This window comes from Petromyzon marinus, chromosome 27, assembly GCF_048934315.1.
Source record: "Petromyzon marinus isolate PM22_M1 ecotype Great Lakes invasive population chromosome 27, UKy_Petmar_22M1.pri1.0, whole genome shotgun sequence".
Taxonomy (NCBI): domain Eukaryota; kingdom Metazoa; phylum Chordata; class Hyperoartia; order Petromyzontiformes; family Petromyzontidae; genus Petromyzon; species Petromyzon marinus.
In genome coordinates, this window is record NC_133693.1 from 3,798,151 (window position 1) to 3,942,329 (window position 144,179).

Genomic DNA, 144,179 nt, shown 5'->3' on the forward strand with positions numbered 1-144,179 from the left:
AGAGGCATCAGGAAGCCGTCAGGGCCAGTCCCAGGGCGGATTTGAGGGTGGCAGCCCACTTTCTGAAGGCGTCAAAAATAATTGGGAGCGACCCCCCCCCTCCCCCCCCCGTTCTCTCTCTCTCTCGCATCTTCACGTTCTTGCTTGCGAGACTTTCTCCTCCTGCTGCTGCTGCGCCCTTGTCTCCTGCTGCTCCCTTGTCTCCTGCTCCCTGCTCTTGCTCCCCCACCCCCCAGCCCTGCCCACCGCTGCTCGTCTCGGAGACTGACACGCGGGGACGTCGCGATCGGGCCGGGAGAGGCTGGGTGCGAGAACGAGGCCAGGGGAGAGGCAGCGTAGCCGGTAGCGGCGCCGCGCGACGAATCCGGCCACCCCGAGTTCGAGTCCCGCTCGCAGGCCAACGCCGGTGACGATTATGCGGGCCTCTGCTAGGTCGACTCAGCGTCAACTCAGTACCTGGTTTGCCGTGTGTGAACGTCGTCGCCAGGGAGACAAAGGCGGCCCGGCGTGGCGTTGGCCACCCATCCTCCTCGTGTGCCGTGCCGGTCTTCGGAGGTGCTACTCGTTAACAGCACTTGCCCTCACCGTCTGTTTAAGGCTACACGGGGGATCTTTGTCTTTGTGAACCAGGTGAGGCTCGGCGCGGTATCCACTCGAAGTCGCGGAGTCGTCCATCGTCTGCTCGGAACGTGAAGCTCAAACACACGGCGATAGGAATTCACGGTTTAAAGTGAAAATTACAAAGTGGATGTTTTCATCAATGACAGCTACACATGGGTTGATGTTGTTATTTTTGTTTATCCATCCACGCCTGTTGACCACAGGGCTCCAAGCTCCAAAGCAGCAAGCGTCCAGTAACACACAGCACTATTAGAGGTGTCATTGATGAAGAGTTCATGTGTTTCATGTCAGGTGTTCGACAACGAGTTTTTCTTTATTTTTGTTTTCTCACGATTTAAAGTGGAGTACCGATCATCATCATAATTAGCCATGGACAATCCACTGCTGGATGAAGGCCTCCCTAAGCCGCTGCCACTCTCCTCTCACGAGATCCTGCGATGTGACAATCCGCTGGCTATTTATTAGGAAAGACCGCATACGTTAGCGCAACCTATTTCTTTTTATCTGGGCTATCCGCTCATCATTCATGACCCTGGATCATCAAGATGTGCCGACTGGATGCTCTAGACATAGTAGACTCGATGTCAGAACTTGACATCAGAGCTTGGGTAAAATGTTAAACAAAACATTTGGTGATGCTGTTGCTGCCTTGGGAGTGGGTGCCACAAGCACAGCCAACAGAAAATACACTCAACACGTTCGTCGGTAACCCTGTGTGGCTTTAAAGTTGAAAAATAATAATAATAGGTGACGTTTCGTGCAATGCCCCTTCCTCGTAGCACATACAGCAATGAAGCACATACATTATGTTCGTGCTATGAAAAAGGTTCATTGCCCAAACCGTCGCTTAGTATACGTTTGTTCACCAATTTAAGGAAACAGCGCTATTAACGCATTGTATTGAGGTTTTTATATATATATAAATGTTGCTGTTTTCCCTAAGACGTGAACACGACCGTGTAAAAAAACATCAGGCGGACTGCTGTCATCCTCGCAGCAGCAGCAGCGGCTCTTGGCTCGTCGTCGAACAAAGACGGTCAAGAGCGCTCTCGGATGCGGTTTTGCAGCACTTCTGGAACGTTCTGCCTTCCGATATTAGGAAAGGACTGGATATATGCACTTTAAAAATCTAGTTTTAAAAACTATTTTTTATTGCTTTTTTTTGTCTAGTTTAACATGTAGGCTTTCGCGACCAATATCATCCACAAAATAGTTTTTTTTCCCCCTTGGGTTCGTTTGTTGTATTTTCCCCGCACCTGCGATTAGCACAGTTGGCTACATAAGGTGCGAAAGAAGTTCAACATACAAACATTGTCAGTGAGAGCCACAGCCTCTTGGTTCCTTGCTTCGGGTGCTCACGCAACCACTTGACAAGGACATTCCCCACAAGCTGGCTGGCTTAGACTCTCCTTCCCGCAGTAGGAAACACGAAATAAATTAGAATCACCCGTGCGGTGGTTACTACACGATTGCCCTGCGTGAAGGTATCGCTCAGGCAAGCCCCAAGCTTATCCCGTCATCGATCCGAGAGGCTACTTACGCGTGTCCATGTGTGTGTCTGTCTGTCTGTATGCGTGTGTGTCTGCATGTTACGAGCGGTGGCGCAGCGGTTAGCGCTACGCTGCGCGACGAACCCGGTGACCCGAGTTCGATTCCCGCTCACGGCGAACACCGGTGACGATTATCTGAACCGTTCCTGGGCCTCCCTTTTTGTCGACTCAGCCTCGAATTAGTACATGGTGGGGGTGTGTGAACATCGCCACTGGGGAGACAAAGGTGGCCGGGCGTGGTGCTGGCCACTCACCCACTTGTGTGTCGTGGCGGCCTTCGTAGGTGCTCGCTAACAGCACTTGTCCCGACAGTCTGTTACAGGCTACACGGGGGATCTTTGTCTTTTGCGCTACAAATCCGGCGACCCAAGCTCGAATCCCGATCACGAATATTTAACATACGACTATTTTAACCACTAATGGCACTCCCCGTAGGTCGACTCAGCCTGAAATGAGTATCTAAGTGCGGTGTGTAAACATCAGCAGCGGGGAGACCAAATGCGTTCGGACGTTTTTTTCTGCGCACCCACCCGCTCTGTGAGTTGTGACCGCCTTAGCAGGCGCTCGCCAATAGCTCTCGCCCCAACAATCTGTGCAAGGCTACACCTGGAATATGTCCGCGCGTGCTTGTGTCTGTTTGTCGAAGTTTATATTTGCCATTGCAAAGCAGGTGTTCACGCCCGTGCGTGTAATCATGATGACGGAAGGTAAGTTATTAAAAGGCAAAAAAATATCTTGCTGTTTGCTCAGCATATGGCAGAGGAAAATGTAAATAACATCCGTGCGTCTCCGGGATGTCACGCACATTTTTATTATATTTTTTTACCACAATATCCGCAACGACCCTCTCCCCCAGCTGCAGTCGCCGAGACCACGTGTGTGCCGTCCCCAGATTAATCCACGGAAGCACAAAGAGAATAAATAACTCCTCTGGATCTGTTGATGATGCATCTGTGACCTTCGAAGGCCTCTGTCGCCGTGAAGACCAAAACCTGAAAAGAGACCAGAAAGTGAAAGGGGGAGGAAGGGGGAGGGGGCTTGCGAATTGCCGAAGCTGTGGATAGGAGCCGTGGTTCAGTGGCGTAGCTGTTGTTGGGGTGTGCAGGCGGTGCAACTGCATCAGGGCTCTCGCCGCCAGAACGGTGGAAGATTCCGAGCTACGATGAGGATGGGGGATATTGGACAGGGGGGCTCCTTTAATTCCTCGAACCAGGGACCATGCTAACCACACTACTGCAACGGGATTGTGTTCGGGTTCAGGGTATGGCTGGTACTCGTGGCTGGTTGGATATGACAGGGCTAGTAAAGTACTGCGACTTGTGTGTGGCCAACGCCTCTCAGAATCCCTCCCCTCTCTCCATTCCCCGCAAAATAAAAACAGACGCTGCTCTGTGCAGCTCCGTCTCTTGCCTCATCCCTCGCCATCTCACCCCGGATCAGTCACTTCTTTCCCGTCCTGCACCGGCGCTCCGTCATCCTGCTGACCATCTCGAGCCGTGTCCCTCCTTGTCCGCCTTGAGGACCTCCTTGCCTGGCATCCCCTTTTCTCCGCTCCCCCACGCTGTCTGTTGCCCCTTTGCGGAGTCGACTCTCTACCCCCCCCCCTTACCATGGTGCACCGCGGCTAAACGTTCGTTCACTTCCATCCTGTTCCCCACACTGAATATCCAGGGGGTGCTTACAAAAAAAATGTGTTCACACTCCTGAGAGTTTGCAACAACACCACGTGACATGTGCTGCCCCCTCCGGGCTCTGGAGACCACCTGGAGAAGGTTCCAGGCCACGCGTTGACAACGATGGCGAACAAGTGGAGACTCTTTCACTTTTTGAAGCGATTGACACACATTTGTTATCCTGTTATAGTGTATTATACGTTATTTTTTCCCATTAAAAACGATAGTCCCATAATAAGCGTTAACATTTTATTGAAGCACCATGTACATTTCATGAAGGTTAAGACTCCACACACAACCTTCACAGGCTTCCTGGCAACCCACCTCACCGCAGCAGTTGCAGAATTACGTTTTGTGTTTTTGTCTTCAATTGTTGCTTTGGGAATTGACGTTGGGGCGAGGCACCCAGAAGTGGATTTGCGCGTCGCTGAAAGAAGTTCAACATACATACGTGTGGAGTGACTCACTCGGAGACAGGGTTTCTTAAGGCACCTTCTTTATTCTACACATCAGGGCACTACAGACGCCCTAGGTGCCTGCACGCTAGTCACACATCCGTCTCATTTGACGGCACTGCCTAGCGAGTACAGTCGGCAGGCTGTCTAGCTAGCCGCGTCTCAGGGTGGTCGAGACGGCGGCGAGGGCGGATCCACTCCCAGCAACAGCCCCGAGCTCTCGCCCCGGGCCCCCCCTTTTATCCTCCCGCCCGGCGTGGCCTCGCTCCGCCCTCGCCACGCCAACCTTTCTGGAACCTACTAGCAGGTTCCCGGGCTTCCAGATGGAGCCCTTCCTGAGCTTCTCCTTCAGATCTCCCCACCCCCGTATTGTACTCCCTCCGCTGACGTGTGTACTGCCCTCTGCTGTCAGTACCACTTTTCCGTCAGCAGTCAGCGTTAATACACTACACGTGCACAAATACTTGCAGAAATAGTGCGCAGATGGCGCTCGCTGGCGACTCACCACCACGCACAGTGCGCAGCACAACTTCAATTGAATACCTCTCTGGGAAAAAGTGGCACTCGCATTGTGTTAGTCGTGGGAGGTTGGGGCAGGGGGCTGAGGGATATTTGCAGCGTGAGATTGGGGCGGCGGGAGCGGGGGGAGTGGGGGCCAGCGGGACTTGGCCGAAGCGATGCCACAGATGTCCAGGAAGGAACAAAGCGTCGTCTTCCGCGTGGAGGAGCTGTAGCCAAGGGCATCGGGCACGAGGCGAGCTTGTGATGATGATAACGCTTTCAACTTGTGACGCGCCTCCGTCGCACGGTGTCCGCTCACTCTCGAAGGGAGAGAGCGAGAGAGAGAGACACACACAGAGGGAGTGACTCTTGAGGCACGAGTAGGATCCAGAGATTAGCAGCAGCCAGACGGTGAGTAGCCACCAACAATTACCCATGCTCTGCGGTCCACTATATATTAAGATGTCTCAGTCGAGTAATGAGTATTTACATGTGCGAGGAAACACGCACATGCGAGGGGGAAGCACTCTATCCCTATACTGATGGGACAGATGATATTGGTCCGCACTTTGCTGCATTCGCCTGGCCAGCCAGGGTAGACCACCTCCTCGACACCCACGCGAAGGGAGTTTCACAACATCCTCGCAGTGAATCCACTAACCCTCGCCTACTTGTCGAACATGCGAATGGCACGGATTCAAACCCCCTTGCTCCAGGTTGCCTCGTGTTGCACCTTCTATTTTTTAAGCTGCCCCCTCGGCTACAGCGTTCGTCATCTCGAGCGGCCCTGCGTTGAGAGCGTCAGTCTAAGTACCGCGCCAGCAACGAGTCGCGTTCTGAATCCAAATAGACATCGCTGTCGTACGGCATCCCATCCCAGTGCCTCATTTACACCCCTGACCCCGAACACCACCGTGGTCAAGCGCGGGGTGGATGGTGGGGCGTCACGGTGAAGATTCTCAGCGATTTGATCTGTAAATGCATCGCAACTTGCGATGCATTTGAATACTCACTGCCGTTAAAATTTACTCGACTCGCCTATTGTTGGGATCGAGGGGTGGGTGGGTGGGGTTACAGCCTCTTGTTGCAAAGAGCGGTGGGAGTGTGGAACCACGTTGCCCACACGACACGTGGTTGGAAGCTGATTCACTGGGACTCGCCAAGGAACGCCCCAATGCAATTCGGAAATCCATCTGCGGCTAAACACCGAGCGAGCCGGATCGACCGAATGGGCTCCTCTCCCATTTATTTGTACTGTACGTTGAACTTCTTTCGCACCGTACGTACGTAGCCAACCGTGCTCATCGGAAGGACAACAAACTAAACACAAAAATAAGTTTGTAATCTGTCCTTCGTTCTAAATGGGCATACCAGCGGCAGAGCATTCGCCGCTTGTCGCAGAGGCTCGCGGTTCAAATTCCATCGGCCGCCCTGATTAATACTACCGGTTGTATTATGCGCAATGCTACTACGACGGCTACCTGTCATTTGTTTCACAGAAGACGATAAAGATCCCGTGATGTAATTCCCAAGAGTAGATCATTATGTGTCAGCATCAGGGTCCAAATTTGCCAAATTCGAACGTTCCCCCGCATTTGGGATTACAGTATACACGGCTGTAATAATTTCCCTCCGACTGGCAGACTAATACCCCAGGTCGTCACTCTTGCGAATGAAACGTTATCCTGGTATATTAATTTATTAATTGGGTAAACAAAATAAACTCGAAACAATAGCTTTAATCCCCCTGGCCGGCAAATGGCACGATTCACGCTTTCAGATTGTGAGCGTTTTCCTTGCCTTGCTGGGATCTTCCAAGATCTTGTTTAGAACTCGCGATCTCACTCGGCTCCCCTGGCAGATCTTGTCGTCATCTGTGCTGGCCGTCATGTGACCACCAAGTGGACCCATGTGACTCATGCGTCGTCTTTTTAGTGGATTTTAATTGAATGAAAAATGCAATTGACTACTTTTATTGCGATCGATTACACAGGCCTCTTTAAAAACGGTGGCCACCCCAAATAGCCACCCGAATAGCCCAAATTTCGAAGGCACGTTGGCTATTATGATGCTAATTGCGTCACCAAGCCCTGCCTATCACCACCCGTCCAGCGGCAAATCGGGGGGGGGGGGGGGGGTGGGGGAAGCTGAGTCTTTTTTTCCTCCAAAAATATCTATTTTTGTATTGTGTTATTATTCAAGAAGTCAACCAGATAATTGCAAAAGTAACCACTTGCATTGCAGCAGGGTACTAAATAATTGTGTGGCTAAACCTCGACTCCCATGCAATATTTCCGCTGGGCTTAACTGCTGGGCTCCATGCCAGCCCTGGGTAAGGTTCTCGCTGTGTGAGAAGAAGAAGACGGGGGGGGGGGGGGGCATTGGGGGCGGCATTGGGGGGAGGGGGTGGGAGGAGGAGGAGGAGAGGGGCTCTTGGCAGGGCTCCCACATCAGCTCGCCGACTACCAACGCGCGGTTTAAAATTATCGAACAGGGCCGCCGCTGGGCAGCCGCGTGTTTTAGTTTCTTTATGCCGCGCGCGGGACCGTGGCAGCAGTGCCCAGACACGGAACACCGTGCGAGGTGCAATTCGACACCCACAACAAATGCACTCGCATCAAACATCAGTGGCGGTGGCGTAGCGCGGCGCTTGGCACGGGACGCTGGTGGCAAGGTATTAAGTGAGGCACCAGTACAATGTTCTTTCTCCCGTCGTAGCCCGGTCCCCGGTGGGCCTCTCCGGCACGTCAGCTCCTCCAGGTTGGGTTGCACCGCCATCGGTCGACTACGCCTGGCGCTGGTCGTGGCGAGCTGGACGACCCGTTCCAGCGGAAACGCCACTCGCATCGCCGCTGGTGCGACGATCCGAGTCCCCAACGGAAACTCGCTCGGCCATTGTGCTCCAACACGTTTTTGTGTTCAAAACATCTCGGTATGTATATATACATATAGAGGATAGCAGAGCTTGGGTAATTGTTGGCACCGGTTCACCGCCTACCCCGCTGCCTTCCATCTCGTGTCTCGTGGCCCCTCCGCGCTTTTGAAATGCAATTTGCATGAACGACGATGCTACCGCCAACCTCAACATTATGATCATCACCATCACCGCCATCATAACCCTCTTCCCAACAGAAGCGGCAACAACTCGCAGTCGCCTCTCAGCCGCCATCGAACGCTCCTCATTCGACCAGGCAACAACAACTCTCCCAACTGCGCTGTCGAAACCACCCCGCACTCGTTATAACGCGGACTCCGGCACACTCGCGAGAAGACGCAGTCGCCCCATGTGCGACGCTGCTTCCATAAACACACCGACGACTTTGGCACCACACCAACCATACCCCCCCCCACTTGCCGTCCCCCATTGATAATTAAAATCTCCACGCTTCCCGCGATTGCTTTTCACAAACTGGCCGCGAAAGACAACCTCAAATTAACGCGATCGTAGCAGGTTGCACTCGCGGCGATTAATTTGTTCAAATAACAATTTGCTGAATTGATAGATGAAAAAGCATCTTAACGGTAGCCACTATGTATTACCATTATCGCACATCAAATATATTTCGTAATGAAATTGACGTTTTTTTTTTTTCCTCCACCCCACTGCCCCCCGCCTGCCCCCACCCCCAGTGATATTCGAAGAGGAATTTAAGACAGCGGGGGCATTTCATTAAAAGGCAATTAGGGGGCCGGGGTGAGCAGCCAGACAAAGGGAGCGAGACAAAGATTAAGCGATGCGCCTTGTGAAGCTGGGGAGGGAGGAAGGTGAACAAAGCAGCCCCCCCCCCCCCCGAGTGGGCGACGCCAAGTTGTCCAATCACACGGAACAGGGGTGGCCCAAAAAGTCGGGGACGGGTAGTTGGGTTTTTGTGTTTATTCTAACAAATCACACGGGTTGGTTTTTTTTCTTCCGTCTTCTTCATTTACATTGACAAAATGTTTAAAATGACTTGCGTTGACATGAATGCACGATGCGCGAATTCTCTTTTTTAAATGAATTTAGTATTTGTTTTTTTTATGATTTCTGAACGTTCAGAAATTATGGTTTTGTCTTAAATCATTCCGGGTCCTTGGTCGAGGGTTTGTAAATTATGGATTCGAGGTGACCCCACAAGAGAGAGACAAAATTAGATAATAACGATTTGGATAACATATTCACTTAAAGAATGAACAATTAAAATTTGTAATGCCAGCATGAAGATAAATTAGAAATCCCAATGTAATCGTCACTTGTGGGCCACCCTGTGTGTATCTCTCGAGCAAAAGCACCAGCAGCCATCAAGCTCCATTGCTCGACTGCAACGATTTTAGTTTTTGTCAGTCAACTCAAAATATACTCTTTGGTTCTTTTGGTAAAGTCACGTAGGTATAAAATAAAATAAAAGATGTTGGCGGTGAAGATTCGCGTGCGATTAAGCCGGATGAGTGTGGCAGCCAGTCCTCGCATACTTCACACGGGGGGTGTGAGCCATAGCAGAATTCAGGACCTAAAAAAAATCAGATTGTATTGTAACGCATTGTGGCTTTTGCTGAGATTCCCCCCTCGTGGTGGAGGTGGAGGGGGGGGACAGTCCTCTTCTGGTACTGGCATTTGAAAGGCAACGAACTGAGTTTATGACTTGCACGTCGAGTTGGAAAAATGCCGTTCGATGGCATCCGGGGTCGCTCGATAAATTCCATTTGTACCTCCTGCAAAAGCGCGTGGCCGGGTCAAGTGGCCGGTGATCGTGCGAGTGATGGATCGCACTTCACCATAGTTATAAGCAGACTCACACAGAGACCCACCAACCGTCACAGAGACCCACAGACTCACACGTAGACTCATACAACACAATTTGACGCGAGTGATGGATAGCACGCATCACCGTAGTCACAATTCGACCTGCATAGAGACCCACGGGCGGCTCACACAGAGATCCACACCACACAACACAGCGTGATGCGAGGAGTGATGGATAGCACTTCCCTGTACAATCGGGCGACTCGTTAATTCCCCGCTCACGGAGGAGGAAGCTGCACCTCCCATGTGCATTAGGAGGGCGGTCGAAGCCCGTGAATAACCAACCCTGCCACGACCGTGCGCACGTTCCCGAGGCGATGCGAGAAGCCAACGCCTCTTGACGAGAGGCTTCGATCCATGCTCCTTTTGAAGGTTTGACCGAATTAACGGCGGCCCGTCACAGACGCGCGACATTTGCAGTCCAGACGCGAGCTCCTTTCCCAGGAAAAAAAACATTCGACCGACTCGAAGGCAGCAACAGCAGCAGAAGCGGCTCGCACCGCGGTCGTGCCTCCGCCAAGGATGCTCTGATTTACGCGAATAAATTCAGGGGCTGGGACAAGCGGCGGCTGAGCTCGCCTGGCGGTCCGAACGAAGTCGAGCGGGCGGAATGAGCGCTCTCAAAATGCAGGGTCACGGAGAGGTGGATCGCAGGGTTTGTATCTCTTCTGCACCGCGATGCACTTAAGCCCCCCCCCCCCCCCTCTTCGGCCACAGCGGGCAACCCAAGTGGCAACGATTCGCACCCCGCTCGGATGCATCACGGGGACGCGGGCAGCAGAGTTGCTTCCTTTCGCCGGAGTAATTGCGCAGCTTAATGCGAAGGCAGAAATAGACCAAGACGGGTCAAACGCAAATGAAGGCACGGTGGGGTTTAGTGCCTTCATTGTTATATGAATAAACGCCGTGTAAATGGCCATGTACCCGTTAACATTTGTTAAAACGCACGCACATAAAAAAGACCGATTAACCGTGTAGCCTTTATATTCTTGGTTCTTTCGGTAAAGTCACGTTGAAGGGAAACAACGTGACTTTACCGAAAGAACCAAGAATATGAATCACTGCAGTCACGAAAGCTTTAAATCGTGTAGCCTTTATTAAGGGTGTTGGTCCAAGTGGCGTTAGCGAGCACCTCAGAATGGCAAAGTCGGGGGGTGGTGTGGCCAGAAAGAAAAAAAAAACCCGTGTCGTTCATGCGGTTTGTTTGGACATACTTCACCACGCTGGTCGGGGAGGGTCGGTGAAGGGGGCGGTGGTTCAGAACCGGTTCAGATATCACTCGCCAGGAATCGAACTCGTGTTTGCCGGGTTAACGGTGCCGAGCACTTCCCACTGCGTCACCGCTCTGCGCGGATATCTAATGTCGATGCATGTATAGATAATTACTGTGTGTGTGTGTGCGTGTACACAGCGTGTGAAGAACGCTCTGATAAAGATCAGGCAGCGTGCCATCGTGAGATTCCGCAAGCAGCTTTATTGTTATTAAGGGAGTACATTCGTCCGCACGTACATTGAACTTCTTTCCGCACCGTACGTAGCCAACCGTGCTGATCGAAGGTGCGGGGGAAGGACAACAAACCGACACACACAAAGCAGTTCTAAAGAAATAACGAGGGTGTACACACGCAATGAAGGTAGAGGCACTTTAAGGGAATCCATCTCCACACTCCTACAAGAGATAAAAAGAAAAGCAGTTCAAAGTTACTTCCAGCACTCACCGGCTCATTTCAGTCACTCTCTTTCTACTGACGGTCAAGCCGCCTCCTTATCACTTCTGCAATAGCTACGGTCACGGAGACTGTTCCCGTGTTGAGGGCTGGATTGACAAAGGACCCCACGTGTACACTCCTGCCACTCGCCGACTGGCGGTCAATCACCTCCTTGTCACTCTTGTTACAGCTACTACCACGGTTGCTGAACTTCAATAATCGTTTTGAGGACTCGGTCTACAAGAGATTGTTTTTGTCTCATCCACGCTGCCTCCAATGGCCAAAATGGGTAGGTCACAACGCTTCTCTTTCTGCATCAAGCAATGCCTTCTCGCCTTCAATAGTGTCGCTTGTTGCTGGCCCCTTGGCGTTTTGGGCCCACTGTGCCCCAACACCTCCGCTTAACTCGATTGGCTACATACGGTGCGAAAGAAGTTCAACAGGTATACGTACAAATCTGATTTCAAAGAGAGCCCAAGGCACGCACCTACACGGGCAGAGTAGCGTGCTCCTCCTAATCAACTTCACGGGTAGAGGTGTCCAGCAGGCACGGTCACCAGTACTGCTGAGGTCCTGGGTTTGGATCCAGGTTCAAGCCTTCCGTGATTAAACTGAGTGAAGAGGTGCGAGTTGGTGGTCTCAACCCAGTCATCAATGACCGCGATGCAGGGCTTACCAGCTAACATGGAACGTCGGCCCAACGTTGAATGTTTACTGGGTTAACAGCAGCACAAATGACCTCTGACCCAGTCATCAATGACCGCGATCGCAGGGCTTACCAGCTAACATGGAACGTTGGCCCAACGTTGAATGTTTACTGGGTTAACAGCAGCACAAATGACCTCTGACCGCCGTCACTGCTTGCAAGAGGATTAGTTTCGGTTAAGGTTTTTTTTTTTCCCGCATCGTCTCCATTCTCGGGCAGAAGTGCGCGAATAAAAATTAATCACCGTGTGGACAGATCCATGGACAATCGCCACGCTGTAATGAGAATTAATAAATTGAATACAATGTGCCGCTTTATAACACGAGGATCTATTAAATATTAGTTATAAATACATATCAACCACGGGCCACATTAACATGACTAATCAAAACATGGCAACAAATATGATGCCCGTACTGCGAAGAGGGCCCTGGACTGTGGACATGAATCACAAGCTTCGGGCCTAGTAGGACGTGGCAGCTCAAAGGCTGTGGGGGGGGGGGGGCCCTTGTGGGTGCGGTAGCCGTGGCGACCGTCTCACCCTCGACACCCAGGGCAGGTGGGGAAGAGGAGCATAGGGAGGTCGGGGGCTCTGTAACCAACCGCGAGCCACATTAATCCACATCCCCACTGCCCGAAGGTGGTGGGGGGGGGGGGGTGGGACCGTGGGAGTTGCAAATAAAATATATATATAACCGAGAAAATAAAAACAACGACATAAATACACACACACACACGTGCTGCCTTGAGATTGCACTTAAAAAGGACTCGACTGCCTCGGGAAACAGAAGGAGCGCAACATGGGGAGGGCGGAGGGGAAAAGTTATGAAAGAGAACAGAAATAGAAATGCAGTGACATTGTTTATCTGACATTTCTTTGTAACAGAGGACAAACAGTCGACCACCGTCCCCCATGAGCACAAATGCTGAGGGGAATAGATAGCACTTGGAAAAGGCTTTGAAGGAAACTTGCATAGCAAGCATCTCTCTGTGCCACCCCACCTGCCCCGCCACGGTTGCCACCTGAGGTGCACGAGACCGGCACGGAATCTTCACGGCAAGAAGGCTGCAAAACCATAGACGTCGCGGACACAATCCAGGCATTTGAATGTCTAATGTCATGAGAATCACTTCTATTGTTTGTAGTTTCGTTGTCCTTCCCATCGCACCTCCGATTAGTACGGTTGGCTACGTACGGCGCGAAAGAAGTTTCACGTGCGTACGCACAGACTCTTTCTAGATCTTCCACGGCAGCTTCGTCACAAACGCACGTACCGGACTGACAGGCTCTCACGCCAACATTTCCTTCGAAGAAGAGGGGGTCACAAAAAAAAACTGCGTCTCACAATCTGGCGAACCAGCTTCACTATTGAACGCACCAAACGCCCGCATGAATAACAACAACAACCGCCATTCGCCACTAAGTGGCGGTGACGTCACCACGACGCTTGTGCCAGGCCATGTGCACCTTGAGGCCACGTGAAGTGTCGAACGCCCGCTGGCAGGAGGTCACGGGGCAGACCCAGGTGCCACGGGTCGACTGACTGAGATGACTGAGATGACTGGCTGATGCACCACCTTTGCCCCCTACTGTGCCAACCTGCTGTGCCTTAGCCACCCGGCGCTCCGCTCGTTATTGTGAGCGTCGCTCCTCCGCCCTCCGTTGTTGTTGGAGGGCGACTACCTCCAACTGCCCAGTAGCGTCCTTCACGAGCCTCCTCCACAGAGGCCGATCTTGACACCGCTGGTACCAGTCATCGGCAAGTCCACTCAGATCCACGTCCTCCTGTACCACATCACTCCATCTCTTCTCTAGTCCGTGCCGCGCCCGTTTAGCCCCCTCGATCCGGCCGAACAAAAGCTGTTTAGGCATGCGGTGGCTGGGCATGCGGGCTACATGACCCAGCCATCGCAGCCTTGCCCGCGGAGCGACAGACCAGGTAGCTTCCACACAGCGTTACGCAACCGATGAAAAGATATTGCCGCTCGACTGATTCGGAGTGAGACCTCTGCTGTTAAACTGGAGCCGGTCATAAGCACACTGCCCAGGTATGGGAAACTCTCCACTCTCTCCACAACTGCCCCATCACCGATTGGGAGTTGTGGGGGTCGAGTGTCCGATGGTACAAAATACCCAGGCACGTGCTTAGTTGTGGTGGGGCTGATGGTAGTGGCACGCTCCAGTCTCAGCAGCGGCGTCTCCAACTCCTCCTCTGAATGAGCAGCTATTACCAAATCATCGGCATACATAACGTGGTTGAGCAATAGGGAGCCATCCCTTGACCGCACCTGGGCATCGATCAGCCTCCCATTATATCTGTACCATATGGAGATTCCCCCGGTACAGCTATTGAAGGCTTTACGAACTACGTGGTCAAAATAGATGTTAAATAATGTGGGAGCCAGAGGACATCCCTGTCGCACCCCAAGGTGTACAGGGAATGGCTCGGACTCCCGGCCACGTAGTTTTACCCGGGCCCGCTCACCATCATGAAGGTCCTTAATGATCATGAGCAGAGGGTCAGGTACTCCAAAAACACGAAGAACAACCCAGAGCACAGGCCTACTGATGGTATCATAGGCCTTGACCAGGTCAATAAAGCAGAGATGTAGGTCTTGCTGGAATTCCCTACACCTCTGCTGTAGCAGACGGACAGAAAATATGGCATCTGTGCAGGACCGCTCTTTCCTGAAACCGCATTGGGGCTCCGCAAGCCTCTCCTCAGCGTGCCTGGCAAGGCGATGTTGAATAATCCTTGCCAGGACCTTTCCCGGCACAATGAGGAGTGAGATGCCCCTGTAGTTGTTACAGTCTGTGCGGTCCCCCGTCTTAAAGAGGGGGACCACCGCACACACACATAAATAAACACACATACATTAATAAACACACACATTAATAAACACATACACATTAATACATACACACACGAATAAACACACACACAAATAAACACACACATTAATACATATACACACGAATAAACACACACACATTAATAAACACTCATGAATACATACACACATTAATAAACACACACACACGAATAAACACGTTAATAAGCACACACATTAAAAAATACACACACAGAAGTGCTTTCCTCTAAAACAGACTATCAACTGGGTTTGTAAAACATCGGGGAGTTGAAGGCGGCAGAAGAAGTTTGTGGGTCGGTCTACCCAACCCCCCAGCCCTCTCTCTCTCTCATTGTTTGGACCCTGGCTAAATTAGACGCCACGGGTTCACCGACTGCGCGAGTCCACCGGGTTTCTCCGACTGCCGCCGTCTTGCAGGGTCGCGATTCGAGAGATTTTACTCGCGGAGTGGGGAGGGGGGCTGTGCGTGAATGAACGATGAACGCAGAAGCTGGCCAAATGGGATCTAAGGGAGAGAACAAGCCTGACTGTATAGACTTAGCCACCTACCCACCCCATCGCCCACAAGACCTGTGGGAGCCACACATCCCCGTTGCGTTGAGCAGAGGCTCGTTTGAGCCTCAGGTACAACCGGGAAAGGCTCGGTAATTGGCTACGTCTTGCAATTGTGAATTTTGCAATTGTCACTTGTGTGTGCTGCGCGTATGTTGAACGTCTTTCGCACTGTACGTTGCCAAGCAAGCTTATCGGAGGCGCTATTATCCTCTCTTTTGTGTAATTTTCACTATTGCAATTTTTATCGGATGTTCCGTTTGTTTTGTTCGGAGTTTACGTGCGATTGTTTCATTTATCCTTTGTTATTTTCTGTCGCTGCCGACCCCAGCTTGCATGGGGGGGAGGGGGGGGGGTGGGTGGGGCTGAACCATCATTACAAAAAAAATGGTCTTCATATCTCATCGGGTTCTCACCGCTTAAATCAAATGTCAACGCCTCTCAAATGGCAGACGATAAACCGCACACATAAAAATATATATATAAAAATGCTGTTGTTAACCTGAATACATTACGCCATTATGGCCTCTATTCGTCCAATTACAAAACAAAAAGGATGGCTCGGAATGTATTTGTACTTTTATGAACATTTCACGACGGCCGCGCTCCACTCCTTCATAAACCACCCGGGCCACACCGGAAAGCTCGCCTCACTCGTGACTGACAAATGCCCCCCCCCCCATCCCAAGTGAAACAGCTGACATTTCCATCCGCCCACAAGTTGAAAAGTGCCGGCAATCAGGGAAGCGGACAATTTTTACGCACGCACATGCGTACACAAAGGCAAAGATCACCCGTGTAGCCTCCATAGACCGTTGGGGCAAGTGCGGTTAGCGAGCAGCACCGTTGAAGGCCGCAACGGCGCACGAGCGGGCGGATGGCCAGCAGCACCACGCCCGGCCGCCTTTGTCTCCCCAGTGGCGATGATTTTTACACACCGCAGCAGGTACTGATTTGAGGCCGAGTTGACCTAGGGGAGGCCCAGGACCGGTTCAGATAATCGTCACTTGTGTTGACCGTGAGCGGGAACCCCGGTCACCAGGTTCGTAGCGCAGCGCGCAAAGCGCTACACTACCGCTCCCCGCACATATACATACACACACACACCTCTATCATCTCCCCGCGCCCGCGCCCACGCAATTTACTCGAGGAATAAGATGAGCGGGTCGTTAAAATTGGTTCGGGAAGAATGTTAATTGAACGGTGAAGGTTAGAGACTGGCACGGGCGTGAGGGCAACATTCTGCAATTACCGCACGAGGGACGCGCGGCACCATTCTCACTTCCGACCACGACATCTCTCTCTCTCGACTCGGGGATAAGTCGTAATTAGCGCTTCACAACGTCGGCTCCCAACACCGGGGGAGGAGAGGGCGAAGCGGGGGGGGGGGCGTTTCCCCCGCCCTCTCACCCCCACCTCGGTGGCCGGGTTCTGCTCCAGCCAGCTGCACCGTGGGTGTTCAGACACCAGACACCCGCACGATATTAACAAATATTTCTTAAAAGCCTCCCACAACAGTTTGCACCCTTGGTGGGCCCGACACATTCACACGTTCGCAAACGCACATACATTCATACATACATTCATACATACATTCATACATACATTCATACGGACGGTGCACCCACAGCCAACAACAGCAACCGCCATTGTGCCAGGCTAGATGCACCTTGAGGCCACGTAATGTGTCAAAGGATCGCTGGCAGGAGGCCACGGAACAAACTCAGGTGCCATCGGTTGACTGACTGAGATGACTGGCAGATGCATCTTTAAACCGGCGTAGATGTTCCTTTAAAGGGTTCCACATTTCGCAATGATTGAGAAGGGAGGGCACAACTGTGACCGAGAAGACCTTGAGCTTCGGATGGAAAGATAGACCAGGTAACTTCCACAGTGTTTCGCAGATGATGAAAAGATAATGCCGCTCAACTGATTCGAAGTCAGACCTACACTGCCAAACCGGAGCCGTTCATAAGTGTATACACACACTGCACACTCGCAATAACCTAGGTCATAAGAGTTGTATTTCCTGGCTGCACCCCAGGTTACAGCTGCCGCTTCATATATCAATGAGCAGTGGAACTGGTGTTGGCGCGGTGCTTTTAATGAGTCCGCATGAGCCGAGCCTGGCTGATCCTGTCACAAAGGATCCCAGACTCTGGCTCTCACACTCGACCAGCACTGCCACACCTTTAAGGTGGCAAAGGCGCAGCCCTACAATTTACGAGCTCTCGCTACCGCTGGCGGAAGAACCTCCACTAGACAGAGCTCGAGAGAGAGAGTATTTGGCCAATTCTTCTACGCTGGCCAAATGTCTTGGAAGAGGTGGAAAATGCCCACACTTTGGTCCACTTCACGTGACATGCCAATCAAAGACTATCATCGTTGCACAGTTGGGCCAACGTTGGAACACGGTTGGCGCAACTTTGGCCCAATGTTGCGTGTTTACTGGGTACCAAGTGAACGCGGAATGTTGGGCCATCGTTGGCATGTCATTGAACTAACGTTGGCTCAACATTGGCCCAATGTTCCACGTGCACACGAGGCACCCAGTAACCATGCGACTTTCGCTCAACGTTGGCGTGTGGTTGGACCATCATTGGTCCAACGCTCCATGTTCACTGGGTAGTGCTGTCCTCTCTCAGAGGGTCGGTGGTATGTCGGGCCTCGCTCGACCTCTCTCTGTCCGCTGCCAGCCTCGCCGTGTTATTAACCCCTTTCCCGTTCTGAGACGTCTACAAGTTGCAGGGGGGGGGGGGGGGGCGTTTACCTCTGACTCTCGGAAGGCGCAAGTGGCTCAGCGTTAATGTTATTTAGAGAGGCGGAGTAGCGCCGTCGTTTTCAAAGGCATTGTGCTCACCGCAGAGAACTGTAGCGACACGACCGCACTCTATGATAGCTGGCGCCCAAAACTGTGCCACACGCCCTCCCGCATGGCCTTGTGGGACCCAGGGGACCGATAAAGTGATTTTTCTTAAAAAAAAACCCATTTATTCCAGTTTAGTTTTCATGATGTCCATGTACGTCATCGGAATGGGAAAATGTTAACCTGCACTCCGTCCATTCTGTTACGTCACCTGCCCATCGTCTTCTTGGTCTCTATACCGCCTCATCTCGGTCCAGGCGCTGCACATGGCGACCTTTTATAAACAATTTGCAGAGTTTTCGGATGAGATCTCCATGAAATCGTAGTTTCGTAAAAAAACAGTGAGGACGAATGAGTAACACGGTATCGGGCTGGTAGAGTTCAGTGCTATGTATGTATGTTGAACTTCGCAACGTACGTAGCCAACCGTGATAATTAGAGGTAATGTAAATTAGGTGGAGGGGGTTGGGCGAGGGAAGGGGCAGGGGTGGGGTACGGAGAGGGAAGACGAATGTGGAGATGGCTACAGATGGATGCACCCCGTAAAAAAAGTCGAAAGTTTCTCGGGCATATTCCCGCAGGCTCACGGGCGAGCGCTGCTCTGCAAACAGAGACACGAATTACGCGCAAGAACGTGTTAACAGCACGCCGCCTCTGTGCCGAAGGAAAATCCATCAGCAGTTCCTGAAGACGTGCATTGTTGTCATTGAGAGCGGACTCCGCCGCTTTGGAGCTCCACCAATGATTAGGCAGTCGATGGCGCAGATCCTGGCTCAAGGCCACGGTCATATTATTCAGAAAAAAAGTGCTGCTTTTTTTTTTTTACTAAGACCGAATTGGACGTTGCAATTGTTGGATTCGCCAGCGGCGCCAGCGGCGTCGCCACGGTGAGAATTCGCGAGCGGAGCAATGGCAACTCGCGGGGTGTTCACGCGCGCGCACGAACACCCCGCGTGTTCACGCGCGCGCACATACACCCCGCGTGTTCACGCGCGCCCACCGGCACGCGAACGCGCTTTCGCTCGCTCGCTCGCTCGCCTGTTTACAACGTTTACATCGTCCCCAGAGAATTCACACGGCGCTCTCCAACATTGGCAAAACAGCTGCAACACGGGCGCTAATGATTGCAAGCAGCATCGGGCGAAGTTAATTGACTTGAAGCTGCAGCACAGCTGGGTTTGTTAAAAACAACACCGGATCGGGTGCGCGGTGCAGTGAGCCCTCTCCGCGCGCCGTCGTCACCGACGCAGACGCAGAGGTTACGGCGTTTGAAGCACCGACGCAGAGGTTACGGCGTTTGAAGCACCGACGCAGAGGTTACGGCGTTTGAAGCACCGACGCAGAGGTTACGGCGTTTGAAGCGCGCGCGCGCAGAGTGACCCATGCCGCTGATTGGCACGGTTGGCTTATGTACGGGTGCGAAAGAAGTTCAACATCCGTGTGCACGTACGTACGTTTTGCCTATCGGTCACCAGTCGAAACGTCGCAGCGGAGAGCAACGCGAGAACGCATCGAGGAGCACCGCAGAGGGCAGAGTGGGGGGGGGGGGGGGTGACCGGGGGTGATAGGGGAAAGAGAACGCACGCTGGAAGGGGATACGGGAGATGGTGTGGATGTGACAAGAGAATGAGATACGGGTGGAACTAAGGCCTTCTCTCTAAGCCCCTAGTTAACATTCCGTAAAAAGGAAGTTGCTTTTTCTCCTTATCTGTCCCCAGTCTGGAACTCTCTTCGCCCAGACATCCGTGATGTCGGATATGAAAGGGCGGTGATGATGAGAGGGAGATACAAGGAATGCTGTTCCTTCCAATATTAGGAAGCCACTGGAGCTATATACTTTTAAATCTCGATTGAAAAATAATTTATTGAGGAATACTTTTTTTGTGTTTAGTTTGTGGTCCTTCCCCCGCACCTCCGATTAGCACGGTTGGCTACGTACGGTGCAAAAGAAGTTCAACAAACAAGCAGCGAGCAGAGGTGAGCTGCACGGGGAAGCGTCTGTTTTCACGGGGGGATGGGGAGAGGGGAGGGATTCAGAATGGGGGTGGCGACACCCAATTCACGTGATTTATGCGAGGCTCGAGCCGATCGAGATGATGCGTTTTTGTACAGACGATAGACCAAGTGAAGGGAGGGCACCAACGGCGATTGGTGCCGGCCACATGTTGTGCTCTCATTCAACTCTGCCCTCCATACCTCCGGAGCGTGCGCGTCCACTCGGCTCCACAGCCCGTCCTTGTTTCTCCACTGTCTCGTCTTTGGCTTTCGTATACAGGGTTCCCTGTGGCTGCAAACACATCACACCCATTACTCATTGGCGACCTTCAGAACTAACACAACGGCCTTTCTTGTGGGTGCTGTAAAGAAATATAATGAGTCAGTGACACACGGGAGGCCTACATTATAATATAAAGTCGGTGTTCCATGCCCAAATAAGGTTATCCCCTGGGCATGTGCTTGCCCTTATAAGGAGGTACGGACCATGATTCGAGAGAATAGCGATTAAAAATCCACGCCATCGTGCCTGACTAATTTACGTTGGTAAGTTTCATCATGAACATCATCTGCCATGAACAATCCACCGCTGGTTAAATGCCCTCACCACACTGGCACAGAGTGGCCGGATCGCCACGGGCACCATATACCCCCTCAACGTGTGGCCCATGTGCCAGCGATCAGTGGCCTAGGGGTGGCCTGGGGGTGTCCCCCCGCCCACCCCTTCACCCCTCACCATCCCAAAAAAATAGGGGGGGGGCGGGTGGTGGTGGAGGCCCTGCGCAAGCTGCAAAATTCCGGATCGCGATCACTCACCAGTCGAGCGGCTGACAGGGCGAGCGCGTGCCCCTGGGGTTGGCGGCGGCCCGCGGGTCACCTGCGGAGAGACACAGGTAGGCCTTCCGTTAGGTCGGGCTGGTGTTGTCGGAGAGAGAAGATGCATGCGGGAGATGTCCCTCGTTGTTTAGAAATTAAAGGGCTTTGATTTTTTGTAAAATGTAATTTGAACAAAATAAGTGTATAAATAATTCGCGGCTGAGGTGCACGCAAATATATATATAAAATCGCCAGCGAAACGTCGCTACGTAGTCGAACTTTAAATGTTGTGGGTTTATTCTCCAACACACCGGTGTGCTGAAGTAGTAACTTATTGGCACGTTTTGTTCACGTGACAAACCTTACTCATTGGCCGTGTCGGGTGGTGGCGGGTTTAACGACACATTTTATATTTACGTGATCTAACCCAACGAAAAAAGTTTATCATGAAAAAATATATGATGCACGCAAAGGTCACGGCATGAGATGGGGAAGGTGTTCCAGCTAATAATAATTCCAAAAATAATTTACTTTAAATTTTGGGGTATTTGATTAAGTATATGTCACATCTGTAACCTAATTTGTAGCCTTTGTTATGCTGGATGATGCGCAGGGCACGTGGAGTGGCATTGTAAATGGAAGTCGTGTGTACACTGTGAAACGTGATGAAGGGGATGCGGAGTTAGTAACGCGTTATGATTCTGGCTTTATTACAAATGTTGGGTCGGCAGTTTATAGTCGGATCATTTGCTCAAATTTATTTTAAGTGCGATCGTTTTAGGTGAGGGAGCAACAAGAGTTTAAGAACAATGAGTTTGGTCATTTAACGATCCGTGGTGATAGTCACGTTACGTTTAAAACAGCATTTATCATTTTAATGTTTTATTATAAAGCCATATTACAAGCAATATTTTTTGTACGGTCGGAAAATAAAATTTGTTGTAGGTTAGGGTTTACACTATTTATTCACAAATGTCTTTTGTGTGTAGCTGCATAGTCGTCACATCAGCCCACACAGGGCACCGCTCGAATGCTAAATGAATTATTTGTACGATTTACAGTACGGTTTTACGTTAAATATCTTATATTTTTCTTGTTTTGTCCATTAATTTACGCGTGACTTGTTGTCATTTCCCCCCCCCCCAAATTTAGCCTGGTTGATTGTACGTTAGGCGTCACATCACGTGAAGAAGCATTCATTCACAGCTCTCAGCAGAGTAGTCAGGACCCCTACGTATGCGAGAAGGGCCCACGGAAGTGGATACCACAGAGCTACCTCCGAGAAGGGCCCACGGAAGTGGATACCACAGAGCTACCTCCGAGAAGGGCCCACGGAAGTGGATACCACAGAGCTACCTCCGAGAAGGGTCCACGGAAGTGGATACCACAGAGCTACCTCCGAGAAGGGCCCACGGAAGTGGATACCACAGAGCTACCTCCGAGAAGGGTCCATGGAAGTGGATACCACAGAGCTACCTCCGAGAAGGGTCCATGGAAGTGGATACCACAGAGCTACCTCCGACATCCCTTCCAAGTGACTCCTGGGTTCACACCAAGCAGGGGGCAAGCCACTTGCCACTCACTCCGACACATGACAGCGAGGTTTGTCGCACGACATTCGAACCGATGCTTTAATTCCCACGGCTGGAATTTCGCCAAATTAAGTGACAAGGGTAATGTTTGGAGTGAGTGGAGTTTTACGATTACCTGGAGGGGAAAGGGGTCGTGGCCGTGGATTAACTGCAGAATTACCTCGAGCCGTTTTTTTTTGCCAGGGCCTTAAAAACGACGACTGATTGTCCTTCACAGCTGTCGGCCGTACACGCGAAGCCGCTGTGTGCGAGCTTGGCTCGTTAGCACTAGCCAATAGAGACCCATCGTCTCGCTGCTAAAAATCATACACAGAACACATTCGCAAAAGGAGGAAGCACTTCGCACAAGAGCCGTTAAGTATATTTTAAATATATGTTACTCTAAACCTGGTTATTTTTTTGGTGGAGTTAGTCGGGTTGGATTTTTTTTTCACATGTATGTTATTTTTTTTATAACAATTCCGAACGGTATAAAACATATTTGTTGTTGTCATGCTATAATGTACATATGGATAGAGAAAGCACGTGGAATTTAAATTATGAACTTAGGCACATTTATAATGGCTTTTTTTGTTTGTTTGCGATTTAAAATAATTCTAGATTTTTTTTAACCAAAATTTTAGTCCGTTTAAAATAAGCAGGTTTACAGTAAAAGCCATGTGATCGGGTCACAGTTTATTCAGTTTTAAAAGTTAATCAACATTTAAACAGGGAAGGGAAAAATAAAACTGTTTTTTATCATATATAACATTAACACATTACACTTAATGAAACATTTTAAATAAATATAAAATATTTGTGTTTTGATTTATGGTTAAATTCATTTATGAGCTTTTACACTGTTTTACAGAGTTCAAGGGGTCTTTATTTTTTTTCCATCAGATTTACACAAAGATTATTGCCATTTACATTGTTTTTCTCTCCTTTTTTTTACGAAGTCACACTCGGGTTAAATCATTTAAGGCTTCAGGAAGCCTTCCCAAAGCAGGTCAGCTTGGTCGATTAGTATGATGCAGTGTTACACGGTTTATTTTATGAGATTTATACAAAAAAAATCACTTTAGCATGATTTTTTGAAACATCTTAACATTGAACTTGGTACAGAGAGAGAGAGAGAGACTTAATTTAATGCTTTCCATTGGTAAGTTAATACATTTTTATTATTACTATAAATAAAAAACAGGAGATGAATATGCACATTAAGTAAATCAAATTTACATGATTGTTTTTATTTTACAAAGCAAGTGAAACTGCAGTTCTTATAATAATTAAAAAATAATTTAAACCTACTTTTCATATTACAACTTCAAATGCAAACACAACTCAACCGACGGTCCGTATCACGTAAAAGTAGTGTTATCTCCCCCCCCCCCTCCTCCCCGGTTGGGGATCGTTAATCAATTACCTGTACCGCCAAAATGAGCACGTGGCAACGGCTAGCCACGTCACCGAGCACCGAAGCATATCGATCCACCGCTCGTTCGCAAATCTGTTTATGATCGCCGAGATTCGAGGAAATTAAGATTGCGGCGTCGAACACAAAGAGATTAAACCTGTGAAGGATTTCCTGTGGCCCCTTTACGTTTTTGCGATTTAGCGCTGCGGTCAGCGGCGGCGGCGGCGGCGAGGCACGCCGTGCCATCATCAGTAGCGGCTGTAGGGGTGCTCCCGGTAGGCCCCCTTAGGCGTCCGCACGGCCTGGGCCTTCATGCGGTTGCCCGTCTCGCTCCAGTCTTCCTCGTCTTTGAACAGAGACACGGGCACGCGATCGCAATTACGATGCGTGGATTCTCCGCGGCGTCGAAATGGCGCTCGCGGGCGCACGCAGAGAACCCGTGGACTTACACAGAGGTTCGTAGAAGCACATTGAGAGGCACACGCTTAAACAGAGATTCATCAACTCACGTAGAGTTCCATAGACGTATACAAAGATGTCTCTATATACACACATAGACATCTGTAGCTTTATCAGAAATTCATAGACTTCCAGAGAGACCTAGAGACTCGCATAGCAATTCAGTGACACATATTCATAGATAATAAAATACTCACAAGGATGCGCGTAGACTCACGTACAATCACAGTACAATTAAAATTTATTTACCGTCTTAGTTTGATCGCAACTCAAGACGCGGTGCAAAAACTGTGGGCAGATTTATTTCACGGAGAGAGAGGCAGTCAGTCGGAGGCAGAGGAGAAGCTCCTGAGCCTGAATTTGAACTGGTGGCAGGGAGTCGATAGCACGAACGGCTGAAGGGTTCCATCGCCGATTGCGTCAGTTTTGCTACTCGTGGCCTTACGTTCTCTCACCGAGTCAGGCTTCCAGGCGTAAATGGGTTTGAGTTTCACTGTGTAGGCCATGTTGGAGCAACGCAAGCTGGTGAATGGGTTTGAGCAGCCTCACTAAGCACCGTGCCACCCCACCACCTACCCCAAACGTCTGTGTGGAGCCACGCGCCACCGCATGGAGCAGGGGGCTCAATTGAGCCGCACTGGGTACAAAAATCATGCCAGACTCGGCAAACGGCTGTCTGCAAAACGCCTAGTAAATATGGAACGTTGGGTCGACACGTTTAACCAACGTTGGGCCAACGATGTCCACCACATGCCAACGTTGAGGCGACGTTGCACGATTACTGGCCGCGTAAAAAAACAAAAAAAACTCAACATTCGTGGGTCGTGGACCTGGATCGAAATAAATTGTCTGGTAAAAAAAGAAAATCTGCGTGCTCAAACTGAACGCATTACAACCCCGCTGCGGCCTCTCCTTGACGATTACCGTGGGGCCCATCGTACGCCCCCAGCCACCTGCGCGAGAGCCGACAGCAGCTACCCCCCCGGTGGGGACGCGTGGAGTGAGCTCATCGCGGACGTACCGTAAGTGTGGTAGGCCTCCTCCCTGGTGCACGTGTCGTACTCGTAGTAGTCCAGGGCGCTGGGAGAGAGCACAAGCGGTTTTACTATTGGAACTGCTTTTTGCGTCTAGTTTGTTGTCCTTACCCCGCACCTCCCAGTTGCCACGGTTGGCTACGTACGGCGCGAAAGAAGTTCAACATACGGTACGTTAACAGGCAACGCGCGTTCCTCTTGCTGTCTCAACCTTGCCGATCTCGTCAAGGAACGTAAACCATCACGACAACTCCGGGCATCGTCGCAGCAGCAGCAGCAGCGGCGGCTTTTGGATAACCGTCGAACAAAGATGGTCACCGCATCGCGTGCTTTCAGATACGCTTCTGCGGTCGTCTGGAATGCTCTTCCTTCCGATTTTAGGGAGCTATGCACTTCTAGATTAAAAACTCGTTTCACGAGAATGACATTTTGTGTTTAGTTTGTTGTCCCTCCGCCGCACCCCCAATTAGCACGGTTCTGCTACTTAAAGAAGAAGTTCAACACATTTTAAACATTTCTTTTTTTATTTTACCATGTAAGGCTCACTGAGCTGTACAGCTATTTTTCAGAAGCAACCTGGCTGTCACAGGTGACAGCTGAACGAAGTGGCTTGTCACCATGCGGACATTTATAGCGGCCAAATACTGTACTCGAAAGGCATGTTTCTGAATGTGGAGCGAAAAAACCGAAAGACCCGGAGAAAAATCCACACGGAATCAATGTAGGGCCATGCAGTTTGTCGGGGTCTCGAATGGGGTGGGGGGAGGGGGTGATTTCCCCTTTGCCCCCCCACGGAGCCCCACGGATTTTACCACTGCCGTGAAGCAAATTCTTTAAGCACGACGTGGCTAAGTCATGACCAGCGTGGGGAAGTATGATAAAAATAGACCTCATGACCAACACATGGGGGTTTAGGCCTTCATCCAGCGTAGTGACAAACAGGACGTCACAGGCAGGCAGCCGCCGCCCCACATCTCCACGGAGCGGTCTGTCAATGTAATCACTCGACCTGCGCCTGCAGTCGTATTGAAATCGTCGGTCAAGCGTAGCGGGAGAATTTGATCACCTGCAGCGGGCCGAACGCCATAAAACTCACCGAGAGGGGCTGGGGCCTACCACACCCCCTACCCCCCAACCCACTAGCAGCAGCAGCAGCAGGGGCTGCAACAACGCCCGGGTATCATGGGCCCGCTCGCGTGGGTTGTCGGCACTGGCCCTGGAGTGAGCAACGAGATGTGAACGTGGGGGTCTCCCCCCCCCACCCCCTCCGGCCACACCCCACCTTCCCCGTGTCCAGATCTCACCACGCCAGTATTCGTAGCCTGGACCATTGGCCGCCCAATCGCGCGGCCAATGAGACCTCGTGCAGTTGCACCGCCTGCACGCTGCACAAATGGCTCAATGGCAACACGTGCCAGTGGTTGTCCACCGCTCAGCCCTGGTGCTCACCGCAGGGTGCGTGATTAAAGTCCCGGGGATCTCGCATGCGCGGGGAGGGAGGGGAGGGTGGAGGGGATGAGGAGAGGGCAGGAAGGTGGGGAGGGAGGTAGGAGAGGGAGGGGAGGGTGGAGGGGATGAGGAGAGGGAAGAGGAGGAGGGTGGGGTGGGGAGGGGAGGGAGGCCTCTCTCTCGGGGGATGCTCTGCTACGTGACATTTTCCATTCCGTCCGTCGCGCCTCGCCTGCGCAAGCCGCATCCCAAACGCCCCCCCCCCCCCCGAGCGAGTCGCCGGCGAAGCGGAGGGGGGGGGGACAAACCCCTCACCCCCTCCACCCTGCCCCACGGGAGCTCACGGCGACACCGTGACACCGGGGGGGGGGGGGGGGGTGACCTCGGTCAAATGGTGACCGGGTGAAATTGTGCGTGAAAACAGCGAGGACGAGGCGGAGGGATGATGCGCGAGAGTAGCGGGGGTGCTGCCCTGTTTGGCGGGGGAGGGAGCTCTTAGCAGTCGTTCCTTTTGGAGGCCCCCCCCCCCTCCATTTCAGTTTGTAAAATTATATTGAGATAGCAGAAGAGACGTGGATGACAAGTGCAGATTACGCAGTGAGATGAGAGGAAAGGTGCGGGCAGGGTGTAGATACGAGAGAGATTAATTGTCTGTTTTGGTGGCGATTAGCGAGGGCTTTGACGGTTTGTGCCTTAAGGTTGTCGCGCGTGACGTTCAGTATGACGCCCGGCGTTTCGCGACACACGCTTCTTCAGGAACTGAAACGCCGGAGAGCTGTTAGGTCGTTATGTTTATCAGTAATTGACTGAGTTGATGAGTGATGCACCCCAATTTTTTTTTGTATTTCCTTAGGGCCCCTACGCTCTTGCTTGATTTGCTCGTGCCTACAGCCAGCCGTCTACAGCCAGCCGTCTACAGCCGCCAGTGTGCAAGGGCTCTGGCTGCCCAGCACTGCCGTGCTTCACTCCTCCTGCCCCAGCGCCCACCACCATAAATCTCTCGCTTGGCGTGCGGCGCAGACGCAGAACGAGCAAGCGCACGCACCTCTGGCTCCCGCTTGCGTAGTCGCTCTCGTATCCGTCGAACGCCGAGTCCTCGTAGGAAGCGTCGTAGCCATCGCTGTATGCCTGGGGAGCAACGTGTGACGGTAACAGATAAAGGCGCAGCCCTGCAATCGCCTGCTCACGCCACCCGCTGGCAGAAGAGGCGTCCGCTCGAAGGAACTCTCTCTCGAGAGAGCGTCCACCAAGAGGCTATTTGGCCTCCTCTTCCACACGACCAGCTAAATGTGGCGCGCCCAATCTACATTGCTGGGTAGATAGAGCCCGGGGGAAAATGAATGATTATCTACATTGGCAAGACGCTTGCCGTGCTTCAAGGAGACGGAGTTTAACTGCCGACCTCTGGATGGCAAGTCCAGTGGCGCTACTGGGACAGCTTCGATGTCTCCAACAAAAAAATCAAGCGATCAGTGAAACCGCAGGCGTGACATTTTACGTTTGATCGTCATCCGTTCGGCCTGGTTCTGCACGCATGCGAGATTAAAGGTTTTGATCATGAGTTGAGGTGATGCTTCATCCCAACACCAAAAGCCTTAATTCATCTATTACTCCACTGCCATTATACATTTGAGCAGGGGAAAAAAAAACTTAATGAGCATATGCAAAGTAGACATTCTGATAAGCCACAAATTAATTAAAACGGCGAGTGGATTCGTGGTTTTTACTTTAAAAAGTGGAGCCTTTTGGTTCGCTGCCTTTCAGCCACCGCGCTGAAACAGACTGATTACACAGGACCCTAATTAACGGATGCAAATTTTTGCGGAGACAAAAAACTAAATAGTTATTCTAAAACGACGCCCCGCGTGCCTCGAGCGAGAGAGAGGGAGGGAGAGCTGGTTGCGAACCCGCGTGGTGCTAACACCAGCCCTGTCCCCTGCGCAAACAGCAGCTCCGGAAAACTGCGCCGACGAAACAGCCAGTTTGGTAACGGCGCCACCGAAATCCACCCGGCGACACGCGGCGACGTGCGCACGCATCCATTGTTACATTTTCTCCATCTCTTTCGAGTGAACATGGATGATGGCTGCCGTGCTGTACCGGTCAACGCCATTCGTTGGTTGGCACAGAGAGGACGCCCGCTGAGGACATGAGTGTAAAAGAGCTTCACAGCTCATCGGGTTTCTCGAGGATAAATAAAGATTCTGATTCTGGAGTGACGGAATCGACTCGGGTGTGAGCGCTGCGTAGACACACCTCCTGCCATTTCCTGATACTTTATGGTTGCACATAAACTAAACCAATTTTTTTTTATTTTACCAGGTAAGGCCCACTGAGCTATATAGCTCTTTTTCAGAAGCGACCTGGCCACAAATGATAGCTCAACCAAGTGGCTTTTCACGTGAAAATTTAGAGCAGCCAAATACTCTAAATGTTGATTTCTAAATGTGGAGGGGAAAACCGGAGGACCCGAAGAAAAATCCGCACGACCACGGAGAGAGCGTGCAAACTCCAAATATACAACGGGCATCGGGGTCGGGATCGAACCCTGGGCCTCAAGTATACCAGGCGAGGTGGTTAACATCTCCTAGCCACCGTTGTCCTACGGGTGGAGATTGCCCTTCCGACAGCAGTGGACACGAGCGAGCGATTGCAGGGCTGCGCCTTTACCTCCGTATGCAAGCCGCGCGCGGAATTACAACGGTGAACAAACATCCGAGGTACAATCCCAAGGCTCTGGCCCTCGTTGAATGCGATTTTTTTTTTACGCGCGCGATCGCGTAAAAATGCTGTCTAAATAGACAGATGGCACACGGGGGCCGTGAATTAACGTGCCTCAATTAAGCGATCGGTAATTACCTTGTGATGAGTGCTAAACGTAGGAATATTAAGCCCGCCATTACGGGCTGCACGCGGCCCCCCACAAATGCCCACGTTTCATAGGTAAGGGTGGCGGGGGGGGTGTCACATCTCAACCAGCGCGTCTGTAAGGTACACACGTCACCTTTATGTTTGACCCGGTAAGAGCCCATGCAGACCAGGAGTGTCCTAATTGGCACGTGCCGGGTTTGTTGGCATGCCGGGTGGGCAAATCTTAGATTATTCAAAGCTGGCGCGTACACAAAAACAAAGTTACCCCCACCCCATTCTGTAGGCTGAGCCGACCTAGGGGAGGCCCAGGACCGGTTCGGATAACCGTCACTGGTGTTGGCAGCCGTGAGCGGGAATCAAACTCGGGTAGCCGGGAATTCAACGCGCAGCGCGCTAACCACTACACTACACACAAGACACATACACAGACACGCGATATATATAACCTTCTAACCGCTACACTACACACAAGACACACACACACACAAACGGACACAGACACTCGCACGCGATATCTATACCCACTAACCGCTACAATAACCGCTACACTGCACACAAGACGCTCGCGCGTGCTCTATACCCACAGAGTGGCCACCGCCCCGTTGACGTGAGCTCGCCACGCGCTCGAGAGCGTCCAATCATCCCAGACAGCGGAGGTGTCGCGAGGGCCCTCGTGCATGGCCGGAGGTCGGCATTTTGCGTAACCCCAGCCAGATGACCGCGTCCCATCCGGCGAAAAAGTATATCTAAATTACAAGTAATTTAGATATACTTTTTTACAAGTAATTTAGATATATATGTTCGTCATTTAATTAGGTTTGCAATTTGTAATTGGGCTATTTAAATTGTGCGCCATTAAGTGATCGGTCATTTGTACCCACATTATACGAGGCAGTGTTAATTGGTAACCCGTAGCTCGTTTATATTTTTCCTCCAGTAATTTGTAATTTGAATGCATTTTTGCCCATCTCTGGTGCGAGAATTCGGGGCTGCAGACTCGGAGACTCGGGGGCCCTTGACTCAGGGGTTTTGAGACTGACTTCATATTCCACTTGGGTGGTCAGTCACCTCCTTATATCTGTTTCAAATCGCTACCGGCATTGTTACTGTTCCCATAAACTTCACTCACAGATTCCACTCACTCACCCACTCACCACACCGCAGGTAATCTACTCACTGAACTACTCACTCACCACACCTCCGGATTAGCATGGATGGCGATGTATGGTGCAAAAGAAGTTCAACATATAATATACTCAGATTTTAAATGTTGTGGATCTGCTCTCGAACACAGCGTTGTGCTGTACGAGTAACGAATTGGCATGTTCTGTTTACGTGACAAACCTTACTAGTTGGCTGTGTTGGGTGGTGGCGGGGTTAACGACACATTTTTACATTTACGCAATCTAACCCCAACAAATGGTATTATAAAAGCAACATGCTGCAGGTCATAACAGCCCATGCACTCACTCACCACACTGCAGATCACAACAACAACCCACACACCCACCCACTGACTCACTCACTCACTCACCACGCTCTAGGTCGGAGTATTTTTTTTCTTTCTTCCATTGCCCTGCTCAACAGGGGTTCTGCGTAGGGGTCACAGGCTCAGAGTGGAACTCACATGTTCCGCATGTATATATGTATGTTGAACTTCCTTTGCACTGTGCGTAGCCACATGTGCTCGGAGGTGCATAGGGGTTAGGGGCTCGGAGTATAACTCACGTGTTCCACGTAGCGGTCACGGATCGAAGTTACGTATTCTACGTAGGGGTCAGGGGTCAAACTCACGTATTCCGCGTAGGGGTCCGGCACGTGTGCTGCGGCAGCTCTGGGCGGCAGCGGCGGGGGTGGCGGCACGCGGGGCGCAGGGCGGCCGTGGTGGGGAGGCCGGGCAATGCCAGGGCGAGGGGGCGGCACTGCCCCCCTCCCAGGTAGCGCCGCCCCCCTGGGCACCAGGGCAGCCCGCAGGCGAGGGGCATTGCCGAGACCCCTGGGGGTGGGGCAGGGGACGGTGACACCGGTGGTTCGTTTTCGCCTTGTTTATTTTTACACCGCCGTTGCTGAGCGCAAGCTCGAAGGCCCACAACGGCAAGCGGCCAGCAAACAAACAGCGCTGAAGACGCAGCTCAGAGTGAGCAGCAACAGCGGTAAGGGAGTCGAGTGACCAGTCACCGATCGAACGTTAAAGCGTCTCTTCTGTAGAAACTAGGATACGGATTTCAGCAAGTGCTTAAAATCCATTGCATCTGAAAGTACCTTACAAAATACGAATGAGGTGTACAGCGCAATATTATTATGATTAATATTATAATGAGCTGCTCAACTCTCGTCGAGGCTCGTCGACTCGGTTTCCCACGTCAGCAAGTTAACCGATGAAATTTACTCCAGTTGCCAAAAACTGACAGCCGCCCGGGCTACCCCGAGGCCCTTGGAACGGGGCTTAGGGCTCACACCCGGCCCAGCCATCCTGCATGCAAGTTGCCGCTGGGACGCAGCGGCTGGGACGCAGCGGCAGCGATCGACGGCAACGCGCGCTGGCGGCAGGGACGCTGGGCGAGGCGCGAAAGAGAGGCCCACCGACCTGGCCGCGGGCGGGAGGGCGGGTGGCACCGGGTGGACCCCCCGGGCGGGAGGGGGGGCGCAGCCCCCCTTGGGTGCGGCGCCTCCCCGAGCCCTCGGCGGCATGGCCGGGGATTCGGCCGAGCCGTTGAGGAACGTCAGCTCCCGCAGCTGCTCCAAGCGGATCTCGTCGTTGTAGTCCTGGGCGCGCGGGAATGGCAAATCGCGGGGTGGCAAACGGTGGGGGTGGGGAGGGGGGGGGGGGCGAGGAGGCCACGGCGTTAGGCGGCCATCTACGATGAGCGAAGGCGGTTGCCACGCTGCCACGCTGGTGCGTCCGCAGCGAATCGTCGTTCATCAAGCGTCGAGGGTTAGCCCCCCTCCCCATCCACAGCCGGTCTCCCCTTAGAATGTTGGTTACCTCTTCCCCACCTCCTCTTCCCACCCCCCCCCCCACCCAATATATACAGGGGGTGCTTCAAAAACAAAGTGAACACTTCTGAGAATTTGCAACAATACCACGAGAAATGTGCCGCCACCTCCGGACTCTGGAGACCGCCTGTCCAGGCAACGTGTTGACAACGATGGGGAACAAGTGGAGACTCATATTCTTAGCTCTTTCGGTAAAGTCACGTTAAATAATTTTTATTGTTATATATATATTTATTATTTTATTGTTTCCCTTTAATGTGACTTTACCGAAAGAGCTAAGAATATGAACTACTGCAGTCACGAAAGCTTTAAATCAAAATTTAAGTGGAGACTTTCACTTTTTTAAGCTATTAACATGACATCTGTTATCACTTTACAGCGTATTATCCGTTCTTTTGCCATTAAAAACGAGAGTCCCATTTTTAAGTGTTAACATTTTTTTGAAGCACCCTGTATGTAAGCTCTCACTACCCCACAGGCCGACGGAAGATCCCCACATGTTGGGACACCGAGCCTTCCATACTCCATCTCCGTGTGGTTCTGAAGCGCCGAACGTCCTGCCCCCCCCCCCCGGACCCCCCGATGTTTCTGTCCCCCTCCCCAGAAACCACCGGCATGTTGTACCCGGGGCTGCATGTTTGCCAGAATAAAAACGTTAAAAATAAATAGTCGAGGCTTAGGTCACGTGTTCCCCTTGTTCCACCGGCGGTCAAGGCAGACAACAGCGTCAGGAGCAGTAGCGGAGTGGATCTCCGCGATGTCTCCTTCGGGGTTTGTGGATCGGGGCATTTTGCGTCGTTATTAAAAGTTGCACGGTCTGTTCTGGATGACTCACAGTCGCACACTACTGGAGAGTTGTTTAATGTTCCATTTGTGCGTCAGGTATGCGGCGTCGACTGTCCACGGTTTGTGCAGTGGATGTGGTTTAGGGTGGACCGTGAGCTTCGTGGAAGATCAAACACAGGGATTCTTCTGCGTTCGGTCTTCCACGAGGTGTTCGTTTGCGAGCTCTTTTGAACTCCATTCAGCTCCATTCAGTTCGTAGCGTGATGTTAAATCAATGAATCGATGCATTGCTTCACCCGTTAGCGTGCGTGGCCTTCAGCGCGTCGGCAGCAGCGAACAAGGCAGCGCCGCCGTGAACAATCGCATTCAGGCACCCCAGGGCAGGGGGAGGAGGAAGCTTAAGCAGTTTTCTTAGCATTGATCTCAAGGGTCTTTTCAATGTAATTGTGCAACAGGCTTAAGTAATTACATTAAACGAGGCCATTGTGTTTCACGTGTACGCAACGCACGGGGCTGCTGCTCCTTGCTGCTGACAATGCCGCTGGGCGCCGTAGCTCGAGAAGCTCGCAGATCGATGGATCGGTCCACACCGCGACGGCGACGATGGCGATGTTGGCGACGACGATGAAGGCGCTGCACTGCACCGTTTTCACATTGTTTTTTTTGCGCTTTGCTCAAATTAATTTTTGACGGTGATTCTCAGACAACAGGACCATGGCGGGGTTCTTCAGGACCTGCTGGTGGTTCTTTGCAAAATGCACAGAGGGCTGTTTGCTTTTTACACCATAACGTGTGTTGTTTCCGACCTGCACTAATATTCCGTTGCAATTAAACTTTTGTCATCATGAACGCATCTGATTTTCTGCCCAGGACTGCTTAGTCATTCGTTAACTACAGCTGACTCAACGTAAGCACCACATGGAAGTGTTTCTAATCATTACAACCTATAACGCTTAGAACACTCACATATACAGAGACACACTTCATGAATATTATGACATCATATAATCAGCGCTCCGTCGATTACCCCAGGAAATCTTTTTACAAAGCACTCATTTAAAATGCGCAATAGCTTTTATGTTTACAGCTTTAATTATTGTCGTGAACGTAATTCGTAATAAGTAAATATAAATAAACGGATTCGATTAGCCACACAAGCGGCGGAGCAAAGGCTTCTCTACCTTCGGCCACATACAAACTATCAATCAGAGTCCAGAGAGAGAGAGAGAGACGAGCGAATATCAATTACCATTATGATGCCTGGCTTTGTCTGGATTTACGAAGGCTCCTGTAATTAGTACTGAGATTGGTCACGATCGCACCCCCTGGCCTCAAGTGGCACACACCGTCGCTTGGCGTTCAGCGTCGATTTATTTATTCGACCGGTTTAAGGCCCACTGAGCTATGTGGCTCTTTTTCGGCAGCGACCTGGCCACGAATGACAGCTTAACGAAGTGGCTTATCACGTGGGAAATTTATAGCGGCCAAATACTCTACACGCCATGATGTTGATCCTAAACGTGGAGGAAAAACCGGGGGAGCCGGAGAAAAATCCACGCGACCACCGGGAGAGACACGTGCAGACTCCAAATATACAACAGGCGTCAGGGTCGGGTTCGAATCCACGACCTCTTGCATACCAGACAAAGGAGTTAACATCTCGCAATGGCGAGATGGGCCGCATCACACTGCTGCCCGAACCCCAAGGTTCCGATTACACAAAGATCACCCGCGTAGCCTTCAACAAACCGTTGGGGCAGAGTGCCATTAGCGAGCGCCTATTAAGGCCAAAGAGGCAAATGAATGGGGCATTGTGGCCAGCACCACACCCGGCCGCCTTTGTCTCCCGAGTGGCGATGTTTACAAATTGTACCGGGGTACTTATTTGAGGCTAAGTCGACCTAGGGGAGGCTCAGGACCGGTTTAGATAATAGTCGCCGGTGTCGGTAGCCGTGAGCGGGTGTCGAACTCGGGTGACCCCGGTTGGTTGCTACCGCTACCCACGAACGCACTTGCACACGCGCACACACGCGCAGATACACACACACACACGCGCAGACACACACACACACGTGCACACACGGCCAGACACAGACACACACGTGCACACACGCGCAGACACACACAAACGTGCACACAAGCGGAACAACGAACACCCGCGGCGGAGGTGAGGGGGTTACACTGGAGCTGAAAAAAAAGACGGATTCTATGTTTAATGCAAGCTTCGCCCGCGGGGCAAAATCGCGTTTAGTATGCAAGAAACAAAAGCCTCCTGCCATCCGCCGCTCGGCAGGGGAGGCCGTCGGCAGCGGTGTGAGAGAGAGGGGTCGCGCGAGGAGGTCAAGAGCGGCACCGAGACGGGAAGAGGGCGAGATGCAGTGAAGGGAAAGGTCGATAGGGAAGGAAAAAGGATGAGAAGGAGGGGGAGGAGGAGGAGGAGGAGGAGAAGAAGAAGAATCAACTTTTGTGGTCGCTGCTCCACCGGCGACGGAGCTGCGTCGACGTTGCAGTAAAACAAACTCGGGTCGAGCCACGGGCGGAAAAGGGGTCTCAAGATCGTCAGCCGGTCGCGCTTAAATCAGACGATTTGGTGATGTCGTCTGCTGTCGATTTTTTTTACCAGACGGGGATATATATACTGTATATATATACAGTATATATACAGTATATGTGAGACGCCCGAGGCACGGGGAAGGTGGAGACTGTGGGGGGCTCGAGCGAGGGGGTCGTACCGGCACGAGGAACTTCTTCACCTCCTGCAGCGCGTGGCCCATGCGCGCGTACGCGTCCCCGGGGGGGGCGAACACCTCGATGAGGACGTGCAGACGTTCCTGCAGGTGAGCGTACTTCGCTTCGCCGCCCCTCCTCAACTCCTCCTCCTGGTGGGGGGGGGGGGCGGTGCGGGGGGGGGGGCACGGAGGGGATGGTCGGTGTGGGGCCAGGCGGTCGGTGTGGGGCCAGGCGGTCGGTGTTGGGCCACGAGGTCGGCGTGGGGCCACGAGGTCGGCGTGGGGCCAGGCGGTCGGTGTGGGGCCATGAGGTCGGTGTGGGGCCACGAGGTCGGTGTGGGGCCACGAGGTCGGTGTGGGGCCACGAGGTCGGCGTGGGGCCACGAGGTCGGTGTGGGGCCACGAGGTCGGCGTGGGGCCACGAGGTCGGTGTGGGGCCAGGCGGTCGGCGTGGGGCCAGGCGGTCGGCAACCAAAAATAACGAGAGGGCCCACTATGCTTCGAATTCGGTAAGAAACTTAATCTTTCAAGAGCCGCCGATGCGTGCGGTGATATACGAGTCGGGTGGCACTTAACAAATAACGATTCACGAGGCAGCCCTTCAAGAGACGCATGCGGCGCCGGCGCCGCTGGTGTGGTGGGGACACGCACGCACCCCAGACACGACCCTAGCCCCCCTCCTCCCCCAAAACCACATTTGTAACCAAAACCCTCACCTCAATCTCAACCCCATCTCTGCTTTTGGTCTTTAGTTTGTTGTCCTTCCCCACACCTCCGATTAGCACGGTTGGTTACGTACGGTGCGAAAGAAGTTTAACATACACGTCTAACCCTAACCACAACCTTAACACCCGACCGTAACTTCAAACTCAACTTCAACCATAATTTCGACCCCATCTCTCACGCTATAACTGACAATTGTTTATTTTACCAGGTAAGGCCCACTGAGCTATGCAGCTCTCTTTTAGGAGCGACCTGGTTGCAAATCATAACTCAATGTAGTGGCTTATCACGTGGGGCATTTATAACAGCGTGATGTTGATTCGGAAAGAAATACCACAAACTCCAAATATACAGCAGGCGTCAATGTCGGGATCGAACTCACAACCTCCTGTATGCCAGGCGAGGCAGTTAACATCTCCTAGCCACCGTGGTGCCCCACGACTCGTGCCAGTTTATTTCAGCTCACAGGTGGCACCCCCCCCCCCCCCAGTCCCCCTACCCTAACCACCCACCACTCCCCCTACTCCCCACCACAGCGGGTGTCAAGGCCCGACGACACCAGCACTCACCTTGGCCTTGTCCCTCATGCAGCCCTTCCCCAGGATAGACATCTTGGTGCCGGTCTCAGCCTGCAGCCTCTTGAGGGAGTTCCCCTGGGGTCCCAGCAGCTTCCCCACGAAATTGAACTGGTGGCGAATGGGGAGGAGGGGGCGGGAGAAAGGGGGCCGCGTGGCTTAACCAGCGGCTCAGACGGAGCTGGAGAGAGCCGCGCTGTAGAACCCGGGCAGCTGGACTGAATCGAGCTAATTGTTGGGCGAGCGATGGTGGTGCCCGAGCACAATTAACAAAATCAACCCCCGACAGCATTTGTCAATAAGACCGCGGCGGCAATTTGAGTGCTTTGCGGGTCATTGTTTTTGTTCTGCTTAATTTACGCGCTGTGGAAGAAGGGCCAATTCCCCAAAACGTCGCCGATTGTATATTAGATTCTCTTTTAAGGCCACGCGCGTGCGCGGTGTTGATATTGATGGATGTGTTGAGCTTTGCTTGTTTTTGAGTAGCTCCACTGGATAGAGGGAGCCCATACCAGCCGGGGATTCTGCGAAATGAAATGTGCTCCCTTCACCAACACAACATCGACCGGCGTGGAGAAGTATGGCTAAACAACTCATCTACCCCAACACACCGGGTTTATAACGTGGAAAGTAAAAGCGCGGCCCTGCAATTGCGTGCTCATGCCGCTGCTGGTAGGCAGAGGCCTCCAAATAGAGACTTTTACTTTTAAACAACTTTAATTGCCGCCAGCAGCAAAGCACTGGACGCGATTTCGATATGAAATACACAAAGTCACCAGCAACACAAATGAAAGTAAACCTTACAAATCCACGCGCTGTGGCGCTAAAAAGCACCGCGCACAACATGAAAGAAAAGTCACGTGGTTGAGAGCGAGAGCCACACCCGAGACTATTTTGTCCTCATGAGCGTCGGTCAGACGTCTCGGGCAGGTTGGAAGTACCCACACTTTACCCCACCGCTTCCGACCCACCTTCTCTTTCCTATCTCGGGAAGCCGAACGCTCGCAAACGAAATCGCCCAAACGGCTCAATGCAGAGCCCTCGCGACGATGAGTCCTGAGACTCGGCGACGTTTCGCTGGACGAAGGCCACGATGAGTATCGGTGAAATTAGATCCACGTGCGTCCGTGTGTTTGCGTGTGCGGTGAGCGCACTGTGCTGGGAACCCGGCGACACGTGTTCGATTGTCGCTCACGAACAACAACAGTGGCGGATATCTGAACTGATACTGGGCCTCCCCTAGGTCGACACAGCCTTCAATGAGTACCTAGCGCGATGTGTAAACATCGCCACTTGGGAGACAATGGGTTTGGTGCTGGCCACCTACCCTCTTCGTGTGCTGTGCCGGCCTTCATAGGTGCTCACTAACAGCACTTGCCCCAACAGTCTGCTAAAAGGCTATACGGGGGATCTTTTTTTGCACATCCATGGGTGTGTGTGCACGTGGCTAACATCAGTGGCGAATATCTGAACGGGTCCTGTGCCTCCCCCATCTTCGACTCAGCCTTCAATGAGTACCTGGGTCGCCGTGTGTCAACAAAGGCGGTCGGGCGTGGTTTCGGCGATACCACGGCTTCGTCCGCCATTTCTGCCTGCATAGATGCTCCCTAAAAGCACTTGCCCCGACAGCCTGTGTGGGCTACACGGGCGATCTTTGTCTTTGCAGACGCTGCCCCATCTCGCTCAGCCCGTCCGCGGCCGAATTGAATTACGCGCGAGTAAAGATCTCCGATACATTATTGATGAGCGGATAATTAATTATCATACATAGTAATTAACTAATTAACGTAATTCACTTTTCTTGCGCACTCGAATCGGCACGTTAACCCACGTGGCACGCGCCGATTGGTGCACCACGGTGGCTAGGAGATGTCAACTACCTCGCCTGGTGCGCAGGAGGTCGTGGGTTTGATCCCGATCCTGACGTCTGCTGCTATATATTTGGAGTTTGCGTGTCTCTCTCTCACCATCATCACTGTGGCTAGGAGATGTTAACTACCTCGCCTGGTACGCAGGAGGTCGTGGGTTTGATCCCGATCCTGACGCCTGCTGCTGTATATTTGGAGTTTGCGTGTCTCTCTCTCATCATCACGGTGGCTAGGAGATGTTAACTACCTCGCCTGGTATACAGGAGGTCGTGGGTTTGATCCCGATCCTGACGCCTGCAGCTATATATTTGGAGTTTGCGTCTCTCTCTCTCTCTCATCATCATCACGGTGACTAGATGTTAGCTACCTCGCCTGGTACGCAGGAGGTCGTGGGTTTGATCCCGATCCTGACGCCTGCTGCTCTTTATTTGGAGTTTGCGTCTCTCTCTCTCTCTCATCATCATCACGGTGGCGAGATGTTAACTACCTCGCCTGGTACGCAGGAGGTCGTGGGTTTGATCCCGACCCTGACGCCTGCTGCTGTATATTTGGAGTTTGCGTTTCTCTCTCTCCCCGTGGTTGCGTGGATATTTCTCTGGGTCCTCTGTTTTTTCCCTTCACGTTTATAATCAGAATGCGTGTTGAGTATTTCACCGCTATAAACTTCCACGTGATACGCCACTTCGTTGAGCTATCCTTTGTGACCAGGTCACTTCGGAAAAAAGAGCCTCGACTCCTCGGCAGCGCGAGTGTTCAGGGCGCCGCGTGCATGGGGCCAAGGCTCAGACTGACGCTGGGAAAATTTTGCCGGTCGTGGTGGTGGCCACGACGATGCACGTGGCCGCTTGTGATCAAACACTGTGGAGGCGGCAGCAGCAGCAGCAGCAGCAACGAAGGTTGGTGGATCACCACACCAATGCTGTGAAACTCCCTTCCCATGGGTGGGCGTCGAGGAGGTGCCGTACCCCTGGCCTCTAAGCAACGCGGTGCGGCAAATGTGCCACCCCCCCTCTCTCCAGGTGCTTTTATTTTTTGTATTCGCTACGTGTAAACACTCATTAGTTGGCCGATTAAACTTTCATATGTAAAGGACAGCAGAGCTTGGGGAAGGAGGGAGGGTGGAATTTGGTGGTGGCTCACCGCATTTGCTGCGATCTGCCACCTTCCCACATTTTCTCTCTCTTTTTGAGAGCGAGAAAAAATTCCCACTTGAAGTTCTTACTTGTCGAATTTAGCCGAGGGTACTAACACCCATTAGGGTCCTGCTTATCATTGGCAGTGCTGGAAATAAACAAAGATAGCGAAAGCGTCGAGAGCCTCTGGAACCTCAAAGGAGCCCCAGATTCATGAAAAAAAAATATGGGTGTATCAGATATCAGCTCAAATTCCAATTAACATAAAAACTAATTAACGAAAAAAGCCAATTCATCTCTCTCTCATCTCTCGTCTATAACGCTCTTCTATAATCTCACTGCCTCTGTATCACTGTCGTAATTTCTCTTATCTCGCCGCGTCTACATCTTTCTCGGCTGCGTCGCCGCCGCTCGGGTTGTCCCGCGCCCTCGCAACGCCGCCCGAGAAGTTGTCGCGACTACCGCCGAGTTGCTGCCTGGTTCATAGCGCGGCACCGCCGCTGCCCCCTCCGTCTGTCCCCATTGAGGCATCGTTACGGCACACGCGCGATACACACGCGCGCGCCACGCACCCAGCGAAGGCGTGGGGCAGTGTGCGCGAGAGTGGGAGGAGGATTCATGTTGCGACGCGGGGAGACAACACGATCGCCGGCAATTGACTTGAAAACTGCGAAGGAAACGCAGCCACACCCAGCCGCAGCTACGCCGCCAGACGCAACCGCAGCTACAACAGCCACAGCACCACACACAACCACAGTAGGGCCACACATAGCCACAGCACCACACACAACCACAGCACCACACACAACCACACAACCACAGCACCACACACAACCACAGCAGGGCCACAAACAACCACAGCACCACACACAATCACAGCACCACACACAACCACAGCACCAAACACAACCACAGCACCACACACAACCACAGCACCACACACAGCCACAGCACCACACACAACCACAGCACCACACACAACCACAGCACCACACACAACCACAGCACTACACACAGCCACAGCACCACACAGAATCACAGCACCACAAACAACCACAGCACCACACAACCACAGCAGGGCCACACACAGCCACAGCACCACACACAACCACAGCACCACACACAATCACAGCACCACACACAACCACAGCACCACACACAACCACAGCACCACACACAACCACAGCACCACACACAGCCACAGCACCACACACAGCCACAGCACCACACACAGCCACAGCACCACACACAACTACAGCACCACACAAAGCCACAGCACTACACACAACCACAGCACCACACACAACCACAGCAGCAGCACCACCACACAAAACGAGTGCCTGCATTTCCTCTTGGTTCCGTAACGAGACAATTTCACGCGAATGAAGAGGGAATCGACGATTTCTCCAGAGTAAGCAGCCGTTTAAAAAAAAGAAAACAACTAAATATTGACATTAAACAAAAAAAATGGAAAAAAATGGTAATGTTTGGGATAAAATGCATAATTCATTCAAACGCGACGAGCTTAATAGAGAGCGGTGGGAAGGGAGGAGGGGAGGGGGGGGGTGCCTTTGTAAAGAAGCAGCAACGAAGGAGCTTGGTGCTGCTGCTGCTGCTACTTGGGGTGGGCCACCACGCGTGCGTCTGCACCGCGGAGCTCGCGTTCTGTCGATTGCGCCCTCGCTCTCATTTACATATAAAAGGGGGGCATTTCCCCGCCCCCTCCTCCTCCTCCTCCGCGCCCCCCCCCCCCCCCCCCCGAGGATTGTCGAGTTAAATGAACATGCGGATTAACCCACTCCCGCTGCCGTGCCGGAGAGAGAAGCTGCCACGGCGCGGGAGATTCGTTGCTCGCGGGAGGCGCGCGAGCAACGAACACCGCTTGCGGATTTCGTACATTCTACAAAGCCGCGTCTGATAATTGTTGTTGTTGTTGTTATTGTTCATTATTTATCCCAGTGGTTCTCAACCTTTGTTTTTTGCGACTGTTACCCGCTCCCCCCACCCCCCCCTTGTTGAGTTTTGTTTCAATCGAGTACCCCCCCCCCTCCTCCCCTTGCCTGTCCCAACGTGGTTCTGATCAATAAATGTACGAATTAATGAACGTCAATATTTTAAACGATTGCCCACTTTACGAGGATATCAGATTGTTATCGTAGTTATTTTATATTTTGACAGACTCACTCGTGATTATTCACCAATGGCTCGCACGTGCGTGATATAATTTCGCACGGTTTATAAATCACCTCACGTACACCCGCTGGGACATTGCCACTTAACCCCCGGGTAGGGGGGGGGGGTCTGTGGACTTCCCTGGTTGAGAACCACTAGACCGTAGACGCACGATGCAATTACACCAGCAGAGACTCACGACCGAGTCCCAAGACCAACTCTTTGTCAGGCGCGTCCTCTGCCAAAGTTGTCGCAGTCAGGAGGCGTTTTTGAAATGTGCAAATGCCGATTGAGTAAGAGAGGTTTCTTTTCATGCTCGGGAATGTTTTTGGTCAATATCGGTTACATTCTTACGGGGTTTTTTTTTTTTAGCTGTGGGAAGAAAAAAAAACGAAGAACCCGGAGCCAAACCCATGCAGGACAGGTACGGGTAGAAGACGCAAAACTCCACACACACACACAACAGCACCTGTGTCGGGAATCGAACCCAGGGGTCTTCCTCCACTGAGGCAAAGTGTTGCCCACCGCACCCACCCCTTGCCACCCAAAGTCAAATTTGCTCAAATATTGTTTTTAACTTCCTGAAAATCGCTTCAGTTTGGGAACAACAAACGCACATCAAACATGTTCCTCCACTGCAGGACCCGGCGACCCGAGTTCGATTTCAGCTCACGGCCAACGCCAGTGACGCCCCCCTAGATCGACTCAGTCTCAAACGAGTGACGGGTGCCGCCCGTGTGAACATCGCCACTGGGGAGACAAAAGCAACCACGCGCATTATGAGAGCTAACGAGCGCTTAACGACACCGCTTTCAGACGTAATCCTTTCATCTATCTCCAACGTGCAGAAGCCAGATCGTGCCGTAAACGAAATGGGGTGTTTGGGTTGTTGGGGGGTTGGGATGCTGTAGGTGGGGTATGATTCAGTTCAAACGATAACCCCCAGCTACTCATCCAAGGCTGACTCGATCTGGGGGAGGCCCAGGAACGGTTCAAATCATCGCAATAACAAAGGACGAAGGTTCCCCTACCCACCACCCCCCGTACAGCCGGTAATAGACTGTTGGGGCAAGTGCTGTTAGCAGCTGTGAAGGCTGGGAAGGGCATACCTGGAGAGGTTTGGGTGGGTGGCCAGCACCACGCCCACTCGTGTAGCTGGGGTTCGGTGCGCAGTGCGCTGACCGCTGAACCACCGCTCCTGTATTTCCCCGCATTTATGATCTTACGACTACTGTACGGTACGGATTTATTCAACTACGGTCAAGCAAGCCATGGGCGGTCATGGCGAGGCTTTCATCCAGTAGTGGAGTGAGTAAGGGCCGTAAATAATGTATTTTAAAAATATGTATGCACGTAAGGTTAAGGACGATCCCAAAAATCGCTGTCGCACTTCTTTCACAACGTACGGTGCAAAAGAAGTGCGACATGGTGGAGACGAGCAGCCAACCCGCACTCATCGAAATCCTCCCGCGATGCCCGGCTCTGCGACACCGCCGATCCCGATTCATCTTCGCGTGCAGCGAATCCAATCCCAACTCCGAGTTGCATTGCCCCCCCCCCCCCCCCACATCCGTGGCGGCCCCACTGAGCGGTAACAAGCGGTGCTCGCGTCGGCCGGACCACGGAGAGCGTGAACTCACTTGGAGGGACTACCCTCACGGGGTACCCTCGCGGGGTACCCTCGTGGGGTACCCTCACGGGGTACCCTCGCGGGGTACCCTCGTGGGGTACCCTCACGGGGCAGCAATCGGGGGCGACCCGGGGTCGCCTTCTTTGCGAGCGCCTGTCGAGGCCGGCACGGGTAGTGCGCTGGTGGTGCGGCCAGAAATGACACATCGCGGTCGCCTTTGCCTCCCCGGCGCCGATGTTCACGCGCACGGACCGCGACACGCATCGAGGGTTGACGCCACAGAGCGGGGGGCTCGGGTGCCGGCCGCTGATGTGTTCACCGTGGCCCAGGATTGAACTCGGGTTGACGAGTTCCATTGCTGCCACCTCTCCACCAACGGTGCTGCGCATACAGTTGCCGAGTCAGCACTACACAGGGGGGCACGGTGGGGAGGGGGTGGGGGGGGGGTTGGGAGGGGTTGGGGGGGGTTAGGGGGTGTTGGGGGGGGTTAGGGGGTGTTGGGGGGGGTTAGGGGGTGTTGGGGGGGGGGTTAGGGGGTGTTGGGGGGGTTAGAGGGTGTTGGGGGGTATTCCCCGGGGTTCGGTGAGGGGGGGGGTGGTGTGAGGGAGGTTGGGGCTCTGTGTCGCGTTACGACACTGGGGGTCTGTGCCAGGTGGGAACACGACTGGAGTGGCGTCACAGATTCAAAACAAACCCACGGAGACTTGCACCAACAGAGACACAAATCTCACACACACACACAACAACCACACATACACGCTCGCCACAACCACACCACCCCAACCACTCACACTCAACCCAGAGACACACCAACCACACACACTCACACTCAACCCAGAGACACACCAACCACACACACTCACACTCAACCCAGAGACACCCCAATCACACACACTCACACTCAACCCAGAGACACACCAACCACACACACTCACACTCAACCCAGTTTTCTCTCCACATTTAGAATCAACACGCGTTTAAGAGTATTTGGCTGCTATACATTTCCACGTTGACAAGCCACTTCCTTGCGCTATCACTTGTGGCCAGGTCGCATCTGAAACAAAGCCACGCAGCTCAGTGTGCCCTACCGGGTAAAATAAAATTGTAACGACAAAAAAAACCCCTGTTTCGTTTTAGTTTAGTTCAACACGATACTTGGCACGGGGTCTCGGCACATGCCGACTTCGGCCACCCCAACGCGTATGCCGACTCCCGGGCTGTCCGCGTCCAACCGGGACACGGGTGGCGAACCGAGGTGTGAGCCTCCACGGCCGTCACAACGTGGGCCGCGCTCGCAACGAACCAGGCAAGCGTGCGCAACTCAATCGAGCCGCTCCCCACTAACGAGGCTGTGTAATTAATAGCGATGAGAGTGCATCAATTCATATGGTGATTAACAGTGCAGGTGTGCCGACCATCTGCGTTAAACTCAAAGCCGTCCCTTTGTGCGTCGATTATTGATGGCTGCTGAACACGGCGGCAGCGGCGGGTGGGGGTGGGGGGAGTTCACCAAATGTGACACAATGGCTCACAAACAGTGTGACAATCTGACATGGTGGTGCCCCCCCCCCCCCACCCAGGCCACAAACACAGAGCCCCACACATCCAACGATTTACCATAACAATAGCATGGCGGCAGCCACCGCCACTGCCATGGCGAAATCGTGACCACAGGACTGCCACGACTACAACAATACAATAACCACAGCAGCACCACGACCACAACAATACATTAACCACAGCAGCAGCACGACCACAACAATACAATAACCACAGCAGCACCACGACTACAACAATACAATAACCACAGCAGCACCACGACCACAACAATACAATAACCACAGCAGCAGCACTGCCACAACAATACAATAACCACAGCAGCACCACGACCACGACAATACAATAACCACAGCAGCAACACTGCCACAACAATACAATAACCACAGCAGCAGCACTGCCACAACAATACAATAACCACAGCAGCACCACGACCACAACAATACAATAACCACAGCAGCACCACGACCACAACAATACAATAACCACAGCAGCACCACGACCACAACAATACAATAACCACAGCAGCACCACGACCACAACAATACAATAACCACAGCAGCAACACTGCCACAACAATACAATAACCACAGCAGCACCACGACTACAACAATACAATAACCACAGCAGGACCACGAGTACAACAATACAATAACCACAGCAGCACCACGAGTACAACAATACAATAACCACAGCAGCACCTCGACCACAACAATACAATATCCACAGCAGCACCACGACCACAACAATACAATAACCACAGCAGCACCACGAGTACAACAATACAATAACCACAGCAGCACCACGAGTACAACAATACAATAACCACAGCAGCACCACGACCACAACAATACAATAACCACAGCAGCAACACTGCCACAACAATACAATAACCACAGCAGCACCACGACCACAACAATACAATAACCACAGCAGCAACATTGCCACAACAATACAATAACCACAGCAGCAACACTGCCACAACAATACAATAACCACAGCAGCAACACTGCCACAACAATACAATAACCACAGCAGCACCACGACTACAATAATACCATAACCACAGCAGAACCTTTACCACAACAATACACTAACCACAGCAGTAACACTGCCACAACAATACCATAATCACAGTGCACCGCAAGCTGCTAAAGAAAGCAGAGCTGGAACGCAGAAATTGGTTTGGTTAAAACCAATTTAAAGACAGAGAGATATTAAATATTGGCATAGAGAGAGCAAGTGACTGGGCGTCACTCGGGTTGATCACATTATAATTTCTGCCGTAAATAAATATTTCGGCCGATATATTTACAAACATGTTTAACACGTAGGAGGCTTTTGCGACCAATCTCATCCATAATAGAGGTTTTTTTGGGTTAGTTCGCGTAAATATATAAATGTGTCGTTAAAACCCGCCACCACCCGACACAGCCAACTAGTAAGGTCTGTCACGTAAACAGAACGTGGCCAATTCGTCACTAGCACAGCACACCGGTGTGTTGGAGAGCCAAGCCACGACATTTACAATCTGAGTACGACGTTTCTTGTTGAAGCTAGTTGTAATTACTTACTGGCGAAACGTCGTACTCGGATTGTAAATGTTGTGGCTTGGCTCTCCAACACACCGGTGTGCTGTGCGAGTGACGAATGGGCCACGTTCTGTTTACGTGACAACCCTTGATAGTTGGCTGTGTCGGGTGGTGGCGGGTTTTAACGACACATTTAAAATTTTACGCTAACCCAAAAACCTCTATGATATTTACAAACATGTTGAACTTTCTAAACATAAAAGGCATCTTCAGAAGGTGCCGCTCTGGCTACATCGGGGAAGAATACGTGACGCAATTGTGTTCCGTGAGGAACAAATAACATAATCATCGATACGATCGCAAAGTTTGTATGAAATCATGGCAGGGGGGATAGGGGTGTGAATTCTCTACGTAGGCTACCCCACCACCGATATAACGATACAGACTCAAGTTTCCTTCGGGTGGCATCGACGGTCGACGTGGCTACAATGCCACGCCGTTTAAACGGCGGCCCTCCACCACCCAGCGACGGAGGGCAATCGAATCGAGTTGTCACGTGACGGGCGAATGTGCCCAGCGATTTGGTTACTCGGCAAAATCCCGGGAGGAATGTTGTATATATTGCTGCACTAGTGACGAATCTCGAGGAGGTGCTGTGGTATATTACGTGTACACCAGTGTGTGTGCGTGTACGTGTGTGTGGGGAGCGGTGGTGTAGGGGTTAACGCGCTGCGCTATGACCCTGACGACCCGGGTTCGATTCCCGCTCACGGCCAACATCAGTGACGATTATCTGAACCAGTCCTGGGCGTCCCCTAGGTCGACTCAGCCTCAAATGAGTACCTGGTGCGGCGTGTAAACATCGCCACTGGGGAGACAAAGGCGGCCGGGCGTGGTGCTGGCCACCCACCCCTGGCCATGTGCCGTGCCGACCTTCATAGGTGCTCGCTAACGGCATTTGCCCCACGCGTCTGATGAGGCTTTACGGAGTGGTGGGTGGATGGGGGTGAATCTTTGTCTTCTGTTCAGAACATCTACCGGTGTGCGAATTAGATTACAAAAAAAAAGAAACAATCAATTTAATTCCATGGTTTGCCTCAGAGGTGACGAGTCCTCTACGCGAGCCAATATCATTTTTGTGTGTTTGTTACATCATCTTGCCAAAAGGCACGAGATTGAAACCGAGAAATGATTGCGAATCCCGCAGTGGGCAGCCTCCCCATCCTCGCGTTCATCTGCAGCGGGGAGGAGAGAGCGGCGCGCGTGTGCGTGCATGCGTCCCTGCCTTTACAGGTGCTCGCTAACAGCACTTGCCCCAACAGCCTGGTTGAGGCTATAAAGGTGAAGGTGGTGGTGGTGGGGGGAATCTTAGTCTTGTCTTTGCCGCCCACGGACCGACAGCACCGGCGTGTTTTATCTGTCCTAACCAAACCCAAACAAAGCTCGCGCGTGAAGGTTGTGGGTTGTGTGTGGGTTGTGTGTGGGTTGTGTGGGTGGCGGGGTGTGCGGGGCGTGGGGGGGGTATAAGCGTTGCGAGCCAGCTCTGATCGCCCACGGCGAGCGGTTGCCACTGCGCAGAGAAGCGAAGCGAACTCCGGTGAGGTCTGCGGTGGCCACCATCCCGACTGCGGTGATGCCAGCCCTCGAGGGGCGGGTCGAGGGCGGGTGGGTCTAAGAAATTAATTGTGGGTGCTTCACGTGACCCCCGAACATTATAGAGCGAGGTTACCCCTATCACAACCCCTATCACGACTCCTATCACAACCCCTATCACGACTCCTATCACAACCCCTATCACGACTCCAATCACAACCCCTACCCCACTACTCCTATCACAACCCCTACCACTACTCCTATCACAACCCCTATCACGACTCCTATCACAACCCCTATCACGACTCCAATCACAACCCCTACCCCACTACTCCTATCACAACCCCTACCACTACTCCTATCACAACCCCTATCACGACTCCTATCACAACCCCTATCACGACTCCTACCACAACCCCTACCACTACTCCTATCACAACCCCTACCACTACTCCTATCACAACCCCTATCACTACTCCTATCACAACCCCTACCACTACTCCTATCACAACCCCTACCCCACTACTCCTATCACAACCCCTATCACTACTCCTATCACAACCCCTACCACTACTCCTATCACAACCCCTATCACTACTCCTATCACAACCCCTAACACTACTCCTATCACAACCCCTACCACTACTCCTATCACAACCCCTACCCCACTACTCCTATCACAACCCCTATCACTACTCCTATCACAACCCCTACCACTACTCCTATCACAACCCCTATCACTACTCCTATCACAACCCCTAACACTACTCCTATCACAACCCCTACCACTACTCCTATCACAACCCCTACCACTACTCCTATCACAACCCCTACCCCACTACTATCACAACCCCTATCACTACTCCTATCACAACCCCTACCACTACTCCTATCACAACCCCTACCCCACTACTCCTATCACAACCCCTACCACTACTCCTATCACAACCCCTACCACTACTCCTATCACAACCCCTACCACTACTCCTATCACAACCCCTACCACTACTCCTATCACAACCCCTACCCCACTACTATCACAACCCCTACCACTACTCCTATCACAACCCCTACCACTACTCCTATCACAACCCCTACCACTACTCCTATCACAACCCCTACCACTACTCCTATCACAACCCCTACCACTACTCCTATCACAACCCCTACCACTACTCCTATCACAACCCCTATCACTACTCCTATCACAACCCCTACCCCACTACTCCTATCACAACCCCTACCCCACTACTCCTATCACAACCCCTACCACTACTCCTATCACAACCCCTACCACTACTTCTATCACAACCCCTATCACTACTCCTATCACAACCCCTACCACTACTCCTATCACAACCCCTACCACTACTCCTATCACAACCCCTACCCCACTACTCCTATCACAACCCCTACCACTACTCCTATCACAACCCCTACCACTGCTTCTATCACAACCCCTACCCCACTACTCCTATCAAAACCCCTACCCCACTACTCCCATCACAACCCCTACCCCACTACTCCTATCACAACCCCTACCACTACTCCTATCACAACCCCTACCCCACTACTCCTATCACAACCCCTACTACTACTCCTATCACAACCCCTACCACTACTCCTATCACAACCCCTACCACTACTCCTATCACAACCCCTATCACTACTCCTATCACTGTCACATCCCCCTATAACTACCCCTATCACTGTCCCAATCCCTACCACTACTCCTATCACCACCCTATCCCAATCCCTCCTTAACCACTCCCACCTGTCCTGTCACCATGCCCACACCACCACTTTGAATAACTCAATTTTAAAAAAAAATTCAATCACTATGATCTTACGCACGAATGTATAATTGTAAATAATTGTTGTGTTATACAAGGTAAGATACGAGGATCTGAATTCGAGCTGGTTGTTGTCCGCACCCGTTATGTTATTGTTGTTCATGAATCATCCGGAGCCCCCCTCCCCCGTGAGCTACTTGGGGACCTGAGGTTGTGCTCAGCCCCCCCTGTCCCCCCCCCGTGAGCTACTTGGAGACCTGAGGTGGTGCTCAGCCCCCTCTGTCCCTCCCCCGTGAGCTACTTGGAGACCTGAGGTTGTGCTCAGCCCCCCCTGTTCCTCCCCCGTGAGCTACTTGGAGACCTGAGGTTGTGCTCAGCCCCCCCTGTCCCTCCCCCGTGAGCTACTTGGGGACCTGAGGTTGTGCTCAGCCCTCCCCTGTTCCTCCCCGTGAGCTACTTGGGGACCTGAGGTTGTGCTCAGCCCCCCCTGTCCCTCCCCCGTGAGCTACTTGGGGACCTGAGGTTGTGCTCAGCCCCCCCTGTCCCTCCCCCGTGAGCTACTTGGAGACCTGAGGTTGTGCTCAGCCCCCCCTGTCCCTCCCCCGTGAGCTACTTGGAGACCTGAGGTTGTGCTCAGCCCCCCCTGTCCCTCCCCCGTGAGCTACTTGGAGACCTGTGGTTGTGCTCAGCCCCCCCTGTCCCTCCCCCGTGAGCTACTTGGAGACCTGAGGTTGTGCTCAGCCCCCCCTGTCCCTCCCCCGTGAGCTACTTGGAGACCTGTGGTTGTGCTCAGCCCCCCCTGTCCCTCCCCCGTGAGCTACTTGGGGACCTGAGGTTGTGCTCAGCCCCCCCCTGTTCCTCCCCCGTGAGCTACTTGGGGACCTGAGGTTGTGCTCAGCCCCCCCTGTCCCTCCCCCGTGAGCTACTTGGGGACCTGAGGTTGTGCTCAGCCCCCCCTGTTCCTCCCCCGTGAGCTACTTGGGGACCTGAGGTTGTGCCCAGTTTGCCGATTTGCGCCCCAAGTGTCGCCAGCGCCGTACGCCACAGACGCAAACATCGCCCGCTGCAGCATCATCAGCATCATCACGGCATCGCATGACTCACACCCCCCCCACCCGCCCAGCTGACGAGAGCAGCGCAATCACGATGACGGCTGCGATTAATTAGCACCTTCGAAATTACAACGTGAGAGGCTCGAAAATAAATAATAATAATAATGTTAATAAATAAAACATGACAAAAAAATCAATCCAGCTCCTGGCGCCTTCCCAACGTGGCGTCATCCGCGTCGCACAACTCCCTCCAGCTCGTGACTGGGTGCTCAGTCTCGGCTGCCGTCACCCCGTCCAGGTTCTCTTCACGATCGTCCTCTCTTACCAGCGGGTGGCAGCTGTCTCCCGGTGATCTTTTGAGTCTTTCCCCACGGGGCATTACAGTACTAGCCCCAGTACTGGCACAAAAAAAGGTATCCTATTATGCAGGTGCTCGACCCCGAGCTAGAAATGCTCTGATACGTGCGTTGGCTTTGTATTTTTCGCCTTTTGACGTTAGTCTCTGGTCTGACACACTGGTGAGACTGGGCCATGAAAAAGGCTGTCTCTAGTTTATGACAATCAGTTGCAAAGACAATGGCCATATATTATCAGAGCGTGTTGGTTTGCATGTTCACCACAAGTGCGTGCGGCTAATGCAGACTTGATTCCTTGCGAAAGGTGTCTATTTGGTGTTAGAACATGTGTTAACACATGTGTTAACACATGTTCTAACACATGTTCTATTGTCAGAAAGGGTCAAATCTATTTTTACTTTTTCATACTTCAATGTTGGCAAAAAAAGGTCTCATGATAGCAGCCCCAGTGTTGAACAGTTGTGTAACAGTAGCAGTAGTAGTGATAATGCACCACTCAACACGATGCGTTTACAAGTGGTTCTCCCCTCTTCTGCCACCGCGGAGATATTTCAAGTATTCATTTGTATCGCACACAGTTTGCATTCACTCCCAGCGAGAGAGATAGAGAAAGAAAGAAAGGTGGATCGAGAGGCGACGGGAGACCACAGACAAGCGGGAAGGGCAGCCGGAAACTGGGGTCGACAATTGTCCACGCTCTGTGATCCTACATTGGGATGTTTGTCCCAACGCCATCAACGTTTTGTACTGGTGGCAGGAAAGCGGTCTCTTCGGAAAATTCCCACGTTGAGTGTCGGGGGGAGGGTGGGGGGAAAGCAGGTGGGGGGGGGGCGATATGAGCGACGCGTGGACGCGCACCGCATGGCAGCGCTGGCACGCGCGTGCGTGCGCGTGCGTGCGTGGGGGGAGGGCGAGCGGTGGCGCAGCGGTTCGCGCGCTGCGCTTTCTAACCCAGCGACCCCGAGTGCAATCCTCAGCCGTGGTGAAAGTGCAGTGGCAATTAATGTCGGAACGGGTCCTGCCTGGCATTCTCCCGTCACCACCAACCCGCACATGACCAACGTGGCGAAGTATGGTCAAACATCTCCACGTGATTCATCCACCAGTCGATTATCAACGGGTTAATATTAGATGTTTGTGTGTGTGTGTTTGCGATGACCATGGTAGTGGGGAGCGGTTAGCGCAATGCGCAGCCAACACAAATTACGATTATCTGAACCGGCCCTGGGCCTCCCCTAGGTCGACTCAGCCTCAAATGAGTACCTGGCACGGTCTGTAAATACCGCCACTGGGGATATAAAGGCGGTCGGGCGTAGTGCTGGCCACCCTCCCCCTCGTGTGCCGTGCTAACCTTCATAGGTGCTCGCTAACAGCACTTGCTACTCACGTCTATACCGGCGGTCTCGATCTTCATCGAGACGAAGATTAAAACGCTGGGACAACAAAGAGTGAGCACGGAGATCCATAGAACTAAAGAGACCCACAGACTCATATCGACCCCGTAGACTGACATAATCGATCCGTAGATGCACATTGAGACCCATAGACGTATGAATAGACCCATAGATTCACATATACATCCATAGACTTACATGAAGACACGGACTCAAATAGATACCCACAGACTGACAATCAAAAGCCGGACGTAACATCCAATACAGTTTTCATGTACAGTACAGTAATCACGTACAAGACACCGAATGAAAACAGCGGCAGAGAAGCCGACGCTCCGTGTTCTATCCACTGCTAGCCACCCAACAGCGCCAGAAGCTGCTGCTGCTGCTGCTGCTTGTGCGTCGCCGCTGCCCCGTGTGGCGCCGTCGTCCCTCGTACCTTGGGGTGCTGCTTGACCGGGATGAGCACCTTCTCGCAAAGCTTCATGTTCTGGTTGCTGACGACGTCCCGGTAGCGTCGATCTTCGTCCCCCGTCGGTGCCGCCGTCACCGGCGGCATGGCGGTGGTGGCGGTGGTGGTCACAGCAGCGGCCACGGCAGCCGCAGCGCCGTTCTGAACCCTGTCGATCTCTGCTGAGAGAGCGCAAGGCGCAGCGCTGATCAAAACAACGCGGGATCGATCGCGGGACCCCGAAGGCGCGCGGGCGGCGTTCGTTCTTCGAGCGGCGCTCGGCCGCGGAGGGAGGACACCGAACCGCGTCGGGTTCGTCTCGCGCTGCTGCGTCGAAGAGCCCTCGCCACCCCCCCCACCCCCCACCCCCCAGAGGGAGCCGGTGTGTTGGTCTGCTTTTCTACGCTGGCCAGGCGTGATGAGGTGGGGGTGCCCACACTTTATCCACACTTTACCCACACTCTACCCACACTCTACCCACACTTTATCCACACTTTACCCACACTCTACCCACACTTTACCCACACTTTACCCACACTTTACCCACACTTTATCCACACTTTACCCACACTTTACCCACACTCTACCCACACTTTACCCACACTTTATCCACACTTTACCCACACTCTACCCACACTTTACCCACACTTTACCCACACTTTACCCACACTTTATCCACACTTTACCCACACTTTATCCACACTTTATCCACACTTTACCCACACTTTACCCACACTTTATCCACACTTTGCCCACACTTTACCCACACTTTACCCACACTTTACCCACACTTTATCCACACTTTACCCACACTTTACCCACACTTTACCCACACTTTACCCACACTTTACCCACACTTTACCCACACTTTACCCACACTTTATCCACACTTTATCCACACTTTACCCACACTTTACCCACACTTTATCCACACTTTACCCACACTTTACCCACACTTTATCCACACTTTACCCACACTTTACCCACACTCTACCCACACTTTACCCACACTTTGCCCACACTTTACCCACACTTTACCCACACTTTACCCACACTTTATCCACACTTTACCCACACTTTACCCACACTTTACCCACACTTTACCCACACTTTACCCACACTTTACCCACACTTTATCCACACTTTATCCACACTTTACCCACACTTTACCCACACTTTATCCACACTTTACCCACACTTTACCCACACTTTATCCACACTTTACCCACACTTTACCCACACTTTACCCACACTTTACCCACACTTTACCCACACTTTATCCACACTTTATCCACACTTTACCCACACTTTACCCACACTTTACCCACACTTTACCCACACTTTATCCACACTTTACCCACACTTTACCCACACTTTACCCACACTTTACCCACACTTTACCCACACTTTACCCACACTTTACCCACACTTTACCCACACTTTACCCACACTTTACCCACACTTTACCCACACTATACCCACACTATACCCACACTATACCCACACTTTACCCACACTTTACCCACACTTTATCCACACTTTACCCACACTTTACCCACACTTTACCCACACTTTACCCACAATTTACCCACACTTTACCCACACTTTACCCACACTTTACCCACACTTTACCCACACTTTACAACGCCACACGCGACCCTGTGCTTCGATTTAGCCGTCGGGTCTAAACCGGGTCAGCAAACCCTGAAAATAAATGTGTGAGAATAGGTTTTCCCCTTTTTATGGCAACAAAACAGCTGTGTTAAGATGTTAAAACACCAAACTGAAATATTTTACAAGGAATCATGTCTGCATTAACCACAATACTTATGGTCAGAATGCAAACAAAAAACACTGATAATATATGCATTGTCTTTGAAACTGATTGGTCCACGCCAGAGACAACTTTCTTTGGAGGCTCGTCTCATACGGTGATAGACCAGAGGACGCCAAAAGGGGAAACCCCATTCTCATATTTTGGTACTGGCAAATGAGGTCCCATAATATATGTGTGCATACAGTATATGCATCTGGATCGGGGAGCCCCTGCGTTAGGATCACGGGGGGGGGGGGGCTGCGTACGGATCGCGGGGGTCACTTGGGCCCAAAGCGCGGAGGGAGGGGCGGGGGGAGCTGTGCGCCCCACGCGGGCACTGCTCTCTCGTGTCGTGCCTCACTTGAAAGTCGGAAATCTTCAAAGCCCCAGTTCAGCTTTGATGGCCCGGACAATTCCCGTGAATCATCGGGCACCGAATCGCGGACACGACCCGCGCTGCTCACCATGAGCCAAGTTCGTGACTGGGTGTGTTGTCATAATTATTTGTGATTTCCCCAGGAAAGCCACACCAACTGCCCAAAGACTATTTTTCAGGAGGGTCCCTGTCTCATTGCGATGATGTTCGGCACGACGACACCGCGCGCGCGTGTGTGTGTGTGTGTGTGCGTGCGTAGCGGTTAGCGCTATGCTGCGCCATGAACCTGGCGACCCGGGTTCGATTCCCGCTCACGGCCAACACCAGTGACGATTATCTGAACTGGTCCTGGGCCTCTCCTAGGTCGACTCAACCTGAAATAAGTACCCAGTGCGGTGTGTAAACATCGCCACTGGGGAGACAAAGGCGGTCGGGCGTGGTGCTGGCCACCCACCCCCTTGTGTACCGTTCCGGCCTTCATAGGTGCTCGCTAACAACACTTGCCCCTACAGTCTGTTAAGGCTATACGGGGGATCTTTGTCTTTGTTTTTGTGCTTAGCTGTGGCAGGAATCCGAAGGACCAGGAAATCCTAATCGAGCCTCATCGAGCCTCGAGATTCTTAAAACTATCAAATTAAACTATTTTTTATTTTACCAGGTAAGGCCCACTGACATAGCTCAACGAAGTGGCTTATCACGTGGACATTTATAGCAGCCAAATACTCGAAACGCACGGGGAGAGAGACACGCAAACTCTAAATATACAGACTACATGGTCGGGATCGAAACCACGACTTCCTTTATACCAGGCGAGGTAGTTAACATCTCGCCACCACGGCGACCTTTTTTCGGGAGAGTCCTGTCACGCTTTTGCAGGAGAAGTGATGCTTCTGTGCGTAATCCCAATTGAGTAATTTGCTGGTTATTCTTCAGAATTGTGGATGTTATTTGGCCGATACCAGTTCCGTTGTTTTGTTTAAGCTGTCAGAGCAAACCCGTGCAAAGCAAAGGCGCCAGAGAACAGGAATTGAATCCAGGCGATTTTTGCTGCGATGCGCGAGTATTACCACCACCGCGCCACCCTGTGTGCTCGAGTCTCGTGACTCCTTCTCAGGAGGGTCCTGGCCCTGTTTCCACAGTCGGGGACAATACTTGCCCTGTGCGTAATCCCAATCGAGTACTTTGCAGGCAATCTTTGAAATGTGACAAATTTGAATAGTTTTTTTTTTGCCAGCACCCAGTGGCATACTCTAGTGAATGATCACACCGCGGTAATAACCAGGGTGGCCACTTTATTCGAACCGTGAACGTCTGCAGCAACAAGCGGCGAACGCGCTATCGTTGGGCCGCGTCACGCACCCCCTTTGTGATGAGCGTGGGCGTGCGTGTGCAGTTGGGAGCGGTGGCGCAGCGGTTAGCGCGCTGTGCTACAAGGCCGGCCACCCGAGTTCGATTCCTGCTCACGGCCAACGCCAGTGGCGATTATCTGAACCGGTCGTGGGCCTCCCCTAGGTCGACTCAGCCTAACATTAGTACTTGGCGCGGTGTGTAAACATCCCCACCGGGGAGATAAAGGCGGCCGAACGTGATGCTGGACACTCCCCGTCCCCCCCCCTCGTGCTGTGCCGGCCTTCATAGGTGCTCGCGAACAGCGCTTGCCCGAAACAGTCTGTTAAGGCGATACGGGGGATGTTTGTCTTCGCGGTGGCGGCCTTCATAGGCGTCCGCTAACAGCACTTGCCCCAACAGCCTACGAAGGCTAACACTGCCTGCGTGTACGAGCAATGAGGGAGCGAGGCGGGGTGGGGTTGGCTGTGGGGGGGGGGGGTGCAGAGGAAGCCCAGTCTCCCCCTCTGCACCGCGTTGGCCACTTTAATGAGTGCAGCATGCGTGGCCCAGAGTTCCCCCAGCGGGGTCCTGGGGGAGCGTCTGTCGGACGCTACACTGCTCACCGCGTCGGCCTGTCCTGCCCCACGACACCCACCCCACCTCCTCCCAGCAACGGCGAGCTCAGAGAGACGCGGGAGGGGGCCGAGGGGAGGTGGCAGAGGCGGCGGGGGGGGGGGGGGAGAACGGCGCGATGCCAAAGCGCCGCACATCGAGGCGGCACGCGCAGACGCACGGCTATTATAATAACAATTGTGACCCCTCGCTTATTTATTCAGTTATAAATAAATATATTTATTGGATGACCGGGTTTGTGGGAGAGAGCTCGGGATCAACTGCATCAATTTCCAGCGAGTGAAGTCGAACACATTTTTTTATAGACCCACAAAGCGGCAGCGGTCTGCCCATGAATATGATTGAAAGTGCGCGTGAGGTCGATGGGGGGGGGGGGGAGACAGAGGGGACTTTCTTAAATACGGTTTTGCTCATGCGGCTAACGATACCTACACTTCATGTATTTACGTGTATTAACCAGAAGCCTCACCGAGTCTCAAGACCCTGGTACGGGAGGGCCCTGCTTGCAACGGGATGTTTGGCCAATTTGACGGACCAGGCCACACGAGTTCGATTCCCACTCACGACCAATGCCAGTGGTGAATATCTGAACCTGGTCTTAGTGCTGATGTTTACTCACAGCTGATGCTGTGAGTAAACATCAGCACTGGGGAGACAAAGGCGGCTGGAGTGTGGTGTTGGCCTCCTCGTGGGCCCTTCCGGCCCTCATAGGTGCTCGCTAACAGCACTTGCCCCCAACAGTCTGCTAAAGCGATCCGGGGGATCTTTGCCTTTAAAACACACACACGAGGTGGTGACACAAAACGCCGCACAGATGGATACATGTTTTGTCGTGCCAACTCTGGGCCACCTCGCAGCCCGAGCGTACAGGATCCTGTATTCCCAGGCAGCCTCCCATCCGCGTAGTATTACCCAGGCACATAGCTGCTTATCTTCCTAGGATCAGGGCGAGGTTGTGAACATTCGGGATGATTCTGGTTGCAAGTCACACAGCGGACACGGAGAGAGAGAGAGAGAGCAGTAGACACAGCATACGGAGAGAAAGAGAGCAGACAGCACAGGGAGAGAGAGAGAGAGAGAGCAGACAGCACAGGGAGAGAGAATAGACGCAGCACACGGAGACACGGCAAACGGGAACAAGTGCCGTTACGTTGTTGGTGTGGGCCCCGAGTACAAAGGACACTCGATAGCTACCTCCCGCGCGACCAAGGCACACAGCCGCCGTGCACGGCAGGGGGTAAGGATTTTAACATAATAATCATGATTACTGTGGAATGGGCTTTCAGATGAAGAGGAGCAAGGCGGAGGTGAGATACGAGATATGAGAAGGGGAGATGGATACAGGAGAGGAGAGATGGGGGTGATTGGGACGCGCGAACAAGAGTGAGGTCAAGGACATGTCAAAGCAGGGACTGCAGTGTTGAGAGAGGTCGAGTGAGGAGAGGTCAAGTGAACGAGGCTTAAGGGAGCCGTCGCCGCTGGGAGAGTTAAATAAATAGACAAGAAATGAATAAATGTCAACCTCACTAATCATGAAAATCAAACTGAACAACAGCAGCAGCAGCGGCGGCAGATCGTGGCCCCGGATGCCACAGGGACCTTACAACCACCATCTGCCACCAGACAGCTACCCACCCCACCCCATACCCCCTCCAACCCGCATCATGGGAGGAGATGCGAGCACTCCTCCCTACCCTTCCATTTTTTTATTTTGCCATAACGAAATTAGAGACGACAATGTTCATCAACGAAGGTGCGGATTTAATTTCAGTCAACGAGGATGGTGGCTGGAGCCCACCAACACATAATTGAATCGTCATCTACTCAACATCATGCACTCACCACGCACCTTTTTATTCACCGTCCACTCATCACCGACGTCTATATTCATCATCATCCACTCATCACCAACGTCTATATTCATCATCATCATCCACTCACCGTCCACTCATCACCAACGTCTATATTCATCATCATCATCCACTCACCATCCACTCATCACCAACGTCTATATTCATCATCATCATCCACTCACCGTCCACTCATCACCAACGTCTATATTCATCATCATCCACTCACCATCCACTCATCACCAACGTCTATATTCATCATCATCATCATCCACTCACCGTCCACTCATCACCAACGTCTATATTCATCATCATCCACTCACCGTCCACTCATCACCAACGTCTATATTCATCATCATCCACTCACCGTCCACTCATCACCAACGTCTATATTCATCATCATCCACTCACCGTCCACTCATCACCGACGTCTATATTCATCATCATCCACTCACCGTCCACTCATCACCAACGTCTATATTCATCATCATCCACTCACCGTCCACTCATCACCGACGTCTATATTCATCATCATCATCCACTCACCGTCCACTCATCACCAACGTCTATATTCATCATCATCCACTCACCGTCCACTCATCACCAACGTCTATATTCATCATCATCCACTCACCGTCCACTCATCACCAAAATCTATATTCATCATCATCCACTCACCGTCCACTCATCACCAACGTCTATATTCATCATCATCATCCACTCACCGTCCACTCACCTGTATATTAATTTTCATCATCCACCTATCCACTAATCATCACAATCGTCCACTCGTGTTCAAACATTGTTCATCATCAATCATCAACAATCATCCACCTATCCAATGATCATCATGGTGATCCATCTATGCACTCATCATCACCATGACGATCCACACACCCACCGATCGTCATCGACTTTAGTGATGATATTTGTCAATCGAGTGTCTTGTTTATATTTTAGCTGAGGACGATGACCGTGAAGGGGAGATGAAACGTCATCGGGCGTGACGGTGGCTACGGCTGCCGCTCGCCACGGAGCGACGCGCCACCCACCGTGACGAGACGAGCCGAGTCTGCGTAGAGATGCAGACTCAGGCAATTTGGTAACGTTATCAGAGACCGCGGTGCACTGGGCAAGACCAAACTTGTTCATTGAATATCCATAAGTGTTGAGGTCACCGATTGGCAGAGCTGATACTATAGGGTGATGTGCGCATTGCGCAAACCCTCGCACCAACGTTCAATGGCCCACGAGGGTTTTGGTGGCTATTGCACGTGGCCTGTAATCCGCTACTGTAGAGGCAGCAGTGAAGGTTGATGGATCGTCGCACGAACGTTGTGAAGCTCCCCTTCATCTCGTGGGCGTCGAGGAGGTGCACCCTAAACCCTGGGCACGCCACGAGAATGTTACACAGACAGTGGACTAATTTGCCATCGGTCTCCATCTGTACGGGGATGGAGTGTTGTTGTTGCTGGCCCGTGTAGAGCATGGTTGTTTCTCCGGGCACTTCGGGTTTCTCACACTCGAATAATAAACGCAACTCATCATTAATTGGCTGAAAACGCCTTAAAATAAAAAAAATGTAGCGGCAGGACCCTCTTGAAAAAAATTGTCCAACGACTCGGTGTTGGGTCTCCTGAATGATAAAACAAAAATAAGTCGTGAACGATGAGCACCTTCACGCCGGGGTAGAGCTCATCACCACTTTCGACGGGTCACCCCCGGTGGCAGCTGTCCCTGTGCAGCACAAGGTGATTCGGCACCTGGCCTGCAAGCAGGCATTAATTAGCTCTGCCAGTAGAGGGGGGGGGGGGTGATGATTGTGTAATTCCCCATTGAGCAATTCGCGTTGGGAGTTTTTCGAATTGGCCAAATATGACTACGCTTTCGCCGCCTTTCCTTTTTTAAAGAGAGAACGATGGTAAATAGTTAATGAAACTGGACTGAAATAAAATGACTGAATTAATTTAATTAAAACACATTCTGCCTCTTATGGCTCGCGATGCTGCTGCTGCTGCTTCTGCAGCCACCGCGGCTGCATCCGTCGCTCTGCCGCAGCGCTGCCCAAGCAAGCAACGAGCACCGCACCGCCACAGCGCACCCAGATTCATCGATCGGCAGGGATATATATATATTTTGTTTGTGACGATTTTGTGTGTTTTTTTGGTATTTTGTTCCCCCAACGACATTTGCCCCACTGTGCCATCCGCGCCGTGACGTGAGATGGAGTGGTCTATTTGGAACTCCAGCCGGGAGCAGTGCATCAACCTCCCCCACCCCACCCCACCCCTGTCAAAATAACCCATGGAAGTGGATGACGTAGAACTGCCTCTGAAATCGTCCTTGATAAGTGACCCTTTTTTATCCACACACGGAGAGACGGATATGTGCAGGAGGCGTATTGTCTGCTCATATACTTTGTCACTGATATTCTCCGCAACGACGCGCAAAATTACGTAAAATGTTCCGGGAGGGGGGGGGTGGGGGGGGTGTGCGTGCAGGTCAAGCAAGTCTGACATCTGCTGATGAAACACTGCGTGTCGGAACCAACCCAGAGTTTTGCTCGTCTTGAAGCCACGTCGCCCGAAATGACGCGTTCCCAGCAGGCCGTGCGTCTGATGGGTTGCGTACTTTTTACGTGAAGTGACGGGAACGCATCGTCTGCTTGTTTATTTACTTGCATTCTTCACAACGACGCTAACGATTATTCTGATCACTGCCGCATTCAGCATTGCTCGAGGAAAGCCACGCCGAGCCTCGCGACAATACATTTTTGGAGGGTCCTGCATCGAAACTTTGGCCAACTCCTTTTTAGTGAAGCGTTTTGGCTTTGATGTGGGCGGAAAAAAACCCCCACCATGCGTAACAAGGGGGTTACGCTCCATGGTCCACACCACAAGATGGATTCAAAAATCCAGAATGCTCTGCTGCCATCTTCTAGCCAACTCCAAAACAACCTGAATGTTCAAATAGTGGTCACCTATCCAAGTACTCACCAGGCCAAAAAGCTGGTTAGCATGCTGGGATCCCTCAAGATGTGGGAAGGGGTGTGTGGGGGGGGGGGGTGTATCCGGGGTGATTTGGTACTTTTGTGGGATAGCAGAAGAATCATGAAATGTGACAGAGAAAGTGTTCAGATGAACGCTATTGTCAGTGAAAGTTCACGAATTAACCCAAATACTGTAACTGCCATCCCCTGGCCACTTGGAAACCCCAACGGTGTTTGGCCAGGATCGATAATTGCGTTTATACGACGCTTTTAATGCACCAGCATCTCGAAGCACACACAGACAGACACACACACACACCCTGTCTCAACCTCTCCCATCGCTCTGTGGCTGCAGTTCAGCCTAGGGGGGCAGCCCACGGGTGTGGCAGCTGTCCCTGTGCGGCACCCGGCTCTGTAAATGGTGCATCAAGCACGCCAGTAGTTTTCACTCATTACACACACACACAAAGTGCTGGCCACACGTGAACCAAAATACCTTGCTGATTTTGTCAGCAAGGAACATAAACCATCACGCCGTCTCCGATCATCCTCGCAGCGGTGGCTTTTAGCTAACCATCGAACAAAGACGGTCACCGCATCTCCGCGTTTTCCGATGCAATTCTGCGGCCATCTGGAACGCTCTTCTTGCCGATATTAGGAAGCCCCTGGAGCTGTGAACTTTTAAATCTCGAATGAAAACGAATTTCTTTAGAACTGCTTTTTTGTGTTTAGTTTGTCCTTCCCGTGCACCTCCGATTAGCAAAGTTGGCTACGTTACGGTGCGAATAAAGGTCAACGTACAATCATACGGTACATACAAACGTCTACGCGACGCATCGACCCTGCTTCTCCGTCACGCTTAAATGTTTCTCGTGTGACCGCTAATGGCGCAGCGAAAGGAAGGAGGCAGCGAGATTTGAAAATGTCAGCTCCAAAAGACAAGTGCCTCTCGGGATCGACCGTGGCACAAGCCGGGTCGCGCCAGCACGATCCTCCACCACCCCGGTCCGCCCCCCACCCACCACCTAAGCCACTCTCGCTCTCTCTCGTGCTGCGAAGCGCGGGCCCCCTGATTGATGCTCCAAACCGCGTGCATTATTAATCGCCCGCGCCGAGGTGGGGAGTGGGGGCACGGCTCACGCAACCTCGCGCCCACTTCGCAGGGAGCCGAGCGAGACTCCCCGTCGATGACAACGAGAAACGAGATCATCCGCACAGAGCCACTAGTTCCGCCCCCCCCCCATCCGTCCCCCAATCCGACAATGCCTCGTCTGGTTTGATCTTTTAGCGATTGGAGCAAACCGTGGAGCCCAGAGGAATCCCCAAGCAGAATGTGGGGAGAATATAAACTCCACACTTTAACTCACAAAGACAACGGTCGTTTTTGGGAAGGTGCGGTTCGCGAGCACTTTTAAAAGACGCGCCGCATGAGGTGCCAAATTAAGTGCGAGTCGACCTAGGGGAGGCCCAGGACCGATTCACCGATTTTGGCCGTGAACGGGAATCGAACTGAAGTCGCTGGGTTCGTAGCGCAGCGCGCTAACCACTGCGCCACCGCTCCCCCCCAACCCCCCCCCCCCCCGACACACACCATGCACAACAGGGGGATTCACAGACACAGGCGTGACCACTGCGCCACCCTACAGCAACAAATATAACTTTCATTTGCTTACCCTTGTCGCAATCCACTATTGGATTAAGGTCTTCCCCCCCAATGCTGTATCGTTCGTAGAGGTTGTTTGAGCATACTTCCCCATGCTGGTCAATGCTGGTTGGTGAATGAGGTGGAGGGGGGGGTGAACCCAGGAACGGTCCCCGCACATCACGCGCCACTCACGTTAGCCGCGCCTGGGAGTGGAACTCGGGTCGCCGATTTCACGGCGCAATCCGCTAACCGCTACGCCACTCCACCACTGCCTGACAACATCAACAATAATGGAACGCGTGCTTCCGTGCTAAGCGAGTGCTGGGTGACGCTCATCTTCATTAACAGCACCGAGTTCGTGGTGTAAATGCCACATTCCTATGGCGAGGTTCGCCTAACCATAGCACAATTGATGGTTGACTTACAACGAAGTGGAACGCACATTGTGGTCACAATTGCGTTCCCGGTAGACAACGCAGTAACATTTATTTTTTATTTTTAAACGTATGTTAAATATCTACATCGTCAAGAGAGTCGGACGTGGGTTTGTCGAGAATTATTTCGCTAAACGGCACTCCCAGGATTCGTAGAATGTAGAAAATGAATTTGTAGCCGGCTTGATACATCACGGCGCCGTGAGAGATTGTGTCAGAGCGACCTTCATCCAGCAATTGATTTCTTGTGGCTCAAGGATTACGAGGACGATGATTATGCGATGATAATGATGATGATGATCATGACAGCGATTATGACAATTATTACGATGACAATGTGGCGATGATGACAGTTATGCCAATGATGACGATGATGCAGTGGTAATGATTATAATTAAGACGATGATGATGATGTAGTGGTGATGATATTTATGACAGTGAGCATGATGCAGCGGTGATAGTGACACTGACTATAATCAATTATAATGATGACTATGCCGACGATTCGGTGATGAAATGTAATTCCTGCCTCCAGAAAAAAAAGCCTTACCGAATCTCAAGACTCCTTTTGAGGAGGGAGCCGGAGCTCGAGAGGGGCTGTCTCGAGCTCCCCCCTAGTGGATGCCCTTCTGCCTGCAGGGGCGTGAGTGCGCAAATGCAGGGCTGCGCCTGTACCTCTTACCTGCATTGGGACTTTTGCCAATTTCAATTTTGAAGGAGCGTATTCCCCAATTTGCAATCAATTCAGAGAGAGAGAGAGGAGTAGAGGCTTCAATCCAACCTCTGCCCTACTTCATCACCGCCCTCACCAGAGACCCCCCCACCCCCCGTCTCATTCACATGAGCAAGGGGCGCATTTCATGACTCATCAAGTGGTGAGAACGCACCGGATGATGATGAAGATGGTGATGATGATGAGGATGTGGAGGATCAGTTTAACACGTAGGAGGCTTTCGCGACCAACATCATCCATAATAGAGGTTTTGTTAGGTTAGATCGAGTAAATATATAAATGTGTCGTTAAAACCCGCCACCACCCGACACAGCCACCTACAGTAGTAAGGGTTGTCACGCTTGTAAATGTTGTGGCTTGGCTCTCCAATACACCGGCGTGCTGTACTAGTGACGAATTGGCCACGTTCTGTTTACGTGACAACCCTTACTAGTTGGCTGTGTCGGGTGGTGGCGGGTTTTAACGACACATTTATATATTTACGCAATCTAACCCAACAAAACCTCTATTTTGGAGGATGTGGAGGATGTCGAGGATGTCGAGGATTACAATGACGCGTTGTTGACATTCAAAGTAATTTATTCCTCCGGAAAAAAGGTTTTTTTGGGGTCTCGAGACTCATTTTCAGGAGGGAATTTGGCAGTCTCATTTGGGGGTGGATTTGACGACTCCCACCCGAACCGTGCCCCCACGAGTGACTGCTTGGATCCCGCAGCCACAACAACAAACACCTTTACCACCACCACCACAGTTTGTGTGTAGCAGGGGTGACCAAACTTCCTGATCCTCATCAACATCATCCTATTCACCAATCATCCACCTATTCATTGACCATCATTATCCATCCCTTCACGAGTCATCGTCCACCCTTTTCACCAATTTTCACATCGACCTATTCACTTATAATCATCCTATAACTGTTCACTGATCATCTTCCTATTCTCCGATCATTATAATCACCCAACTAGTAATGTATCATCACCTATTCACGGGTCATTGTCCATCTGCTCGCTTACCGTCATATCTACCTATTCATTCAGCATAATTATCATCGAACGATTCGTCGATAATTAATATCTACATATTCCCACAATCATTCCTCACCGATTCACTGCTAATTGTCATCCCATAATCCATCTAATCGCTTATAATGATCATCATCATCATCTAACTATTCACCAATCATATACCTATTCACGAATCATCACCATCATTCACTAATCCACGGCGCTGAGCCAGTGGTAGAAACTCCGCGTTCCCATGGCAGGAACCAATGTACCCCATTGGACGACTCCATAGCGGTACTCAATTTGGCGACCCCCATAGGAGCGTGATGTGAACTTGTGTTCCTCATCTAGTTAGTGGAAGCACCTACAGCCGGCTGCATAAACCACGTGCAATGATTGTGATGTCGGTAACGTGGTGGTTACGATGATGTGGTGGTGATAGTGACGATGATGATGACGACGATGATGACCATGACGATGATGACCAGGACGATGATGACCATGACGATGATGACAATGACGATGATGACAGTGACGATGATGACAATGACGATGATGACAATGACGATGATGACAATGACGATGATGTGGTGGTGATAGTAACGACGATGATGACAATGATGATGGTGTGATGATGATGACAATGATAATATGGTGGTGATAGTGACGACGCAGTGGTTATGCCTGTGATGATGACGATAATGATTAGGGTGGCGGTGCTGGTGATGCTGTGGATGACGCCGATCGCCACGGGTCACGTGGCGTGCCTTCTTCAGAGAAGGCGGGAGGGGGGCAGATGGGCACTTTGATGACACTGAACGCCACTCAAAGTCGCACTTCCCAGCGCGGAGACACATGAAGCGACGTGACGCGACTTCCAACTCGTCAAGTCGCCACGAGGAGGTGCAGCCGACCACGGGCAACATCCGATGGCCGCGAGCACGCCCACCCCCCTCCCCCCCCTCCCGGGCGAGAATAATAACGGAGCGGCAGCCAGAGGGATGGAACCCGTCCGAGAGGAGGTACGCAGAGCAGACCGCGAGCGCCAAGATGCGCTTGCGCGTGCGGTCGATTAATCGCATCACAAACATCCCTCCCACATCCCTCTCCTCTCTCTCCCACACATCCCTCTCCCACACATCCCTCTCCCACACATCCCTCTCCCACACATCCCTCTCCCACACATCCCTCTCCCACACATCCCTCTCCCACACATCCCTCTCCCACACATCCCTCTCCCACACATCCCTCTCCCACACATCCCTCTCCCACACATCCCTCTCCCACACATCCCTCTCCCACACATCCCTCTCCCACACATCCCTCTCCCACACATCCCTCTCCCACACATCCCTCTCCCACACATCCCTCTCCCACACATCCCTCTCCCACACATCCCTCTCCCACACATCCCTCTCCCACACATCCCTCTCCCACACATCCCTCTCCCACACATCCCTCTCCCACACATCCCTCTCCCACACATCCCTCTCCTCCCTCTCCCACATCCCTCTCCTCTCTCTCCCAAATATCCCTCTCCCACACATCCCTCTCCTCCCTCACCCACACATCCCTCTCCTCCCTCTCCCACACATCCCTCTCCCAAACATCCCTCTCCTCCCTCACCCACACATCCCTCTCCCACACATCCCTCTTCTCCCTCTCCAAAACATCCCTCTCCCACACATCCCTCTCCTCCCTCTCCCACACATCCCTCTCCTCCCTCTCCCACACATCCCTCTCCTCCCTCTCCCACACATCCCTCTCCCAAACATCCCTCTCCTCCCTCACCCACACATCCCTCTCCCACACATCCCTCTTCTCCCTCTCCAAAACATCCCTCTCCCACACATCCCTCTCCTCCCTCTCCCACACATCCCTCTCCTCCCTCTCCCACACATCCCTCTCCTCCTTCACCCACACATCCCTCTCCCACACATCCCTCTCCTCCCTCTCCCACACATCCCTCTCCCACACATCCCTCTCCTCCCTCTCCTCCCTCTCCCACACATCCCTCTCCCACACATCCCTCTCCTCCCTCTCCCACACATCCCTCTCCCACACATCCCTCTCCTCCCTCTCCCACACATCCCTCTCCAAACATCCCTCTCCCACACATCCCTCTCCTCCCTCTCCCACACATCCCTCTCCTCCCACACATCCCTCTCCTCCCTCTCCCACACATCCCTCTCCTCCCTCTCCCAAACATCCCTCTCCCAAACATCCCTCTCCCAAACATCCCTCTCCCAAACGTAGAGCCGTTAAGAGACTGTTTGGGGGCAAGTGCTACTAGCGAACACCTATTAATGCCGACCATACTGGACAGCTGTTTGAACAAAAAAAAGAGCGTCATGGCTCATCGGATTCATATGAGTCTAAATAAAAATTCTGATTTTTAAAAGGCGCGCTATGGGGCTGGGTAGCGGCCAGCACCACGTACCCGGCCACCTTTGGTGCCGATGTGCCCCAGGGCTGATATTTAATAAACCACCTCGCCAGGTACTCGCTTCAAAGACCGAGTCGACCTCTGGAGAGGACCCGGGCCCCGTTCAAATATTCGCCACTCTTATTAATTGGCCGTGCGCGGGATTTGAACTCGGGTCGCCGGTGTTGTATTGCAGTGCGCTCGCCCGCTATGCTGCCGCTCCCCGTTACATGGCAAGGAGCCGTGACAGATGGCGGCGGCTTGAGGTCTTCATCCAGCAGTGGCTGCTGCTGCTGATGATGGTGGTGATTATTAAGCGCGCAGCCTCGCGTTGTAGCGACCCATGTACGCAGGGGAACCACGTCCATAGCGACCAACGAGTCAAAACCCTGACGTGCAACTCAGCGGTTCCATAGCCAACTCGTCGCTGGCGTCTGATGCAACGCATGGCAATGACGACCACGATCATCCAAAAGCACCGAGCCTGGTACAAGAGCTGTGGTGGCGTCACCGCCACTTAGTGGCGATCTGAGGCTGTTTGTGTGAAGTCGTAGTAACGCAGACGATGGGAGTGGCCGAGCGGTTTGCTACAAACCAGGCGACATGGGTTCGATTCCCTTCCACGGCGAACTTCTATAGCGATAGAAGCGAACCTAAAAACGTAGTACTGGGGGACACAAGGGCGGCCGGGCCTGGTACTAGTCACCCCCAGCCCCGTCCCCCACTCCTCGTGCGCAGTTCCCGACTTATCCGGCGTTCGCTAACGACACTTTTCCCCCGGCAGTCTATGAGGCTGAAACATGACTAAGTTTTATCGCCCTCTCTGGCAACAAAATTAAGAGTTGTGCTAGGATGTTCAAACGCCAATCAGATTTCGCCTTTAGCAAGGAATCATGTGCCTGCAATTAACCGCACACGATGCTTGCGGTGAACATTCAAACACACATGCTCTGATAATATCGTATATGCATCGTCTTTGAAACTGATTGGCCTCGACTAGATACTGTCGAAAAGGTCCTAGTCTATATGGCTATGTGGGAGAATAATAATTTGTGTATATGTACTGTGGGGAGCAGCATTGTAGTGCTCAGCGCACTGCGCTACGAACCCCCTCTCGCATCAGTTCACATCTGCACTGGGGAGACAAAGGCGGCCGGGGAGTGGTGTGTTGGCCAACCCAAACGCCGTCTGTGCTCGCTACCAGCACGTATCCCCAACAGTCCGTTAAGGCTATAATAGGAGTGGTGATCTTTGTTGATGCGTGCGTATGTACGAGGATGGGTGTTCGTGTGGATGCGTGTTCGGAGACAGATTCGCGTCGGAATAAATCGAACAAAGCACGCGCGGCTTCGTCAAGAATTAGACAAAGACCCCCCCAAATACAACCTTTTCACAGACTGTTATGGAAAGTGATGTTCGGGAGCACCTTTGAAGGCCGGCACGGCGCACGAGGGGGTGGGTGGCCAACACATCGCCCGGCCACCTTTGTTTCCCCGGTGGTGATGTTTACGCATCACACCAGGTACGCATTTGAGGCCGAGTCGACCTAGGGGAGGCCCGGGATCGCATCAGATAATCGTCACTGGTGTTGGTGGCCGTGAGCGACAATGAAACGCGGGTCGCCGGGTTCGTAGCGTAGCGCGCTAACCGCTACACCACCGCTACACTACCGCTACACTACCGCTACACCACCGCTACACTACCGCTCCCCGCTGCACAACGCCTCCGTACACACCAGCTGGGCTGCCCGGCATGTCACCAATCTAAGCACTTTTTTTCTGGATCTCTCTCTCACAGTGGGGGTGGGGGTTGCCCTTACATCAATCACTCCTCGAGGCGGACGTGGGAGGGAGGGGAGCTGGGGGGGGGGACCTCCACAATTCCAACAACTCCCCACGAGAGGTCCCAGGTCCCAGATTCCCAGACCCTAGAATTGGCCATGCGCCAGTGTAACAGGAGTCGTGGAGGAGGCATCGTGGGGATGACTTCGCCAACTCGAGAGTGGACCGGGGCCACTGGATGGAAGCCGGAGGGGAGAATGGAGAGGAGTCGCGGTGGGAGCAGGGAGTCAGAATGAGAGAGCCACGGGGGGGGGGGGGAGGGGCAGAGTAGGTGTAGGCCGAGCCAAATGATAACCGGCCTGGTCCGGGTCAGATTTGCTGCAAAAATCAAACGGAGTACCCAAGGAGTCGAGAAAACCGGCGTGGATGAGGCAGCGTCGACGCCGTGGGGTGCCGGGCATGGGTGGGGGGGGGGCAGAATGAAAGGAAAATGGTAATTGAAGGGGAGCAGGTAGGGGCATCAAAGCAGCCTGAGAGGGAGCCGGATTTCAGCAAGGTGATAGAGAGAGAAAGAGCATCACAGAGCGAGTCGGTGGGTGCAGCGATGGGGGCAGTGGGAGCAGGGTAAGAGTTGGATGAGAGCTCAAATGTGAAGCAGAGGAGTCGATTAGGGGAGGGAAGGGGATAGCTCGGGTTTGGGGGGTAGAGTGCAGAGTTGGGAGCCGGTGGGAGCAATATGTGATTCTAACGGGCGCGGGATTAAGTGGAGAGAAAGTTTGGATTCAAAGGAGGATGTCAGGGGGCGGGTTAAAGCAGATTGACAGCCAGGTGGGAGCCGCTGGGAGTAGGAAAAGGAATAGGTGCGAGAGCCGGGTGGGGGCAGGAAGGGAGTGAGGATGATAACTGGGGCACGCTGTCAGAGCGGGGATGAAACGAGCATCTGCGGAGTCCGGAGATAATGTGGGTGTGACGGCCGTGGGTGAAGACACGGTCGTGGGGGAGCCGGTGGGAGCCTGTAGGGTGTGGATATGAGCCAGGTGGGAGCTGGTGGGAGCCGTGAGGAATGGGAATGAGTCAAGTGGAAGCAGGTGGAAGTAGAGATGGGCGGGTGGAAAACCAGGTGGGAGTCGTGAGAGTAGGGATGAGCCAAGTGAGAGTAGGGGTGAGCCACGTGGGAGTAGGGGTGAGCCACGTGGGAGTAGGGGTGAGCCACGTGGGAGTAGGGGTCAGCCAGGTGGGAGTAGGGGTGGGCCAGGCGGGAGCCGCCGCGTACCTCGCTGGAGGAGTCGCGCAGCGTGCACGAAGCCGGACCCGAGTGCCTCCCTCTCCGCTTCCAGCTGCGGAAGCTGCGCCATGGACGGGCGGAGGGGAAGGCGGGCAACTCCCGCTCACGACCAGATATAAAAACTAAAACAACAACAACAACAACAACGGGAATTACTAAAAAAAACACAACGATAATACCATCAACGCTCGCTACGAGACGAATCGTTGTGCCGACGGAGGCGCCGAGAAGCGAGAGACCGTCTCACCCCAGCGGACGCGTCGCGTTGATGGCAGTGGTGGTGGTGATGGTGGTGGCGGTGATGTTGGTTGGTGATGTTGATGGTGATGATATCGCTGCAGACCCCGAGCGCAATCCGAGGCACGCGTCCTCTCTCCTCGTCGCTCTCTCTCTCTCCTTGCCTCTCTCTCTCTCCCTGCCTCCCTCTCTCTCTCCCTGCCTCCCTCTCTCTCTCCCTGCCTCCCTCTCTCTCTCCCTGCCTCTCTCTCTCTGTTCACGCGCCCTCCCCCACTCTCTCTTTCTTCTCTCCCCCACCCCAACACCTCGCGCTCTCCCTCCCCCCAGCAATTCCCCCCCTCCCCCCAGCAATTCCCCCCCTCCCCCCCGTCTTCCACCCTCTCTCCCTCTTCCTCTGCACAGCTCATCGATGATGGAGAGCCCATGTCGCGCTGATTGCGGTAAAAGTGATCATTTCACAGCCGAAACGTCGTGAGAATATTATTGTGTTATTTTATTTTATCAATTTATTATTTCTGCTGGATGAAAGGACTCCCTCAACGTTGTTGTCGAGTTCTGGTGGGGGAGCCGGGCGCGGGGGGCGTGGGTGCTGGGTGGTTGAGGGTTTGTTTGACCATACTTCACCACACTGGAGGTCAGTGCAGGTGGGTGCCATTCCGGATGTCACTCGCCGTGCCCGGGAGTCGAGCTCAAGTCTCCGGCTTCACGGCGCGGTTTGGGGAATCACTCCAAGACGGAGACAGAGATCCACCGCGTAGCCTGTAACATGACTGTAACATGGCTGTAACATGACTATTGGGGCAAGTGCTGCTAGCGAGTTGCGCCTAAGAAGGTCGGCACGGCACACGAGCGGGTGGGTGGACAGCACCACGTCCAGTCGCCTTTGCCTCCCTAGTGGCGGACCAGGTACTCAATTTGAGGCTGAGTCGACCTAGGGGAGGCCCGGGACCGCATCAGATAATCGTCACTGGTGTTGGTGGCCGTGAGCGAGAATGGACCCCGGGTTGCCGGGTTCGTAGCGCAGCGCTGACCGCTACACCACCGCTCCCCGCTGCACTATCCTCCGTACACACACCACACCAGCTGGGCTGCCCGGCATGTCACCATCTCCACCACCAGCAGCGCTGCTTTTAAATTCGAATATAAATCATTCGTAAAATCGATCGGACATCTTATTTATGAAGGAAAAAATAAAATAGCAATCTCGACCCTTAAAATAAACACACACACACACATTCCACTTAAGACCAGAGAAAAACACATTTAGCCGCCTGTTATTGCTAAGATTCCAATGCACCGTCTTTACTGAGTATTCAAAGTGCCATGTCTGCATATCAACAGGATGAGACAGTGTGACTTTATATGTCCAGGAGAGCCACGCTGAGTCGTAGGACTATTTTTTTCACGATGGGCCTGATACATTTGGTATTTGTTTTAACAATGTTTTGCAGCCAATTGTATGCTGAACTTCTTTCGCACCGTACGTAGCCAACAGTACTAATCAGAGGTGCGGGAAATTAATAAGGAGGCATAAAATAAAATAAATGACGACGTTTCGGGCGCAACACAAGCGTCCGTCATCAGGTGGGAAAGCATGGTCTGCTGCTGAGGCAGTCTGCGTCGTGATTGATTTTATTTTATTTTCTACCTACGTGACTTTACCAAAAGAACCAAAGAGTATGGATTCCTGCAGTCACGAAACTTCAAATCAAGTTTCATAAAGAGGGTTTATTATACAACATGGGGAGGAAACCGGAGCACCCAGAGTAAACGCACGCCTTGTGCGAGGGGACAACACTCTATCCCTGCACAATAGATCAGTGGGCACTACCTGGTAATATACAACGTTTAAATTTCGATTTAAAGCTTTCGTGACTGCAATGATTCATCTTCTTTGGTTCTTTCGGTAAAGTCACGTAGAATGAGAATAAAATAATAAATTGATAAAATAAAATAACACAATAATATTCTCACGACGTTTCGGCCGTAACACAAGCGGCCTTCGTCAGGTGAAGGGACGAGACTGTCTGGTAGGACAGCGCTGGAGTGAAAGAGCCACGTTCAGATCACGGCCTTTAAGCTGTGTGAGAGGAACAAAGCGCCTTAGAGTCGCGGCATCTCTTCAGAAAGGTGAGAGACTCGATTAGTTGAGCCTTCTTATCCCGAAGTCTGTTGAATGATCTTAAGGATGTGTGGAATCCCTCCCCAAAGAAGATACAACGTTTAGTTTAGTTGGTAACAGATGGCGATTCGTCCACTCGCTGTACTGCCTTCTCCTGGCGAACCAGGGTACGGCACCTCCTCCAAGCCCACCACTTTTATGCGGAGCAAACTATGACGCGTGGATGACATCGGAGTGCCCAATATCTCATCCGATCACGCAGTTATATCATCCATCGTGATCAACCTTCAAGTGTGCTGCCGTTGTGCGCGTACGATGGTTCGCGGCACACTGGACTTGCGATCCAGGGAACGCCGCCGTGCACTGCGATATCCATAATCCGGGCACGGCAGGTTGAACCACGTTTTGCAACGTGTCTTCGAGGCAGTTTGTTGCTGAGCGAACGGACATTTGAAGGTGACATTGTCTCTCGGCGTGCCTTGTCCTTTCTCAGAGACGTCGGTGTGATCGTAGACGACCCTTCCAGCTGTGTCTCTCTCCGCGATGCTTAACTCATAAAACTGTGCATCACACACTCCCGGACACACGCAGTTGTTCAAATTGCCTCTGTTCAGGGTTAATTCGCCGTCTTCTGGCGACTTCTCGGGGTACCTCTAATTTTCCCCGTCGAAACATTTACGTTCAGCCTCTGTCTCTAATTATTCTCATGAATGTTCTTGTTGTGCGCCCTGCTGCTCTCCTTTATGCATTTACAGTGAGGGAAAAAAAGTATTTGATCCCCTGCTGATTTTGTACGTTTGCCCACTGACAAAGAAATGATCAGTCTATAATTTTAATGGTAGGTGTATTTGAACAGTGAGAGACAGAATAACAACAACAAAATCCAGAAAAACGCGTGTCAAAAATATTTATGAATTGATTTGCATTTTAATGAGGGAAATAAGTATTTGACCCCTAGGCAAAACATAACTTAGTACTTGGTGGCAAAACCCATGTTGGCAATCACAGAGGTCAGACGTTTCTTGTAGTTGGCCACCAGGTTTGCATACATCTCAGGAGGGATTTTGTCCCACTCCTCGTTGCAGATCTTCTCCAAGTCATTAAGGTTTCGAGGCTGACGTTTGGCAACTCGAACCTTCAGCTCCCTCCACCGATTTTTTTATGGGATTAAGATCAGGAGACTGGCTAGGCCACTCCAGGGCCTTAATGTGCTTCTTCTTGAGCTACTCCTTTGTTGCCTTGGCCATGTGTTTTGGGTCATTATCATGCTGGAATACCCACCCACGACCCATTTTCAATGCCCTGGCTGAGGGAAGGAGGTTCTCACCCAAAATTTGACGGTACATGGCCCCGTCCATCGTCCCTTTGATGCGGTGAAGTTGTCCTGTCCCCTTAGCAGAAAAACACCCCCAAAGCATAATGTTTCCACCTCCATGTTTGACGGTGGGGATGGTGTTCTTGGGGTCATAGGCAGCATTCCTCCTCCTCCAAACACGGCGAGTGGGGTTGATGCCAAAGAGCTCCATTTTGGTCTCATCTGACCACAACACTTTCACCCAGTTGTCCTCTGAATCATTCAGATGTTCATTGGCAAACTTCAGACGGGCATGTATATGTGATTTCTTGAGCAGGGGGACCTTGCGGGCGCTGCAGGATTGCAGTCTTTCACGGCGTAGTGTGTTACCAATTGCTTTCTTGGTGACTATGGTCCCAGCTGCCTTGAGATCATTGACAAGATCCTCCCGTGTAGTTCTGGGCTGATTCCTCACCGTTATCATGATCATTGCAACTCCACGAAGTGAGATCTTGCATGGAGCCCCAGGCCGAGGGAGATTGACAGTTCTTTTGTGTTTCTTCCATTTGCGAATAATCGCACCAGCTGTTGTCACCTTCTCACCAAGCTGCTTGGCAATGGTCTTGTAGCCCATTCCAGCCTTGTATAGGTCTACAATATTGTCCCTGACATCCTTGAAGAGCCCTTTGGTCTTGGCCATGGTGGAGAGTTTGGGATCTTATTGATTGATTGCTTCTGTGGACAGGTGTCTTTTATACAAGTAACAAGCTGAGATTAGGAGCACTCCCTTTAAGAGTGTGCTCCTAATCTCAGCTCGTTACCTGTATAAAAGACACCTGGGAGCCAGAAATCCTTCTGATTGAGAGGGGGTCAAATACTTATTTCCCTCATTAAAATGCAAATCAAATTATAACAGTTTTTGACATGTGTTTTTCTGGATGTTCTTGTTGTTATTCTGTCTCTCACTGTTCAAATAAACCTACCATTAAAATTATAGACTGATCATTTCTTTGTCAGTGGGCAAACGTACAAAATCAGCAGGGGATCAAATACTTTTTCCCTCATTGTATGTCGCTCACCTTGCGTTTGCCAGTGATATGTTTAACATCCTTTAAAATCCACACTTGTGTGATTCTGCACAACGATGCTAATAATTAGTCTGCGTTATGAATTTACACAATAGATTGTAATGATGTTGTTGATGCGATGTAGCGGTGATGAATTCCGGGGAATTAATTAATAGTCTTGAAACAACACGTGCCCCACAATCTCGTAACAACAACCACCACCACCAGAACCACGATCATCATCATGATGACCCGCCCATACTGGCCATGTGTGAAAAATAGCTTCATAGCTCATCGGATTCCTCCAGTCTAATAAAGATTCTGATTCATCAAAGCCTGACGACACAATCCGCTGTTCCCACTTGGTCACTGGACCAAAGCTTCACAGGCACGTGGCTCTGCTAATTTCTGATCGCCACTTTATTTCACATTGCAATTTGCTTCGCAATTGATAACGCGTATTACGTTGAGAGGCGCCTTGTTTTTTTTTCATTCTACTGCTGGATGAAGACACAACTGTAAAAAAAAGACTTCACAGGATGTATAGAGTATTTATTTGAGTTTGTACATTATGTCCACACAGTGGTGCACTACCAGAAATAACAACATCCCAAAACATATATTTCGTCAACAATACGACGTGGTCTCGAAAGAAAACATACATCTAACAGTCGACGTTTCGGGCAATGACCCTTCTTCATAGCATATGCATATATAAGAAGGGCCATTACCCGAATCGTCGCCCAATATCTACATACACACTTAGGACCGGGCTCAATGTGATACATTTAGCAGGTGTAGAAGGCCAGATTGGAGTGCTGTGGAAAACTCAAGCACAAATCGTGGCAGGTAACTATTAACGTTAGTTAATTGAATGATTTATTAATTGATCACTGTATCGTTTGTCAATCGACTGCTGACCATTATTCTCTACGGCTGGGCAGTGCGGATTATTGAAGGGGTGCGTGGGAAACGGAGCGTGGTGGGGGAGGGGGGGGCAAGGCTGGTTCAGATATCACTCGCCACTGACGATAGCCATGTGGATTATGTGAGTGGTGGTGCAGCGGTTAACGCGCCGCCTTTGTGAACACGGTCACCCGAGCTTCACAACACTGCGTGTGATCCACCAACCCTAGCCGCCAAGTTCGAATCCGGGGGTCTCGGGGCCGGCCTGTGATGAAACCTGGGCTCTGGGGTGTAGCGAGATGACGAGGATGACGATCATGATGATTGATGACGACGACGACGATGATGATGATGATGATGGAGGTCCCGGGGTAAATGCACCGAAGGGGAACGATTTCATCTCCGCACGCACGCAACCCGCGACCCCCGGGGCGATGCGGTAACCATGGCGAGGATCCCCACTGCGATTCGCGAGCCCCGGAGGGGGCTGAGGCTGGAGGTGGGGGCTCGAGAGCGGTGGCGCGCTCCGACGTTCGCCCCCGCTGCGTCAGAACAACCCCCAAGCACGGGGGGTAGAGGCAGGGGAAGTGGGGCGGGGGGTTCGGTCGTGGCCCGGGCCCCCCACGCAGGCTGCCCCGTGGGTGGCTGCCCGACCCCCGAGCAGGAGGGGCAGGAGGGAGGGGCAGCTGCTGATACCGATTAGCGGGGTTGGCTACGCACGGTGCGAAAGAAGTTCAACATACAGCGAGGGAAAAAAAGTATTTGATCCCCTGCTGATTTTGTACGTTTGCCCACTGACAAAGAAATTATCAGTCTATAATTTTAATGGTAGGTTTATTTGAACAGTGAGAGACAGAATAACAACAATAAAAATCCAGAAAAATGCATGTCAAAAATGTTATTAATTGATTTGCATTTTAATGAGGGAAATAAGTATTTGACCCCTCTGCAAAACATGACTTGGTACGTGGTGGCAAAACCCTTGTTGGCAATCACAGAGGTCAGACGTTTCTTGTAGTTGGCCACCAGGTTTGCACACATCTCAGGAGGGATTTTGTCCAACTCCTCTTGCAGATCTTCTCCAAGTCATTAAGGTTTCGAGTCTGACGTTTGGCAACTCGAACCTTCAGCTCCCTCCACAGATTTTCTATGGGATTAAGGTCTGGAGACTGGCTAGGCCACTCCAGGACCTTAATGTGCTTCTTCTTGAGCCACTCCTTTGTTGCCTTGGCCGTGTGTTTTGGGTCATTGTCATGTTGGAATACCCATCCACGACCCATTTTCAATGCCCTGGCTGAGGGAAGGAGGTTCTCACCCAGATTTGAAGGTACATGGCCCCGTCCATCGTCCCTTTGATGCGGTGAAGTTGTCCTGTCCCCTTAGCAGAAAAACACCCCCAAAGCATGTTTTCACCTGCATGTTTGACGGTGGGGATGGTGTTCTTGGGGTCATAGGCTGCATTCCTTCTCCTCCAAACACGGCGAGTTGAGTTGATGCCAAAGAGCTCCATTTTGGTCTCTGAACACAACACTTTCACCCAGTTGTCCTCTGAATCATTCAGATGTTCATTGGCAAACTTCAGACTGGCATGTATATGTGCTTTCTTGAGCAGGGGGACCTTGCGGGCGCTGCAGGATTTCAGTCCTTCACGGCGTAGTGTGTTACCAATTGTCTTCTTGGTGACTATGGTTCCAGCTTCCTTGAGATCATTGACAAGATCCTCCCGTGTAGTTCTGGGCTGATTCCTCACCGTTCTCATGATCATTGCAACTCCACGAGGTGAGATCTTGCATGGAGCCCCAGGCCGAGGGAGATTGACAGTTCTTTTGTGTTTCTTCCATTTGCGAATAATTGCACCAACTGTTGTCACCTTCTCACCAAGCTGCTTGGCAATGGTCTTGTAGCCCATTCCAGCATTGTGTAGGTCTACAATCTTGTCCCTGACATCCTTGGAGAGCTTTTTTGTCTTGACCATGGTGGAGAGTTTGGAATCTGATTGATTGCTTCTGTGGACAGGTGTCTTTTATACAGGTAACAAGCTGAGATTAGGAGCACTCCCTTAAGAGTGTGCTCCTAATCTCAGCTCGTTACCCGTATAAAAGACACCTGGGAGCCAGAAATCTTTCTGATTGAGAGGGGGTCAAATACTTATTTCCCTCATTAAAATGCAAATCAATTTATAACAGTTTTTGACATGCGTTTTTCAGGATTCTTTTTGTTGTTATTCTGTCTCTCACTGTCCAAATAAACCTACCATTACAATTATAGACTGATCATTTCTTTGTCAGTGGGCAAACGTACAAAATCAGCAGGGGATCAAATACTTTTTTTTCTCACTGTACATACTGCGGGGGATGAGGCTGATACTGCCGATGATGATGATACTAATATGGTGGTAATTATTTGACTCAGGTGATGATGAATGTCAATTATGATGATGATGAAGCTACTGCTGATACTGCAATGGAGGATGACTTTGCTGCTGATGAATGATGATGGGTTATAAATAATGATTATGATGCTGCAGTATAGATGACGCTGACGATTCCGCTTGATGATCATCATCATCATGACGATGGATTGGATGACGATGCAGGCAATTAAATGGACGACGCCGTTGGTGATGCCAATAGCGGATGGTTTGTGTTATGAAGAAGAACCAATAATCCGAAACTTAACCGATTTTCTACACGTCTCATTTTAATACCAGTGTGTTGAGTTTTGTTCTGGTTATCCTCTTGACTCGAGTGATAATTCTTGACTGAAAGCTTTCGTGACTGCAGGCATTCATATTATTTGGATCTTTCGTCCCTCTTCCTGATGACGAACGCTTGTGTTGCGATCGAAACGTCGTAGTCTTTATGTATTGTTTTTTTTTATTTTCTTTGAACCGATCTACGTGACTTTACCGAAATACCCAAAGAATTCGAGTGACGATGATGATGATGAACGAGGAATTATCATGAAGCTGTTGTGCTCAGGAAGCTGCTCTAATGATGATGCTGCTGATGATGATGTTGATGAACATGATGAGTTATGAATGCTCATGAAGCTGCTGTGCTAATGATGATGCTGCTGATGATGATGTTGATGACCATGATGAGTTATGAATGCTCATGAAGCTGCTCTAATGATGATGCTGCTGCTGATGATGATGTTGATGACCATGATGAGTTATGAATGCTCATGAAGCTGCTCTAATGATGATGCTGCTGATGATGATGTTGATGAACATGATGAGTTATGAATGCTCATGAAGCTGCTGTGCTAATGATGATGCTGCTGATGATGATGTTGATGACCATGATGAGTTATGAATGCTCATGAAGCTGCTCTAATGATGATGCTGCTGATGATGATGTTGATGAACATGATGAGTTATGAATGCTCATGAAGCTGCTGTGCTAATGATGATGCTGCTGATGATGATGTTGATGACCATGATGAGTTATGAATGCTCATGAAGCTGCTCTAATGATGCTGCTGCTGCTGCCGATGCCGACTCGGACCCGGGAGCCGCCTGGAGGAGCCGCAGGCCGTGTAGGAGCCGGGTAATTAGTGAGCTTGGCCTAAGCGCTACTGACAGCGCCCCCGTGTAAATGAAGATAAATTAGCCGCGGTCACACGAGGGGTCTCCACGCCTCACACACATCACTGACACACACACACACAACACTCTCACACACACAACACTCTCACACACACCACTCTCACATACCACACACACCCACTCTCACACACACACCACTCTCACACACCACACACACACCACTCTCACACACACACCACTCTACACACACACACACCACTCACACACCACACACACACACCACACACACACACACACCACTCACACACCACACACACACACCACTCTCACACACACACACCACTCACACACCACAGACACACCACTCTCACACACACACACCACTCTCACACACACACAACACTCTCACACACCACACACACACCACTCACACACACACACCACTCTCATACACACACCACTCACACACACCACACACACACACCACTCACACACACACACACCACTCTCACACACAACACTCTCATACACACACCACTCACACACCACACACACACCACTCTCACACACACACCACTCACACACCACACACACACCACTCTCACACACACACCACTCTCACACACACACCACTCGCACACACCACACACACACTACTCATACACACACACACCACTCTCACACACACACACACCGCTCTCATACACACACACAACACCCTCACACACACACCACTCACACACACACCACTCTCACACACACCACTCTCACACACACCACTCTCACACACCACACACACACCACTCTCACACACACACACACACCACTCTCACACACACATACATCACTCTCACACACACATACACCACTCTCACACACACACCACTCTCACACACACAACACTCTCACACACACACCACTTACACACACATCACTCTCACACACACCACACACACCACTCACACACACACACCACTCTCACACACACACACCACTCTCACACACACATACACCACTCTCACACACACACCACTCTCACACACACCACACACACCACTCACACACACACACACCACTCTCACACACACACACCACTCTTACACACACATACACCACTCTCACACACACACCACTCTCACACACACACCACTCTCACACACACCACACTCTCACACACACCACACACACCACTCACACACACACCACTCACACACACACACACACCACTCTCACACACACCACTCTCACACACACACCACTCTCACACACACACACACCACTCTCACACACACACCACTCACACACACATCACTCTCTCACTCTCACCTGACTCTGCTGCTGATGAGGCACAGCAGGTCGAAACCGGTGGTTCAGAGTTTGCTTGCTTTAAAGCATCCATGCCTCTGGGTGATGCTGGCATCTGGGAGGCCAATTGCGCGATGCGCTTGAAGAAAAGTGTGCTTCGCATACACGTGGAGAAGACAGCCTTGGCAGGAGAGGTGGAGTTGGGTGGGGGGAGGTTGCCCCCCACTCCTCCAGCCACTCGATTATTTGTAACGAATGCAGGTGGCAATTCCATTAAACAAAATCAGTCTCGTTTGTTTCGTTTGTGTAATTAGAATGAGTGACGTAGTAGGAATGCATGACGGCGAACAATAGAGCGGTCGTGGCGTGGTTAGCGCGCTGCGCTACGGATCCGGCGACCCGGGATCGACCCTCGCTCACGACCCCCGCCCCCTTAGGTCGACTCAGCCTTAATTGACTACCTCGTGCGATGCATAAAACATCAGCACTGCGGGGAGACAGGCGACCGGGCGTGGTGCCGTGCCGGCCCTCGCAGACACTCGCTAATAACACTTGCCTCAAACGTCTGTTAAATTATATACGGGGGGGGGGGGTCTTTGTCTTTTGTGTGAATGGATGAAGATGACGATGATGATCAATGAGACGATGCGTGAATGTGCGATGGTGTTCGAGACTACGCGTGGATGGACGATGACGATGGTGATGATGATTTATACGAGACGATGTGTGAATGTGCGATGCCATCGTCCATCCACACGATGCACACGGAAACAAAAAACACCACAAAGGACTGGCGGACCCCCCCAAAACCCCAAGAGCGGTGGCTGCCAAACAAAACGAAACGATGCGTGGGACGTTATATATTTATTTATCTTCTCTTCCAACGCCCCCCCCCCCCCACACACAAACCCCCAATCTCAAGGCGACACGAAAAAAAACACACACACGAGCGGAATAATTAATTGGGCAAACCCCGTCCCGGGCAACGGCACCGACTCGACAAACCCCACCACGGTGGCGCAAACAACGCCGGCGGCACGTGGGCACATCCATCACGGGGCCCCCCAGCGCCGGGCCCCCACGTGTCACCTCCACGCGTGCCACGTGCGTCCCTTCATTACCTCGCTCATTGGGAAACGGCAGTGGGGCAAGGCAGCTGCCGTCATCTCAGCAGATTCCGCGCCTCGCCCCCCCCCCCCCACACAAAGTCCCTACCCCCCCACACACACAATCCCTACCCCCCCCACACACAATCCCAACCCCCCCCCCCCACACAATGCCTACCCCCCACACATAATCCCTACCCCCCCCCCCCACACAATCCCTACCCCCCACACACACACAATCCCTACCCCCCACACACACATAATCCCTACCACACACACACAATCCCTACCCCCCACACACAATCCCTTCCCCCCACACACACAATCCCTACCCCCCACACACAATCCCTACCCCCCCACACAATCCCTTCCCCCCACACACACAATCCCTACCCCCCACACACACACAATCCCTACCCCCCACACACAATCCCTACTCCCCCACACACAATCCCTACTCCCCACACACAATCCCTACCCCCACTCACACACAATCCCTACCCCCCACACACACAATCCCTACCCCCCACACACACAATCCCTACCCGCCCCCCCCCACACACACACAATCCCTACACACACACAATCCCTACCCCCCACACACAATCCCTACCCCCCACACACAATCCCTACCCCCCACACACAATCCCTACCCCCCACACACAATCCCTACCCCCCACACACAATCCCTACCCCCACTCACCCCAACACCGAGCCCATAATCCACCCCCCCCCCCCCACGACGCGAGCAAAGCCAACATTACACGCGGACCTCCAGCGTAGACCGTGACTGCTCCGACATAATCACAACGTTGAACGACCCGAGCTGCGAGTGCCATATCCCATCTCGAATATGCATGGGATTGTGGGTTTATTCGGGTGCTTAGATTTCCTCTATCCCCCCGCACCGCCCGCTCCAGCCGCCACACGCAGGACGCTCCTGAAAAGAAGTGTCGAGAAGAGTGTCGAGAGGACGTTCACCGAGGAGATGGAGCGACCGGCGGATCACCCTCCCCCCCCCCCGTTCGACACCTATAGGAAGACGGGCAATAGGTTCGTGCGCGGGTCGCTGAACGGAATGGATATGTTGCATCGCAGGATCGTGAGAGAGGTGGCGGCGGCTGTAGCGGCTTGGCGAGGGGTGCCTTCATCTAGCAGTGGGTCGATCATGACTCACGATGATTATTATTATTAGATGTGGATTATTGTCAGACATCGGCATGTTTTTTTTTTTAGCAAAAACTAGGAAGAGAATTTGCATTTCGACGATTTGTCGGCCGAACCTAATGATTTATTGATTGTAAAAACAAATAAAGTTTACTGTCCAGCCATCTCAGATGCGATCTCATGATCCCCCGTGTAAACCCGCGTGCAGGCTGGCGCGCGCTCGCGGAGAGGCAAGGGTTGGTGGATCACGTAGAGATGTGTGGCACTGCCCTAACCCCAGACTGGGCTGCAGGGCGGTGGCCAGGAGATGGCCGCGGTGCGGGGAAAGTCCATTCTTGAATTCTTCATCTGTGCGGCCCTGTGAGTCTTCACCTCTCCTCATTGGCGTGGGGTGGTGGGCTTAACCCCGGTTTCGTACCACTTCCTACCATCTTGAGACTCGGTGAGGCTTGACTGGGTAAACACAGACACCATAGTAGATAATATTTATACTTTAAAACGTCGAACGTGCGCCGTCTTCGCTCACTCTCGACGACTTTACCGAAAGAAGCAAAGAATATGAGCGCGAACGACTCAAGAGGCGCTGGAAGGAACCGCAGAGGCGAGCGTGGAGGCAGCCACACGATGCGCCCGCGCTACCAACATTGGCCCAAGCTCTGCGGTCCTCTACATATGAAGGCGTTGTCGGCCAATTTATGAGCGATTAGATGTGGGAAGAGAACCGGACCACGAATCACTCTGGACCACAAAACACTGTCTGCACCACACCGATGGAGCAGGTGGGGGTTCACATGTCTGCTGTTACCGCCGTCTCCTGGCGAGTCAGGGTACGGGCACCTCCTCGACACGCACCGACGGGAAGGGAGTTTCGCAACATTTGCGCGGTGATCCTCCAACCCTCGCCGCCTGCCACAGTGCTGGCTTACAGGCCAGGCACATGGCCACCACCAGCACCAGTATTATTTCATATCAGATGGCAACACGCGTGACCGCTCGACCGCCCAATGCACGCGCGCACATTTCTCTCGGCACAGTATAAACTTAAACTATATTTTTTTTATAAATTTCATTTTACTGGGTAGGGCCGACTGAGCTACGCATCTCTTTTTCAGAAGCGATCTGGCCACGAATGATAGCTCAACGAAGCGGCTCATCGTCACGTGGACGTTTATAGCAGCCAAATACTCCCAACGCGTAATGTTGATTCTAAATGTGGAGCGAAAAACCGGAAGACCTGGAGAAAAATTCACACGACCACGGGGAGAACATGGACACTCCAAATATACAGCAGGCGTCAGGGTCGGGATCAAACCCACGACCTCCTGTGTACCAGGCGAGGTAGTTAACATATCGCCACCCCGTAACAAATGAGCAAAACGGAGGAACCCTTAACGGACTGGCTTGAGAGCGCGTGTTAGCTGTGTTTAAGTCACCTAGCACCGCTATGAGTTTTTACTTTCCACTTCCTCGTGATATTATGCATGTCACCTCTGGGGACCGCGATTGAGACTCATTAGCAGAAACTCAGTTCTTGGCAAAAGGATGTTCGCATTGGGGGGTGGGGGGGGAGGCGAGGCGGAGGGTGTAAGTGGAGGGAGGGGTGGGCCGTCCATTTGGTAGAGGAGGGCGGTGCTTTAGTACGCATACTACAAAACTCATTTCCTGCAGAACCTTTAAAAGGGGGGCTGGGGATTTGTTTATGCTGAACACGGGCTCCTACTGTGCAAGATGTTGCCCATTGAGGCATGCGCATTAACCAGCCCGAGAGTGTTTGAACGGGGGAAAGATGGGGGGGGGTTACAATTAGGGAGCAGCACCACGGTGGCCAGGAGATGTTAACTACCTCGCCTAATATACAGGAGGTCATTGGCTCGATCCCAGCCCTGACCGATGCCTCTATATTTCGAGTTTGCGTGTCTCTATCTCTCATTATCATCATGGTGGCTAGGAGATGTTAACTACCCCGCCTGGCATACAGGAGGTCGTCGGTTCGATCCTGACCCTGACGCCTGCTGTATATTTGGAGTCTCCGTGTCTCTCTCATCACCATCATCACGATGGCTAGGAGATGTTAACTACCTCGCCTGGTATACAGGAGGTCGTCGGTTCGATCCTGACCCTGACGCCTGTTTTATATTTGGAGTCTCCGTGTCTCTCTCATCACCATCATCACGATGGCTAGGAGATGTTAACTACCTCGCCTGGTATACAGGAGGTCTTGGGGTCGATCCTGACCCTGACGCCTGCTGTGTATTTGGAGTCTGCGTGTCTCTCTCTCTCATCATCATCGTGTCTAGGAGATGTTAACTACCTCGCCTGGCATACAGGAGGTCGTGGGTTCGATCCCAACCCTGACGGACGCCTGTATATTTCGAGTTTGCGTGTCTCTCTCTCATCATCATCATGATGGATGTTTCTCCTCCGGGTCCTCCGGTTTTTCCCTCCACATTTCGATTCAACATCACGCGTTTAGAGTATTTGTCTGCTATAAATTCTGCACGTGTTAAATCGTTTTAATGCCACAAAATCCACAACTTTAAATGGGAAACCGACTCTTGCCGCATCAAGCCGCGTGCTTCTCGGGAGAGCAGCACCGCGGAGGGGCGGGCGGACTGCGTGCCCGACGAGAGCCGCATAGGCAGTCAGGCGCGCGACACGAACCGGAGGTTGTAATTAGGGGGCCATCCATTCAGTACGTACGCATGAAGGGGGCGGAGGAGGGGGGTTAACCCAAATGCGTACGCTTGCGTATGGGGGGGGTCTAATGACAATGTACGTACGCATAGGAAACGGAGGGGGGGGGGGTGAAGCCACGATAATAATTGGTCTACATTGGCCTTCAAATGAGCCACAGTTCAGTGTCTTCAGCTGTCAGACAACAAGTACTACCGGGAGAAGTAGGCCTGTTGGAGAGGTGTCACTCGCGTGCCACCGTAGCCCTGACTGCAGCTATCACGCAGCTCAGCAGTGAGTCTGACATAGTCTGGCAGCCCGCCCCCATGGATGATCGCAGATCCTTCAATCTGGCCTCACCGCAGATTGCCGCTGGCTCAAGATTCTAGCTGCCGCGGTGCTCTCTGTTCGTGCTGCTGCTGCTGCCCGGACTTCAGAACTAATAATACTCGACTGTACATCGGTCTATCGTTACAGCAGATGTTCAGTCGACGCACTTTATATAGCGGACACTAGAAACATTTTTTTAAAGGCACGCGACTTAATTATTTTATGCAGCCGGCGGTGGACTATCTGTTTGCTTTTACACGTTAATATTATTCATCCTTGATCGTTTCTGCGTGGATTAAATATCGGCCGTTCTATAGGATTCGGGGGGGGGGGAGGTGTGAAAAGTACGCGTGCGTAAATGGAGGGGGGGGTGGGTTAAGTTGACAGATTTTTGTGCACGTACTAAATGGATGGCCCCTTACGAGCTCAGTGGATGACTGCTGAGTGCAGCGGCACTGAAAGTGAAAGTCCACTCAGCCAAACATCCCCATCACCATCATCCTCACCATCATCGTCATCATCCAATTTCCTCTTATGACAGCCGCCAAGTCGTTAAACCCAGAAAGAGAGACAGAGAGAGAGAGAGACATGAATAATGAAAGTTAATCTCTGCCGGAACAGTTCGGAACGCTATTCCGGCAAAAACGTAGGCAACACACATCCACTCGTCTCGCCTTACTTTGTCCTAAACCTACTACCGAACTTTTTTATATTTTTTTACCAGGTAAGGCCCCACTGACCTACAGTGAGGGAAAAAAGCATTTGATCCCCTGCTGATTTTGTACGTTTGCCCACGGATAAATAAATGATCAGTCTATAATATTAATGGTAGGTTTATTTGAACAGTGAGAGACAGAATAACAACAACAAAAATCCGGAAAAACGCATGTCAAAAATATTATAAATTGATTTGCATTTTAATGAGAGAAATAAGTATTTGACCCCCTCTCAATCAGAAAGATTTCTGGCTCCCAGGTGTCTTTTATACAGGTAACGAGCTGAGATTAGGAGCACACTCTTAAAGGGAGTGCTCCTAATCTCAGCTTGTTACACGGGAGGATCTTGTCAATGATCTCAAGGCAGCTGGGACCATAGTCACCAAGAAAATAATTGGTAACACACTACGCCGTGAAGGACTGAAATCCTGCAGCACCCGCAAGGTCCCCTTGCTCAAGAAATCACACATACATGCCCTTCTGAAGTTTGCCAATGAACATCTGAATGATTCAGAGGACAACTGGGTGAAAGTGTTGTGGTCAGATGAGACCAAAATGGAACTCTTAGGCATCAACTGAACTCGCCGTGTTTGGAGGAAAAGGAATGCTGCCTATGACCCCAAGAACACCATCCCCACCGTCAAACATGGAGGTGGAAACATTATGCTTTGGGGGTGTTTTTCTGCTAAGGAGACAGGACAACTTCACCGCATCAAAGGAACGATGGACGGGGCCATGTACCGTCAAATCTTGGGTGAGAACCTCCTTCCCTCAACCAGGGCATTGAAAATGGGTCGTGGATGGGTATTCCAGCATGACAATGACCCAAAACACACGGCCAAGGCAACAAAGGAGTGGCTCAAGAAGAAGCACATTAAAGTCCTGGAGTGGCCTAGCCAGTCTCCAGACCTTAATCCCACAGAGAATCTGTGGAGGGAGCTGAAGGTTCGAGTTGCCAAACGTCAGCCTCGAAACCTTAATGACTTGGAGAAGATCTGCAGAGGAGTGGGACAAAATCCCTCCTGAGATGTGTGCAAACCTGGTGGCCAACTACAAGAAACGTCTGACCTCTGTGATTGCCAACAAAAGTTTTGCCACCAAGTACTAAATTTTGATCTAAAGCTTTCGTGACTGCAGTTTGGAGAAACCAAACGCCATGTCTCGGACCGCATTCGTGAACACAAATCAGACCTTAAACACGGTAGGACCAACACCTCGGCCGTGGCAGATCATTGTTATAATTCAGTAGGCTCACATGACATTGACTTCTCCAAGACAGAGGTTCTTTGTAAGCCATCTGGCTACCATGAGGCTATCCACATATACAAGCACAGAGACAATTTCAACTGAAAAGATGGATTCTGGCTTAGCAATCATTGGAAAAATTTGATAAACCATTTCAGGTCTTAATTGATTGTTCACGCTTACAGTGGCTTGCAGAAGCATGCATTAATTTTTCGTCTCCCCCCTCCTCTTTTCAGAACATAGATGGACTAGTCCTTCTAAATAAACTGCCAAATCGCTGCGCGCGGCGCTAACGTTTTTTTATAAATAAATAAATGCACCGTTTAAATATAAATAAATTAATGCAAACCGACACACCTGATGACGACCGTTTGTGTTATGGTCGAAACGTCGTGAGAATTTTTATTGTTTTATATATATTTTTATTATTTTATTGTTTCCCTTCAACGTCACTTTACCGAAAGAGCTAAGAATACCAAGTACTAAGTCATGTTTTGCAGAGGGGTCAAATACTTATTTACCTTATTAAAATGCAAATCAATTTATAACATTTTTGACATGCGTTTTTCTGGATTTTTTTTGTTGTTATTCTGTCTCTCACTGTTCAAATAAACCTACCATTAAAATTATAGACTGATAAATTATTTGTCAGTGGGCAAACGTACAAAATCAGCAGGGGATCAAATACTTTTTTTCACGAGCCCGGCAACCCGCGTTCGATTCCCGGGCAACGGCTCACGTGAGTGACTATCTCAAACCGGTGCTGGGCCTCGCCTAGGTCGACCCAGCCTCAACAAGTACCTGTCGCGGTTTGTAAACATGAGCACTGGGTGAGACGAAACGCGGCCTGGACGTGGTGTTGACCGCCCACTGAAACTCGTGCGACCTTTAATATGTAGGTTTCTCGCTTACGGCACTTGCCCCAAAAGTCCGCGTAGGCTACGCGGGCGATCTTTGTCTCGAGCGAGTGTGCGAGCGAATGCTCGCGCGGCCAAGCCCGGTCCAACAAATCCTGAGAGCCGCCGAAGCCGCACAGCACTCCGCGAAAGAAATTACCTCGTCCTCTGTTGTATTTTACTAACAAATAATGAAATCGCCTTCCAACCAGGTGCACGCCCGAACGAGCAAACACGAAACCATAATGAGTTCAGGGCTCCCCGGCGACGCGCGAAATAGGCCAAGCGTAAAGATCGACCAGCGAGAAGGAAAATGCTCCACGCGCACCCTACCACCACCGCTGCCGTGACTACCGCGTGTACTACTGATGAAGACGCACTTGCTTCGTCACAACAATCATCCGCGCCCCCCCCTCCCCGTCTCTTCCCTGCCTGACATCTCAACAGCAGCTGCCCTTATCTCAAATCGACGGGCGTGCTCGGACATGCATATAACGTAATATGGTGAACTTCGTATGTTGAAATATATGTTGAACTTGATATGTTGTATATATGGTGAACTTCGTATGTTGTATATATATGTTGAACTTGATATGTTGTATATATGGTGAACTTCGCATGTTGAATATATGTTGAACTTGATATGTTGTATATATGTTCAACTTCGTATGTTGAATATATGGTGAACTTGATATGTTGTATATATGTTGAACTTCGTATGTTGAATTTATGTGTTGCACTTGATATGTTGTATATATGGTGAACTTCGTATGTTGAATATATGGTGAACTTGATATGTTGTATATATGTTGAACTTCGTATGTTGAATATATGTGTTGCACTTGATATGTTGTATATATGGTGACTTTCGTATGTTGAACTTCTTTCGCGCCGTACGTAGCCGACCGTGCTAATGGGAGGTGAGTGAATTTAATGGAGTTGGTCAAACTTCCTAATGTAGGACCGCGGAGCTTGGGCAACTTTGGGCGCCTTGCCAAGCGCTTGTCCGTCGCTTCTCCCGCGCCTCCGTGTGAACCACAACATATATACAACATATCAAGTTCCACGGATTCTGCAGCAGCGTTTTGAGACGCAATTCGCGTTCATCTTACGCCGAGATATAATATTATTGTCAGCATCATTATCAATCATCAACGTGCGGTTTTGGGACAATGTGCACATGTTTTACATTTCACGTCGTACATTAACCCTTTTATCTGTTACAACTTTAACAGTGCCGATTCATAATTTGCCTCAATTGGCATATTTAATTTGATTGGCTGATTTCGGGTGGTGCAGTGTTGTCGTTGGCAAACAAAACAACTGATATTATACCCGCACGACCCATCGAACTCAAAATAAACTATAGCTGTTAATCGTAGACATTGATCGCGAAAGCCTTCGTAGGCAATTTTAATAGCGCCGACTGCAGCTGGCTGCTCGGGCATTTCGAGATTTTGGTTCCCGTGCTCAGCAATCGTTAAATGTTTCTATATGTACAGGGTGGCCCAAAAGTCAAGACATATAGGGCTATTTAATTACTTTAAACACCGGAGTGAACGCATCGTAATTGTTTATTATTTAAGTTAATGTTTTCTCTGTTATCATTAATCATGCAGGGATGTCCTTAACGCTCGTGACGTCACAACACATCGACAAGCCCACCTCATTAATATTCATGAGCAGGTGACGTCTTCCAAATGGACCCCCCCCCACCCCTCCTCATTAGTAATCATGAGTGGGTGACTTCACTCAACATCGAACAGCCCCCCTCATTAATAATCATGAGCAGGTGACGTCCTCCAAATGGACACCCCCCCCCCTCTCTTTATTATTACCTACTATGAGCCAAGAATGTCTGTGTGCATCGCTCGTAACGCTACTCTACGTCGACCAGCCCCCCTCATTAATAATCATGAGCAGGTGACGTCACTCCGCATAGAACAGCCTTCCTCATTAACAATCATTATAAGGTGACGTCCTCCAAATGGACACCCCCCCCCATTAATAATAATTAGCAGCTGACGTCACTCCAGATGGGGGGGGGCGAGGCGCCTCCTCCCCCTCCTCGGCGTCAACTTACACCCCTCACTACAAAGGCAGAACCCTCACGTCACGTGATCTCCGTCACGGTGTTGAGACATCAAAGTAAAAAGGACGTCGTGATGAACAAGGGATTATCACCTTTAAATGAAATGATCTGTGTCACCGCGCCCTTACAAACTGCACACGTATTGATGCAGTGAATATCACGTCGCAGTTCGCTTTTCGCTTGCAGGTTTCAAGATTAACTGAAACTCGCCCGTCCTTGGACGGGCAAAAACCTCGTTATGTATATCGATGTCTCGCCTCCTTTTTCAGATGACATTTAAACATGATAAGGCAGCTGTAATATAAAAAAATCCTAAATTAATTTCAAAAGAGAATTCGTGCATGCATGCATTAATGTTAATGAAAGTCGGTTTGAAAAGGGTGTTCAAATAAATGAAAATAACCCCCGTGTGATTTAAATTTTTTGTATAACCCTCTGTCTTGACTTTTGGGCCACCCTGATGGAAAGCATTACAGGTGGTGTTGAGATGTTCAAACACCAAATAGACACCCATTACACACCTCCGATTACTCCCCGCGCCTCCGATTGGCACGATTGGCTGCGTACGGTGCGAATTAAGTTCAACATACTGCACATGTAAGGCGTCAGGTGTGTGCTAACCACACGCACTCGTGGTAAAACATGCAAACAAATACGCTTCGGTAATGTATGCACTGTCCTTGAAACTAGATGTCTATTTGGTGTTTGAACATCTTAACGCCTCACCTCGAATATTGCCGTAAAAAAAGGGTCCCCAGAGATAATATATATTTGTATTTTATTTAAATGCGGAAGCTACCGTGCTGTAAATGGTCAGCACACTGGGGGACTTGCAATCCAAGGTCGCTGATTTCGTTCTCCCAGCTCGGCAGTTGAAAACGATTACGCCTCTGGTCCACATAACAGTATAAACTAGTATACTCTTTGGTTCTTTAGGTAAAGTCACGTAGGTAGAACAATACAATCATATATTACGACGTTTCGATCGCAACACAAGAGGTCGTCCTCAGGCGGAAAAAAAATCCAATCCAGCAGTGGAACTGCTGAACCAGGAAGAACACAGCGAGAGAGCTGTTACAACAACAAGAGGTTATAGATGTTGACGAAGGGCAAGCAGGCGGGGGTCTGAGTTGGTATAAATGAGTACACAATGTACGCTACTGCATAGACAGGTTGTTGCGTGTGGTAAAGTGTGGGGAGCGATAGTGTAGCGGTTAGCGCGCTGCGCTATGAACCTGGCGACCCGGGTTCGATTCCCGCTCACGGCCAACACCAGTGACGATTATCTGAACAGGTCCCGGGCCTCCCCTAGGTCGACTCAGCCTCAAATGAGTATCTGGTGCGGTGTGTAAATATCGCCACTCGGGAGACAAAGGCGGTCGGGCGTAGTGCTGGCCACCCACCCCCTCGTGTACTGTTCCGGCCTTCATAGGTGCTCCTACAGTCTGTTAAGGCTATATGGGGGATCTTTGTTGATCTTGTGCTCCCACCTCCACGTCAGTCCAGCGTGGCATGGTCGTGCTTTGCAGTGCAGCATGTACATCGTGGGGTTGGTTGGGGGTGCGCTTTTAGAATGAGGGGGTGGTTCTTCTTAACCTGGGGTGCAGCGTGCACCCCCTGGGGGTGCGAGACATGGCTAGATTTCTTCTTAGAAGAGCATCGACAAACACGTGTAACAACTACTTTGTTTCATCAAGCCGATGTATTTATTATTGACTGCAGCTATTCATATTCTTAGCTCTTTCGGTAAAGTCACGTTGAAGGGAAACAATAAAATAATAAAATATATATAAACCAATAAAAAATTCTCACGACGTTTCGACCATAACACAAACGGTCGTCATCAGGTGTGTCGGTTTGCATAAATGTATTTATTTTTAAACGGTGTATTGTCTGAAATCCTGCGTCCTTTCACTGGAAAAACCACCTCTGCGGTACAAAATTCTACTCACCTGGTATCGACAATCAAGGGTATTTCCCTGTCGCCAGACGACCTGCTTGTCAGTTTAGATGTAGTTTCCTTATTCACCAAGGTTCCTGTACCTGACACCATCGCAATCATTGAAGACTTGGTGAGACACTGTTTAACCAATACATACTTCACTTGAATGGAACTTTCTACAAACAAACTGAGGGCACCCCAATGGGCTCCCCCCCATCTCCGGTTACAGCTAACATTTTCATGGAGAAATTTGAGACAGACGCCATCCAGACTGCCACTCTGCGCCCAATCTTATGGAAGAGGTACGTGGATGACACTTTTGTCATCTGGCCACATGGCCGGCCTGCTCTAGACCAATTCTTCGACCACATCAATTCCATACACCCAGCCATCAGATTTACCATGGAAGTAGAAAAAGATGGCAAGCTACCTTTTTTGGATGTCCTAATTAAAAAGAGACCTGATGGTTCAATGAGCCACTCTGTCTACAGGAAAGCTACCCATACGGATACTTATCTGAAACCGTATTCCCAACACCATCCATCACAGAAGAATTATCTCATCAAGACTCTGTATCATAGAGCCCAATGCATATCCGACCAGGAACACATAGGCAGTGAACTCAAGCACGTACACCAAGCTCTTAAGGCTAATGGTTACTCCGACTATACAATCCGCAAAGCTATCACTCAAACCATGAAGAAGGACCCTCTTGAGGAGCCTTTCAAAACCATGACTTTACCCTACATTGCGGGGATCACAAAAAATATCTCCAAAATCTTGAATAAACACAAGATCCAGGTCCGTTTCAACACATTACATGAAATCCGTGATCTGGTTCCGTCTGTAAAAGATGTGATTCCGGACATACAGTACCCTGGTGTCTACAAACTAAGTTGCCTCTGTGGTAGTAGTTACATTGGAGAAACCAAACGCCATGTCTCGGACCGCATTCGTGAACACAAAGCAGACCTTAAACACGGTAGGACCAACACCTCGGCCGTGGCAGATCATTGTTATAATTCAGTAGGCTCACATGACATTGACTTTTCCAAGACAGAGGTTCTTTGTAAGCCATCTGGCTACCATGAGAGATTCGTTCATGAGGCTATCCACATATACAAGCACAGAGACAATTTCAACCGAGAAGATGGATTCTGGCTTAGCAATCATTGGAAGGATTTGATAAACCATTTCAGGTCTTAATTGATTGTTCACGCTTACGGTGGCTTTCAGACAGCATACATTAATTTTTCGTCTCCCCCCTCCTCTTTTCAGAACATAGATGGACTAGTCCTTCTAAATAAACTGATAAATCGCTGCGCGTGGCGCTGACGGGTTTTTTATAAATAAATAAATACACCGTTTAAAAATAAATACATTTATGCAAACCGACACACCTGATGACGACCGTTTGTGTTATGGTCGAATCTTCGTGAGAATTTTTTATTGTTTTATATATATTTTATTATTTTATTGTTTCCCTTCAACGTGACTTTACCGAAAGAGCTAAGAATATGAATAGCTGCAGTCAATGTTAAGAACCACTGCATTAGGGGCCGTCCATAAATGACGTCACGCGGTTTTGGACGATTTTTGACTCCCCCCCCTCGTCACACGGCGTCACAAAAAGTCAGACCCCCCCCCCCCAAAAAAAAATAAAACATGCTTCAAATCGCTTTAAACTATTGTCATTGTAGCGCGTATTTAATGTGGTGCTGCACTCTGATGCTGTAGGAGAAAACATTTATTTCAAAGTATATTTAATTAAGTAGAACGTGTTGTCTATATTTATTTAAAGTTGTGCATTTTGATGTGACGTCACATTTCTCAACCCCCCCCCCCCCCCCTCGTCACACATCGTCACAAATTTCTGACCCCCCCCCCCCACCAGGTGCGTAACGTCATTTATTGATGGCTCCTTATACGTAGTGGTGCGCTCCTGTGGAGGTGAGGGTTGGTGGATCACGTAGAAATGTGTAAAACTCGAGATGCTGTACTAATAATAGTAATAAAAACCGAGTACATTTGGTAGTTGCGTCATTCTTATCGTGACGACGTGAAAGCCTCGTGCTATGCTTCACAGAGGAGGCGATATTCAAATTTGGCAGAATCAGAGCAGGACTCTCGGCACATGACCACCCCTGGCGTTAAAAAATAAATAAAGGTCACATGGCCTTTAACGGACACCCCGGAGCGTTAACCAGGGCGGCCGCTGCCCTCAAACCGCGAACCTCTGCAAAGACAAGCGGCGAACGCGCAGTACAACCGCACGGCCCGGTTGTACTGCGTGGCGACCATGTAGGATAGCGGTGCAACAAGTGTGGTTTCTTGAATCCATCTGTGCGGAGCTTCCAGAGTGTTATCCCCTCGTACGCGTGGTGGATTTTTTTGGGTTTTCCTCCATGCGACTCCCAAACGTACAGCCAAATAACTCAATCCCAAACGCAGGACTCTCGCGAAACTCACTGAATCTTTCCCGGATTAGGGAAAAAAAATCACACAAAGTTATTTCTCCTCGGGGTAACCAAGAGAGTGCAGGGGTCATCTCAACACGGCCCCCACAAGGGAAGTCCCTAATTAGGGTGGGAGGGGGGCAGGGGAGGTTGGTAGAGGGGTACGGGGGGGCGGACCCAGTCCGCGTTTTTCTCGCTCATGCTCATTCATCACCGCCCGGAGCACAGGGTCGCGGGTTCTGCTATTGGGTGCGTTACGCAATCCTACACCTTGCACCACGAACCAGCACCACGAGCACCCAGTGTGACGAGCACCCAACACCACGAGCATCCTGCACCATGAATCTGCACTCTGCATCACGACCTAGCACCCAGCACCGTGAGTTAGCACCCTGCATCACCGAGCACCCAAATAAACTACCCCTTACCTTTAAGTCAGATGAGGATCCATCACGGCACGTATGCGGGCATCGCTCGATATAGGGAACAAACACGTGACCAAAAATGTGTCCGTTAAACGAAATTCCATCAATCGATCCCTCTTTTCCGCCATTGACTTTCATTACTTAAATTGGAGATGCGTTTGAACAGAAACAAAAATATCGATTCTCAATTAAATGTGTGCCTTAAAAATGCGTTGCTACATTCCTAAGTGTGATATTCTTATGTCTTGGGGCCGATTTTTTACGTCGCCGTCGGAACGCATCTCCAATGATATAACGGAAGGCAATGGGGGAATTTATGGAAGTTCGCTTGTGCGGACACATTTTCTTCCAGGAAGGGATCTGCGTTCCGTATATCGAGAGATGCCCCGACACCCTGGCCTCTGGAATGGTATCACCAGGTTCAACAAAGGCGGCATCCTTCGCACGTCCGATTAGCACGGTTGGCTATGTGCGGTGCGAAAGAAGTTCAGTATACAGTAGATACGTACGTACGTACAGGTTATGGGTCGGCAGCCTGAGGTTCCAGAGTCGCATGCGGCTCTTCTAAGGACCGCTTCTTGACAGTGATTGATTAAGGACCGAGCCGTCTCGTATTCAACACACACGCAGTGCATTGCGGCTCTTGAAAGAGTGAGCGTTGTTTTTTTTGTACCGAATTCGAAAGAAAAAAATGTCTCTACTTGTGACTTTGCTTGCTGACCCCTGGTGTAGGCAGAACTCCGTTTGGGATACGAACCCGGGTTTCCCTACGTCATCATCATCATCAGCAGTGGTGGTGGTGGCAGTGTGGGGGGTTGTGGAGGAGGGGGGGGTGGTGGACCGGCTCGTGAAGACAAAAATCCATTAAAATTATCGCGAGGTAAAGCACGAGACGCACATTTCCTAACGACGACAGCTAAGTCCCCATTAAATAATTAAGCAGACGCTTTAACGCGCAGACATCTCGCGCGCCTCCATTACGCAGCCCCCGCGTTTCCGCTGCGCCTCAGCGACGCGGGGGCCCCCCTCCATTCTCGGACTCAGCGGCACGTCGTTTTTGTTGCTGTGGCCGCAACGTTGTTAATCATCGCCAGCCGTGATCAATCCACTGCTGAATGAACTCCCCCCCCCAACCCCATAACCCCCCCCCCCACTCCCATTCCCCTCATCCCCTGTACGAGTCGTCTGGATCGTTTAGATTATTTAGAGTATTTGGCTGCTATAAATTTCCACACGATAAGCCACTTCGGTGAGGTATAATTTGTGGCGAGGTCGCTTCTGAAAAGGCAGCTAATTGCTCAGTGGGCTTTACCTGGTAAAATAAAATAAAAAAATGTTTCGTTCTCCACTTTGTACTCCTATCGAGTTTGTTGTGTTGTTTGTTGTTGTGCGGCTCTGATCCACCCCTCCGGGACATCTGTGAAATAAAATTGAATTGCAAGAATTGAGGATACAACAACAGACAGAGTGAGTTAAATAAAAGCGTGTAAAAAGGAGCTCTGTCGCTCATCGCATTCCCCCTCCAGTCGAAAGAAAATATTCCGATTCAGATCGTGAATTCGGCACTCATTGGCTAGCACCTTACCCGCACACGCGGCGACAAGCCGGCCCTCGGCACGCTCCGTCTCCGTGGGTGGACGTCCGCTACGAGGGGGGGCGCTTGAGCTCTGCATGGGCAGCCACTCTCCGTTGTTATCCCCCTCGCTCCGTCGGGTCACGCACGCGGCTGACTGTAACCCGGCGCTGTCGAGGCAGCAAGCGAGAGTTGGTGGATTACCGCACTCATGTTGTGAAGCTCCCCTTGCCGTGGGCGTCGAGGAGGTGGCATATACGCCTGGCAGTACAGCGGGCGGAATAGTCGCCACCTGTTTTTTTTTTTAAACATTTGTACGGGGATATGGTGTTGCACCCTCGCGTACGTGGATTTTAACCAGGTAGTTCGGTGCTCTGGCTAAAAAGCGACGCGCCCTGCCCAAACCCCACACTCAATTCCCTTAGTGATGTAAAAAAAATGGCGTATCTACATTTGTGTGCGTTCTCTTATCCGCAGTGTTCTTCTTTCTGCCTCTCAGCGTAACCTCAAATATGCATCTGCATTGTGGCAATCCTAATAATAATGAGGACGACGATGGCGATGGGGCGGCATGCAGCCTGCTCGGGGAGGAGTGACGGCGACGTCAACCTTGTACGTTCAAAGAACGTCACTGCAGTGACGCCACTAGAACGCTGCTCATTAAAAAATAAACTTTTGTTTTGCTGAACCAGGTCTAAAACGCCCAAACTTTACCCCACCACACGCAAAACTGCCGTTCCGACTAACGAGCGTCGACAGAGGTGCGCGGTGGTCATGGGCAGCGGGGGGGGGGGTTAAGACACCTCAGCATATTGCGCACTGGAGATGGAATCGAGCCGGTGGCTTCGCAAGTCGAGGGCCTCCCCCCACTCCCCTCCATTTACACCGCGAACAGCTTCCTTGAGCTCGACCTCAATTATAAAATAATGAGATGGATGTCGAGATGTCATGGCTCGACGTTGTTAATCGATGCTCTCCGACAATCAACATTCGAGGCGAAGGCGCGCCGCAACCCGAGCCAACGCGGAATATCAATTAGTGCCGAGTCAATTAGCGTCATCGCGATCAATTAGCCCTGATTGCTAGCCGGCCGCGTCTCCAATGAAGTGACGCAATTAGTTCGGGAGACAAACCCCATTACGCGGGGGGGGGGGGGGGGGTGGCTTGTGTAGAGAATTATGGGTAATGACACGCGCAAGTGTTTCCACGTTCAAGTGAATAAATGAATCCGGTGACGAGTTCCACGCTTTAGCAGCAGCACGTTGGACGAAGGGGAGAGGGCCGAGTTCCAAAATGTAGGGACGCAATATTAAGTCCGGCAGCAGCATCGGTATCTGTTTAAGCAAACAGATGGACGGGCTCCGACCTTCTCGGTCGCATCGGCTGAATCATTCTTAGACTGGTTTTGATCTTCTGGATCTCATCGGCAGAATAAGAAGATCTGAAATCCAGAACGGAGCGTGAAACTCTTAGCTCGGTATCCAATTTGATGATGTTCACGCAATACATTTAATTCTACTGCTCAATGGCCTCATCCGCGTGCTCCTTGTTTGCTCGTGAATTTTTTTTTATTTTTAAATATTTATTGCCGAGCGCAGGCCAAAAAAGCCCAAATCGCCAGACGATTAGCAACAAACAGCACTATTGAAGGGGTAATAGCGAAGGAGCCTAGACGTTTTCTTGAATTTAGCAAGGTCATTATTATTATTAGACCGTGGGGGGGGGGGAGGGGGGGAGAAACGATGGGAGGGAATGTTTAGCCGAGCAAAGCGAGGGAATATGCATCGAGAGTGAAGCATTGTGACCTGCAGTGTTGGTGAGTGAGTGGGTGAGTGATGGCATTAGTGGGTGTTTTGTGTTATTGTGACCTGCAGTGTGGTGGGTAAACAAAGTACGGATGAGACAGCATGGATGGAGGAATCAAGGTTGTTGACGTTCATATGAGTTGTAAACATGGTAGTAGCGACAGTAGAGTGATCGGGAGGCAACTTAATATTATGAAGGATTGACGGCTCGCTCATTCATTTGTTAACCCATCCTTACCTGCTGGTCACGTGTTCGTGCTTTTAAGACGTCGATGTGATGATTACATTATTCATTCCAAGGCCACTTAGCTTCCACAGAGAGCCGCCCATGTCAGACAAAGATCACCCGTATAGCCTTTAACAGACTGTTGGGGAAAATGCTGTTAGCGAGCACCTCTGAAGGCCGGCACGGCACACTAGGGGGTGGGTGGCCGACACCACGCCCGACCGCCTTTGTCTCCCCAGTTGTGACGTTTACGCACTGCACGAGGTACTCATTTGATGGTGGGTCGACCTACGGGGAGGCCCAGGACCTGTTCTGATGTTCGCCACTGTCGTCTGTCGTGAGCGGGATTCGAACTGTGTTCGATGCGCAGCGCTACACCGTCGTACGCGTGCGCGCACACACTACACACGCCTGCATGGTGTATTGGTTAGCACACTGCACGGTTCGTTCTGCCGACGCGACAGTTGAAATAATGGAGCAAGTTTCCTTAAATAGTTTCATAGTTTCATTTATTTTGGTATAGCCCTGTGAGCCATTCGGCTCTTGGATCGGGTGCAACCGCAACAAACAAAAAAAACCAAAAACATGAACAAGAAAACATCTTAAAGTGACTTTGTGCATGTGCAAACAGAAAATCCAGGAAAAAACATCAATATTCCTGAAATAGCACCGTACACCAACGCTGTGTGCAAAAATCCCAGTGGGATGCAAGTCAAACAACAACAACAAGAAAACTTAGATTAAGGCCATCAGTCTAACTCCGTACTACAATAAACAAAAACATGGCCAAACCAAAAAACTTTTAGAAATCACCAAAATAAAGCCATACATGCAATGTAACAGTGATCATAGGAACTGTGACCGAATTTTTAACAATAAACTACATAAATAACATGTAACACCAAACCCTAGAGCCACAGCTGGATGCATGAGTCACTCCACAAACAACAGGAGCATCAGTCGGAGTATGACATTTTTCAATGCACCTTTAAGATCAGCAAACTAAATCAAAATACAGATAATGCTTTGCAGCGGTCATCCGGATCGAAACATTTTATTTTAGGCCACTGAATAGCCGTGGCAGCTAGGGGTGTACAACTCCTCTAGAGCAGTTTTGAGTGAAGATCTTAGGTAGTGATTCAAGTTGCAGTTTATTGGCAATAGCATTACAGACCCTGGGGACATCAATAGCAAAGGCCCTTCCTCCGGTTTTTGTACGGCAATAGGGAATGTGAAGTTGGTAGATGAGCGAAGACCTGAGGTCAAATTTGTTCTTTGAAACAGAGAGGAGATCCAGCAGGTAGTCTGCGGATTTTTTTGTAAGTACATCGTGAATAAATAAGATCTGGTGTACAAACCGTCGAACATTAAGAGATGTTAAGTTTGACCCAATGAAGAGATCACAGTGGTGAGTCATATATGGGCAGTTCAATGCAAATCTTAAGGCCGAGTGATAGCTGGAATCAAGCTTCTTCAGTACAGCACTTGGGGCTGATTTATACACGATATCACAGTAATCAAGTAGAGGCAGTATGGTAGCTTTTATCAATTCCAAACGGAATATAGGGGGGAAGCAGTGCTTGTGTCGATACAGAAAACCAATTTTTATTTTTGTCTTTTTACCAATATAATCAATGTGATCAATATCCTCGCCTGCCGCTGCCCAGCCAGCAGTGTATGGATGGATACATCACCGTTAGTCGAACGGCAGGTCGCGTGTGGTGGCGTAAAGTATGAGTGCTCTAACCTCTTCAAAAATATGCCTGGACAGCGTGGAAGAGTAGGTCGAATAACCTCTTAGAGCTCCCTCTAGTGGAGGCCCATTCGCCCCAGCAGTGGCGTGAGCAAGCACTTGCAGGGCCGCGATTTTATCTTTACGCGTAACAAAGGGGAGCGAATCTTTTTTGTCTCGATTCGAGTATCATCGACCTGCGCATCCGTGATCGGTGTGACCTCATGAACGCTGGAACTCAATCACCATCCTCGCCGCGTGCGGTCTCTCTCGTCCTCCGTCTTAATCTCTTTCTCCGCAAGTCTCCGAGTTATCAAACGGGCCTCTCCCCCTTGGATGAAGTCGCCAGCATTAATTAGGCGTCTCTTCCGCAGCTGCGACGCTGGCGCAATTAGCGGCGGGCGAGCGCGCGCGTGCGCGCAATGAGTCACACAGGCACGCGCACACAGGCACTGAGTTAATTAGGCTCAGAGAGATGGGGACGGTGTAGTTGGATCCCAGGTCTCAGCAGGGGGTTCCTGTATGGTCCCTGCTCTCAGAAGTGTTCTCCCTGCCTGCTTGGCATGGGCAGTGGCGCAGGAAATAGAATTGGGCAGGTAGGGATGGGGCTGGGACACGAGGGCTCAAGTGCAGTTGACCGCCTGCACACTCGATACCGACACCGCCGGTTCCCTGGTCCTCGTGACGTTGAGGCCCGACCCTTCGGCCAAGCACGACGCTCCCACGAGCTCTGTGTCGATCCACTGCTGGATGAAGATCGCCCCGGCGCCGTCTCGATCACAGGGTTTTGTTTGACCAATGCCGCACCACGCTGCTCAGTGCGGGTCAACGAAGGGACGGGGCCATTTCAGATGTCACCTTCTTCCCCGATGTTAACCGTGGCAGGGAATCGAACGGAGGTCGCCCGGTTCACACCGCAGTGTGCTAACCACTGCGTCACCGCTCCAATTTAAGGTCGATTTAAGTGAGCGGGTTTTTTGCCGCTGATTGGGCTCCCGATTGGAATTTTAAACCGATCACATCTGATTGTCTTACTACAGGCAATTAGCCCGCGGTGTAACTCTTACCATGGTTATTGCGTGCGCGCGCGCACACACACAACTCTAATGTTAACCCTTCGAAAATTTATCCACTGCTGGATGAAGGCCTCCGCACGATTGAATCACGTGGAGATGTTTGACCATACTTCACCACGCTGGTCAGTGCGGGTTGGTAAAGAGAGAAGCCCAGGCAGGACCCGTTCCGACATTAACTGCCACTGCTCTTCACCACGGCTAAGAATTACACTCAGCAGGCTAACCACTGCGATACCGCTCTCCGAATAGTATTGATATTGGATTATATTTTTAAAAACAGAACCGGGTAGGATGGCGTTAAACACGACACAGATCGCAGCTCTGCCACACGCGCGGATCGCGACGGGAATAACATTCAGAGCTCCATCGATAGCAATGTTCGTTACTCAATTTCAGAGGGGGGCCCACTTTCGCCGACCAGACGTCAGTGTGAGGCCCGCCACACCGCCTGCTAGGGCTGTTTTCACATTCGTGTATTGTCGGAGGCCACACGCCAGAGGCCGCACTAAAGAAGGCCACCAGGGGCCGTCACTGGCCCGCGGGCCTTGCAATGAAGAACACTGGGCTATCCCATCTGGCAGCACCACGCCACAGCGACAACGAAGCCGTCCTTTGTCCACACATCTCGGTGAGCCGAGGAAGCTCTGCGTTGCTCCGGGGTTTGAAAGTTCGAGCCGCACCATCACCAGGCACTACTGGTGGAGCCGGCCAGAGCTTGGTAGCACCGGTGTAGTGGCCGTCTGGACAAATTGAGTGAATATGGATCCCAATCTGTCCATCATCGCCACCACCTTTATAGCCTCTCCCCTCTCCCGTTACTGTCATGAGATTCAATCTTCATTAATCTGATCATAATAATTAGGTTTTTTTTTTACTAGCGGCCGGCACGTCCTTCGGAAGTCTGTCCGTTCGTTCGTCCATCCCTCACTCCGGAGGGGACATGACGTCCTGCCAGCCAACCAGTCAGCAAAACCTTTTTTTTTCTAAAATAGTGTGAAGTATATGATATACAGTGAGGGAAAAAAGTATTTGATCCCCTGCTGATTTTGTACGTTTGCCCACTGACAAAGAAATTATCAGTCTATAATTTTAATGGTAGGTTTAATTGAACAGTGAGAGACAGAATAACAACAACAATATCAAGAAAAACGCATGTCAAAAATGTTATAAATTAATTTGCATTTTAATGAGAGAAATAAGTATTTGACCCCTCTGCAAAACATGACTTAGTACTTGGTGGCAAAACCCTTGTTGGCAATCACAGAGGTCAGACGTTTCTTGTAATTAGCCACCAGGTTTGCACACATCTCAGGAGGGATTTTGTCCCACTCCTCTTTGCAGATCTTCTCCAAGTCATTAAGGTTTCGAGGCTGACGTTTGGCAACTCGAACCTTCAGCTCCCTCCACAGATTTTCTATGGGATTAAGGTCTGGAGACTGGCTAAGCCACTCCAGGACCTTAATGTGCTTCTTCTTGAGTCACTCCTTTGTTGCCTTGGCCGTGTGTTTTGGGTCATTGTCATGCTGGAATACCCATCCACGACCCATTTTCAATGCCCTGGCTGAGGGAAGGAGGTTTTCACCCAAGATTTGACGGTACATGGCCCCGTCCATCGTCCATTTGATGCGGTGAAGTTGTCCTGTCCCCTTAGCAGAAAAACACCCCCAAAGCATAATGTTTCCACCTCCATGTTTGACGGTGGGGATGATGTTCTTGGGGTCATATGCAGCATTCCTCCTCCTCCAAACACGGCGAGTTGAGTTGATGCCAAAGATCTCCATTTTGGTCTCATCTGACCACAACACTTTCACCCAATTGTCCTCTGAATCATTCAGATGTCCATTTGCAAACTTCAGACGGGCATGTATATGTGCTTTCTTGAGCAGGGGGACCTTGCGGGCGCTGCAGGATTTCAGTCCCTCACGCGTCGTGTTACCAATTGTTTTCTTGGTGACTATGGTCCCAGCTGCCTTGAGATCATTGACAAGATCCTCCCGTGTAGTTCTGGGCTGATTCCTCACCGTTCTCATGATCATTGCAACTCCACGAGGTGAGATCTTGCATGGAGCCCCAGGCCGAGGGAGATTGACCGTTTTTTTTGTGTTTCTTCCATTTGGGAATAATCGCACCAACTGTCGTCACCTTCTCACCAAGCTGCTTGGCAATGGTCTTGTAGCCCATTCCAGCCTTGTGTAGGTCTACAATCTTGTCCCTGACATCCTTGGAGAGCTCTTTGGTCTTGGCCATGGTAGAGAGTTTGGAATCTGATTGATTGATTGCTTCTGTGGACAGGTGTCTTTTATACAGGTAACAAGCTGAAATTAGGAGCACTCCCTTTAAGAGTATGCTCCTAATCTCAGCTCGTTACCTGTATAAAAGACACCTGGGAGCCAGAAATCTTTCTGATTGAGAGGGGGTCAAATACTTATTTCCCTAATTAAAATGCAAATCAATTTATAACATTTTTGACATGCGTTTTTCTGGATTTTGTTGTTATTCTGTCTCTCACTGTTCAAATAAACCTACCATTAAAATTATAGACTGATCATTTCTTTGTCAGTGGGCAAACGTACAAAATCAGCAGGGGATCAAAAACTTTTTTCCCTCACTGTATGCACGTCCCTTTACTCTCAGCGGGCTGTGTACGCGCGATAAGCTACCAACTTCACCAAATCACCGGATGCAGTCGGCACTGGCCTTCATTCATCCGCTATCTTCATTAGACCCGCGGTCTTAATTAATCCGTAGTATTCAAGAATCGTCTTTCTTAATTAAGCTGCCGTCTTAATTAAGCCCCGTGGTCAGCATTAAGCCAGGGTCTTCATAAAACACCGGTCTTCGTGATTTTCTACAGTCTTCAATCAGCCGCTATAATATCAATTAACATGTCGCCTTCATTAAGCTTCAGTCTACTTCAATCCCGAATCTTCATTAAGCCGTATTGTTAATGAAGCCGGCACCTTCATTTAGCTACAGTCTTCATGACGCCAGTCTTAATTACACGCGCCTCCACATGTTTTTACCCCATCTTCTCCATTAAAATACAAATTAATATTCATTAACCTGCAGGCTTAATTACAGGCCACGGTCTTCATTACAAGCGGAGCGTCTTCATTTAATTCATCCACGGTCTTCAGTAAACCTTCAACTCCCCATTACTACGGTGGCGGGGGGGGGGGTTCGGGTTCTTAGCGAGGCAGGCAGATTCAATTAAGCCACGATCTTCACTCATCCAAAATGTGGAGATGACCAGAACAGCCCCTATCAAAACGGAAAAGCAGTGCAGGCTGCCAAACCTCGAGTGTGCAGCGATTGAGTACTCTCTGTAAAGAGGTTGATTGCTCTTGGTATTATGGGGTTTTTTTGCGTGGAGTTCCAAACTTCATCTTCACCTGGGTGCTATCGTCATTAACCCCACGGGTCTCTATCAAACCAATTTTCTTGAGAAAAGGCGCTGAATCATCTGGTTCGTCCCCACCACCACGCGTTGCTTTACATCACAACGCAACGTTATAATTGGCTTCCCGTGGTATTTAACAATGGTAACTGCGGGACGTTCTCTCTGAAATGTAGTTTTACGCAATGTTTTTACCAGTGTAATAATATATACCGCTTATTTGTAAATCCACTGCTGGATTTATTTGTAAATCCCCCATGCAGTGTCGGCCCTGTGGGTGATATAATCTTATTTTAGGAATGTTTCCTTTTTTGAATATAATTTTTTATTTAATGTTTATATGACGCTTTGAGTGGCAGATACGTACCAGAAAGGCGCCACGTGTTAAGCGAAAATAAATTGATTTGACGACTTGAGACATTAACCATTGTGCCGTACGGGCGACCGACATTGCAGCTGCGTTTCTGCTGGGGGAGCGGGGGCCGGGGAGGCTGTCCGTTTTGTCCGGTGCGGGTTTGTTTTCCCCGACTGATGTTGGATGAAGACAACAGCCGGGCCCCCGCAAGGAGCAGCCGCCGGCTTGGGGCTATAATTACCGTGGAATTTCCATGGAATCAACCCGATTGGTCGGAACGCGGAGATGGCGCGGGAGCAGTAATTGAATCATATTGAGGTCAGCAGTACACGCACGGGCGGGGATGGAATTTCAGCGACGCGCGGTTTCGGGGTTAAGCGATCTTGCGGCAGCTTTAATGCCATATTATTTGCAGAGGTAAACACCACCACCCCCTACACAGATCACGCACCTTGAGTTACGTCAGCATAATTTATCAGGATCGGAGCGGTGGTGCAGTGGTTGGCGCACTGCGCTATGAACCCGGCTCCCCATCCGAGTTAAGATTCCTTGCAAACGTTATGTATCCTCGGCTGAACATAAGCGGCAAGCGAAAGCTTAACTGGCTCTGGGCACCACTCATTAACCTCCACCAACCAGCACTGCCGATCATGGCAAAATATAATCAAACCTCCTTGACCCCTACGATACTAGGAGGCCTTGATCCAGCAGCGGACTGGCCTTGTACCTCTGATTCGCACGGTTGGCTGCGTACGGTGCGAAATAAGTTCAACATACAAAGAGCTGTCTTATTTACAGTATTTATCAGGGGCAACTTCAGCGGCACGTGTCAGGTCAATTATTGTTTAAAAACAATCTAAATTCAAGCCCGTGCTGTATAGACAAATCTTACCAATGTTTAATTTGATGCCTTTTATCTATTAACATCCCAATGAGGTGGTGTGCTCCCACCTCGTATCCACCGCAAGAGTGCCACAAGAATATATTAAAATTGGACCTGCACGTAACGCTTGACTGCAGATACTCTTGTAGGTTTGCGTTTTATAGGAATCCGTCACAGCTCTTTATTGACATATATATGGATACATAAAGATCACAGGCTACAGTGATATATTCATGTACAGACAAAACATCAATCTCTGCTATGACCATTGTAATGAAACATTCGTCCAGGAGGCCCAATGCTTGATGGACTATGAACAGGCAATACAGACTTTTATCGCATCTTTTTGAACAACACTGTGCAACATCACGATGAATGTTATATGCTTCATATGTAGCCTGTATTTTGTGCATCGTGAACACACCAGCCTGGCCGTTTCACCCGATTCCACACATTGACAAGGAATGTTCTCGGAGGGTGACGCTCAGATTTCAAACAAATGTTATACACTAACGGTGCACGGTGATGCATCATGATTGGCAAAATTTCGCATGGCTCTCATGGCGGACGTATATACATTTTCTAAATTGAGAAACAATGATGAAAATGTCTGTGAAAGTGTAACAAAAGAAGCAGCTCACAACGGGCACGTCAGATGGATATGGCCTCATCACATCCACACAATCCTCCACAACCTTCTGACAGTTTTGCTTTGAAGATGTCAATTTGGAGACAATATTGAATTGGTGAGATGTGACGAGTCTACGATCGATGCATCCCCGCTTTGAACCGGCCATACTTGATTAAATTCTTAAACCGTGGAGCCGAGAACTGGTTGCGTAAGGGACTGTAGCTTCAAGATGTTATATCCTATTGGCAGTGTATCTGGTTAGAGTTGATTGCAATGGTAAATAAAAGAAACAGCAACTGCTCAACACGTGGCGTGTGAAGGGATGTAGAATACGTAAAGGGTTAATGGGGAATACCTCGATTGTACCTGCCAGTGGCAACGAGGGACACGTGACATTTCAGAAATCCTGTTCTAACACGCACTTTTTCACGTACAAAGTTTGGTTCAAATTGAAGTATGAATGTCCCTTGTGAGATAGTGCATTGCACAATCATTGCAGATTTTGAAAATCAACGAAGTGGTCCGTACTTCCTATATTCTCAGACACAAGAAATTAGGTTTATGGTCCATCACACCTGTGCACTTTCAGTGCCCTATTGCCACCCAGTGGTGGCATGAGAGCTAACAGGATTTTCTTTCCCCTCAAAGACCCTCAATCTGCATGATGGTGTCAATTGCCTGGTACCCCAAATGATGGCTCAAACGCAACTGTCGTGTGAAGAGAATTTGCCAACAATCAGCAACAGCTCAATCCGGCATACGAAAACAGCCGCCATTCACCGCTCGTGATGGGGATGCCCCTACAGTGTTTGTGCCAGGCTAGGTGCATGTTGAGGACACGTGAGGTTTCGAACAAATCCCTGGCAGGTCAAGGGACAGACCCAGGTGTTTTCAGTGAACAGAGATGACTGGAAAATGCACCACCTGTGCCAACTTAGCCGCTCGGCACTAAAACACGGCAAACGCACACATTACAAGCATAGGCCGCTGCACTTTTACTGCGGGTGTGCGATTCCTTTATCTCCACATTTATACCGGTCGCTCGATAACTGTGGTTTATTGCAGCACTCCCGCACAAAACACCTCTGCACGTCGCCAACGCTGATGACTTAGGGTCTTCCCTCCCAAACGCATTAGAGTAGCACGCGGCGTAAAGGTTATTCCTGCACTTTCTTGACCATATACTGAACAGAGACAGCATCATAAAATGTTGGCAACTAGACGACAAATGCAATAAATGCAACCGACTGAATAACAATACGAACAAATAATCTTTATTTTAAAGTTATTTCATTTACAAAATAAACACGTGGACTCGTTTAGATTTTATAAAAATTACACATTATGCATTCACCTAACAATCACATGTTCATGAATAAAACACATTAAAGAACAACATTAAAAAGCACCGAATACAGCCCAGGGTTTAAGTCAAAGCCAAAACGTCATGACCGGTGTAAAATTTCCACAACTTATCGAGCCCTTCGTGTTGTCATTGCTCACGTGCTCTCCTTTACCACAAGACACTGCCAGGGCCTCCACCCTCACCTCGCCAATCCCTCCCTTGCTCATTACATGAAATCATCAAGGAAGTCCTCCGAGTCCAGGCCCTCCATGAGCTCGTTGGCCAACTCGGCCAGTTCCTTCTTGACCGGAGCGTCAGCCTTGGGCCGCTGCTTGCTGCTGGGTGGTGGTGCTTGCGGGAGGTGCTGGCTGCTGATGCTAGCCTGTGAGGCCTGAGTGGAACCCGAGGAGGCCAATGTGTCCCACCGGCCCAGGCCGTCGGCCTCCCTCTTGGCCTGGCGGCCCCCCGAAAGGAGGCGCATGCTCTCCTCAAAGTACTCGTTTGGGTGGTTGAGGGCAAAGCTCGTGTCCTCCACCTTGTCGAGGAGGCGCACACACACGGGGTTGCCATGTGTTAAATTTAAAAGCACTGAATAACAATCTAGATTTGAAGTTTTCGTGACTGCAGGGATCCATACTCCTTGGTTCTTTCGGTAAAGTCACGTAGGTGTAAAATAAAATAAATCACGACGTTTCGGGCGCAACACAAGCGTCCGTCATCAGGAAAGAACCAAAGAGTATGAAACGCTGAATAACAGCCCAGGGTTTAACATTAAAGCCAAAACGTCGGTGGAGCGAGGTCATCTCCCTCGCCTCGTATACAGGTGGTGGGTTCGATCCCAGCCCTGACGCTTGCTGTATATTTGGAGTTTGCATGTCTCTATTCCCGTGGTCGCGTGGATTTTTCTCCGGGACCTCTGGTTTTTCCCTCCACTTTGAGAAACATGCATTTAAGATATTTGGCTGCTATAAATTTCCACATATTCCACTTCCTTGAGCAATCATTTGTGGCCTGGCCGCTTCTTAAAAAACAATAGCTCAGTGGGCTTTACCTGATAAATAAAATAGTATATATAATTTTTGTTTTAAACGAACAAGCCATGGGAAAATGCATATATATGCAGAACTCTGTTGTCTCATGTCAATAAAAGAACATTTTAGTTGACTGGCCCATTGGCCCTCCGGACCAATGTTATCCAACAACATTTGTTTAAGCAAGCACACTCGAAGCAATTTATTTAAACAAGCAAACGCTGCACGACAAATACTGCTGGATATTAATCTGAAAAGCCAATAGGCCAGAGGAATACGATGTTTTATTTATGTGGATACATAGAACAATGCCGCCTACTTATACGTGCTTTGATCCATAGAGTTCCACCAGGAACACATGAGTTTTCTTTAAAACCTTATATAATTGTGGCAGCTCGGCATATTTAATGTGTTTGAAGACTGATGTTGCTAATATTCATGGAGAGTAATTTGGAAAACAAAGCTTACCTTGTGCGTAACTTCAAAGTACTTTTGGCAGGCCAGCTGATAATGCATTCCTTTAACCAGGTCCAAAATCTAAGCAGAAATATTGGCGATTAATAATTACTACATGTCTGTCCAAAACAAATAAACACAATGAACTGGGCAAGACATAATATACACTAAAATACTATCGGGCAACAGCACCATAAAAATATATGCTGACGAAAGCTGCAGTTATTTTAAGATAACATTTTGTAAATGCTTAAAATTACTATTGGGAACCCAGTATCCTGAGGGCACAATTAAAATTGACTCGCCTGCAAAGGAAAATGCCACGATCGGCAAATAGGACGACCTCTCCCTCCCCCCCTCGCTTTCAAAAACAGCTGCTTACACGGGAGTCCTCAAGCCGCCAGACGTTCCAATCGGGGAAGCATTGATCGACCGCCACAGCCTTTGCACGCCCGTGCTCTTGCCTGCTCACCCGCCCCTATGCATAATTTAGGAGCAGCCGTGTGGTGTGGCAGTGGCTCCCAGAGGCCCCCCCTCCCGCACTGCCGTCTCTACCGCTTCGGAAATTCCCATCATCGACCACGCACCAAGTGTCGTCTTGCGGATGTTTGGCCCACAAGGCTGCGGCAAGTGTTTGGGAAGTGACAAAAACCGTAGCTTGGGATGTCGACGTGACGTGAAGGTTAACGCCGCGGCAATTCAGGTCACCGGTTCGATCTCTCGGTACAGCAGTCAAAACAATAGGCGAGTTTATTAAATCTCGCTGCCCCTGTCCACCCAGCAGTTAAGTCAATCTGCAGGTTGCGTGTTGAACTTTAAACTGTGGGTTCTTCACAATACGTCTAGCTAGCATGGCAGAGTAGACCCAAGTACCCTCTAGAATGGCTCCTTCTGGGAGAGGCCCTTCCGCCAGCATTGACATGACTAGGTAACAACAGGATACACCTTTAGCGTTTTTTTTATACTGTAGTTGCTTAATGACTGTGTAAAATTCTCCCAATCTATCACGGAATGGCACAGCACACAATGACTTATTGTTGCAAAGTCATGGAATTGATTAAGCCAGTATGGATTTGCAGGCTGTGCTTTAGATTTTTTCTCAACACAGGTTATAAAGCATTTTTGGTTATATTTGAACTGAAAAACCACTCGTTCCACAATACAATTTGTTCATCAGCAGACTGTGCAAAACATCTACCATCGTGTAATAATCAAACCAATAACATAACAACCCATAACTGTGCCATCATTGCCTATGTGAATGCGACTCGTTAACTTACTAGACGCATCGAAGATGGAGTGCTATGCATGACTATAATTATGACACAAATCCATCCGGGCTGTTCCTAAGTGTGGTCACACCTTAACGAATTTTGCACAAGCCTTGGGGTAAAAATAGCAAACTTGGTAATGAAATTTCTTAAAGCTCTCGACTTAGCAATTACAGATTTTTTTCTTTTCTCTGCTTCCTGTCGATCTTTCAGTGTCAGATCGATGGTGACGATACCACACGACCACAACAATTCGGGATTTTCTGCCCGACACCACATCCCTCTTCCCCGAGCAATCGTTACGCCGCTCAGTAACAAAGGGCCTAACTAAACTTTCATTCCCTTCACCGTTCATCTTTCATGACAGAAAATCGAAGCGGGAAGGTGCAGAGCCTTGTCGCAAGCCGCCCGCCACCCGCCACTGTACCGCCGCAGCACTCAACTCACCAGCAGCCCCTCTCCCATATGCCAGCACACCATCGATGCAATGCAATATTTTACACACCTTTAAATGTTTCCATAGGTGCACATGTATGCTTAGAAGCTGTGATTAAAACGCTGAGAATGGGAACCCGTTGAACTTAATATGTATTGAGTAAAATGTGTTTCGGAACACACGAGATGTGGCCATGTCTGCATGCATGCTTTATGCAGTTAATTCCCGATCGGCCATGGGCAAATTAACTATGCTTGCAGAATGTATATATATCTGCGGTTATGTGTTTCCTCTACCTGATGATGATTGCTTGTGTTGCAATCGAAACGTCATATATTATGTAATTTTATTTTTATTTTCTTATTTCTACGTGACTTTACTGAAAAAAACAACGATTAATTCCTGCAGTCACGAAAGCATCAAATCTAGTTTGAACCACCTCTTCGGGGAGGTATGAAATCTATGTCTTTGTGTTCTCTGCTGGTGTGCCTGCCTTTGTGTCTTGAATTGGATTTATGTCGCTGTGTTGTCTCTACATATAGTTGTGCACCTGGGTGCCTCTAAGTGTGCGCTGCTGCGCCCCCTCTCTGTGTGCCTGACAACTTATATCATGATAATTTGTGTCCCATTGTCTATGAGTCCCAGCCCCTCCATCTCTAGCTACTTAAAGCCTCGGTACAGAGTTGCTCCACTTCTTAACTGTGCGCGTTTCTCCCCCCATAGGTGTCTCTACGGTAATTATTCTATCACTATCTTAAATTTTACACTTAACTTACAATTTAACAATCTTTTAAACAGCGTATTCAACCAAACCATGCGTTAATTGTGTTTTAACCGACCGCCTGTGTTGCTTTACATAGTTCCAAATTTTGCTAAACCCTGTTTGATTTAGCGTGATGTTCCGTCTCTCTGTATCCCCTGGTATATATCTGTGTTAATTCCCTCTAATTAAGGTCTGTATATATATCTGCGGTTATGTTTCCTCTACCTGATGATTGCTTGTGTTGCAATCGAAACGTCGTATATTATGTAATTTTATTTTTATTTTCTTATTTCTACGTGACTTTACCGAAAAAAACAAAGATTAATTCCTGCAGTCACGAAAGCATCAAATCTAGTTTTTTCCCTCCTGAGATGTGTGCAAACCTGGTGGCCAACTACAAGAAACGTCTGACCTCTGTAATTGCCAACAAGGGTTTTGCCAGCAAGTACTAAGTCATGTTTTGCAGAGGGGTCAAATACTTATTTCCCTCATTAAATGCAATTCAATTTATAACATTTTTGACATGCGTTTTTCTGGATATTTTTGTTGTTATTCTGTCTCTCACTGTTCAAATAAACCTACCATTAAAATTATAGACTGATCATTTATTTGTCAGTGGGCAAACGTATAAAATCAGCAGGGGATCAAATACTTTTTTCCCTCACTGTACATGCTTTACACTACCATTCAAATGCAATACCTTACACTTCAATATGCAGGGGAAGGTAGTAATTGAGGGAATATTCCTTGGTAAAAGACCGAGAGGAAGAAAGATAATCTTAAATGCTCGATGGTGTTCAAAAAGGACTTACGTACAGACAGATGAGGAGAGCAGAATGCATCACAATGAAGGAAAACGTAATGAAATTAACACAAGAGATAAATGCAATTAATGTAACATCCTCATTCCCATTTCCAACATCATCCTAAAACTCCAAATGAATATTTTAGAGTTAAAAGCATCCAGGATAATGAACCTTCTAATAATGTAGACGAGACTCACTTGGCTAATGTCTGCAGAAGGCACTTTATACGCCAGGAGTTTCATCTTGAGGAGTTCTGGCTCCGTATGCCGGAAAGGACAACCTGCAATTAGAACCCTCACGTCAATCACTTTTAATAAATAATTGCCATCATTGAGCACTGACACATTAACTCTTCACTGAGGCCAAATCTCAACATTCAGGCATAGACGTAGCGGTGGCAGCAGTAGTAGAAGCAGCCAGCTGACAGGGCGTGGAGGCAAGGTCATATTCGACGTGCACACAACGGAGAGGGAGCCCTCTCTCTTGTCAAATGCCAGGATGATGTTCGTCGTCTCGGCTCCACCGCCCACTGCAGTGAAGGTGCCTTTTGTGAAAACTAAGGTTACTATTTAAGTTGCGGTTCATCAAGTTGAGTGTCTTGAGTATTTATATTAATGTGTGTGACAATGCGATGTCTTGATAAAGAAATGTTGCGTGAGAGAAGATCTCTGTTTCAATGAGAGGGTACATAATTCGGAATTTTGTGAAACGCAAGTTAAAGTGTCAGCGAATGCATGTTCGATTATTGAAGCGAGTGTTATTTCCAGGCTGGCGTGTTCATAAAAATTTAAACTACTCCTCCTCACCGTGGTAGTCACCCTGTGCTGGCATGTTGGTCATGATGATCTTCATGCAGCTGTAAGGAGTGTAGTCTGTGCGCTTTCCCTCCTTTCCGTAGTTGTGCCTGACGTTGTAAGCGTATGACTTGTCAAACTACAAAAAACATGATTGGGAAGTCGGCAAAACAATGAGGCAAATTAAAAAAAAGGTTATTCGCATTCACAAGCTCCGAATAACATTACCCTCATAACATAGCCTCCATTATGCACATGTACAGCCCCTTTGTCAAAGCACTGCTGGATGAGAGCTTCCACACGTTGTGTGCATTGTGGAAGGGATACTGGACCAAGATTCACCACGCTGGTCAACGCAGGCTGGTAAAAGTACAGATATGGGTGCATGGATTTTGCTGTGTTGACTTCTGCTGTTAACCACGCAGTCACACTTCATCATCTTAAATCTTTAATAAAAAAACATTTTTGATAGCTTAAAGAGAAACTCTAACTGCCAATTTGTACTCTCGTTCGCTACATTTAACATTTCTCGTGTGATTTTTTTAAAGCAAAACATTAACTGCCACACAAACGAACAAGTGTGCATTCCTTGCCAAGATAAAAACAATTTCCGGCAAGGAAGTTGCTCACTCTACGGTCATCGCACCTTGTCAGCGCCCACACCCAGCGCGAACTCGGCCCTCCAGAATTCGAGGGACTGCTGCAGGGTGAGGCCAATGCCCTTGAGGTAGAGGCCGTACTGCATGCGCCCACCGTGCCGCAGGTGGTGGTGCTCCCGCAGCGCGGAGTGCACCTGGCGCATGCACAGCGGGAAGGAGCGCGCCGCGTGCTGCAAACATGGCGCCGCCGGAGACAAAAGCGGAAACAGACATTGTCACCATCATCGATTACTTCAGGGCCCTTGCAATGGCTTGCCATGTTACGGCGCTACATAATTGTCATCATAATTATCATTTCCCCTCGCACAATGTGGTAAAATGGTTAGTACACTGGATTTGCATTGTGCAATGAACCACACGTGAAAATAAAATTAATAAAACAATTACATTATCAAAATGCTGTGGGCATTTACATGTATGGAAGATGCTTTACTTACAGAGTCTAATTGATCCAGAGAGATCTGCCCAGCATGCTTTGGTGCACTGTAATCCTGTCCTATGTAGGACTTGCTGCAGAACACAATCGGACATGCACACACATGCCAAGTAAGTGCATTGGGTACTCGGCCATTCTTACAGCACAAGAGCTATCATAATGACAACCGCCATTCTCTTGTGCTAGGCTGTGTGCACATTAAGGCCTTATCATAATAGTTCACACACACACACACTAGGCCACATGAACATATATCTGTGCAAGCACAATCATGTGCGCAGTCATGTGTGCCTGGCTCACACTGCATAGCAAGAGACCAGAGGGCTTTGCTGAGGCACGCTTCCATCGAACATCACAATCACTTAATGTAAATATTGTGTGAACTGGCTAAAGAAGAAAAAAACCAATCGCACGAGTTGTGGTCAAATATTGACAGTATGATTTGACATTTTGCCAATGCAGAATAACCACTTAATCAAGACATCTTTTTTACTGGATTTACTCTTGCGTTTATATATTATATATGATTTATTCTCAAGCAAATCAGTAATTAAAGTAATCCTTAAAACATTTCTGGTAAGAACAATTTCTGGTAAGGAGACGTTAGCAGAAACCTGAGTGCGCCAGCCACCTGCGAAGTAGACATTAGCGTGTCCTCGAAATGATGTAGGCGGATATACCGTGTCAAACTCCCAAAGCTCAAAACTGAACGGCGTACAAAGGAATTCTGATGTATTGATGGCTGCGTCTACAACACTGCTCTGAAACAACACATACCAAGCAGTCAGTTTAGTACGCTACGGTTCAGTAACTACTGTAAAACTAGATTTTGCATTTCTAGATTTGCTTGTGATTTTCAGTGGTGTTTTTAAACCTTTCTTGTATTAGTGTTCAAAAAATATTTGTAAACGAGAAGTAAAACAAATAACACTGCAAGCTGTAAATGGGATAAATTTAGTCTTCAGCAAAGCAACAGGGTTTGGTTTCAAAAATGTATATACTGGTGCAAGCTACTACCCTTGAATTAGCCAGGAATTGAGGGCACCGTTGACCTGTTGAAGACACCCAAGTGTGTCAGTCACTTGTGCAGCGGACACCAGGATGTGCCAGCTACCAGTGTGGAAGGCAACCGGATATGCCAGCTACCTCAGGTGGGTGAGAAGAGGCTGCAGTCGCTCATCTTCCTGGACGGAGGGCAGGAGTCGTGCCGTTATCTGAGGCATAGCAGAGAGGACGGCATCACCTGCAGCCCTGAACTCGCCTGGGCCGCCCATTCCGCCCCTCATGTCAGGGGCTACAATCTCGTCATCTCATACTTATAAACGCATCACCCAATTTCCAATCACGATGCGTAGAAGAATGTTACCGTCATGTGCTCCGTGTTTTAAAAAAATTTTACTTACAATTTTGTTGTTATTTTTCCCCACCAATTGTATTTCGAATGAACGTTTGCCTTCATATCACAAGATAATTACAATTCCATTCAGAAAACTCAAGTGAGCAGTGCCAGGCAATGACCACTGAAAATTAACAACAAAGAACTACTAGTCAAGTTAATTCAGCAGGACCTCTTTAACCACAATAGGTGGCAAAGCATTAATATTGCCTGCGAACATACATGGCATGGCAATCAACCAAAAGTCCCGGAGATGGCATCAGCTGAAATAAGCCACAAATACACATTTTATATGATCACAATTTTGTACAGTGACTGGGGAACAGGCTAAAACTATCACCTTGCTATACTCAAAAAGCAAGCTTTATCACAAACGGATGAAAGATTAATTTGAACAGAGCATCTCAGCAGTGCCGGTTTATTACATTTACTGGAGTCTAATGTTCCACAGAGCTGTGTTTGATATAGATTTCACCATTTGACTATTAATATAAAAAACTGGCCCTTTCAAATACCAGCATTAGGGAAATTCCCTTGAAAAAACAATCAGTCTCTGCCTATTGTCCCACTTGAGGGAATTGTGTAGCCTCAAGTAATTTATCTTCCTAATTTCCTGTAATCCTGAAAAAAAACACGTGCTTGACCTTTGCGAATAAATGCAGCTAACAACATCGAGTATTGCGTCTTTGCTTCTGCCTCAAAGGGAAACTGCAACGCGCTGCAATATCTTTTTAACAGATGCATGCATCCAGTCCCTGTCTTAACCTTGATAACCTGAGCGCCGGACCCATAGATTGTGAGATCTGTAGTTTTACTAAGAATGAAACAGTGTGACCAGAATAATAAGCAAACTGGGACAAACACTGGGGATAAGCACTTACACTCTATCACCTTTGTCACGTGAAAATATATAAACAAGTCATTCAATTTGGACCTAAAAATGTAATTTTGATTCAAGATTGGAATTTTTCGATTAATATAACGTATTAAACTAGCATTACCACAGGTGCTGGAAGCACATCTTATAGGACCCATTTTTATCGTAAAAAATGTAACATTCACACTGGTGTACATTTGGCACGAAGAATCTTAAAACATAATTCCGTATTTGCATTAATAAAAATGTTTACGTCTAATATTGAATTAAATGTTCAGTATTCTCCAAACACATAGAACATTAAATATTAAAATAAGTAAATAGATCAACTAGTAAATACTGCTGATTTGTCTTCAGACAATTTATTTTCCAAGCAATTTTTCCCGTCAGCACTCAGGATGGGCGAACGGGCATCAGGGTCACTGTATGCTTTGTTCATGAAATAAGTCATTCAAATATTAATCAATTGAGTGTTTTTATATATTTTAGTTAATAACTATGTGCAGATGACAATCAACAAGCAGGACAATGTGACAACTACGGACAAAAGACCAAATTGTGACTTGTCAGAATGAAATTATGCTAATAAAGACAGAAGTGCACGAAGGAAGACCAAACATTGTTATTGGCTGTAAATGTGCATAAAAAAATGTTGATCACATTCACTTATTGGCTGATCTGATATTAGGGAAGGAGAAACTGCATGCCTCTCACACCAACATTTAATAACGAATAGTGGATTAAATGCATGACAGATTTCATCAACTAGACTAAGAGAATGACGATAAAATCCACAAACGAAGACGTTTGGACAAACACGCCACGAGCTGCCATCAGTAAAACTGAGACGAAGACTGAAAATAAAAGTGACTAAAATTACACTGGTGATTCAGTGGTCAAGGCGCATGTATCGTAAATTCTGCACAACTCACGGTCAGCGCCCGCGACAGGTTCTGGCGGAAGTCGTTGAGGACAATGGTGACCAGGTCCCTCTGAGGGATAAAGGCCATCCCGCGTCGCACGAACACCTTCCGGCTCCGCACCAGTTCCAGTGCGTCCGTGAACGGCACCTGCACATGCAGCAGTACATCATTTACAAGAGTCCAAGTTCAACGTAGAGCAGTCGGTTGATTGATGATCCAACACTCACCGATTCACTCCAGTTGCTCGCTCAACGGCAGTTAGTCACCGCCTTATCACTACTACTGATACTACCATGGTAATTGTTCCCATGTACTTTACTCATTGATTCCCATGTTGAGTACTCGGTCTAGCAGATTGAATGTTTCGTCTCGTCTATATTGTGGTCAACCACCACAGTTCAGGTCACTAATACTTCTCTTGACGCTTCTTCCCTTGCACTACTCCAATTTAGAAACTCCTGCCCATCGTCTCTTTTCCCAATCTCTGGTAACGTTTCCGAATTCCAGAATCGTTAACTCTAATCGATTACAACTTTGAGAGTAGTTTGTTGTTGGTCGCTTCGCGTTTTGGGCCTGTGCTCAGCAACTGTAAAACAAAAACATCCTCCCAAAGGCAGGAAACACGCTCTCAGCGTGACGCAGACGATTATTTTGGTGACATGAACAAGCCTACATGTGGGAACAAAGGTGAGACTTTTTTTACAACTATTTGTGTAATTCAATTAGTCGAGTAATTGACCCGCTAACCAGAAGATTAATCGATGACTTGAAGAATTGGATTTCCCAGCTTAGTATAAATCAAGGATGGGATGTCTGTGGCCCACAACTTAATTTCACACACCCGACAGAATCATGAGGCCTACCAATTTGAAACAGCCCGCGTACGATTTGTATCCGTTACTTAGAGCATCTTAGCCGCAGTGAATGTGGATTAGAGGGGAATATTTACTACCTGTAAAAACCCAGCTTTTAATTTTAAGGCACTGACTGAGGTCTGTGTTAAAGTGTGGCCCGCTAAAGGTATTTGAAAATACGTTTCAGCCCTCTGTAAGGAAGAACCCTACTCAAAAGACACATGACAATAGGGCCATGACATAGCCCAGCAGGAGCACTTTCATTGCTTGCTGCAGTGGTTCACGGTTTGAATCCGGCAGACCACCCTGGTTAATACCGCGGGCGTATCAGCCATACGTGGCATCTGCTTTACAGAGGATGTTAAAGACCCTGTGACAGCATTCAAAAAGAGCTTGCCATTGTGTGCCGTCATGGTGCAACATCAAACAAAATAAAAAAAACCTGCTAAAGTGGCAATAATTGTCCCGACTGGCAGACTAGTGCCCACTTGGCCGGTGTCATCACCGTGCCGCACAGGGATAGCTGCCATTGGGGTGCCCTTTGAATGGTTGACATGAGATGTGACGTAAAGCAGTTTGAGACGCCGAGGCATTTAAGCACCCTATACATGCAAAATTATAACGACTGAAAAGGGCCCTTCTGAAACCATGGCTCATAACATGAGAACTTTAACCATTTTACAAATACAGTGCTCGAATATTCCCCTAGATATAGTGCTTGTACCAAGAATTGGTTTATGCTCCAAAATACATTTTAATCTCTCCGCCAAGGTAAATTAACTTATACTGGTAGGAACCTCATGGTTACACCAGCCTACAGGGGATTATTGTGTCCGTCCATCCGTCGTGCATCCAAAAATGGGAGGGGTAGGGCTGGGTGGAGAGGGGAGGGTGGGGAGGGGCCGGGTGGGGAGGGTGGGGCTGGGTGGGGAGGGGCTGGTCACCCCGTGGTGCCCTTATAAAACTCAACGTTTAACCTACTCACGCCGGCTTGTGCCCGCCCTCACAGTTGGGCATATTTGCGGAAAACACCACGCCGCCGTTGACCATGGCCATTGACCGAGCAACCCAACGTTCCTACCAGCTCCCTCCGCAGGAATGTGTTTAAATGGGTGAGGACATGCTGCACCTTGTAGAACGTGGACTCGTTGACTTTGTGATGACTCATCCCATAGCTGGAAGCGATCAGCTTAAGTTCGTGCTCTTTTATCTCCTCTTTAGACAACTGGATGAGAGGCAAAGACAACAAAATAAAACATATATATTTCTTTCACTTTTAATAGTTTTCAAGTTGTATAGAAATTTTATATTTATATCACTGATAAATAACTGTCATTATTGCCATTAAATAACTGGCAATATCACAATTAAATAATCGATTCTGTTATAAGACAGATAGTTTTTGTGTCGGGACCATCTGAGGTTTGTAAAACAATCTGAATACAAACTGTACTCTACCTTATGAAATGCATAGGCATAATTTAGGTGTGACAGGCTTAAAATGTAAATGTATAGCATCTCTCACTCCTGTCTCGGTCTTGTACAAATCGAAGTCACATGAGCAATGTGGTGGGCCTGTTTCCCTAACATGATGTTTCTGGCGACCAATGGGCTTCAACAACCTTGGCCATTTCAGATTCCGGTCCTCTATCATTTATTCCTTTCTTCACCAAAGAGTGGTTTTATTTAGAAACCAAGGGGAGGAGTGTTTCCCAGTCTGCAGCTTATCATAGTGTCTGGGGAGACACTTAAGTGCAATTTAATCAGGAAATTATGAATGCCATTCATGCCCTCTTTATTTAAACGACTACAGTCGTTGCAGAGTCAACACCTAATGTTCAAAGTCATTCCTAAGTCGCACACTTACACATTTTAAATGAATGGTGTGGATATGAGTGTGTCCCTCCACCATAAGCAGTACTCCCAATTATTTACCATGTCCTAGCATCCCCATTGTCAACTCCTCTTCTCCCCCACACCACCTCCCCTAGCCTCATTCCCTATTGTTTCCCCCCACTGATGCATCGCGTCCTGGGATGCTTTATAATTGCAAAGCATATTGTACGATTGTCTTATATTGTACTGCTCACGGATTCATATGTGAGGTTGTTTTGGTTGAGGAACGAGGTGACCGATTCAGACGTCTGCTGCAGGAAGCGGAACCGAAACAGGTCCATCTCCTGCTGGATGAACCAACGTCGCAAATCCTCTCTGGAACAGAGACGGAACACACCCGCCCAGCATGAGTGCCGACTCGCACAAGAATATCAAACAGTTGCGTTCACATGAACATGCCGCACATTCTGGGTGGCCATGTGATTCAGGTGTCACATACCATATCAACATCACCGAGCCTGAAACCAGCCCTATACCATGACCTTACTTAAAAAGAGGGTATATAAAAACTCTAGGGGCATGGTGGGGGGGCACACAGCCAATGTTAAACAAACATTAAACGAATCCTGATCGGCTACACAGAATGAGTAACAATATAATCTGCTATCATTCATTCTACTCTAGCTCTCACCATCTTTGTACAAGCTACGACACATCTATCGCTTAATTGCCACCGGTGTTAAATATTTTACTAACATTTTTGGTTCGGCGCCCTCCAGCTCCACCGATGCTATGGGGCTGCCAAAAGCCCCGTAATAATGATTTTAGTTTTTCACTTAATTTAACTTATTTCAGCTGTGAACTAAATTTTTCAGTTCAAGTGACACGTGACAAAATAATGTTTTAGAAGTTGTGCTGTCAACTGCCTGCTCCTGTTCAAGTAGTCCAGGCTCAAGAGTCTTTTGCTCTGCCTATAAGTCTCTTTCTCAAAATAATTAATATGCCCCATTTCCTCAGCATTCCAATGTCGTACTGTTCTGTACAACACCTTGAAATGCGCAAGCATTTATTTGCTATATGAATCTAAATTGTAGAAAAGACCTACTGAAACATAGATTTTAAAATCGGTTCTGTAATGTCATCTTATGAGGCGGCTCTGCAACTGTGGTACACTGCTTACGATAAGAGTTACAAACGTATTTTTTGTTCATCTCGTTACCCGATGCCAACCACAAAACTGAAATGGGGAGGAAAAAAAAGCAACAAAGATATTGTGCGCTTTCAAGTGCATGCCCTTTGACAATTGGTGAGCTCATTTCCAGCTAGAGCAACATGAAACCAAGCGTGTTTCCCATTGCGCACAACAAAAAGGGGCCGTAAATTAACATCTGCATAAAAGGATAAACATCGTCAATATTCAGATGTAGGCAGCGTGGATGTAGAATATTACATTAAAATCAAATTAGGTTGAATTGGAGTGGCTGAGTGTGTGGGTGGGCTTCATACTGCCTGTGTGCAAAGTAGTTGCAGATGAAAGCAAAGCTATGATTACATTTATAATGAGCTGCAATTTAATTAACACAATATGGTAATCTCATTAACATACTTTCATGTAAAGTCAATACTACTGTACATCTAGTATACTATCCCCACGAATTCCCATAACTATAAAAACTTTGGTAGATTTTTAAAATGTAACATTATTCTACATATGTAAGAGTGCTTTTTTACTTTTATTTTACCGGCTGTCAGTGAACTTTTATGAACCATGCTAAAGGATTTTTGGGCACAAAAGCCTGGAATGCGTCGCTAAATGTAGTGCAAAGCATCACTTTAAAACATGTGTAAATATTCACTCCAAATATGTGAACGCACGAAAGACAATATTTAAGTACTGCTGAGATGTGATGGAAATACAGAGTGATTAGTTCATATATATGCAACAAAGATATCAAAGACATTAACTTATCAATCATTAAATAATAGAAACAAATCACACTGGCGATGCAGATGAGAATGCTAAAATATGTAACAAGTGTATTGAGATTGGTGGGTGACATGTAGAGGCTATGAATTAAAATATTGCTGCCTCTATAATAATTAATCATTATTTAAACGTATAAAGCACTGTTAAACAGTCATTCCTAGGGCGTTATTTAAAAATTTGCAACAATGACAATAAAAACATTTTGAAGTTTATAACTCCAGAGTAAATTTACAAATGGCAACAATACAACGGATTGCTCTGAACCTCGGCAATAAATTAGGACCACTAATGGACGATGGATTACGACTGTGCATGTGTAACCCAGGACATAACGCCTGGACCACTGTGCTCTTACGATTGACAGTAGGCAAGACGAAGGATGAAGTGGGAGATGTGGTCCCTTTTTCTTGGTTCTTGGTCATCAACTTCTATTAAAGTAATATTATCCTGCACATCAAACATAATATATGAAAAAAACACAATACAACTCCTGCATATTGTGACGTTATTTTTTTTTTACTGTTGAAACCATTAATATACTTCAATTAAAATTTCAAAGGTATGGCTTCCTTTTTTTCCCCCCAAATTTTTTTTCAATAATGTTAATGGTACCGTGTTAGTAGACAGATTACAATTCTGTACTCTGCCAGCTAACCTTCAGGCAAGAGAATGGTCCAAGGTGATAATACAGAACTATTTCTCAAGTCCCTTTCATATATTTATCGACAATAGGAGACATACATTTTGTTCCTTTCAAGGTGCTCATCACATCAAACCATTTTTATGCTCAGCGGTAAAATAAAACAAACTAAGTGAAAACCCAAAATTTATGTGTGCTTTTTACGCTGGTGACCATAATGACTTGGTGACGAGGCTGAGATCATCAGGTCATTATATTTGAGAACCCATTTTAATCCCAAATGGATGAACACCAGGATTTTAGCTGTACTAGCTCAGTGGTAATTAACTTCCCGCACAACCTGGCTAATTAAACACACTACATTTTCCACTGACACAAATGAAACAGGGGACGCTGCCATGGTGCAATGGTTAGCACACTGGACTTGTAATCCAGACGTGGGCAGTTCTATTCAATCTCAAGGTGCGGCCAGTTAAACCAAATGGTGAGTTTCTTAAATCCCCTAGTCCCTGCCCACCCAGAAGTAAAAAAAAATGGTCACCCCAGTTAGTCAAGCGGCGAGACGTGTATGGTGGGCTAAGTGTGAGTGTTCGCAACTCTTCCAAGACAACTAGCCAGTGTAGGATAGGCCGAAAATTTATTGAGCTCCCTCCAGTACAGGAGTGAGCAAGTGAGCAATTAATTAGAGAGCTGAAACTTTACTTTCTTTAGCATTTAAGTGACCAGGCCACCACTTAAAAAAGAAAATCTGCGTATACTTGTGCCTGTAGGACCAAGTGCAAAGTACTCACTCTGTATGGAAACTTTGATTTCTTCAGCTCCTCCTCCAGCTTCTTGTCGTAATTCTCAGTGCCCTTCATGAACAGAACGCCGATCCGCTCCACCGACTTGAGAACTAAAGATTCCACGCAGTCATGTTACCGTCATTGTATGTACCTAATGCAAAAACAGTGCATTAATCATCTCCATCCTGACAACACTACAAATGTAAAGTCCTCACAAGAAAAATGCCTTTGTCCATTTTCATTTGGTAGTTAATAATGGAACATATATTACCAAAAAACAAGTTAAATTCCAGTGCATATATAAGTTGCAAAACATACAAAATAAAGCACGTTATTATACTTGAGTGGGTGACGGTTTGGTGTGGGGATTGGCAAACTGCACTATTAAACTAATGACTTGAATTTAATTCCCAATCACTGTTAATATCATAGTTAAAGTTTTTTTTTAACACAGGTGAGAACTCAAGAGACCAGAATAGTCTTATTTGCAAGAGACTTGGGTCACCAAAGTGACAAAATTAGAACAGATAAAGTACGACAACAAATCTTGATTTGAAGCTTTTCGTGACTGCAGGAATCCATACTCCTTGCTTCTTTTGGTAAAGTCACACAGGTAGAAAAATAAAATAAAAAATAATATATCACGACGTTTCGATCGCAACACAAGCGGTCGTCCTCAGGCGGAAAAAGATAATCCAGCAGTGGAACTACTGAACCAGCGAGAGAGCTGTTACAAGAAGAGGTTATATACGTCACATATGCCACATAAATAACAGACTTCTCTATATATGCCACATATATAACCGACGTCTTTATATATGCCACATATATAACCGACTTCTCTCTATATATGCCACATATATAACCGACTTCTCTCTATATATGCCACATAAATAACAGACTTATTTATATATGCCACATAAATAACCGACGTCTCTATATATGCCACATAAATAACCGACGTCTCTATATATGCCACATAAATAACCGACGTCTCTATATATGCCACATATATAACCGACTTCTCTCTATATATGCCACGTAAATATCAGACTTCTTTATATATGCCACAAAAATAACCGACGTCTCTATATATGCCACATAAATATCAGACTTCTCTCTATATATGCCACGTAAATAACCGACGTCTCTATATATGCCACATATATAACCGACTTTATATATGCCACATAAATAACCGACGTCTCTATATATGCCACATATATAACCGACTTTATATATGCCACATATATAACCGACTTCTCTCTATATATGCCACATATATAACCGATTTTTCTCTATATATGCCACATATATAACCAACTTCTCTCTATATATGCCACATAAATATCAGACTTCTCTCTATATATGCCACATAAACAACCGACGTCTCTATATATGCCACATAAATATCAGACTTCTCTCTATATATGCCACATAAATATCAGACTTCTCTCTATATATGCCACATATATAACCTCTTGTAACAGCTCTCTCGCTGGTTCAGCAGTACCACTGCTGGATTATTTTTTCCGCCTGAGGACGACCGCTTGTATTGCGATCGAAACGTCGTAATATATTATTTTTATTTTATTTTTCTACCTGCGTAAAAGAACCAAGGAGAATGACAACAAAGCCAACAGAAATCAGAGAAAAAAACTAGTAAATATTGAACGCACGTAAATTAATGTTAAATAAAGTCCCTGTCGTGCAAGACGGTTGGGGAACATTAATCATAGACCGTTTGTCCTGTTTCTTCACCTGAGGACGGCTACTTGTGTTGTGGCCGAAACGTCGTGAGAATTTTAGTGGTTTTTTTTTATTTTATTCTCATTCTACGTGACTTTACCGAAAGAACCAAAGAAGAATTACAATTGAGTTACCAAACATTAAACATATAGGGTATAGGGTGACTATTATATGAATGAGTGACATCCGAACCAAATCTGGCCTGGATCATCAAATCTCCCATGGCTGACATGGCATGGGGAGGCATTCATCCAGTAGTCCACTCGCAAAGTGCTGTCAATTATTTAGATTACTTATGTCTACTGAAGTGAACAAAAAAATCAATATATTTATCAATAACATTGCCTTAAAATAAAAACTATATAATCAGCGATGTTTAGGGAAATGGTCCTTCCATATAGGGCTTAAGAAAGCTTAATTTGAATGTAGTCCCATTGAGTTCTCACCTGGATACATATGTAATGAATTTAACAGTCAAATTACTTTTCCAATCGAAATTCACTCAAAGGCATATCCTCGTTCATGAATGCAGCTTGAGGCCAGAGAGGTGCAATTGTACCATCTAGTGAGGGCTTCTGGTACTGCTAGAGAAGTCGATATCTTTTCATGTACACAAAAAAAAACCTCAAACAGTTGTCAATAACATAACGCCGAAAAGAACGAGTGTATAATAGGAGACGTGGGACCTTTGTACCAGTATCAAAGTATGAATAAATAATAATGTTTTACCCTTTCTGGAAATAAAAACAAGCGTTGAGATGTTCAAACACCAAATAGAAATGTTGCAAGGAATCACGTTTGCATTAACCACACGTACTTGTTGTGAACATGCAAACAAACATGCTCTGACAGATGTTTGAACAAATTAACACCTGTTTCATTGCCAGAATGGGTAAAACCTACTTTTACTTTTTCATAATAGTAGACGTCTCGGGCAATGCCTTCCCCCCACCACCACCACTACAACACACAGATAACCCAGTGGCAGTCCTCACGGTGATAGTAATTGTGGCGACGATCATGGCCTAGTGGTGGTGTCACCAAAAATGTGACGGTCGCTTTGAGCCCAATAATGACAGTGATATTGATCACACCCGTGATCAATCACTGTACCACGATCGTGATAATGCTTATTATCCACACGACCATTATCGTGATCGTCGTGGTAATTATGATCCTGAACGCAGTGGCAATCAGTGACGACGACGATGATGATGTTCAGAGTGGTGATCGTGGTGGTGTTCATGGTGAATCAACCGTTATCACCGCTACGATCACGATGACCAGGGTGGTGATCACGATCATCAAACCAGAACCACTGCCACGATCACCACGACGATGATGATTATGATCGTGGGGATCGTGGCGATGATCGCGAAGCTCCTCACGCCGCAGTCTCTGGACGGCGAGGGCTTCGAATTCGACGAGGGAGACGGATCCGAGAGGCGGCCGCAAGTAGAGCTGCAGGACGTGAGGGTACCGCTGTTCCTCATCGCCAGACCCCACCGCCTTCGCCTCTTGCTTCTTCCCAGCGGTCGACAGCAGCATGGCTCGGCTCTCCTCCCCCCCCCTCCCACCACCACCACTCGCTGCCTTGGAGACACAACAACAATAATACTCATCATAGCCAAACAACAACTGCAATACAGCAGGAGACCTATCTCCTCCCGCCAGTTCTTTATCATCATCAGTCTCAACAGCAGCAGTAACAATCGCGCCGCTGACCAACCTGGCTGGCTGCGTTACACAGTGTGTGACGAGTTCACGTGGAGCCCCGGGTGCGTTCTCGTCGCTCTAATTTTTTTAACTGTGAGGTAATTATCGTGAATATCTGAGTGTGTAAAGTTGTTATAGACGCGGTTAATGGTGGTGGTGATGGCGACGGCGGAAGACAGAAATTTCCCGCCAAATCTGTCAGGCAGTGGAGCGCGGTGACGTCATTTCCTGGTTTGCGCGCCACCTTGTGGTGACGTAATTGCTTGCCTTGGTCATGACCGCTTCGCTTCGGTTTAGGCTGACGTAATTTTTAAACTGTATAATGACATCATCGTTTAGGTTGTACTACGACACTGTATTGTACGTTTTACATTTTAGATTGGCAAATAACGTCATTATTTAGCTTGTTAATTACGTAATAGTTTAGCATAGAAATGTTATTCGATTGATCATGACGTCATATGGTTAGATTCGTAATGACGTGTTGTCATTCCATTGACATTTCGTAAATGTACTGGGAGGTTGTTACATTACAAAGTTAAATGTTGATTAATAAGTGTGATTTTGACAGCCATCGTTACCGCAATCGTTAGCAATATTAATATCGTGCTTAACATTACTTATTGAAAGGGAATTTTTTTTTACCTCAGTTGGAAGTTGTAGCAGTTGTACGTTAAACTCGCATAATCGTAACTCTGATCTGATCATAATTCACTTGATCGCCATGGTTATCTATAATCTCCGTCATGGTTAACAAAGCTACGATTGAACGCCACAATAATCGATACCAAAAACAAATAATTGGCCCTCCACTTTAACAAAAAAAAACCTGTTTTACAGATCCCCTCAGCCACACGGCCTTCTAGGAGTGAATTATTTCATCAACGTAATGGATATTTTTGTATCATTAACATTGGACCCGTAACGGTGCACCGTCTATACCTATAGATTGCAATCGATTATCCATTCTCTTCTCTTTCAATGTTGGTGACTATAGCGGCCTCTAGTGGCAGTAGGGGGGACGTGCAACGTATGGAAATAGCACCGTAATCGATACGAAACACGATTTGTTGCATGGGTTATGCGAATAAGAATGATTATGGACGATTAATCGATGTATCCATAGTTGATGCTCAGCACGTATCGATACCGCGGTCGTTTCCACAATAATCCATCATTAATACAGCCAGTCAACACGTTAAGGTTTGGGCAAAGTTGACGCAACGTTCACCCAATGTTCCACGTTTACTAGGCAGTCACCATAAACATTGATATCGCCAATGTTACCATCGTTATCATAAGAAGCGGCATCAATACTCGGGAAATTAACTTCAGATTATATTATTGGGTCTTTCTGTAAAGTCACGTAGATAGGTTAGACGTGACTTTACCGAAAGACCCAAGAATATGAATTCCTGCAGTCACGAAAGCTTTAAGTCAAGATTAAACTTCAAATTATCTTGATCACATCCATTATTATTATTAGCATCAACAGCACCAACACCATTGTCGTCAGAAGTATAATAATCATCACGACCATCATGAACGCATCACCATCAACACAATCATCATCACCAGTGCCATAATGGTCAATGTCACAACCATTATCAGCGCATAATTAACAACACACCACCATCATCATCACCAGTCCCACCATGATCATCATCATCAACGTTATAATGTGGATCAGCTCTGTATAAAAATGTTAGCAAACGAACGTAAGAGTCAACCAGAGCAAAGAAACCACAGATCGTTGCCTCCTTCGTTTTACCAACATGCATCAGATTGACAAAACACTTGTGAAAGTCTTTATCCAGCCGTAGAGAGAACATGACCCTTTTGAATCACTCCTGACAATGTAGACAGTATCGTGAACGTTGCATTCTGACGATATTATTATAGTCGAGTTTGATATGGGGGGAGAGAACAATAATTGTTTGGATTGGAATTTGCATTATTATTTTTTCTGTGAGCCCTTGATTGTGCCAAATTATCACTGCAATTAAAGGCCTTTTGTCTATCACAGCACTGCAATCCAGCAATTAAACGGCTATTAATATAATTGCCGCTATGAGGGGTGGGGTGGACAGGAAGGTATTGTGTCGCGATTTAAAATAAATACCACGCAATAATACAATTCAAATGAATCTCCAGAATTCAGTGTACACGTGCGCAATATCGTGTACCATGCGCTCATCACGACATGGAAATGTCACGGGGGGGGGGGGGGGGGATGGACAAACAACAATAATTAGAATAAAGCACAGTACAACGTCGCATATCTGACTTCCTTGGGAGATTAGGGTGGGGGGGGGGGGGGGTCTTGAGGCATAGTCGGATATGTGAACATCGAATTATTATTAACTGGGTCAACACCACGCGCAAATTTTGCACTCCACATTAGTCACGCTGCGTTCCACAACTTGTTGTGGAAGACACTGAGACGAGGCGCAACTATGCGTGTGATGTACACAGAATACAAACTCCACACGCTCGACAAGAAACACTGCAATTAAAACTCAAATGTGTATGGTTAGACGACGTTTCGGGCAATAACCCGGAATGATTTATTATTTTTTTCTGGCCGTTCTGCGTAGTGAGCGCTGGTGATCACGTGCAGGTCAGTCGTAGGTGTTGTTCTGTCTGCCATGAAGAAGGATCGCTATCCGAAACGTCAGCTATTATGTTTTAATTTTAGGGCAGTGTTGTTGACGAATGTAGCGAGTTGGTGTTTTTTTTCGTTGTTTTCGCTAAGACTACCGTACTATTCTTACAACTAATGAATGCCTCGAGTTTCCTGGCTGGCTTCTGGCTGGGCTCCTTTCCACCGCAACACAATAACTTTACTGCGAGTGGCTGCCACCGAAAGCTGCGGAAGAAATTCGGAAGACGTGATGATAAGCGACACACGAAGAGGTGACGGACTACAGAAGGCTGACAACGGTCCATTTAAAATTGATGGAACTCTTCAATGTGCTGCTCTTGTTCATGCAATTCTATCGCAAACGATATTCTTTCGATCCTAGAGAACATCAAAATTAACTCTGAGTACATACTATCTTGCAATTGTATTATTACATAAAATATATATCGTCAGTGCTCCTAGTACAGAAGAGTATGCAAATGACAGCTGTGCATTCTCGACTTAGCGATTGTAAAAAGACCTAACGCTGATGAAATTCACCGAAGCAGCAAGGCAGCGTGGGCAGACAGTGTAACCCCCATCGAATGGCCTGCTCCTCCTCCTCCTCACCCACACACCGGCTCCCTCCCCTCCCTCTCCTCCTCCTCCACGTTTCCACTTAGCAACCAGGCAACAAAGAACGCTTCGCAGTCCACACACACACACACCGCTTCAGCACACACACTCACAAGACACACACGCACATAGAGACACGGCCGAGGCGCTGCCACACTACACAAGTGGGGCTTTCCTACAACCTGGAGAGAGCTGGTCGCGTCCAGGTCAGTCGTGGTGGGTTGGTGGTTGGTGGTGGTGGTGGTGATGATGATGATGGGTGGAGGTAGCTTTTCAGATGCAGGTCAACTTGTCCTGTTGAGGATATGCGTGATGGATGGTGTGGATAAAACGTACACACACGCGGGCCCTAGACGGTCTTGTTGAGGTGGCCGGGTGGATTGTTAAAGGAGGCCCGGGTCGACTGGTTATTGGGTATGAAGTCACGCAGAAATGCTGACATTTGCAAGTTGCGGTGTATTACGGTAGGGATGCCAATGAGCCGAACAACACGCATTGCTACGTGCTTCAATGTGGGTTAATTCATATCGCTGGCAATGTGGGTCAGCCAGACTTGCTGCATGTCATGACGATGGTGGTTAATATAATGTATCCATTGCCTCAACACTCTTTTACAAGAGGATCCTGCCTCGGTATACTTGGCCGATTTTCTTGTAAGTTTGTTTACGCTTCGTGTGTTGTGGGCGGAAACCCGGAGAATACCAGCTCATCAACACGAAGGCGTTAACGCTCAGAGCTACGCTATATACAGATGGCTCCATCAACCCACTTGCTCCCGACTACCTCGCGGCAACCCAAGCGGGAGGTGGGGGAGTTTCACGTCAATCTCTGCGTGATCCACCAACCCCTACCTCCAAAGCGCTGGATCGCAGGCGTGTGATGTGACCACCACGCAGTGCGTTTGACACGTAAGCATGGTTACTGACAGCGCTGCCAAGAGGTCCACGGATAAGGCGTGTGGCGAGGTTAGGGTTAGGGATAGATGTCCCAAGTTCAGTGAGGGGTGGGGTGGTGTCGCTGGGGCGTGATGTTATGGGATTTAGAGCAGCGGTTCTTGACCTGGGGTAAATAATCGAAATACAAATTAATCACGGGCACGTAAGTACAACTACTTTGTTTAATCAGACATATGTATTTATTCATATAATATATGTTTTTGAATGATTGAGAACCAAAGGGGTGAAAGGCTGCAGTAAAGGTTAAGAACCACTGGTGTAGAGTAGCCGTGCGTCGATTCGTCGATTAATATTGTCGGTTCTGAAGTTTACAATACGTGACGCAGATTTGTAGATTAACATTGTTCCTTAAACTCGTGGCATTCTTGCGTGTGGCGGCGATATGTGCAGGAGCCAAATGCCAACTTAGAGGTCTGCTAGCCTCGACGAGACGGCTTCAGGAGAGAGGTCGTGTAGTCTTGCTAAGCTCATGATATATGCGTAGGAAAGACTCAACGCATTGATCAATGAATCTGCCTTAAATGGATGCCCTAATAAATAAGTTTGATTTATGTGCTATGAAGAAGGGTCATTGCCAGAAACGTCGTCTATTATATAGTTTACCTTTTAAGGCACTTAAACAGCACAACACAGAAGCTCACTGTTCTGGAAATTAATCTACGTTCCAGTACAGCACGCATTCCTGACATAGCACGCCATGAGTGTGTGCTGTGAGCCCAATAGCACCTTAATTATGGGCTCACAGCACACACCAATGGCACATATTACATAACACAAACGCGCGCTGGATCAACATCTCATTCGAGATACAAATATCGCACACCTCATGGCTTTGACAATCCTCCTCCTCAAAGACACTGGTTGGTATAAACATTGACCGCATCAGAACATCAATAGGCCGATCTGCAACATGTCCTTAATGAATGGAAGATTAAAGACACAGGCCACGGCAGTGCGATTGTGGTCATGCAAACTAAACTGTGGACCATATTGTTAAACCACTGCAGTCTGCGCTCTTTCAACGGAGGAGGAACAGTAAAACGACATGAATGTTCTGTCCAGAAGCCCTCTCGTCGTGGCTAGCAGACCTCTACAATGGCATTTAGCTCCTGAACAAATTACCGTACGGAAGGATAGACGAAAACAAACGCACACGCGGGATCACTAACAATAAAACATATCCTTAATCAGCTTTAAAGCACTTAAGACGAAGGATGGAATACAGATAATTTATTCCAACGGCAGCTTTAGTGATAATCCTAACGGACACCAAATAAACACCAGCCTGATTATTGAGTCCTATTTATGAAGTGTATCGAAATAAAATGAACAGACCATATGCCCCCTTTGCAGATTTGTCACGCCACCTAAAAAAATAAACAGTATTTGTTTTACACATCCCAGCAGCCACACGACCTTATTTCTGGGAGCGCATACTTTTTTTTTACCAACGTTCACTCGGACGTTATTATTTAACTGGCAAGGCCCTATTCAGCGAAACAGCTCTTTTACAAGACCACAGCCCAATACCCTCCTTGCACGTGCAAACTCTGGAGCGGTTTCCCCAATCGGTGTCTCATCAGCAGCGTCAGGCTCGCTTGAGCTACACAGCATGACTGCGAACACACCATTGGTTCTCAATTTAATTGTAAAGTCACCCCCCCCCCACCAAACCAAGACCACTGGTCTCTGCCCCGCTACCCCCCGACTTATTCCCTTGCCCCATCCCCCCTAGGTTACTAAGGCCACAGTGCAAGAGAGATCAAATGTCCATGCCCCCGTTCTACGCGGTATTCATAAGGCATTAGTTTCATGTTTCACGCTGCGTGTTCGCGCCTTTTTGTCGCCGCAACGATGACGTTCCCACCCCGGGGCGCACGTTCGAAATGTTTTCTGCACGGTGTCCATGCCGCAGGCTGCCAACTTGTCCTCGGCAGGGGTTTGACACCGTCTTGCCTGCCATACCTAAACCGATAGCTAAGGGAGCCGCGGTGGCGAGATGTTAACTACCTCGCCGGGTATGTAGAACCTCGTGGGTTCGATCCCAACCCTAAATATTCCTGTATATTTGGAGTTTAAATAGCTCTCTCCCCGTGGTCGCGTGGATTTTTCTCTGGGTTCTCCGGGTTTTCCCTACGCATTTAGAAACGTGCGTTGAACGTATTTGGCCGCTATAATTTTCCACATGATGATAAACCACTTCGTTGAGCTATCATCATTCGCGGCCAGGTCGCTTCTGAAAAAAAAAACTCTATAAAGCTCAGTGGGTGGGCCTTACCTGGTAAAATAAAAAAAAGTTTCTAGTTTTAGAGAAGTTAAAACCCATCAGCAGGTGGCGCTAGCCGGCAGCGGAAATGCGGCGAGCAGCACCGAGCCCCGCTCATTGTCATGCAAATTGCGCCAATTGTGATCCAAGATAGCGCATCCCTGGACCGCAAATTTAAAAAAAAAATACTCACGGCCCTCGTTAAAAACGCAGCGCTCCGCCTGACGAAGAGACGAAGGCATTGGTTGGTTGCGGCAATTCGGCGAACCCACACGCACCATGGGCTGCTGTGTGCAGTCGTCACGATCCCGCGGCGGCTGCGAAACCCGACCGGCACGAGTTCGATTCCAACCAAGGCCACGGCTGACATCAGTGGCGAGTGGTGGCTCGACTTTCCCAGTGTCGACCAACCCTTAAATAAGGACAGTACTGTGTGCCTGGTGTCGCGGCCCCTTCTTCAAAAGTAGTCACTGCAGAAGGACCGCTATCCGAAACGTTAGCATTTTGTGCTGCACGTGTCTGCGATGAGGCAGCGTTAAGGAAGGGCCTCCACTAGAGGGAGCTCTTGGCACCACCTACACAGGATATTACCCCACCTCTTCAATCTTGACACCACCTACACAGGATATTACCCCACCTCTTCAATTTTGACACCACCTACACAGGATATTACCCCACCTCTTCAATCTTGCTACCACTACACAGGATATTATCCCACCTCTTTAATCTTGACACCACCTACACAGGATATTACCCCACCTCTTCAATCTTGACACCACCTACACAGAATATTACCCCACCTCTTCAATCTTGACACCACCTACACAGGATATTACCCCACCTCTTCAATCCTGGCCAGACGTCTTGGAAGAAGAAGTGGGATGTACCCACATGTTGCCCCACCATACGCGACCTGCCGATAGAGTAACTGCGATGTGCTCAGTCATATTGCTGGGTTGGCAGAGCAATTCTGAATTTAAAAAAAGTAAGAATTTGATCACTGCTGGATGGAGGCGGAGTGCCTCCGTGCACCAGGTTAGTCATTGGGTTGTTTCACCATACTTCACCACTCTGGTCAATGAGGGTGGGGGGTGGGATTGCAGGACTGGTTCAAATTTCACTCGCTACTGATGGTAGCAGTGGTCGGGATATCGAACTTGTGCCCCGGGTCTTTCGTGCGCTAACCGGTGCGCCACCACTCCACCCAGCCCGTGCGTGTTTAATAACGCCGTGCGCTCCGGTCCAAATAAAAAAAATTTGTTCATCAGCGGAATGTGCCCACGCTACGGGACTGAGTGCGATGCACTAAAACCACAGCGCCACCCGACAAGGCTCACTGAGCTATTATAGCTCTTTTTCAGAAGCGACCTGGCCACAAATGATAGCTCAACGAAGTGGCTGATCGCCGCCACTTTTGTAAATGTGCAGGGGAAAAAAATTCCCGGAGTACCCGGAGAAAAATCCACGCGACCACGAGGGTAAGAGAGACGTGCAAACTCCAAATATTCAGGCGTTAGGGTCGGGATCGAATCCACGACTTCCTGCATACTTAAGCGAGCGAGTTAACATCTCGCCCCAAGTCAATCAAATCTCCACGCTAATTGTACGAGACGAGCGCATTAAACGGGGGGGGGGGGGGGTAGGAGCAGGGAGGGGGCTCGAAGAACACGCGAGCGCAATTAGCGATAGCGTTCAATGTTAGACAGAGAGAGAAGCGTGCACGCGTTAACTCGCGTGGCCTGTCAGGGCTCACGGTGAACGCCGGCTTGATGATCAGTGCGCGGTACTGACGGGCGATAGCGCCGCAAGGCATTAAAGGAAAGCAAAGCGACAGCCGAGGAGCCGCCAAGTAGCTCAAGGCGTCGTTGAAGACAACCAAAAGCGGGCGATGGCCTCAAACGTCAGCTCGAATCCGGTGGCTAATGGACGTCAAAGAGCCAAATAACGTAACACAGCCAAAGCAAAGTTCTCATCTCTGGCGTGCCTGCAGCTCCGTTTCATCTCCATTGTCTGCTGATTGAAGTTTTGAAGGGCACGTGGGTGTTGGGCGGGAAGGATGTCCGATGGTCGTCGAGAGTAGTGGCAGCAGTCAACGCGTCTGAGAGAGGGGGCGGCGGGGAACGTACAGCGCGGAGATGGAGCGATGATGGTAAGATTAAAATGGTTTCGTTTTATTCGTATTAAAAAAAAGGTGATTTGTTCACCGTAATCCATACTTAGCGCTCCCGTCGTGTTTCTGTATTATTTTGCGTTATAACGTCCTGACCCGTCCTTACTGGACATATGTGTAAAAAATGCTTTATAGCTCATCGGATTCCTCAATTATAAATACATGTTCTGATTCTGAGAAGCATTTAAGATGCACCGGCTCAAATATTCTCCACTGTTATGGGTCACTGAGCAGGAACCGAATTCGGGTCCGCAGCACAGTGCGCTAACCACTGCGCCACCGCTCCCCACACACAGCCACACAAAAAGACAAAGATCCCACGTATAGCTTTGACAGACCGTCGGGGTAAATGCTGTTACGCACCAAGGCACCCATCGAGACAGACGCGCAGAGACGTCCGCACACGCACGCACCGACGCTCTCCAGGGCTGACTCAGCGAAATTAATAACCGGTGGTTATTCACGTGGGCGAGCCGAGTTTTAACAAAGGGGCGCATCCATCTCTGTCCACAAAAGGTTGGGTGAATGCAGCTGCTTTCTTCCCTCCGCGCGACACGACCCCATCCAAGCCAGCCAAACGCTCGCTCCCGCACACGCACTGGGGGTGATGGTGATTATGGCGATGATGCAGACAGACGTACGATCAGTTTGCTACCAGCTGCCTTCGTCCGCTGCATAATACAAATTATGAGTCATCAGCAAGTCCTCGTGTGTGGTGCGTGTGTCCGTGTGTGTGTGAGTGGTAGTGCAGCGGTTAGCGGTACGCTGCGCTACGAACCCGGCCACCCGAGTTCGATTCCCGCTCACGGCCGACACCGGTGACGATTATATCTGAACCGGTACTGGGCCCCCACCTAGGTCGACTCAGCTTCAAATGAGACCCTGGTGCGTTGTGTAAACATTGCCACGAGGGAGACACAGGCGGCCGGGCGTGGTGCTGGCAACCCACCCCCCGTGTGCTTGTGTTGGCCTTCGTAGATGCTCGCTCACAGCACTTGCTCCAAAAGGGCCTGTACAGATTAGATTATAGGGTGGGATCTTTGCCTTTGTACGTGGGGGGGAGGGGGGCGGGAGTGGTTAGCGCACGTCACTGAATGCCTGCTAACATCAGTGGCGAGTGACATTGAAATTTAAATCAGGATCTCAACCTCAAACATTTGTTGAGCTTCTTTCGCACCGTCCGTAGCCAACCGTGCTCATCGGAGGTGCGAGTACCTAGTGCGGTGTGCAATCATCGCCACTGGAGGAGGCTACATCGGCCGGGCGTGGTTGATAAGCCACATCAGCCCCTTGTGCGCCGGTGGCGGCCTTCGTACAGGTGCTCGCTAACAGCACCTGCCTCAATAGTCTGTTAAAGGCTGTGACGAGGCACCTTTGCGTGTCCGTGTACACACACACACCCACGTGGCGTGTACTAAGCCGTGTCCCGTTAGTCACACGGGGGGACGAGTGTTTAATGAGCACCACGGTGTGAGTCACGTTCGTGGGGACGAACTCCTCTCACCCCCCACCTACCCACCCGCATACCCCCCCCGCCCCCCCTCTTGCTGGGATCCCCCCCTGCCCTTCCCCCCACTACCCACCCCCACCACAAACCACCTCCATTATTCAGCGACGGGATATGAAAAGCTCACATTCCTCCAATTTAAATTGCATTTTTAATAAAGGTCACTTGGGAATCCAGCAAGGAATGCGTCAAGTGTGAGAAGTTGCTTCCGGGAGGGCGGCTTGCCCAGAGCGTCGGCTGAATGAGCGGGAGAGGCCAGCTTTTAACAACGTGACGCCCGTGCTCTGTGCGTGTGTTCTTGTGTTTAACACGTATCAAAGTAGGCTTTCGTGAGCAATATTATCCATGAAAGTCACGTCGTTAGAAATAAAATAAAAACAAATTACGACGTTTCGATTTCAACACAAGAAATCATCATCAGGTGGGAAAACCACAGCAAGAAACACTATTTTGCTGTGGTTTTCCCACCTGATGATGATTGCTTGTGTTGAAATCGAAACGTCGTGATTTATTTTCTAACTACGTGACTTTACCGAAAGAACCAAAGAGTATGGATTCTTGCAGTCACGAAAGCTTCAAATCAAGATTATTATCCATGAAAGTTTTTTTTTAGTTTGGGTTGGATCGCCTAAATTTAAATGCGTCGTTAAAAACCCCGCCACCAAACCGACGCAGCCAATTAGTGAGTGCGTCACGTGCTACAAAACGTGCCAAATTTTGTTACTGCACAATTACTCTCCAGCACACCGGCGTGCTGAACCGGTAACTGATTGGCACCTTTTGTTTACGTTGACAAACTCCGTGACTAATTGACGGTGTCGGGTGGCGTCGGGTTTTGACGACACATTTATATTTACGCGATCTCGACGTTCTCGTGTTGCCCCGCAGGACGCGATCACTTGCTGCCCATCCCGATCCCGTGCCGGCGAATGAAGAGGAATACCCAGCCCTTGGCTCCCACATCCCGTCTGCGAGCTCGGACAAGGGACGAGCGTCTCTGCTTCTGGATCGCACTCCGATCCAGATACCGGCCCTCCCCGCCTCCTCCTCCTCCGCCTCCTCCTCCTCGATCGCCTTCGTTGCTTCGAACGGACGGGCGGTCTTTTATTTGAATCGGAAGGTTTTTTTCGGGGTAATCGATCAGGGAGAAGTACATAAGTTTGTTTATAGCCCCTTCAAGCAAAGTAAACAACAAAAACAACACAAACCAACCCTCTTTGCGAGCGGGATAGAACACGTGTGCCTTTGTGCAGTATGCGCATCCCTAAAATATGTTTGATCAATGAATGCGTTTGTAAGGATGCGGTGAATATTTTATCTGACGGCAGTAGGGTTGGGGGGCGAAGTTAGATCTACGCGAGACAGTTTTCATCCAAGCGCGCGCGGGCACAAATCAGGTCGCGGCTTTCAAAAACGATTCCAAAGTTTCAGAGAGTGCGCACGCGCGGTGCCAACACCGGCTACTTTTGAGAGAATAAAAAAAACGACTTTCACGTTCACGAACATCAACTCGGTTGCGTATCTAAATGATAAAAACAAACAAAGCAGGTGCAGTTTGATTCAAATCGACGTCTTCGCCTTGCGCATGGCCGCGTTTCAACATCTCCTCTTGTCGCCACGAGTCGCCATCTGGTGACGCCGAGTGCAGAACGCCGTCCACTTGATCCCCCATCGAAAGATCCAAGCTGCGCGAACTCTCCGATTCCCGTTCGTGGACACTCGGTGAGTACTCGAGAGTGGCACACCGGTCGGTGGTGACCGCATCTCGTCCCGGCATCCCAGAACCTGGTATCATGCAGATTCACGGTCTCATAGCTCCATCCCAGGTTCACATCCAGAGGCCCGGCTAGCCCCAGAGAAAGCGCCGAATAAGCCGTCGCATCCCAGCAGCTACGCTCTGGACCGAATCCCAAAAGTATTCACACGCGGCGGGCCCTTAAGCGTGACAGGAGTGGCCGCCGGCCAGGAGGTCCGACCTGGTGGGTCGGTTACAGGGTCGGTCAAGCCCAGGCGGAGGAGATAGGCTGAGCGAGACGAGTGGCCATGCAGGAGGAGGACATCGAAGTGGCTATCAAGGTGGTGGTGGTCGGGAACGGATCGGTGGGGAAGTCCAGCATGATCCAGCGCTACTGTAAGGGCGTCTTCACCCGGGACTACAAGAAGACCATCGGGGTGGACTTCTTGGAGAGAGAACTCCGGTGAGTCCCCCCCCCCCCTCCCCGCGGGTTTGTCACCGTGTCACCGTTTTCCCAGGAAACCGTCCCCGTTTTTGAGGTTAGCTCCTGTCCTTGGGGAACGTCTGTACGTCTTCCCGGGATTTTAGAAGTCCCAGATTTTGTCAATCGTTTACCAACGTCTATGTGTTTCTTTTTTTCCGTACAATGGCAATTTGTTCAGGAGCAAAATGTCAATGTCGAGGTCTGCTAGCCACGACGAGAGGGCTTCAGGAGAGAGTTCGTGTAGTTTTGTTCCTCTGTTAAAAACGCGCAGAATACAGCGGGTTTACTATATGGACCATAGCTTGGATTGCATGGCCACAATCACACTCCTGTGGCTTTTCTTTAATAGATCTCAATGGGTCTCTGTACCTCTACGCGCCTCTATGGATATCGACGTGTCTGTATGTGTTGGCGTATCTCGGCGTGTTTCTATGGGTTTACTGTGTGGTCCGCAGTTTGGGTTGCACGGCCACAACCGCCCTCCTCTTGCTTGTCTTTAAGTTTCCGTTCACGATGGAGGTGTGCGCATCGGCCTGTTGATGTTGATGCGTAGTAGTAATAAATAATAAACCATGAAACTAAACCATTTTTATCTTACTAGGTAAGGACCACTGAGCTATGTAGCTCTTTTTCAGAAGCGACCTGGCCACAAATGATAGCTCAACGAAGCGGCTTATCACGTGGAAAGTTATTGCAGCCAAATACTACAACCGCATGTTTACAACTGTGGAGGGAAAAAACCGGAGGGCCGGGAGAAAAATCCACGTGACCATGGGGAGAGAGACACGCAAACTCCAAATACACAGCAGGCGTCAGGGTTGGGATCGAACCCACGACCTCCTGTATGCCAGGCGAGGCAGTTAACATCTCACCACCATGGCGCCGATCCCGGAAAAAATATAACACGCCACTCAAAGGCACGTCGCTCTCCCCTCTCGTGGTATTGTGAGATTTTATTTTTCTTCCCATGGCGTGTACCAGTTTGGTTTTGTGCCTCCAACGCTGACAATGCCTCGTGGCACCACTCCTCCTTACCCGATCCCGGGCCTTTCGCGCCAGGGATTCATCTCAGCCGAGCAGGCCCTCTCCGGATCAGCGACCATGGCTTCCCTGTCTCTGCGCCCCTGGCTGTTGCTTCTCGCGTCCCCCCCGACACCCCAGCCTATACCGGCCACCTGGAGAAATATTCAGCGACAAATTCATCCCCGATCTCCATAAGTCTCACGATCCTGCAATGTAACGAAAAAATTGCGACAAAGATCCTCCGTGTAGCCTTGGCAGTTGGCGGCAGG

The 144,179-nt window shown here is 49.6% G+C and overlaps 3 protein-coding genes across 11 annotated transcripts in view; 1 reads left to right on the forward strand and 2 right to left on the reverse strand.

Annotated features, from left to right (window-relative positions):
- Nucleotides 1-4,323: 4,323 nt before the first annotated feature.
- Nucleotides 4,324-73,029, reverse strand: LOC116946620 (KH domain-containing, RNA-binding, signal transduction-associated protein 2-like). Of its 6 annotated transcripts, none has more exons than XR_004403585.2 (13): nucleotides 72,791-73,029; nucleotides 72,532-72,665; nucleotides 54,229-54,422; nucleotides 37,704-37,820; nucleotides 36,415-36,561; nucleotides 32,487-32,665; nucleotides 31,694-31,895; nucleotides 28,074-28,156; nucleotides 25,567-25,625; nucleotides 24,244-24,432; nucleotides 21,099-21,159; nucleotides 20,484-20,574; nucleotides 4,324-5,118 (listed from the first exon to the last, which is right to left on the reverse strand). XR_004403585.2 is itself a non-coding variant. In XM_032961702.2 (10 exons), the coding sequence occupies exons 2-10, from the start codon at nucleotides 72,611-72,613 to the stop codon at nucleotides 24,335-24,337; spliced, it is 1,161 nt and encodes a 386-aa protein (XP_032817593.2). In that variant the 5' UTR covers nucleotides 72,614-72,665; nucleotides 72,791-73,029; the 3' UTR covers nucleotides 23,346-24,334. The 6 variants fall into 6 exon arrangements, 1 of the variants encoding a protein (XP_032817593.2); XR_004403584.2 differs by lacking the exon at nucleotides 4,324-5,118 and adding an exon at nucleotides 11,035-11,249; XR_012945447.1 differs by lacking the exon at nucleotides 4,324-5,118 and having other exon boundaries at nucleotides 11,035-20,574; nucleotides 54,229-54,419.
- Nucleotides 73,030-111,008: 37,979 nt separating this feature from the next.
- Nucleotides 111,009-130,796, reverse strand: PRIM2 (DNA primase subunit 2). 3 transcript variants are annotated; one of them, XM_032961699.2, is made up of 14 exons: nucleotides 130,524-130,796; nucleotides 130,183-130,383; nucleotides 127,052-127,155; nucleotides 125,976-126,067; nucleotides 123,888-124,008; nucleotides 122,927-123,022; nucleotides 120,953-121,090; nucleotides 118,894-118,961; nucleotides 117,749-117,821; nucleotides 117,299-117,481; nucleotides 116,665-116,791; nucleotides 116,056-116,138; nucleotides 112,595-112,663; nucleotides 111,009-111,630 (listed from the first exon to the last, which is right to left on the reverse strand). In XM_032961699.2, the coding sequence occupies exons 2-14, from the start codon at nucleotides 130,340-130,342 to the stop codon at nucleotides 111,322-111,324; spliced, it is 1,623 nt and encodes a 540-aa protein (XP_032817590.1). In that variant the 5' UTR covers nucleotides 130,343-130,383; nucleotides 130,524-130,796; the 3' UTR covers nucleotides 111,009-111,321. The 3 variants fall into 3 exon arrangements, with proteins under 3 accessions (XP_032817590.1, XP_032817589.1, XP_032817592.1); XM_032961698.2 differs by having other exon boundaries at nucleotides 130,183-130,387; XM_032961701.2 differs by lacking the exon at nucleotides 130,524-130,796 and having other exon boundaries at nucleotides 130,275-130,373.
- A 2,906-nt stretch (nucleotides 130,797-133,702) lies between these two features.
- LOC116946618 (ras-related protein Rab-23-like) overlaps nucleotides 133,703-144,179 on the forward strand; it is a 23,747-nt gene continuing 13,270 nt past the window's right edge. Inside the window, exons 1-2 of one of the 2 annotated variants that reach the window (XM_032961696.2) lie at nucleotides 133,703-133,975; nucleotides 141,557-142,866. In XM_032961696.2, the coding sequence (XP_032817587.1) occupies nucleotides 142,712-142,866 (155 nt within the window). In that variant the 5' untranslated portion in view covers nucleotides 133,703-133,975; nucleotides 141,557-142,711. Of the gene's footprint in view, nucleotides 133,976-138,664; nucleotides 139,141-141,556; nucleotides 142,867-144,179 lie in introns of those variants that run through there. The other variant, XM_032961697.2, reaches the window with a different exon arrangement.

Bases quoted from the DNA above. Each gene is read 5' to 3' on its own strand.
- LOC116946620 (XM_032961702.2), bottom strand. From the start codon at position 72,613: ATGGCGCAGCTTCCGCAGCTGGAAGCGGAGAGGGAGGCACTCGGGTCC. The intron at 54,423-72,531 runs GTACGCGGCGGC...GCGCTCTCTCAG, and splicing joins TGCGCGACTCCTCCAGCGAG to CAGAGATCGACAGGGTTCAG. The intron at 36,562-37,703 runs GTGAGTGCTGGT...CCCCCCCACCAG, and splicing joins GCATGAGGGACAAGGCCAAG to GAGGAGGAGTTGAGGAGGGG.
- PRIM2 (XM_032961699.2), bottom strand. From the start codon at position 130,342: ATGCTGCTGTCGACCGCTGGGAAGAAGCAAGAGGCGAAGGCGGTGGGG. The intron at 126,068-127,051 runs GTGAGTACTTTG...TTTGATGTGCAG, and splicing joins AATCAAAGTTTCCATACAGA to GATAATATTACTTTAATAGA. The intron at 121,091-122,926 runs GTGCAGCATGTC...CTGCATGTGCAG, and splicing joins ACGAGTCCACGTTCTACAAG to GTGCCGTTCACGGACGCACT.